A 144,179-nucleotide genomic window follows, 5' to 3' on the forward strand; every position below is an offset into this window, starting at 1 on the left:
TCCTGGCAATCCCCTTTCCCTGATCTCCTTTCCACCTACTCACTCACCTACCTTTTATTTGCCCCCCAATCTTCAACAATATTTATTACTTCATTTATACTTCACCTTCCCCCACAATTATGACTAGAGATGGGCACGAACAGAAAAAAAACCCCAACATGATATTCATTTTTCATTGCCATCAACGAACAGGGACTCACAAACACTTATGAACATGACCTGTTTACGAACATATTGTGGTTGGATGTTCATGGGGGCCAGCAAGCTCTCCTCCAGCCATCACACAAATTTGGTCAAGATCCCTACTGCACCACTCCCAGAAACCTGACCTGAGCAGGCACCAGGAAAGGTACCAATAATAAATAATAGCTTTGGCCCCAGAGCCTGGCAGTAGCCCTGGAACTTGAAGGGGTAGATCCCTACCGCACCACTCCCAGAAACCTTATCTGAGCAGGCAGCAGGAAAGGTACCAATAATAAATAATAGCTTGGCCTAGAGCCTGGCAGCAGCCCTGGAACCTGAAGGGGTAGATCCCTATCCCACCACACATAAAGAAAATTCAAGCTCCAATGCACTCTATCAAAATGCCAACAGCAACTGTCTCTCCCTCTCCACTGTCTGCAAAGCCAGAGCTGGGAGCCCCCCCTCCCCCCTGGTCTTTGCTCTCTTGTAACACATTTGGAGCTCCACACTTGAAAGGAAGACCTGCCTATCAAGCTAAATTGGGCTTAGATTGGGGTTTCCAGGGCAACAGCAGGAGTTCAGACAGAGTTCAGACAATCCCTGCCTAAGTTGCCAAGGGAATTGATTGCAGGTGCCAGACTGTCTCGCTTGACGAACAGCAAGGAAGGAGGCTTGCAATGACCACCTGTTTGTTTAGAATGGGGCCTCATGAACAGCTTGTTCTCAAACAGCAGATTGGGCTGTTCGTGACTTTTTTTGTTCTTATTGCTGTTCGTGCCCATCTCTAATTGTGACCCAAAGCAACTGACATCATTTTCTCCTCCTCCATTTTATCCTCACAACAACCCTGTAAGGTAAGTTAGGCTGAGAATGTGTAACTGGCCCAAGGTCACCAGTGAGCATCCCCAAAGAAGAGTGATGATTCGAACCTGGGACTTCCAGATCCTAGTGTGAAACTAACCAGTACACCACACTGGCATTTGCTGTTGAACTGTAGTGAGCAGCCAGGCCTGGGTAAGTCATGCAAGTTGTGTGGTAGCAAGTCACCTGGTGGTTGCTGCTGGGCCTCCCCCCAATGAGTTCTCCCTCAAATAAAATAAAAATAAATAAATAAAATAAAGGCTAAAATAGCCCTGGAAACAGCCCTGCCGTTCCCCTTAGTTTTTTACTGATAGAAACAAAGGTTTGGAGGCTGTTGTCATTGCCCAGCAATGTCCATAATGACCACTGAGAGGGCATTTATTTCTTAAAACTATGGGAGCTGCTTTTATTATTTTAGGGGGTTAGTCACCAGTGGGGTTTTTAAAAAAATATTTCAGACGTTTTTCCTCCAAACCTGGGGCATTTCTCAGGTTAGTAGAAAGATCTGCCTTCTCTCCAGATTTAAGGATCCACAGATTTGGCTAAATTGAGAATTAGATATATTGATTATCTTGCTTTTGTTCCAGGGACCACAGGGTGAGACATCAAGTACTCTCCTCCATTTTATCTGCCCGACAACAACTCGAGATAGGTTAGATTATGATAGAGTGATTTGCCCCAGATCACTCTGAAAGCATCATGGAAGACTAATGATTTGAATCTGGGCCATCACAGTCAAAGTTCTGCACTGTAACCACTAAACCATATATATAAACAATAATATCATTAGATAATATATATTTGTTAACTTATGACCTCTTTCTTTCTCTTGGGTAGATTTTGCCTTTAATCTTTCTCTTACACCCTCTGGGTAGATTGTTGCCACCAGGAATATTATATTCCAAGATATTTTACTTAAATTTCCCCTTTGGTAATATGCCCAGGCCTCAGGCTCCTTTGTGGTACTATGTGGCCCTGAGGAAAGGAATGGGATATAGGAATGACAGGTACTCTGGGATGTAAAAAAACAAAGTAGACTTTTATTTTTATAAGAAACGTATCAGTTTCATATTATTTCTAAAACTTGATGGTTTCAAAAGAGTAGTTCTCAGTTCTTAAAGTTTCTTTATATAAACCCAGTCACACAGATCTCTCAGGCGCACACACAATTTGCCTGCTTTTCCCTGACCGAATGTTCTTTCACAAACACACAGTTCAGGCTACCACACAGGTTATATTTCTCTCAGACAACATACACAAGCTCAGGCTGCACACAGCTTGCCTGCTTTTGATATTAATTTCTCAATTACAAGTAAAACCTTTTCTCAGGCGCACACACAGTTTGCCTCCTTTTCCCTGACTGAATGTTCTTTCTCAAACACACAGTTCAGGTTTTCACATAGGTTATATTTCTCTCAGAACTGCTTAAAATTACGCAAGCTGCACACAGCTTGCCTGCTAATACCAGACTCAATATTTTTCTCAGAAATGCTTAAACATGCTAAAGCTGCACACAGCTTGCCTCTCTTGCCCTGACTGAATCTTTTTTCCTCCACTCTCAGAGCGGGATCACAAGTGACGCCTGACACAGGTTGGGCACTAGTCAGCTTCCCTCAAGTTTTGATGGGAAATGTAGGCATCCTGGTCTTGCAGCTTGACTCTCTGACTGCTGTCCAATGGACTTTTCAACTGTCACTTGTCCAACATTCCGCCAAGCTGCCTACATTTCCCATCAAAACTTGAGGGAAGCTGGCAAGTGTCCAACCTGTGTCAGGCGTCACTTGTGGTCCCGCTCTCAAGTCGAAAACTGCATTCACTCCGCCCACACTCTCAGTCATCAACCAATCATATCACTCACTCATCCCTCTCTTTCACCCCCACTCTTCATCTATACCACACCAAGCATTTAAAGACACATACACACATTTATTTAAAATCATTACAATACTGAATACTTATTAACTAATATATACACCAGCAAGATATGTCATTTGTCCACTTGATGAGATTCTGTTACATCCAGCCAATTGCAAATCTGAGACTGTATTTAAAAGTTACAGCAGAGGTGAGGTTGCCACCAAAAAGAGAAATCTCAGATCTCCATTTCTTATATCCCCTGTAATGTCCAGGGATCCTTGGCACATGATGTTACATTACATGACTGGGCTGTGAGTTTCCCTATCTTTGTTCTATCTTAAGGGACGTCATTTATGGAGAGACAGAATCTCTCTGCATAATGACATCATGGCATGTATAAAGGAGGAAAGGACAACATATGGGGTTGGTGCTTTCTCCAACAGTCTGATATCTGCTATAAAGATGAATCTCAGTCTTAGGTAAGAACCTATGTGAGTGAGTGAGTGAGTGAGTGAGTGAGTGAGTGAGTGAGTGAGTGAGTGAGTGAGTGAGCGAGCGAGCGAGCAAACGAGTATGCATGCGTGTGTGTATGCGCGCACACGCATCTGAAACAACCACACCAAATTAGCTTGGATGCTTGAACATGTGATCCAATCTCTAGTAATTCCTAGGTCCAATGATATATTGGGCACACCACAATCTGATCATTGTTGTCCAAGCTCTAATAAATGTCATTTTGTTGTCACACACTGACAGTCTATCCTAGTAGAGGAAATGAATTCAGATTGAGAAAGTATAGTCTTTCAAAGTCTCTCAGACAACACATGAAAACAGTTATTTTGCTATACTGCAAAATAAGCTGGAGCCAAACAAAGAGGATAACCACATCAGGCATCTATAAAACACTGACATCACTGGAAGAAAACCAGAAACATCTTTTCTTATCTGGTTCAGACTTGGCCAACCAACTCCAAATATGGCTTTTCTCCAATGGTGACATAGATTGTTCCATAGCTAATGCAGGAGATGAATATCATCCGGTGGAGGCTAGGGGTATACATTTTGCTTCCCTCTCTCCTCATTAACCATTTATTTGTTGAAAATGAAGGGTATATTTCAATATAGAAAATAAATATTAGAATAGGATAGAAAGTAGCTATTTTTAGTCTCCAGTTAACATTACGCTGACAGTATTCTGGGTACTGTACAAAGCTCAGAAGTTACATGTCCATGCCATGAAAACATAAAACTGAAGCTGGACAAAGGAAGAGAAAAGAGATTTTTAAAAGAGTAATATGCATGTGGGGTTGGATCCATTAAAAATTTAAACTATCAGAAGTGGGGGATGGTGATTTTTTGCTAGTTTTCCCCTTCTGCCATAGACCTCCAGCTATCCCTTCATTTTGTTCATTGGGGTCTCCTCTCCCCCAGGAGCAGGGAGCATTTGGGTTGCAGTGGGAGAGGGGAGGCAAGGAAGTTCTGCTCCATTGACAGAAATCCCTTCTGTCAGTGGAGATTTTCCATCCAAGCCATAGAAATGATAGAGTGCTTTAGTGTGCTTAAACTTTTCCAAATATATTATTTCTATAGTATTTACAACAACTCTGTAAGGTAGAGCATGTTTTGGTTGGTTAGCTGAGACCAAGAGAAAGTGGTTTGCCTAAGATCTGATTTTACTACCTCATGGCATTGGTTATGTGTGATTCAATCCCCCATCATGCATTTTAGCCATACAAAATAGCCATAAAGGAAGGATATTAACTGGGCTGTAGCAATGGGGAAAGAAGTTTTACTCTTTGCTTCCATGATGCTTTCCTGAACTAAAGTATCCTTCTGGCAGCTTTTAGCTCACTATGGTAAAAAGTCAGGTATTGTGCCTAAAAAAAACAGTCTTGTAGCATCTTAAAGATTAACAAATTTGTTGGCATCTGAAAGTTGAACTGAACTCTGATTTAGGCAAGCTTGTGCCATAATACATTTGTTAGCCTTTAAGGTGCCATAAGATCTTTTGTTATTTGGGTTGCAGCAGACAAACATGGGGTCTCCCTCTATTTTGTATCTTTCCCCCCGTCTATGCTTAAAGCAGCCTAGGGACAGCAGTTTTGTTTGAGGAAATAGTATAAGGGGAAAGAGTTAACTACTCTTCTCAAATTCCCATTCTATACTCAGATTCTCCCATGGTGGCTTCTGAGGTTAAATCACATATCAGAGGGTCTAACCATGTATTCCTGAAGTCATGTGTAATTTCACTGTGACGGAATTCACTTCAAAGAAGGTTTCCAAAGTGCGGCATTCAGAGAAGTGAAGGGAAGGAGATAATAACTACCTGGAATGATAGCTTGATTGACAGGCTGCTCCCTCCTTTCTCTGACTGACCAGTCATAGAATCATAGAATCACATGGTTGGAAGAAACCTCTAGGATCATCTAGTCCAGTCAGAACCAGCCCTCAGGATGACAGCTGGTGCTGACAGGATTTGAAAGGAGTTCAGTTGAGTGTCTGAAAGAGTCTGACAAGGGGGGTCAGACAGGTTCTCCTCTGAAGTGAGGGAAAGGGAAACATTTGCCCTAACTGAAACAACTTTGTCTTGTAAGAGTTTTAGTTAAGGATTCCAAGTATAAAAGCTAGCACATGATGAAACCCGTTTACATGGCCAAGATAGAACTGGGTGTATGTTTTTGGCAGAATGAGTGAGTAGTATGTGGAGAGTCCCATTCAAGCCAAAGAAATAGGGTTATGTCTTCTTAGGTAAAGAAGAGGAATTCCTGCCCAGTGTCTATAAGGGTGTTTGGTTCCAACAAGGACCCTGGGTCTGTTCTGAGAAAACAGTGTTCAGCTAACGTCAGGACTAGAGGTGGGCACGATCCAAAAAAAATTACTGATCAAGCTGATCGGGGATCGGCACTGGTGATGACCCCAAATCACTGATCCACACCGGTCATCTCCCGTTTCCGATCCGGGGATCGGGGAGGCCAAAGCGGAGGGGTGCCCCACTGTTCCAAGCTATGTGGGAAGGTGGGTGGTGGTGGCAACCGCCAGGTCCGGTGGGCACAGGGAGGCGATGTTCACACACACACACTTAGAACAGGGGGGGAGTTTTTAACCCGGCGATGAGCCGCCTCCCCTCAGGGAGGGGACGTTCACACACAGAACAGAGGGGGGGAAAGTTTTTAACCTGGCGACGAGCCGCCTCCCCTCAGGGAGGGGACGTTCACACACACACACGCACACATGCACACACACACAGAACGGGGGGGGGGAGTTTTTAACCTGTCCCTGCCTCTCCAAATAGAGAGAGAGAGAGACACCCCGTCAACATGTTTCAGCCAGCTTTTTAAAAAAAGCAGGGACAGAATCCTCCATTCCTCCCCACCTAATTTTAAAAGCAAGCAGCCAGTCTTCCAAAAGCATATTTTAAACACACACACAGAGCCGTGAATGAGGTTTTCCCACAAAATACAGTGTTTTAAAAGCAGGTTAAAAACAGAGAATGACAGACAGAAAAACAGCCATTCCTCCTACAAAGCCCCGTTTTTTTAAAAAGCAAAAAACGTTTGGAGTGCCCATGGCTACATAACACCCCCTTCCCCCTCCCTCCCCTGGCTGTCTTCCAACTGGTGAGTGCATTGCTGCTCCGTGGTTGGAAGGAAGCCCTGCTGATCAAGGCAAGCTGGGCTTCCATTCGGGTTTTCAGGGTGACAGGAGGGCAAACTCAGCTCAGGCATTCCCCTGGCTCCGTTGCCAGGGGAATAGATTACTGGCGCCGGAGTGACTGGATCTCCGATCAGATACCAATCGCCCCTATGAAGCCCCCCCCCCAAACGCTGGATCGGTCGCTATGGACGGCACCGATCCGCCGGGTCCCGATCGAGCGAACGCCATTATCGTGGGTATTTTTCTATCGTAATGCCAATCGTGCCCATCTCTAGTCAGGACACCTGAGCTGGAAAGGGAAATCTGTGAAAAAACATTGTTGCTTTAACCAAAGTATTATATAAAACACCTCTCACTCTTAAGGAATGTAAACATTGAAACTAAGCTGCAAGAAAACTATTTTGCCTATTACTTTTAAAGTATTCTGTTCTACCAACAAATTTTTACCTCTGCATTTCATCCTCTAACTGTCCATATTCCATCCCTGCCTGTTCAATAAAGTTGCTGTTTCTCTTGAGAGTGATTCAGCCTCTAGTACCATTTCATACAAAGAAGAAGAGGGCTCCTGCTTTTCCTCTATCAAGTTTGTGGGCTGGGCTAAAAAGCCAAAAATATATCTGCTTACGCAGGGTGGGATAAAAAGAACATTACAACCATAAACAGACACACGCTACTTGGGGCTGCTCAGCCATAGCAAGCAAATTTGGATTTTGACAGGAAAATCTGTCTCAGTGTGGGGGAGAGAAAGATAATAGACCCAAAGATTAATAATTGGAAAGGCAAGAGGTAAAAGCATTCTTCACTTCTATTTTACTACTTGCTACTATTTCGTCACTCCAATCTTATATAAAGAGAGATCAAGTTACCATGATATCTGTGAGAATAGGGAAATGTATGTATTTTTGTCATGTATACCTGCATCCATGCCATTCTTGTATTATCTGCCATTATTGTATTCTGCTGTTGTATTATCTGCCATTGTTATGTTAGATGCCATTGTGTTGTGTTCTGCAAGCATCAAGCATTCATGCCATTGTTGCATTCTACATTTTATACTGAGAGTAGCACCCATGCCATCATTATGTGGTGCATCTTACCCTACATTTTAAACTCATACTAATATAATGCCAAAGTTCAAAGCAAAGCACAGCAAAGCTCAATACTGTATCTATGTTATATAAGTCACCTGAAGGTGTTCAGACTGTTAATACTAATTTCTAGAGGAGCAAGTGGCTTCTTTGTTATCTCTAAGAAATATGCACTTTCACTTTTGAGTGGCCTTGGACTGAAGCTGCAGCTGTGTACTGAAATGTATCTTTTCACAGGGAGGAATAATTCCAGTCTGTACTTTGTCTAGACTAAACTGCTTTGTTCCCATGTAACTTTTTAGGTTTTTGCTCCTGAATGCAAAGGTTCCCCTATATCAGTAGTCTTATTGTTTGATTAATTGCTTCTGTCAACTTCTACCTATGAGTGCATAACTGAACTGAATAGATCTCTAAATAAAGTTTCTTCAACCAATGCACCTGCTTGCTTGCTGTGAGGGGCTTGGGGATCTAACTACCAGGGACTGACACCCTAGGACTGACAATTTTCCAGCTTTAGTGAATGCAAAGACATACCCTCAAAAATCTGGATTTCCAATTGTGTTTATTTAAGCTGGAAAATGAGTGTTGCCCTATTCATACAATATGGTGACCATATGGATCCAGAGGACTGTGCATAGCATGATCTCCTTTTCTGAGAGGTTAGATCACCAAAATCATGATTGAGCAGGTTATAGTCAGGAGCAAAAGGTGAACGTTTAGACCTAGGAACTTGAGGAAAGGGCAGAAGCACTGTAGATGCTTAAGGACAATTATAGCATTGGGAAACGAAGAGAAACAAAGGCCTCTGAGGAGGAATGATAAAAAGGAAAGCAAGTCAAGAGGAGGTTGCTGTATCTCAGATAATGAAGCATAGGTGAAAGTTTAGGCAATATGTCCCAAGAGGAAAAGAGCCTACTTGTGACTGATGGATTTTGAATATATACATTTGCACAAGAATCATCTGTATGAGGTGGAGGATATTTTTGTAAAGGGTGGATAAAGCAGGCAAACCAAGAGGAAGAAACTAGACATGGGCATGAAGAGCATTACAAATGCAAAAAACTCACGAACAGCCCGTGCGTTTGTTCGCAAACAAGCCATTCGTGAGGCGCCATTGTAAACGAACAAGTGGTCGTCACAAGCCTGGTTCATTATGTTCATCCGCTGTTTGTGAAGCCAGACAGTCAGGCACCTTCAGTCAATTCCCTTGGCAATGGAGGCAGGGACTCCCTGAACTCTGTCTGCACTCCTTCTGTCGCCCTGGAAACCCCAATCTAAGCCCAATTTAGCTTGATGGGCAGGTCTTCCGTCCAAGTGTGAAGCTCCAAATCGGTTACAATTGATTATATGGGACCAGAGACTGGGAGAGGGAGGGGGGTGTTCTGTAGCCATGGGCACTTCAATCTCATCCCTGCAAACCCTCTTAGGCAGTTCTGACTGCCAACCACAGACCTCCTGTTTTCTCAATGAGACCTCTGGTTATAAAAGGGCACTGTGCTCCCAGTTCTGGCTTTCAGTTTCAGCAGGCAGTGGAGTGGGACAGAGCTGTTGCTAGCCTTTTGGGAGAGAAACAGGGAGAATGCATTGGAGCTGGGATTTTTTCTGTGTGTGGTGGGTGGGATAGGGATCTGTCCTCTCTGGTTCCAGGGCTGCTGCCAGGCCCTGGGGCCAAGCTCAGTGGGCACCTTGGCTGAGGGCTCACGCTGATTATTAGTGCCTGATCTGAACAGGTTTCTGGAAGTGCTAGGCTAGGACTATACCCCCTCCTTCTGGTTCCAGGGCTGCTGCCAGGCCTTGGGGCCAAGCTCAGTGGGCACCTCAGCTGAGGCTTCACCCTGATTATTAGTGCTTGATCTGGTCAGGTTTCTGGGAGTGCTGGGCTAGGGCTCTAGCCCCTTCCCTCTGGTTCTAGGGCTGCTGCCAGGCCCTGGGCCAAGCTCAGTGGGAACCTCACCCTCTGTGGTGGAACTGGAATGACCCTTCACAACGACCTCTCCTGTCCTGCCCCCCCATCATGTCTGCGAAGGCAGGAATGTGGGTCATGTCAGCCTCCACTGCCTTTGAACACATGGGACTACCATGGCACTGCCACCACCTTTGGGCCTTCCTGGTCCAGCTCTGCAATGCGGCCAGGAAGTCTTTGTCCTTGTCTCCCTGAGAAGTTCCCTGGCGGTCCCTCTTTCAACCTCTCCCTCTCTGGAACCTCTCAGACCCCTCCCAATGACCTCTCCTCACCTGTCCTTCCCATCCCTTCTGCAGAGGCAGGAAGGTCAGCTGCTGCCGCCTTTGGGCACGTGGAGCTACCATGGCACTGCTGCCACCTTTGGGCCTTCCCGGAACGGCTCCGCAATGCATTTGTGACAAACAACCCTTTGTCCTCCTCTCCCCAACAAAGTCCCGGATGTTCCCTCTTTCAACCTCTCCCCCTCTGGATGGAACCAGTACAACCCCTCCCAATGACCTCTCCTGTCCTGTCCTGCCCATCCCACCCTTTCCATGAAGGCAGGAAGGTGGGTGATGTCAGCTGCTGCCACTTTTGGCCACAAGAGACAGCTCTGCTGCTGTTGCTGATGGGGTTGTACCACATGGTCCCCCCCTTTCCATGGCACCTGCTGTCCCCTCTGAGCAGGGAGGAATGGGTCCCTCCCACCCTTTCCATGAAGGCAGGAAGGCGGGTGCTGTCTACTGCTTCTGCTTTGGGTCATGAGGGGAAGCTCAAGAGCTGTTGCACATATGGTTGTGCAGCATGGGGCCCCCTATCCATGGGCACCTGCTGTCCCCTCTGAGCAGAGGGGAATAGGTCCCTCCCACCCTTTCTGTGAAGGCAGGAAGGTGGGTGCTGTGCTGCTGCTTTTGGGCATGAGAGGGAGCTCAAAAGCTTTTGCTGATATGGTTGTGCTGCACGGTGCACCTATCCATGGGCACCTGCTCTTGCCCCTGTGTATGGAGGGGATGGGACCCGTGACTCACTTCCTTTCCACGAAGGCAGGAAGGTGAGTGATGTTGGCAGCAGCCCCCAGTTCGACACAGGGGGGGGCGGAGAAGCCTCTCCAGCAGCAACCCGCACACTCCTTCAGGGTGGATGTTGGGGTCCTCTGTCCCAGTCCTGCTGCACAATGTGGCCAGGGAGACTCTGTCCTCCTCTCCCAGACAAGTACCCAGTTCCTCTTTCTACCTCTCCCTCTCTGGAACCACTCCAACACTTCCCAACAACGTCTCATGTCCTGTCCATCCCATCCTTTCTGAGAAGGCAGAAAGGTGAGTGATGCTGGCGACAGCCTCCACTGCAACACAGGAGAGGTGGACAAGCCTCTGCCGGAGCAGTCTGCGCAAATTGACACGGTGGATGTTGGGGTCCTCTTTGTCCTCCTCTCCCTGTCAAGCTCCCCATCCCTCTTTGAACCTCGCCCTCTCTGGAACTGCTCTGAACCTTCCCAACGACCTCTCCTGCCCGGTCCATCCCGTCCTTTCCATGAAGGCAGAAGGGTGGGTGATGACTGCTTCCGCCACTGATAAGATCAGTGGGTTTCAAAGATGAAGGCTCACAAACGTTTGGGTGTTTCCCGGTCCTGCTCTGCAAGGCAGCCAGGAAGTGGTACCCTCTGTCCTTCTCTCCCTGACAAGTTCTGCAGGAAAGTGCAGTGCAGTACTCTGAGGCCTGGCGGGCAGGCGGGCACATAGGGGGTGCTGCCAGCAAGTGGCCTGACCCCCCATCCTCTAGAGGGGAGGCAGCTTGCCATCGCCTCCCCGAGCCCACCAGGCCCAGTGGCTGCACTCATCACCCACATCCCTGTCTGCGCAGGAAAGTACAGTGCAGTACTCTGAGGCCTGGAGGGCGGGCGGGCACATGGGGGGTGCTGCTGGTGAGTGGCTGGATCCCCCACCCTCTAGAGGGGAGGTGGCCCACCTTCGAGTCCTCCACTTGTAAACAGGGCCAAAGTCAACTGATGGCTCCAATTGTATCAAATGGGAGTTTCCTGGGAGCGTTGGATTTGGGAATGTATAAGTCCAAGATCCGTATTGCAATCGTGACCAAACTTGGGTGATGGCTGGAGGGGAGCCTGCTGAATACTCCCTGTGAATATGGGCTCTCTAAGTCCACGAACAACAAACACCGAACACGTTCGTTAATGGGACATGTTCGTTACTGTTCATCTGTTCGTGTTTGTCGACGGCAACGAACTACGAACAGCATGTTCGGGGTTTTTTTCCATTCATGCCCATGTCTAGAAGAAACTCATACAAAAATGAAGTAATCCAAGAAGGGATGGAATCAACAAATAAACAAAAGAGCAGGGCTATAAATACATATAAATTTGGACTTATTTCCACCTTTGCCACAGTTTACATCTAACAATAAAATAATACAAAAGAAAATGGTTCCAATATATGAGGATGTCTGTCGTGAATATGTCATATTAATCAAATGTGACTGCAAGGGCCAGACTGGATGAAATATGAGAGATCTATTTCATTAATGGAATTCCCAAACATTTTTATTGGTAAAGAACACCTGCAGAACTCCCTGATTTTATCTTTTATCCCCAAGGAGCTCACAGCTGCATATTTAGTTCTTCCTTCCTCATTTTGTCTTCACAACAACACTGTGAGGTAGGTTAGGCTCAAGGTCTCCAAGTGAGCTTCATGGCAAAGTTCGAATTTGAACTTAAATTGAGGCCACTGTGGTTAGGGAAGATGAGAGTTTAACCCTTTACCTTTGCCCATTAGTGTCCTCAAATGAGTCTCTAGAGTTGCTAATTAGTTCATTGGGAGAAAGTACAGATTAAGCCCAAAGTAGAAAGAAGTACTGTTTATTAAACAAGTACATTCATTAAGTGCTAAAGACACACAACCACATTCTAGATAGCAAATGCAATATGGATTGCTGTGTTGTTTGAAGGAATATCATATTTTCTTCTGGTATAGAATATAGTGCATTAAAAGCAGTTGTGGCCACAACCAAACAATTAACTGAAACCAAATGGTATGTAATGCAAATACTCTCAAGAGTAATCATATGAAAAGTGTTAACTACACCACAAATGCAATACTGATTTTATAACTTTGTGATTTTGACCATAGAATTTTAGGAATTAGAAGCTTTGAGTTTAGCTTCCTCTCACAAAGCAACAGGGGGTGTGCACCCAAATAGATTTGAGTTTCCTGCTCTGGGATTCGAATGTTTTAGCTGCTTCGGTATGCTCCATAAATATTTGGGAATCTTTACAGAGCACACTGAAGCTCAAAGCAGCACTTTTCTTGCCATTTGCAAACTGCAAGAAAAGTGTTGCTTTCAAGCTTCCTGCCCTGCTGCCTTTTTTATTTGATGGGAGAGGGAGGGGGGAACCTCCCCCCTCTCCCATCAGGTGAAAAAAGCGGCAGGAAGGAGTTTGAAAGTAACAAACTTGTAAGCGGCAAGAAAAGTGTTGCTTTCAATGGGCTTCCTGCATTGCCAGTTTTTTCACTTTTCTTGCAAGTGGCAAGAAAAATGTTGCATTCAACAAGCTTCCCACCCCACTGCCTTTTTTACCTGAACATCAAAATTTTCTTTTGGGATGATTGGGAGAGGGGGGATGCAGGGGAGGAGTGAGAAGGCAGTGGTCTAGAAGCAGCAGTTAGACAGCCATAGTAAGCAAGGGTAAGAAATGTGTATGTAGAGATGTTTTTATTACAGTCAATCACCCAGATGAACAGACAAGCTGGTTTTCAACAGCAACTGCTCACCCAAGAGAATCTACAACACTGCTTTTCCATTTCCAGCTTCTCTGTTAAGCCAGGTGATTAGTTGCATTAAAAACATCTAAAAGATTTCCAGCTGTGTGCATGCCTTTCTCCTCTGCTTGTGCTCTAATTGTATAGAACGTTGGCCAAAAACATTCAGTGCCTATTTACATGTAATTCTTATATTATTTGTACCTGCAGTTCACTTCGTGTTGCCAGCAACGGCTAATATTCACATGGAAGAAAATCTCATTCTGTAAACTCACTTTGCATTCCTGTTCTTTGTAGCTAATGGATTCGAGTGCCTCCTTTGTCACATGACAAAGTATCCAATCAGTGCCCACAAGAAAGGAGGCAGAGGCAAGAGACCAAACATCTCTGGCAAAAATGCCTTGACCCGGAAAAACAACATTGGAACAGTATAAAAAAAAACATGGATAATATTTGAAGAAACATGCAAATCTTTCCTGATGAATTGCAAGAAAGTTCACCGAGAAAACAGCAACTATTCTCCTGCTAAAACTTGCAGAGAAAATATAAGAGAAATGTAAAGCTTTATAGAAAGGACTGTGGTTATTCTTTCTGTACATAATTTCTAACTGTTCAATAGCTATTGTGCCTGGCTATTTTTTCTGCTTTGTTTCTGTGTGGTTGGCCACACCTCTTGCATCAACACATGAAAACGGTGCTAGAAATCCCCTAGAGATGGCTACCAACTGCCTGGCCTTCCTACGCAGGTCACACAAGAACAGCAACAGTATTCTCCTTGCAAATAGTTCAGTCATTTGGTCTGTGCATTTTGCTTACAGAAGGGAAAAAAGGGCTTTCCAAAGAATAAAGCTTTATCACTGTTAAAGGCTTCTTCTGTTTGGCTTTGTGATACCTTTGGGAGAAATTTGCTTCCTGACTTGTTCTGGAACAGCTGCCATTTCTTGACTGTAACTTGGGCTTGGAAAAGCATACAAAAGCATTTTTTGTGCATATGTGCATAGTCAATATTTCCATCGTATCCACAAAAGTGAGACAATTAGAAAGGTATTCCCATATGAGTGTCTATGAGAACACTTACATTTTTTAGAAAATAAAAACTGCATTGAGAAACTGCATCACTTATTGAGAAGGACACCAGCTTGGGATCAGTAACAGAAATCCCATTAAACTGAATTGCAGACTCAGAGGGCAAACTACACATTATAGTTTTCCAAAAGTTGTGTTTGTGTTCCCTGAAATTACTTTCAATCAATCAGTCATATGTCACCTATATTCAGGGGGCCCAGTTTCAACAGGACCATGGTATGTGGGGAAGAGAAGGCGTTGTGATATAGCCTGATCTTGTCAGATCTTGGAAGCTAAGCAGGGTCGGTAGGGCAACCACCAAGGAAGACTTCACTGAGGAAGGTACAGGCAAACTACCTCTTCTTCTCACTTGCCTTAAAAGCTCCTTGCTGAGGTTGCCATTGCGACTTGACAGCATGCATATGTGGGCGCGTGTCTGTGAGGGTAAAGTGGCTTCTGCCTTTCCTCCACTGTTTTCCAGACCCCAAACAGTTCTGGGGGTTGGTGCTATCTGCCCCCTTGGGGAGCTCTTCATTTAGCCCATCACTACACGTGCAGCTCTCAAAGGGGCAAATTGCACCCCTCTGGGACATTCTGCAGTGGAAAAATAGCATAGAGGAAAGGGCTGAAGCCCTTCCTCCCTGCATACTTTAGTCCTGATCTCATTCGGGTTCTACATGCTTCGAAATTGAGTTCCTAGGAACTTGCAGCTGACTAATTGAAAGTTGAGAAGCCCAGACACCACCTATAGGCTTCCGTGGTTTGTGTGCTATTAAGTGCAACACAAATCTACCTATGCTCTGGCCTTCCATATATTTTTCAGAAGACACTGGAGGATCATGTACTTTCCTGCTTTTTAAAAAACTGCCTATTTGGACCATATATTAATTTGTGGTGGAGGGAGGTGTGTGCAGGAGGGGCTTTCAAAGTGGAAGGCTTTCCAAATAAAGAGAGCAGAGGTGAGTGAAATATCAGTTTTTGAACTAAAAGTAATCAGATCAGAAGTGGAAATCACCAGGGAGGTTTTATTTGGCAAGACCAAGGACCTACGTATACATGACAAGGTCTTCATGGCGGTCCTCTCCCTCGTGTCCCCCAATGTCATGTTGACCAGACATTTACTATGAGTTGGGGAGGGGATTTTTTTTAAAAAAAATTTATTTTTAATTTCTAACAAAGAACTACAAAAAACTACAGAAATATAAAGGAAAAAAGGGGACTGGGGAAAAGGGAAGAGCAACATATAAACAGAAAACACACACTACATCTACATGTCTTGTATTCCCTTCATACTGCAATTTTTCTTTAAAGTTAACTTTCTAATATGCTATCAGATTGGTAGATCTTATAAAATACAGACTACATTCAGGATCAGGTCTTCTTCCCGGCCCCCCTGCGTCTCGGTCTCAGTTCTCTCTGTGCAGCTACAATAGCTGCGCTCGTTCCCTCCTCCCCCCCATTCTCCCCTTCAGACTTTGAACTTTCTTCTTGCTGGAACTTCTGATGGTTAAACAAAAAGTCCCTCAGCTGTACTTCCGATGTTAACTTGTAGGTTTGATCCTTGTATCTGAACCAGATGCCTTCCGGAAACAACCATTTGTATTTTACTTCACATTTCCTCAGGAAAGCCGCAAATCTTTTATATTTAAATCTTCTTTTACGAGCCAAAAATGGAACATCCTTCAATATCTTAACCTTATTGCCCAGATAGTCCAAGTCCACATTATACAAATTATATAAGATGGTGTCCCGAGTCTTCAGTTGGGGAGGGGATTTTGATTGTGACCATGGCACAAGGAGAAGGGGCTTAAGCCCCCTCTACACACACACTCCATTTTTCTGACCTGAAATGGCTGTCAGAAGTCACTATTCACCCTGTTGGGGAACTTTACAGACAGCCCATCTCTACAGGTAAGTTCCCCCCCCAAGAGGTAAATAGTGGCTCCCTGGGGCCATTTCAGGTGGGGGAAAAGGTGTGGGGAGAGAGGAGGCATAAGATTCCTCTCCCTGCACACTACATACCTAATCTGGATTGGGCAGCCATTTGCCTGAGAATAAAGTCTGGGCACTGAACTCCTAACAACTCTAGTCAATAGGACAGGGAAGGACCTGGTGACTGCGTCTTTGGAGATCCAGTGTGAACTAGTAGATGTGCTGCTGTATAGCTCTTTGCCTTCAGCTGGATTCTACTTGTATATTTGTAAATAAGCAAACATTACAAAGACACAGTAAGTCTCCAGTGCTGTTTCTTCCAAAGGAAGCCAAACCAAGGTAGCCCTGTCCCTGGAACTCCTTGCTGCTCTGGGAAGTGGGGAGCATATAACAGTATGTATGAGCTGCAGCTGTAGTTATGAGAATTCATGCTTGCCATACCACTGATCTCACACTCTAACCAGTGCTGCCAAATGTGAGAGAGGTCTTGTAAAATTAAGAGAACCAAGTGCCTCTCAAAAGTATTGCGAACATGGACACTCTTATATATAAAATATACATGACTTCAGGTTTTTCCAGAACAACGTTAATGTCAAAGCCACTGTTTTAAGGAGGACAACATGGCAAACATTCCTGATGTGACTGGGGAGTCTCAAAACAAAAGTGAGAGTAAGATAGTGTGCAGGGCAACTGGTGAGAGGGCAAGCCTTCCCCACTTCCAAAGTATTGTTGCCCCAGCCAGGGGTGGTCAGCTGTGGAAACAAAGTATATGTGTACCTTCTCCATGTAATAGAAGCAGAGCTTGGTTGGCTAAATTGCAGCACTACAGGGGAAGCAGAGTGGGGAAAGACAAGTTTTATGCAAGGGAAATCCTGAACTCCTTTAAATAGGTTGAGGTATATAAAGAGACACTGGTACCAGAAGTGAGAAATGGCAGAGGAAGATGGTAATAGTATTCCTCAGAGAACCTATCTTGAAGTGAAGCAGCTTATGACACTGAAGAAATACCAGAGGAGGTCAAGGTTAGAATCAAGGATCATTCTGTCAGGGCTTGCAGCGGCTGCCGCTGGGCGGGGCGTTGGGCGGTCTGCTCCTGACATCAAAGGGGGGCCAGGGATTCTGCAGGACCCTGCTCTGTGGAAGGAGGGGCAGTATACATCACCCAGACTCCCTCTCAATCCACTCACTGGCCTGCTCAACCTGTGCCACTCACCCTCTTTGGCCTCTGCCATCTCCTCCTCCTTCATCTGCTCTCCTCACCTCTGCTCTCGCACTGCTCTGCTCTCGCTCCACACCATCACTCCTTACTCACACCCACCACCTCAGAGCTCTTCCTAGCCACCTTATATAGGGTTTCCTTTCCCCGCCCTGCCCTCCTTCTAGGCTTGTTCTCTCTCCTGACTTGGCCCAGCTGTGCCTTCCCTCAGGTGTTTCCCTCCTGCCACTAATCCCTTCTGGGCTTCCTTGCCTTGCTGGCAGGGTGGGGTTGAATGCGAGCCATCCCCAGCTGAGGTCTCCTTGGCCTTGCTCACGAGGAGCTGCCCCAGTAGGCCTTTGAACTGCTGAGCTTGCCTGGCCTTGCTCACAAGGAGCTGCCCCAGCCAGCTTCTGCGCTGCTGAGCTTGCCTGGCCTTGCTCGCGGGGAATTGCCCTGGCCAGCCTCTGGGCTGCCTGCTCATTGATGCTGGGCGGGGCTGCCCATCTCCTCCCCCAGAATGCCTGTGGCAGCTCCACCTGGAGGGGCTTGGCTCGGCTCCTAGCAACTCCTGAGCCAGGCTGCTGTCCTCTAGCCGGGGTGTGGCTCTGGGCTGTAGTGGCTGCTTCTCCTCCTTGGCTGGTAAGGGTTCTGTTTCGGCTGCTGCTGGGTCCCTATTCCCCCTGCCTTGGCCCTTTCCCTCTGTCCTGCTTAGCCCCCTCTCTTCCCCCTGGAGGGTGGGACTGGCTGGTCTCCCCCTGCTCCCTCCAGCCCTCTGAGGCTTTGGCCTTTCGCCCCTTCCCCCTGGAGTGGGCAGGTCCTGGACCTGGTTGCTGGCTGGGGTGGTAGGGCCACTGCCTCCCGGTTGCCTCCCACTGCTCCCTCCTGGCAAGTCTGGGGGCTGGGACCCAGACCCTGGACAGATTCCAAGTTTTTGTAGGCCCTGGGAGACAAACTACAATTGGCCCCCTTTGGTGCAGCCCCTTTCTCCTCTAACCATACCCTTCCCTTTGGCTCCTCCCCTTCGGTTCTGCCTTTTCTTCTTTTATGACTCCTTTTTCCATTTCAATTTGTTTACTCTTGTAGAGAAATTATATAAAATTTTGCTTTCTACGTAACCTTTTATTACTTTGCATAAAATAATATAACTTAGATGTAACTGTGATATAACAAATATATTTATTTTTCCATAACTATATTCCTTTAAACATCATTCATTGCATATGATGTTTGCAAACTAAATCTAACTAATTATAAGCCAAATCATATGATAGTCAAGGTCAAGCCAATGGTGCATGCAGAGATGTGAAGGCCTGGAAAAATTCTAAAAAATTGCCTCCTCTAGGTGCATTTCATTAAACACTTTCCGCCTTTTTTTTCAGCAGCAAAATGGCTAATCACAGTATCAAAATCTACATATTCTGCTTCACGTGATTCGACTGATAGGAATACTAGGGCATTAAGTCAATCTTGGGACATTTGTGACTTGAGATAGTACTTAATTAACTCCAACTTGCTAGCACTCCTTTCAACTGACGCAATTGAAACAGAAATTGTCAGCAACAACTGCAAAACTGCAACTGTATTTGGGAATGCAGGGCTCGGACAATGAAATGTGAGGTAGTGAAAGGTCTTCTGTGGGAATAAATGGTCTGTGGCAGCATCTTAGCCAGTATCTTAAGTTCCTCCAATAAGTCCTATCAACCACAGGATCAGAAAAATCCAAACACCAATTTTATAATTCAGCCACATCACTAAGATTTCTTAATGTCATTAAGAAATCCCAATATGGATTTTTAGAAAAACAAATATTTTCTCTGTTTCCTCCAGGACAGTTTTAAGTAGAGATTTGAATAATGTTTGTTCACAGTTGCTACAGGATTTAATAACTATGGCATATCTGCTTGTTGACATGCTGCCTACTTACAACCTTTGTCTGAGCATATCCTAACTTTTTTGCATGGTCTGAGTATAAGATATTCAGCAGGGATATCAAGTTGTTCACATATACTTGCAGCTTTACTCTCTGTCTGTTTTAAACCTGACTATAAATACTCTCTTAAACCATCTGTCACAGATTTAACTAGGGCAATAACACTGGAATGGTCCATGCTTTTGCACTGAACAGCAAGGTTGATTTTGTTTACCTGACATAGAATGTCATACCATATGCATAACAAGAGAACAGAACTGTATGTGCAAAGATGGTTGGGTACATTTTTTTCCCTTCATGTACCCATCATCATCAAGATAAAATGGAGGGGAGAAGAACACTGTAGACCACTTTGAGTCCCCACTGGGGAGAAAGATCGGGTATAAATGAAGAAAATAAATACCTCTAAAGAACCCTGAGAGGTAGGTTACACACCACTATGGTGACTCGCTCAGTATTACACAGTGCACCCTAGATCAAGACTGAGAGATGAATTTTTAAAAACCTAGCTTCAAAAGTCCAGGTCTAATGCTACCATGAAGTGGTTCTCCCACAAATCACTGTTCCAACCCAATATGCTATAGGTAAACCAGTGCAAAGGTTGATAATTACTGGGTAGAACAGTATTTTGTTAGTACATGGAAAAGAATGACTTCATGCTGTTTGGGTCACACTTAGAATGTACAAATTAGATCACATAGGCCATGGTAGTTCACTGGGGACAAAATCAAACAGAAGCAATAGCAAAACATCCAATTTATTAGGGCTATCAAAGTCACAGCTAGCTTTGGAATTTTATTTTAAAAATTAATCTCAGGGTTTCACCATGAATCTGCAATTTAAAATTACCTCAGAATTTAATCTCAGACCTTGGTAATCCCTAGTGTCAGAAAGCTTTCTTTGTGTACAAATCTTGGAACTTCACCAAGTAGCACCAAGCAACCTCAGCCCTGTGACAACTTTTTCCTGACACAGATGATAGCTTGACATCTTTTGGGATAGATAACATCTACCACAGTTCCTGGTCTTGACCAGCACAGACTGAATATGCCAAAGCAGTACCCACTACTATGGTCAGAGGAGGAGACAGATCACACCAGGCTCTGATTCCATCAGCAGACCTATCTTGCTGACTGATTATACTGACCCTGATCGAAACTATTCTGTTTGCACACTATCTGCACAATATAATTTATGTGGGTAATATTTTGCGAGTCCCTGATCCTTAGTACATGTTCATGTAGATACCTCCATGTCAGACTTCAGACTTGAAATCTATTCTACATTCATTACCATGAGAATCAGTTAAGTCATTCTTGAATTCCATTTAAGACTCTACAAATTGCAGGTTTCTTTGCTATGCTCTGAAATAATACCCCCTTCCTACATCATCCAGCCTGCAAAGCAGGGCATCCCTTGCCCATTGTATTTGGCATTTTCTCACAATTTTGCACACACATTAAAGATTACAAAATGTAATTGTCTTGAAAAGTTATTTATTCTGAGAAACACCAAAAAAGAAACTATTTCCCTGTCAGTTTGGAATCCTTCTCAAAAAGCTTTTTTGAAACATCTACCTGATTCTAATGGCTTTTATAGGTAAAAACATTTGAATTGCAGTTTACAGAATTAAAGATTCTAGAACAAAAATGGATCATTCTACAAAGGTTAAGTGATATTAATTTTTGTTTTAAACAGTCACCCCCTCCTTTCTTTATACATAAAGAGCAAAGTTTTATAATTGCATGAAGATTCTCTAATGTATCCACTCCTAAGTACTTTGGTGGTTGTGCTGAATGGAAATTCCCCCGCCCCCATCATGTCTCACCATAAAAGTGTCTTTTTCTTCCTCTGAGATAATATGAGACTTTGATCTGGCAGAGATCACAACGGTGCATGTATTTTGAACTGGATGGCCCTTTGATTCACAACTCACTGGAATATGCACGAGTGCCCAGATATTCACATATATACTTCCTTTTCAGCTGCAGCCTTCCTTTCATGAAAGTGAAGGGAGGCTAGCTACTACATACAGGGAGTGATGGAGGGATGACTGGGGAACCTCCCCCAACTCTAGAGACAACTGAGCAGATTCCTCCTCCCACCCCCCCAACAGAAGATGCTGCTGTGGAAGACAGGTGCCACATGAATCCACAGGATTTTCTCCTTTTGAACTTGTATTTGGAAGAGAGGTGCATGGGCCCATGGACTTAATGAGTGACTAGTGAGGAGAAGCACAGGCCCACCAGTATGAACCTAGCTCTATCCTGGATTATGTGGACAATATACAAAACTCTCTGAAGAGAAAGTTTGGCCCTTGCCACAGGGAACATGACCAAAGTTCAGGAAAAGTAGCTGTTATTACTGGCCACCCATCCCCTCCATTCCAACTTCTCTCTACCATTTAACCACCTCCCCAAGCCAAAAATACTCCCACCTTATGTGCTGGAGAAGGAGGCTTCTGTGGTAGGAGGCTGGCGGCCACTGGGCTCTGCCACACCATCTGTAAAGTGCATGTGAGAGAAAGGAGCAGCACAAGTGTTCCTTCCCAGTGCTCAGGAGCCAGACAGCAAGGAGAAATCTGATGGGGGGGGGGAGGGAGGCGAGTGGGCCCTCAGGCAGCTCTAATTGGTGGCAAATGTCCCAGTAAGCCTAGTGCTGAAGCTGGTCCTGGTTAGAGTGTTTCCCTCCTGAGGAACACCTGAGTATAATGACTCTAAATTGATAATCTGATGATATACTTTCTATATATTACCTGCTGATATGTGCAACAAAATCTTGATGGGAATATTGAATGAACAGTTAGACAGGGAGGAAGAGAACCCCAGAGAACAGAGTCACAGAATAGTAAATAAATTCAAACAACAGTGAGTGATCAATTTTATCGAAGCTGACAGAGAGATCAAGGAGACTGAGGACTGAATAGAGATCTTTTGATTTGGCAGGGAGGAAGTCAATTATTTTGGTGTGGATAGTTTCAATGGGACACAGAGAGTTCACTGTCCAATAGTGCAGTTCTAAACAGTTACACCTTTCTAAGTTCATTGAAGTCAATGTGTTTCAAAGGGTGTAACTGCTTAGGATTGCACTGGAAGTGACTTGGTGTGCTACAAGTCCTGGATGGTGATGACACACCACTGTGGCTTGTCTTGCTCTATGCCTGTGGAGACATGGAAAAGCTAACAGGCATGGCCATCCACCTTCTAGATCCATGCTGCCCAGGTCCAAAGTGCTGCTAGAACTCATTTGGGTTCTAGACGAGGGTAGCAAAGAAGCTTGGAAAAAGCAATGGCTGTGGCTTACACCAACTATCACCTTCCAGATCTGTACTGTGGCACCATACATTCAGTCAACCATTCAACTCTGGTTTAGAGAAAGCTTGCAGGAATGGAACTTGAGACCATGAGAATAAGTGGCAGAACTTAGAAGCTTGGGGGGCACAATTCAGAGGGGGGGGGGTCATGTGGTAAGACAGAAAGGAAGAACAGGTCAAAGGATGGGCGTTTTTGAGAATCTGGGAGTAATGAGATGTTGAGTGCTGTAAGGAAGGAGTTAGAGAGCAGTGTCTTATGTCTAAAACAGAGATAAGGCCAAGGGATATAACGACTAGAAACTGGGGATAGAATAAAAAGAAGCACTTGAAATGGTGTGTGTGTGGGGGGGGGGTTACAAAATGGCATGGTTCCACTGTCCCTGATCGGGCCCTTGCAGCATTTTTAAACAGCCAAATTCTCCTCTAAAATGGCACCAGTAGCTACAGGTTGGGACCATGGGCTCCATGATGTGTAGTTTGGTTCTCAGTAAGCTGTTTGGGCTGAAAGCTGTGTTTGAATTGTTAAATAAAACATTGTATTTTCTCTACTGGTGTTGTACATTTTTGAGCCCAGTACTGGTGAACCACCAAGCTTCTGCAGCATTCCCAAGGAGAAAGGGTGAATCAAATAACATAAGGGCTCTTTCTTCATGAATCAAAATAAAACTTATTCAGGAATAAGCTGTGTCTCACCTACGGCAAACCCACTAAGCACATTATACCAAGTTCAAGTAACCCCCAGATGCATCCATCCTCCCTGGCTGTCTGATAACCTGGTTGATGGGATTAAACAGTCCAGCCCATGCTAGCAACGAATGCTTACTGGATCAGAACAAGTTTTTGATAAGTAGAGCTGTCAACTTCCCCCCCCCCCAAAGTCCCATCATTGTAATGGCAGAAAGCTACTTAAATGGGTGTGTCACTTAATGGAGTGCTGTATTTTGTGAATCCAACTGTATTTTTGTCTTTAAAAGATGTAAAATCTTAATAGACTACTATATTAAGTTCTGATGATTTTTTAAAAAAATCATATTCATTTTTTTCCAAGTGGGAATGTTGCCACTGGATGGAGCAAGAGGGGGTTCTCAAATTAACTTTTAACAGCCCCCCCAGGCCCCTAATCTCACAGCATTTCCAAAGCACCTGGGTATAGTACAGTGCAATCCTGTGCAGAGTTACCCTCCACCCCAACACCTATTGATTTCAACTGATTTAGACTAGAGTAACTTTGCTTAGAATAGCACTAGTAGTGTTGCTTATTTAGCCTGATAGATGGCAGATGAGGAGAAGAAGATACATTCGTAGTGAGTAAACTCAGCTGGTGTTTTATTCGACCTTAAGTGAAAGCAGTCTGAGCAGAGCAAGGCCTCCCTGTATTCTCTGAAATATGCAGAATCTACATTATGAAGGACTTATTAAACACAGCCCAGGTGTGTTTATCTCATATAAGAATGACTCATGCACATCACATTTTACGTTGTCAAAGAAATTATTGCCTTTCACTCTACATGTCTTTCCTCCCTTTGCCCTGAGAGGCTTACCTCTCATTCTCTATATCATGTGTTATACTCTTGTCCATCAATATTTGCTTGAGCAGAACCTGCAACATAAAAAACCTCCGCTTAAGAACAACAACAAACAAAAATTGTAAGGAACAGCAATAAAAATATGTAGAGAATTATTTAGGTTATATTTGGAAAGCAGGACAAACAAAGATAATACAAGAAGTGGAAAGAAAAGACGAGACGCTGGGGTGAAAGGGACAAAATGGCCTCTTTCATCAATGTCACTCCACTTCTTTTTCTCACTGCAGCCTTCTGATCCACATGGCCATTAATCCATGCATGTCTCACAACCCCAGGAATAAACTTCCTTGAGTTAGAAAGGACTACTGGAGGGGAAACACAGGAAAGATTTGCAGTCTTGCAGGATCCAAGCCAGACTTTGCAGAGTAATAGTAGAGTTGCTAGTTTCAGGGGGATAGCCATGTTGGCCCATATTAGAAGAGCAAGATTCAAGTCCAGTAGCACCTTAAAGACCAACAAGATTTCCAGAGTATCTTAATACACCGCTAGAATAAGGAGCTTGGGATCAGTTTGTCCCACATGACAAGAGGAAATGTGAATGCCTCTTAATGGCTCTGGCTATGTCCCCTCAATGGGCCTTGAGGACCCTGGCCAAGTGTCCATCAAGTTTGGAGGTGGTGGGCTTTCTGTCTAGTTAGAGGGGGCCAGATGGGTTTCTGTGTGAGGAAGCAGCACAGCCTGTTTGTTTGACAGGAAAAGGAGAGAGACACAGAAGAAGCAAGTAGCCATTACTGAGGAGTGAGCTGAAGTAACTGGTGGGTATAGGCTCTTTCTTCCCCTGGGGATCTGCGGGGTAGCGGATATTGACTTGCAGAACATCAGTTCCTCCTCCTGTGCTCTGTCTGTGTATTTGTAAATAAAGCAAAATACTATGAAAACAACACAGGTTTTTTTTCTTCCAAGGGAACCAACTCAGGTAAGCTTGGAACTTGCACTGCTCGTTATTTTTAGAAGAACTTATTGCATCTTTAATACTTACTGAGAAGCGTCATTTCAACAATTTAATATGCAATGCTGAGAAAAGCATCAACAACGGAATTTGTGCCTGTTCTGCCCCTGTATCTTTAAAAGGCACAGTCTACTGCCAAAGAAAACAGCAGCAGCAGCCTTGACTAAAAGTTGTATAGAAATTACAAATAACCGATGCTATTGCTTATTACACCAGTACACACACTTTAAAAAAATGTATTTCTCAACATGCTGTAGAGAAACAAATTCAATGTTAGCCAATATGCATACATACCCACTTAGAATTATAAATCTTTTCAATCAAAACCAATTAAAATAATATTTAAATATTCGTTAGTCTTTTGTGCAACACCTTTCCTGTATTTTAAAGTTAGGTAACATAACTGTATTATTTTAACATGTACACACACTTTACTTTGCCTTTGTGGCTTCTGCAGATCGCTTGGCCGTCTGCACAGGGCCGGAGCCTCACAACATCACCAGACAGGCCTCATAGACTGAGAACTGCAGCTGCCCAAGGATGCACAACCAGCTCCAACTGGGGTTGCCAGCTATGGGTTTGGAAATGCCTGGAGATTTGGGGGGTGGAGCTTGGAGAGGGCGAGGTTTGGGGGCGGGAGGGATCCTAGTGTGGTATAATGGCACAGAGTCCACCCTCCAAAGCAGCAAGCAGCGAGTTTCTCCTGGGGATCTGATCTCTATGTCCTGGGGATCAGTTTTCATTCCACATCTCTAGCCACCGCTTGGAGGTTGGCAACCCCACAGCAGGCCATAAGGCCATGCCTGAATTCCTTCTTGCCATGAAAACGGAACCTTCCCATCAAGGAAGGAAGGGGGGGACTAGGCTGCCTGGGCAGAAAACCCAGACGGGGGCCGGTGATGCCCCGCTGCCGCTTCGTATGACCCTGATCAGCTTCAGCAGTTCAAGAAGAGAACTTTTCTCTCCGCTTCTTTGCCCCCTAGCTGCCGGCTTCGCCCGCAGCTGGGACGGGGACTGAACCGGCCGCCCCGCCCCAGAGCATCGCCCAGACGGCCCTCCCCTCCTCCTCGCTCTCGCCCTTATTTAACTGCGGCTCCCAACTTTGTTAGCGGCTCACTCGTCCTCCCCGCCCCGCGCCCGCCAAAGCCTTCGCCGCTGAACCCGGCGCTCTTCTGCACCCATCAAGATGCGCGCAGGGTTGCTGCTCTCGGTAGTCCTGGCAGCCTGGCTCGCCATCGCCTGGGCGGCTAGGACGCCCTACCAACAAATCCTGCATCACAGCCGAATCCGGGGCAGGCACCAAGGGTAAGTTTGGGAGCAGCAAGGAAGGGAGGGAAGGTCTCTCCAGTCTTCGAGCCGGCCGTCCCGTGCAGTCGGCGAGACGGTGCACTACCCCGCTTGCAGTTTGGCAGCGCGGCGGTTGCATTTCCTGCAAATGGAAACCGGGCACCATGAAGCCGAAGCCTCTGCACTGGAATTTCATGAAGTCAACTCAGCACGAGTCGATGTAGCTGGGCCAGGCAGAAGGGAATAAAGCGGGCTTCTTTGTTTAGTTTGTGCTGATCCCTCCAAACGGATCGTTTTGAAAGGAGGGCAATTTGCCTCGCTGCCCTGCCAGTGCGTGCCTACTTTCCTGGGTAGGCGTGGGGGAAGATTTTTTAAAAAGGCAAAATAATCCATGCAGTATGGATAGGCTGCAATTTCCATCTGTCTGCTCTGGAAACAAGTGAGGAAACTGAGGATCGTGTGGCTTTATAAAGCTGAGTTGCGGTGCTTCTCCTTCACCCCTAGATCTAAAAAGAACAGGCTTTGGAGTTAATAAAATGATGCTTTATTATACTTTGTGGGAAGTTCTCGAGCTGCATAGAACTCAAAGAAAAGCTCTGCATGACTAGTAAGTTTTCCAAGTTTTAGAATTTTTAGAATTTCCTCTCAATCTTTAGAAAGTATTTTGAAGACAAAATAAAATTTAAAAATACTTGTACTAATGTTTAAACAGAACTTTATTGAGGTTAATGTGCATATATTCTTTAAAAAAAATGAATTCATCTCCAGAGAGTTTTGGATCCCAAATGGTGGTGAGATGACTGGGAGCTAATCAGCAGAAAACTAATAAAACTTCTAACCCACATTTGCTTGGCATTGAAAAGTCCAAGCCCAGTCTCTCTTAAAGTGTTTGAGTTGTGGTCCCCTTTCTAACTGGTCTCTACCTTTTGGAGAACCTCACCCTCAAGTGAGTTGCAGAAGTCCTTGCAGACAGTTCTTTGAACTTACCTTGCTACTAACTGTGAAGATCTGTGGACTGAGCAAGTGACCCACTCTGGCAATAAGAGGAGAATAAGCCACACCCAGAAGACTTTCTGAACTGCCATCTTCCCAAATTACATTAGGAGGAGGATGCACTATGAGCAAAGCCCTATCAGCCCAATGAGATCACTAAGGATTCCTGGCCAGAACTTATTCATCCTACCCTACAGGGCTGGCTGGTGTGGAAGGAATCACATGCTTCAGAATTCTCTTCTGTGGAACCTCCTCTTTCACCTGGTGTGCCCCATGTTCTCCAAGGACAGCTGCACAGTTTGAGCACCACTAACCCAGATTTTGTGTGCCTTCTTATTGGACAGGCAGATTAGGTTGGGAACAGATAATATAATGTTGAGCTTTTACTATGATTTCAGTCCATGCCCGCAAACTTGTGGAAGTTACAGTCCACAGTGTGACTCAAGATGGGAAAGTCAGTCATACTTTGAAGTAAACATATTACTCTCTGCTAATATGATATGAATATTCAGTGTGTTGTTTTAAGGATAGTTATATATTTTATTCATATATTTAAATCCTGTCTTTCTCTTGCAGCTTGAAGTAGCTTACAATTTTAAACTAAAGGCACAAATAATAAAATGAAGCCCTATCAATCCCTGATCTCCCAAATTCCTGCACTTCAAATCCTATTAAAATCCATATCTAATAAAATAGCTTTACAGTGCCTCCTAAAACTTCCAGGGACAGTGCCCCCGTCACTTCCTCAGGAATCTAAGGTGGAGAACACTATTGAAAAAGTCTAAACTCTTAAGTTGATGCTAACTGGGCCATATAGTATCAAGCAATTCTCATATACTCCAAAGAAGGTCAGTACATCCCGATGCATGAGATGCTGTAGGGCATACTGTTGTTGGAAGTGAGAGTGCATATCCATAAATGTTAGCTGCCCTCATTTCTTTTCAAGAAATGAAACCATGTTCTAGAAAGCATGACATGCACGAGTCCTTAAACCTACAGATCCCTTTAAATCTAGTATGAAAGTGTAGGATTCAAAGCATCCTTCACACCTGATCATTTTCAAGTTTAAACCAATTAAAAAGCAGGGTGCTGTGAACTGAGATGACATGACAGAAAATGAAATGTCCCCTTTCTTCCATGTGATAAAAATGCTACATAACTTTCTTTGTTAAAATACATGTCTTTGATTGTGTTTAATTTTTTTGAGAGAGTTTCCTGCTTAGAGCTGAAAAAAATAAAATACAGAAAAATGAAATGAAACCAGAGTAACAATTCTGCCATCTATACATGAGCTTAATTTGATGGGATTTAGGTGTTCATAAGAGCATCTAAATAGCTCTTCCAGCCAAAGTCTTATGTTGATAGAAAATTCCTATGCCCCAAATAGCATGTCACATTGGTGTCATCTTTTGTGTATTTTACTTAAAATCATGTGTGTATTATAAAGGTTGGGAGCCTTCAAATACGATTGTAAATCAACTTTCCTGTATGGCCATCTTCATCTTTATATTCAGAAACTTGGGTCAAGAGCACTTGAAAGATGCACACCGATGGTGGCAGATGGACTCAGAAGTACTTTGTCATGTGCAAGTTTGGTCTCTAACTTAAGCGTATGTTCTAGAGCAGCAAATATTGGGATCAGATTTCATATGAATCATAGTATTGGCAATATGGCAAATTATGGCAATAAAATTACGGCAAAGAAGTGAATTATACATATTGAAACAAACCAAGTCAAACTGATTCATGCAGGGGACTGAAGTTCTGGAGTGCTTTAAGCATAAAAGTAACAAATACTCTTATTTGAATGGCAAATCGTATATGCCGTAAGGATGTTTAAAGAACTGTTGTCCACTTCAGTGTAAAAGTTGAAAAATCAGCAGCATTTAAAGTAGTAGTAGTAGTAGTAGTAGTAGTAGTAGTAGTAGTAATAATAATAATAATAATATAGATTTATATACCACTGTTCAGGACAACTCAATGCCCACTCAGATTTAAAAAGTGTGCTATTATTATCCTCACAACAATCACCTTGTGAGGTGGGTGGGGCTGAGAGAGCTCTGAAAGAGCTGCAACTGACCCAAGGTCACCCAGCTGGCTTCAAGCAGAGGAGTGGTGAATCAAACCCGGTTCTCCAGATTAGAGCCCTGCCGCCCTTAACCATGACACCAAACTTGCTCTCTATAAGATGTATGCTTCTTTTCTTATTATACGTACATAGATACAACATGGTACTTGTTTGCACTAATGGTACTGTATTAGATTCAGGCAATAAAGACTTAAGCTTGAGTTAAATTGAGGAAAGGAGCAAAGAGGCTGATGAAAGGAAGATAGAAAAACTGGGATAGAGAGCAGATGCTTGCCACCTCCACTTGCAGTATTGAAGCCCTGCTTCCAGCAGAATGTTGGAAGAGAGAAGCCTTCTGCTTGAAAATGGACTTGTAAGGAGGCACCTTTCCTTGAAGACTTTTCTTATAAGTTACCACAGCTTTTCTAATCATAAGCTGGAGCAAGGACAGGCTTCAGGCTTCCCAGCCCTAAAACATGTAATTTTAAAACTTTTATATGGAAATACGTCCCCTTGATTGTTCTGCATAAGTATGTTTAGGATTTCGGCCTTCAGAAAAATAAGCACCACTGGCTGTGTTAACTGAACAAACTGATTGCCCTAAGATTTTACTTTCTAGTATAAATGCTTTTATTTATTTTTTTAAGAACCAGGAATTTATAAATGCAGGACTCATAATTGCATTGGTAGCTACTAATCCTGTACTAGATGTTGGGAATTCACAGGAGTGTCAGAGCAGGATCTTGAAGAGCAAGATTCAAATCCTCATGCTGTCATTGAAGCTGGCTTCGTAGCCTGGGGCAAGTTACTCTCTCAGCCTAATTTACCTCCCACAGCATTGTTGTTGCAAGGTTAAAATGGAGGAGGGAAGAATGATGTTGTAAGGTACTTTGAATACCTGTTCAGGAAGAGTGCATTATAAATTATCTAAATAATTTTCTACCTTTCCTTCAAGTTCAGCTTTATGATGTAGGATAGTTTTTAGTCATTGCAAATATTTATATATCAATTTTTCAATTTTCTCATAGTGACTTCCAGAAATAGTCTATACATCATTAAACTATGTCTTTAATTCTTCTATAGATGCCCTTGAAACAGTCAGCAACATTGATCAGGACCAAAACCACATAAAATTACCCAAACTCCTGGCTTGCACCTTCTATGAAACATTACAGAGATACCAGTCTTTACCTGTGCAAGTTTTTTGTAAGGTTGATGAATTTCCACCCTTGGTGGCTGAAAGTGGTACCCTCCATAAAGATATTTTCAGGTGGGTAGCTGTATTGGTCTGAGCAGAAGAGCAAGATTCAGGTCCAGTTGCATGTTAAAGATGCCCTTAAAGGTGCTACTGGACCCAAATCTTGCTCTTTTACTACAGACTAACACGGGTACCCACCTGAAACTATTGGCAGAGATGGCACTCTTTGGCAGGCCATTCCAAATGACATGTTTGGGCTGAAATGGTTCTGGCCTTCCTTGGGTTAAAACAGTGAGCTGTCCCTACTGTGATGAGTGTAGTCACCTTGAGGGTAATGGAAGAGGTGGTCCAGTAAGTATCTGGGGGGTTCATTAAAGGCTTAAAAGGTGAAATCCAGCAGCTTGACCTGATCAACAGAAACCACTGTAGATATTCACGAAGCTCAGTATCATGAGTGGGCTTACCAGTTAAGTCAACATCTGATTTTTCCAATTTGTCTTCAAGAGGAGTCTCATGTAAAGTGCCTAGTAACCTAGCCTTGAGATTACAGTGGCATTGATCATTATGGCTAGATTAGCTGTATGTGAGAAAGGGCAAAGCTTCTGAGCTTTATGTAACTGAAGAAGGCTTTCCTAAATAAATGAAGTAAGTATCTAAGTAATACATAATTGAAGATTTCCCACATTCAGACTCAACACTGTGGCTATCACACTGCATTGTAGTCCCTGAATCATCTGTCTGGCCCCTCTGGTAGCTCCTTTCTTTCTGTTTTCCACTGTTACTCAGCTTAAGGATGTCTTCCTTTTGATGTTGTTCCATGGCATTATAAAACATGCAAAAATCCAGTAAGTGGGTTGATCTTACCCCTTCAATATCTTGTCTTGCACTACGTTACTCATAGCTGAGAGAGACCTGTTCTATCACTCCAGAGAACTGAGGGATTGTACCACAGGAAATTGTCTCCCTCCCTCCCGCCCCTGTGTGTGAGAAGACTAGATACAGTACTGAGTTATAGGAAGTTCATCTGACCCTATATGACAGCTACATACAGGAAACCTTAAAATGATGGGTGGAGGGGGGATTATATATTTCTATGCAGTATACACATAGCATCAGTGAAATATGGTATACAAGTATTTTTATACTAATGAGGAATTTGGAGCCTGAAGCCTTAAATCAGACAGCCAGTCTAGAAATGTGTGATTGTTTACATTTTGCAATCCAAAATTTGTAGGTTATCTTGGGTGTTTTTGTGCATCTAATTCCTTTGTTTTGTGCTTGCTGATGATTTAAGAAGAAACCAAATTTATTCCTAAATTGTAACTCTCGATGACTAATGGAAATGGTTGTTGGGGGTTTTCCGGGCTGTATTGCCGTGGTCTTGGCATTGTAGTTCCTCAGGAACTACAATGCCAAGACCATGGCAATACAGCCCGGAAAACCCCCAACAACCATAGTTCTCCGGCCGTGAAAGCCTTCGACAACTAATGGAAATCTTTACACCATTGAAATTGAAGCTTTTAAAATTATTATTGTTACTGGGGGAAGAAGAGGTCAAGATTTTGTATTCATTCAGGGAAATCTTTGAAAAACTTGGCTTAGTATAGAGGAAACTTTCACATTCCAGTTCAGTTTATAATAGTTTTTTTTAAATATTCTGATCTCCTGGAAAGTTAAACTACAGGAATAAAAAGATTCCTTCTTTATAAATACAGTGCTTCTTTTCAGACTTATTATTGACAAGACATCTTTAAACGCCAGAGCATGAACAGGAAGCTTACCATGTCTTTTTTCCCTCTTCTTTTGTCTGTAGTCCCAATGTTTGTGCTGTGCTGAAGCTTATTGGAACAAACAGGAAATACTTGCCAAACTGCAAATTGTGGTACCAGAGGAAAATCTGTGGCAAAGCAACGTAAGTTCTTGAGTTTAAGGAAAAGACTATGGTATGAAGGGAGATATCTGATGACTTGTAGAAGGTGGTGGAGGAGGAGGGATGGAGCTGTCTTGGACATCTACTTATCCACCAAGCCAAACACAACATGTCTGTTTTTGCAGTCTCAAGCAGATAGCAAATACAAGATGATTATCAAACTCCTAGCGTGTCTTGGTGGGAGCTGACTGAAGGGCTTCTAAACATGTTCAAAGAAAAGCAATTGGTACTTCACAGTTTTCAGAAATCTAGCACTTGTGACAACTTCTGTGGCTGCTGAAACCTAGTTTGGATTCAGTTCTAACCTACATACCTGATTTTTCCATTTTCGTGATGATGAGATGGCTCTGTCTTGCAGCAAGAGATCAATCCAGGCCACAAACCACAACCTGTACTCCATGCTCTTTCCCTCCCTTGTAAAATGGCTTGGGAGAGTATGTTCTGTGTAATCTGCTGTAAACACTGGAATATTTCCTGGTAATAACATACGGTCCCAATGGCTCCATTGGAGAAGTATTCCTCAGGGTGCAGACAACTGCACTGCAGGATGTCCAAGGCATCTTCCTTAACGGTTCTATATCAGCTTAAGCCACTTCAGTCTTGGAACCTCAGTGGCTGAGGAGGTGACAGTGGTAGCTTGTGATCCACCCCCTTACCTTCCTAAAGCAGTGCAAATGTGTGTGTGTGGGTTGGGGGGGGGGCAGCAGCTTCTGCTCCTCTTAACCTGCTTGCCAGCAACATTGCAAACTTGGTGGCAGTGAGGTGGTGGCTCCCCTCCTTCTCCATGCCTGCACATGAGAGGCAGCAGTGGTGGGGCTGGTGTTGGCAGCAGTGACTAAATTGGCACCCAAGCTGGATCCAGGCATGTGGGCTCAGCTTGCAGCTTCTCTTCTCCCCACTGATGGTGAGCTTATGCTGTCTGTGCACATACATGTAACATTCCTCTGTTTTGCAAATTTCTAGAAAGATCTGTCCTGTCAGCCCATGACCCCAGTACTTGAATTTAAATATCCATAGATTTGGCCATATTGAGAAATAGATATTTTATGATATTGGTGCAGTGGGATAATTCACATCTTAGCTGAACTTCAGTTTCCCCAAACAAACAGTTTTTCTGAAGAGTTTATGAGAACTCCATTTCTGTGGAAACTTGGGCAAATCTCCATCTTATTTCTCAAGGTTAGTTATTCTTCATTGTCCTGGGGTATTAATTCATTACTTTATACTGCATAACATACCAGTTACTGTTCTTGTGTCAAATGTAATCAGTGTAGGAAAAAGAATATACACTGTGATACATGAGGATGTTGTGTTTATTTTGTCATGATGACACATGTTTGTGTCATAGAATGTATGCCAGATAATTGTCTGGTTATTTGACAACCTCATCAGCCACCATGAGTGAGATTTACAAATCCAACTGAGGCCTGCCCGTGCAGATGTTAGCACTCAATGGACATTGCATAAAGCGTTCTATGTAAGTGGCCTAGACATGTACTTTTGAAAGGGGTGGTCTGCACCTAATTAAGAATGTGTACATGTTTGGCTGACAGCCAGTCTTGAAATGAAGTCTGCTAGTCTTCTATGGAAGGTGTAAACTCTGCAAGGTCAGGAAAACTCCAAACAAGTAGAATTTGGGGGATGAGACAGTCTCACAAATGTATATGAATGACTCCAGACAGCTAACTTCATTTGAGCAATTTCTATGTTTGTAAGCAAAACAACCATAAATAAAAGTTTCTTTGTGAGCTGAGGCAAACACAGCCTTGACCGTTTCAAAAGCAGAAAGAGTAAACTTATGTTAAGTGCACAAACATTTTCTTGGAACCAATGCACTATGTGTATAAACTAGTATCATTGTAATACTTGGTGTTATGTAGTGAAGAGAGTTGGCCTTGGATGGAGAAAATCCAGTTTCAGATTCCGACCGAGCCATGAAGCACACTAGATAAGCTGGGGTCAATCACTTTCTCCACCTAACCTTTCTTACAGGGTTGTTTTGAGGATTACCTACTGTTCATTGTCATGAGCTCACTAGAGAATAATTTATCAGAAAGGTTCAGAAGCAATATTGCTGGGTATATTAGGAAATCAAAGCATGTTACTGGAAACTCCTAGACATTGGGAAGATTAAGGCACGAATTACCTTTGCCCTAATCTAGACATGCAGCAGAATGAGGTGGTAGAGTGGGTTTCAGACTGTAGGTTTGGGAATCCAGATTTGAATGGTCTTTCATGGGAAAAAACCCTCCCTGCAAATAGAGAACTAGCACAGAATGCAAAGAATTGGTTAAAGTCTTTTTTCTTAGTGAGCAATTTTTTATTTGTATTTACATGAGGTCCTGACCTGGATAGCCCGATCTTGTTGGATCTTAGAAGCTAAGAAGGGTTGACCTTTGTTAGTAATTGGATGGGAGACCATCAAGGAAGGCCGGGGTCACTATGCAGAGGTTGGCAATGACAAACCACTTCCATTAGTCTTTTGCCTTGAAAACCCTATGGAGTTGCCATAAATCAGCTATGACTTGGTAACACTTTCCACCGCCACATTGTAACATTCCAGAGTAAATGACATGTCATCTTAAGACAGTTAAATGCTTCTCATTGATGCAATAGATTAGGCTACTGCAATGTGTTGTATATAGGGCTGCCATTAAAGAGTGTCTGGGAGCTATAACCATTGCAGAACGCTGTGGCTAGAATTTTGGCTGGAGTAAGTTATAGGGACAATATCATTCCAGTCTTGTTCTACCTACTGACTCCCAATTTGCTTCCAGGTGCTGGTAAAGCCCTATACATTAAGGACCATCTACTCCCATATTAAAGTATCCACCCACTATGGTTGCCTTCATATGCCCTGCTTTGAGTGCCCCTGTCATCTGAGGCTGGACCATGAGAACAGGCCTTCTTGGTAGTGGTACCAAAATTATGAAATTCCTTTCCCAGGAAGATCCAACTGTCTCTTTCTACAGTTGCCTTTCATCAGTGGGTAAAGACTTGTTTTGTCTGGCATTCCCTCAGTGATTCTCATGAGGCCTTCCCTTCCATACATGTGTTTATCATTTTGATTGTTTTACTATATTTGTAATGGTTTTATATATTTATGTGTTTTAAATCTTGTTATAGTGTTTATTATTTACTACCTTGGGCACCCTAAGTTAGTAAACAATACTAACTTATTGTCGAAGGCTTTCACGGCCGGAGAACGATGGTTGTTGTGGGTTTTCCGGGCTGTTGGCCAAGACCACGGCAATACAGCCCGGAAAACCCACAACAACCATCAATACTAACTTAGGTGGAAAGGCAGCTTTAAAATGGTTTAAGTAAAAGTTATTTTTTGAAAGTATTCTTTATGCTTGTCTGTGTAATCCATACAGCTTTGTTCTGGTAACTCCTCTTCAGCGTGAGGCTGTTCTTATAGTTTCCCTTCACTCATCAGCTCTTAGCCAGGCATAGGCTTGCATCTACACGCATATACTCCTTTGAAGTTGGCAGATCCTCATTCCTAGGTCAGCTTTGCTAAGAAGTGGCATGCTTCAGGCAGCAGAGTTTAGAATGGGAGCCATTTACCACTTTCCATCTCTGAGACACTTCAGCTGTGAGTGGGTTGAGGGTTCTTTAGCTTCAGGTGCAAATAAAGTTAGCATTACTTGATCTTCTCTTACTGCCCCTCTGACAGATAACCATTCATAGGCAAGCTTGCCAAATTGCAATTGTGTGTAGGAGAAAAAGCAATTGTGTCTTCTCTTGCTGTGTATCCCTCTCCCACTTCTTGCCATAAGCAGGATTACAGGTTTGCATAGAGTGGGCATAGGAGATGATAGAACAGATGATGGAAACTTTATGGAACATTTGGTTGCTGCATCAGGGGAATTAAGAGATAAAGACACAGTCATGGTGGACTATCAGCCCTACTCAAAAACTGCTGTTTCTTATGTAGTTGTACTATTTCTCTCTGTAACCAGAGAGAATTCCTGCTCTTGTTTATGTGATTCCTTATCCCATAATGAAAGAGATGTTAGTCAGGAGTTCCTGACATTGCCAAGGAATGCTGAGTGTGCTTCCGTTCACTTCAGACTCTGATTCATTCCTCAGTATGCAGATCAGAAGGGGAGTGATTGGGGGTAGTTATGCAATATGTTGTCCTGTGATAAGCAGGGTGTCCGTGTGCTGTGCATCTCTTTCCTTTGTTAACTGTCAAGTTAGACATCCAACAGAACAAAAGGTTTATACTTCATCAGTTTCAATACTGTTCCCTGTGGTCTTTAAGATAAGGATTCCTTATCACTTTAGCACTTGACTTTAATAATAATATTAAAAATGTGGTGCAGATATATTGAAGAACTTTACAAAAGAAATTGAAGATTATTTTTATAGCTACAGAATGCTTCCATTGCTTTTATTTTTCCTTTCAACTCCTCTCTGCCATTCATAAAGCTCTCTGCAGCCTTCAGCTACCTTATGCATTCAGTGTTCTGTGATGTTCACTCATCACAGCTTTTACTTCCCTTTGCAAACCAGACTCAGTGAAAAATCACATGACCACTGACATCGTGGCCGCTCTGACCTTATAACAGAAATGCTCACCTGTAGCCATCTGGCAATCTAAGCATTACTGGGACTCCCAAGTTTAACACTGTAGTCTTTGTACCATATGCTGTATCTTAAACATCAATGAACACGTCTACAATTTTCTCTAGGTGTGTCCTAACCACTACACCAAACTGGAACAACAGCACACGTTTCTGTGTTGTCAGCCTCTTGAAGCTTGTGTTTACAACTGCCTTGATGCAAGTAGGCCTCTGTTGAGCTCCTAGCCTGGCTTGACTCACGTGGAGGTGCCGTTTATGAAAGGGGGGAGCTGTATGCATGCCTGTCACAGTTTGCTCGGTTTTTAAAATCCCAGCCTGGTGATGTCTCCACAAGCTTCCATGGCACTTGCATTGGAGCCATTGTCAAATGTAAACCAGCTGTTGGGATCCCAGAAATGCCTATTGCTGTTCACATCTGCTTAACAGTGAAGTTTCTTCTTATGCCCAAAGGGCATGAACACATGGAAAAGCTAAGTGCTGTTTGTTTATGTGACCCCATCTTTAGTGCTCTGTGATTTTAGATGACGTTTACATGACATTTTTAGCAACATGACAGGCTTTCTTCATTAAAACATGTTTCTGTTTATAATAACTCTGCATTTTGACTTTATGGCAAACTGTTATTGCTGCATCTTAATTTGGCAGAGAAATGTTGCAGCTTGTTTTTATGGCCTCAAAATACACTTAAAATTAGCTTTCAAAGGCTAGGAATAACTGGGATAGCACAGTATAAGCAACAAAAAAAGCAAGGGCTTTCCGCGTATTTTATGGCTTTGCTACATTTTGAATCTAAAGTGTGAGCTCCTCATGCATCCTTCCCTTGCCTGGAGGCACCAATTGATGGAAGTCCCCACAAAGCCTCAGAGCTGAGAGGGTAGGGGAGTGGTTCACCTTGCTCCTCCATGCTCTGTGTGACCACCAACCACTCTGCTCCCAGGCTGGGCCTCTCACTTCACTAGCCAATAGGGATCCTAGATGCCCACCAGTGGAAGGCAATCTCCCAGTGGTTCAGGAGGAGGTTTCAAGCCACCCAGCAATCGCCCACCACTGATTTTGTCCCCAGAACTGATGTCATTGCACCAGTGCTGGGTACACCTGCATGCAGACCATCAACCAGGTGTTAGATCCTCTCTCCTGCTGGGAACCCTACTAAGCAACCCACTGAAAAGGTGAGCTGTGACTCATGAAAGCTCATATCCTACCACAAATTTTGTTAGTCTTATAGGTGTTACTGGACTCTAGCTCTCTTCTAGCCAACCCAGACTGTTCTTACATACTCCCCCTACTAGCCTGTCCTGTTGCCTCTCTCCCTGCCTCTGAGACTCTCTGCCCATTCAAGGGCTCTTTCAAAAAATAATGAATCAAGTGGCCTGCCAGGCTGCTCTCCTGTTTGGCCTGCTCCACCAGTTCAAACTGCCCTAGCTTCCAGTCAGGCTGGGTCATGTCCTTCCCTTTATTGGACCTACTGATGACATCAATGGCTGGTGTCAGCCTGTGAGCTTGAGCTGCATCTGTTTGCTAACAAGGGTGCTGCTGGTACAGCAACATGCCCACTGCTTAGTGGAGGCCTGAGGTGTTTCCCATACCATAAACAGTAGGGGGTCCTGAAACAAATCCACTGTGTAGATTTATCATGAGTCTGCTGCCACAGCGTGGTCTTAAGGGTTCCACAGTCATTCATTATCTCCTGGGGTAAACATGTGCAAACAAGTGAAACAGAACCTTGACCACCCTGGCTGTATGCATAGTATGTAATGTAATGGTCTTGGGGGACTGGGTTGTGTAGTCCACTAGAACCAGCATGTACTCCAAACTTTGCATGGTCCCGGTATTTTCATGGTGAGCCAATCAAATGGTGTTTGGATTACTGGCAATGGGACCAGGGGGGTCATGGGTGGTGCCCAAGTTGATGCTGATAGGGAAGTGGAACATGTTGATAAGGAAGTGAGATCTGTTTCTTCTGTCTTGTTGCTTCTCTCACTTCTTTCCATTTCCCCCCTTCTTTCTCCCAGCCATCCAACACCACAACCCACACTCTAGTGTAATGCAGGGCACCAGGGCTGCTGTGTGGACATCTATGACTGACCCCTCTCTACCTGACATGGCTCTTTTGGGGGAGCTCTGTAGCCTGAGGAACCTGGAAGTCCAGGTCTGCCCCCACCCCCAGACAGACCAATTCATTGGGCTATCCATAGTGGTTGTGGGAGCCATTGAACTCCTGAGTTCTTTGGTCTCTTCCTCCACTAGCATCACTGGGGAGCAAGGGGGCACTGTTACCTTGTGTGTGGTAGAAGTCTGGGATGCCACACCCAAGCAGCACTGGGAAAGGGGAACCTGGACCAACTCTATCTCCTTTGTGTGGCTTTGGACAGTAACTGGAACCCAAACCATTGGCCAATGTTGAGAGTGTTGGTGGATGCAAACTATGGTGGCCACCCATACTACCAGGAAGTCTGGCAGCAATGTTTGAGAGTGTATAATGGACTCCCACTGTCAAACATGGCTGCTAGGTTCTGCCCAGCTATGGTGACTACCAGAAGAAGTGAAGGCAGTCAAAAGCAGTGCATGATGATGGATAATGCAGTCTCCCAGCCACAGTGTTGCACACTCCATCAATGGGTATTCTTGTTGGAAGTGCCTCCATTAGTGGCAGGAGTAGCACAGGGCTTGTCCCTTCATGAATCTTTCCTGAACCCTTCCTCTTTTATGTTGGATGGGTCAGGCCAGGGCAAGAGAACTGAATCATCCCTTTGCCCTGGGTGAGTAAGAACTCTGCATAAGCTCAGAGTCAAGGTGCTGATTCTTTTTGAAGAACAAAAGGTTGCAGTCATACCCATGTTATGAAACAATGTTTGCTTCATGCAATAAAAGTCTCTGCTTGAGAGTGAATTCTGATTACTTTATCTCTAGTTGAAGTATCAATGATACTGTTTTGACTGTTCTCCTAGTTGCCTTGATTGAGAAAGTTCTCAGTGTAGTTGAATATGCCCTGAATTTGTGCAGGGGATTTCAGGAAATATATTTTAAATAAAGTATAACATGCCTGGAAGAAAAGGTATGAATGCTTAGAAATGAACAGTGAAGAGATTATTTGGGAAGATCACAAACACAGGCTTGGCTGAAGTAATTTTAACAGGACCCAAAGCTGATAAACACTGCACTTGGAGTCAGGAGGAATATAGAAATCAGAAATGTGATACTTAATAGACCCCATATCAGGCTGGGAAAGGAGGCAGGAATCATGCCAAGATCGGGGCAGGGAGCCAGAGGTGATATGATTCTAACCCCTCTGGCTTGGGAATTATTCCTTCAAGACTGACTGTGGAACTCTGATTTTATATGGTCTGGTCTGATCTGGAATACCACTGCAGAAAAGAGTGCTGAGCTTAGAGCACAGAATAAAGTACAGGACATCTTCAGAGCCTATGTCCTCCACAACTAGAGCTAGCCTATTTAGGATGGACAGCTGGTCTGAGACACCTTCCTAGGTTATGTTGATACATGAAAGCCAGGGGTGACCAAAGATCCAGAGGAGTTAGCCATGTTAGTCTGTAGTAGCAAAATAGTAAAGAGTCTAGTAGCACCTTTAAGACTAAACAACTTTATTGTAGCATAAGCTTTCAAGATCATAGCTCTCTTCATCAGATGCATGACCAAGATCTTTTTCAGATCTTGGTCTGGGGAGGGGGTCAAGAGCGGTGCCAGGGTTTTTGGTGCCTGCAGCGGGCCAGCCTGCGTGCGCACACCAGCCTGCGTGATGATGTCACGTGTGATGTCATCACAGGCGCGCATGCAAGCTGGCCCAATTGCTGCAGTGAGCAGCTGGGACGGCGTGTGGGTGGCCTCCCAGCTCTCCCACTCAGTTCCCTGCACCACCCTAGACGCTTGCCTGCGGCTGCTGTGCCCGGCTGGGGGCGTGTGCTAGCGGTGGCAGCAGCGCAGGGTGGGAGACCTGGGAGGCTACAGCTCTGTGGTACGTGCTCCTGCCCCCAGCGCCTCCTCCGGCGCCCCCTCTGGCACCCCGCACCCTGAGGCAACCGCCTACCTGGCCTCAATGGGCACGCCGGCCCTGGAAGGGGTGGGCGTTGCAGTAGACTCTGCTGTACAAACTGATATTCGATGTATTGTCGAAGGCTTTCACGGCCGGAGAACCATGTTGGTTGTGGATTTTCCGGGCTGTATAGCCGTGGTCTTGGCGTTGTAGTTCCTGACGTTTCGCCAGCAGCTGTGGCTGGCATCTTCAGAGGTGTAGCACCAAAAGACAGTGATCTGTCAGTGTCACAGTCTGCTGGCGAAATGTCAGGAACTACAACACCAAGACCACGGCTATACAGCCTGAAAAATCCACAACAACCAAACTGATATTCAGTTGTGGATAGGGTTGACTTAGCTCAAAGGGATTCAAAGGTATAGCACATATGTACTCAAGTATAACATATGCAAGAATCAATGCAATTACATGTTGTATGTACAATCCAACAAAGAGAGATAACATTATAGAGTCTTTTTTACACTCAGAAAATGAACAGAAGCATAGAAACAAACGCAGACTAAACTTTAGTGGCACTGTCAGACACATAAAAAATTTGGGAGAGGGAGGCACAGATCCAGCTCAAGGACCCTCAGATGACTGTCCTCATGTTAGGGAACAGCAAAGTAGAGGAATAGCAAATAAAAATTTGTAGCACTATATGTTACTGTTTCAGTGTGCCAACATTTTCAATACCATTATTGTTTTATGCATTGAGAAAGGCATTTGCTGAAATTACATGGTAGTATCATTACAAATGCTTCACATGTCAAATGCTTTCAATATACAATTGAAACAGTAAAGTGTGACTGACAAAAACACACTGGTATCTTTATCAGGGACCCATGACTAGCTGCATTTGCCTGTATTGACTAACTCAGTCTTTTCTCTGTGAAATGACCCTCAGAACCATATCAGCCAAAGCAAAAACTTTACTGTTCAGCCTTGTGTTTGAGGCCTTTCTTCCCCTTTGCTAGGCTAATTTGCAGCCTAGTTTACTTCCTTCAACTCTGGAGGGTCTTCCCAGCAGTCCTTGTTCCCCAGAGATTTTAGGCTGCAGTCCTGAGTTTTGTGTACATTAAGTTCCAGGTCTGTTAGTCACAACTCATTAACTCCCCATCCCTCTATAAATAAGCCTTTGAGAAATGATGTCGTATTTTGAGAATTTTTTATACTAAACTTTGGACTTGTCATTAATAATCTCTGTGGTTAATTTCAGTTTTGAACCAAAGTATTGTCTAGACTTTGTGAGAGCTGTTTGTGTGTGTGTGTGTGTGTGTGTGTGTGTGTGTGTGTGTGTGTGTGTGAGAGAGAGAGAGAGAGAGAGAGAGAGAGAGAGCATGTAGGGGATACAACCAAGGGGGGTGGGGGCGGATAATGTGTGTTTCCTAATGAGAAAAGTAGGGTAGTGGAGATTGAAAAGTGAACTAGTGAAGTGTTGAGACCTCCAGGAGTCAAAGAAAGCAATTAGCTTTAGGCAAAACTTTTCCCACGTGGCATATATAATGTCTAGACAATCAGTCTGGGTTTTTCTGTGTTGGTTTGCTTGGAAACTGACCCAGAATTTATTTGCCTCTGTAATGGAAGCACAGGTATGTTTTAGTCACTAACACTTAATTACCATGAAGAATTTTGTTTCAGCCTCTGGTGTTCCCAGTGGTGATTTATAGGGTCCTGATCATGACATATCAGACAGACTGGATTATTCACTCCCCACTCTGTTGCTTTCTATCCTTGCAATCCGATTCTTGAGTATATTTGCCCGGAGCCAATTCTATGAGCCACCTCAGCAGTCCACATGCTATCACTCTTAGCAGTTTTGACACTAAGATCATATTGTTTCTCTTCTTCTAAAAGCTATACCTATAAAGCTATAAAACAACCCTGAGGAAACCATGATTTTATTTTTATTTTTTAAAAATGTACTTTTCTAGTTCAGTGTGAAGGCTGAATAGACTCCAAAGTGTAGAATTTTTAAACAACAACAAAAAAACCTTGGAAGTAGCATTGAACATGCCACTGGCTGCCAAGACACCCCCCACCCCACCCCACTACACACACACCATTAGTAAGTACTTCCCTTTGGTAGTAAAGGAATAGAATAGCATCAACAATGCCAGGGAGAAAATATATGAAAACAAAGAAAATAATATTTAAATTTCATCCTGCATGGTAATTTCCTTTTGATACAATAGTGGGTCAAAATGACCCCAACACACTCAGGATATATGCTGCAGTTCACAAGAAAATTACATGTGGGGAAGTATAAAACAAGACAATTGACCTAATTATGGTTGAGAAATATGAGCAGTATGGCACTGTAAGATTGAAAAGGCTGTTTCTGTAAAGCCTTAAAACATCTATTAGAGTGGCATGGTTACATTTGCCACTTTACTTATTTGACTGCTCATAGCATAAATTAGATCTTTGCTGCACCAAAGGTACCAAAGACAAATAAAACAATCTACACCTATGTATGGGTAAAGTCCTACTGTTGTCAGATGGGAGCTCTATAACACTTGGATGTACGTAAGCAGAAAACATCTCTTGATGAGAGAATTATTGTTTCAGCTCTGGGGCCCGAGGAGAGAAAACATTAGGTTACTTTGTTAAGATAATAAACATAATAGAATTACAGTGTTATCCAAACAGTGATTAAATATGGTGTGCAATCTCAAGGGTTCCCAAAATAGCTTAATCTGCTAACAAAACACAGTGCTTGCAACTTCATTCCCTATGAAGGCAACACAAGGGATTGTTACTAGGCAAGAGACTCACAGCTAAACAAAGTACTTAAAGCTCCTAAAATTAGGAAGAGGTAATGAGTTGGTGAAGGCCTCCAAGGAATAGCCTGCACTGCTAGTCAAATTCTATATCGAAATCTGACAACTTGGAAATAAACTAGAAATATAAACCAAACTCTTAGACCATGTTAACACTACAGCCCTACCACCAATCAGCATAAGGCGATGATCTGTGGCAGTCACAGGCATTCCAAGGCTTCGGAGCATCATATGTTTCAAGTGACATTGAAGGGACCCGAGTGTCCTCCATAATAACTGCATATCCATGACCATGGTTTTCAGAAAGAAATCTAAAGGATAAAAAAATAAGCAAATATATGTAAATTTGCTGAATTTGTCTAGTTCATCAATTTCAGCCTGTAAATTACAATGTGTAGGGCTCAAACAGATGAAATTAAGATCATGCATTTTGATGTACCTGTATTTCCAGTTCACATTGCATATGAGAGCCTGAGAACATCGCCATGTAGGAAATTCGTCTTATGAGAAGCCAGAAATTTGATCATAGGTGTTAACATAACTTCATCCATTCCCAGTTGCCCCCAAATGCTGCACTTGTGAGACACAGACTCCCCAAAATCAGTATTCCAGGGTTTGAGTGCCACTCTGTGTACAAAATCTCTTGCATGCCAAAAGCTAGCATGTCATGAAGATCCTAGCCCTCTACCTGACATGTTCCTTTCCTACATATAAGGAGGGTTTTAAAAAATGAATTATAACAATAAGAGCAACTACATTTGATTTATATACCACCCTTCAGGACAACTTAACTCCCACTCTGAGTGGTTTACAAAGTGTGTTATTCTCATGACAATCACCCTGTAAGGTGAGTGGGGCTGAGAGAGCTCCAGGAAGTTGTGACTGACCCAAGGTCTCCCAGCTGCCTTCAAGTGGAGGAGTGGGGAATCAAATCCAGTTTTCCAGATTAGAGTCCTACAGCTCTTTACCACTGCACCAAAGCATTCACACATGTATTTACCTGGCATCTCAAGTGGTACAGGAGGGCTGTACTGAACAGTCTTTCTGAACATGCTATAGTTAGTAGTTTCTGTTAATGCTATTGTCCTTTGGTCATTGCAGAGTGATTGCCTATGAGTGCTGTCCTGGGTATGAAGAAGTTCCAGGGGAGAAAGGCTGCCCAGCTGGTAAATAAAATAGAGCAAAATAAAAATGTATGAAAATTTACAGTTGTTGGTGGCTGGGAGAAGGGGTACTTAACTATTTCCTTAACTGCTGATTACCTGCTTCAAATTGATCCCTGTGGTCCTCACCTTCAGTGGTTTTAAACACGTGTACAGTACTTAAAAGGCTACCAAGAGGGTGCAGTTTGGGCTGAGGGTAGACAAGTGGAGCTTCTTTGCTCCCCAGCTGCCACTCTGAAATGGCTGTGCTCAATTTTAAAAAATGGTTTCAGGCCTTTCCTTTCAATGTAATTGGCCTTAAGATTTGGGTTGTTGTCAGTAGCCTTGACTGAGCCAATTGAGTTGCTGTTGCAGACCACCAATCTTTTGGTGTTGGGGGACTTCAGTGACCATGCTTTGGCCTCCCAGTCTGGTCTGATTCAGGACTTCAAGGCTGCTATGGCAACCATGGTACTGTCCCAGGTTTTTCATGTCCAACACATGAGAAAGATTGTGTGTGGATCTTCTTTTCTGCGCCAGTGATGTTTTGACAGGGGACTGATCTTTATAACTTGTGCCATGGTCAGATCATTACTAGCTGAAGACAAAGGTTGTGTTCCCTTCCCCACTTCACAAGGGCAAACTGGTTAAGATGGTCTGTACCCAGAGACTGATGAATCCTGTTGGTTTCCTAATGGCTCTGGCGAGTTTTTGGAGCCTGGGTAGTGTATTGGTGTGGAAAGCTTGCTTGTAAGATGCTATTAATGCCCCCCCTCAACAAGAGCTCTGGCCCTGGGTTTTCCCACGGAGATGTGGTCTATGATGAAGGTGGTTAAACTGCTAGAGTGTTGTTGGAAAAGTAGAGCTATAGAGCCCATTTGAGGATCTATGAGTTGGCATTGATGGCAGCAAGGCTTTCTTTTCTGCTACTATTGCATCAGCAGAATCTTGTCTAATAAAATTATTTAGGGTGGTTCAAGGCCTAACGTGCTTGATTCTGATCTGGATATTAGCCACGATCATTTTGCTCAATTCTTTGCTATTAAAGTTGATAATTGTCCATATCAATTAGTCATTCTGACCCAGTCCAACCTAGGTGCCTGTTTTATGGTTGATCATGTGCTGGGTGTCTTGGTTAAAGATCTAAAGATAGTTTCAGAATGAGTCACCCTGACTGTTGACAATAAAGTGTGTGGGGTTTTGAAGGCCACTTCTTGCAAATGGGATCCTTGTCAATCTCGGCTGTTAAAATCATGCTTGGAGGAACTTACAGCTCCATTAGAAAAGGCTGTTAGTTTGTATGTGTTTCAAGGTATTTCCTTCACAGCTGAAAGAAGCTGTTATTAGACCATTTTTAATAAATTGTTTTTTTGATAACAGGGACATGGGCAGTTACCAGATATTTCTGGATATTTGCCCTTGACCCATTTAAATCTATCTTCAGCTGGGTTTTTAGCCTTGGTGGATTATTTCTGGCTACAGTTAAGTAAGGGCAAAACCATTCCTGTTGATAATGTTAGACACAGCAGTGGTGTCTATGAGAGGATGGAAAGAGAGGGTGATCTTTGTAAGACTGGTTCTGCCCCAGACCACTGGATCATCAGACTGTTAAGATATAAATAAAGATACTGTTAGACATATCAACAGCATTTAATATAGTAAAACATATGTTGGTGGATTGGCTGCAATCAGTGTTTGGGATGAAGGGAATTGCCCTTTGCTGGTTTCTCTCTTGATGGTAAGTGACAAAGTGTTACCTTGGGGGGGGGGGGCGAGGTAGTGGCAGCCAGTAGAGACCTGGTATACAGAATACCCCACGGATCCATTTTATTCCCAGTGCTCTTCAGTATCCATGTAAGACCAGAGGCTGAGATAATCAGGAACTTTGAATTGAGTTGTCGACAGTATCTCATTATTCAAGCCTCCAGAGGCAGCTACAAAGGTCCTGGGCCAAAGTCTTGAGGCTGTGGTCAAGTGGCTTAATCTATACAAGAAGTAGGTGGTGATAGTTGGGGAGGCAGAGTGTTTGGCTGGTGTTCATCAAGCTTTCTTTGGTAGATCATGTTAAGAGCTTTGGGGCACTCCAGGTTGTAGTTTTGTTGATGGATAAGCAGGTTGGTGCTGTTCTTTTAGTTACACCTGGCTCGCAAGCCAGTCCCAGATCTGTTCAAGCTTGGTCTGCAGTTACACATCACTGAATCAGTGCTGAACTCCTGTTTTATTTTAAATGTGAAATATTAAACTGTTGAATTGTGAAATAGTAGAATATTGCTATTGTTAACATTACCTTTTGTTTTAAAACAGCTTTGCCTCTTGCGAATCTTTATGAAACACTTGGTATCGTCGGGGCCACTACTACTCAACTCTATTCTGCCAGCTCTAACCTGAGTGCTGAAATCACCGGTCCTGGAAGCTATACGATTTTTGCTCCAACCAATGAGGCCTGGGCGTCTTTGCCTGCTGTAAGAAAAATTTACATCTTCATTTTCTTGAGCTTAGGTTGGTATGGGAGACTTGAGAAACAGAAATTCTTTATCAACAGCATATTGGAAATACGCATTAAAATGGATATAAACTTTTGCTGTAAGACGTATGAGAACTTCGAGACTCCATCGGTTGGATTCTCCATTCAACTCTCTGCAGAGCCTTCTTCCAGTGCAGGGAGACTTCCTCCTGAGGAAGATTCATTGTTGTGGAGGAAGGCTCCAATGGCAAGGTGGAAAGAGCCAAATCATGATCCCTATTTTGGATCACTTACTGCTATCACAAGATTTACAATAGAGTACCTTTGTCAGAGCCAATATTATCCAACACACCCTCAGTACAGTCCTAAGCCAAATTAAACCCTTGTAAGTCCATTGACCTCAATAGACTTAGCAGGGTATAACTCTGATTTTCCACTGTGGTTTCCATGTGATACATGTCTGATTCTTCAGCATGTATATGGCTTTTTTGCTCATTAATTAAGAACAAATTATTACTGCTTACACTTTATCTTAAGGAGGAAAATGGCTTAAAACAGAAAACAGAACAGGACATCATAGTTAAACTTCCAACTGAATTTAACATTCCTCAGGGAATAAATGCATGGAATTTAGGCACTTTTTCCTAGGCCTTTCTCTGGTCAGATGCTGATCTGCAGTTATAACCAATCAGTATTCATATTTTGATATAAATAAATACAACATTGAAGGTGAAATGCAAAGACATATTTAAAAAATGAAAGCTGCTGCTTTGCTGCCATAAGTGTTATTCAAGCATTCATGGAATTGGGAACCTGATATTCTGCAGTTCGTATCATGTAATGTAGCAGGAGTAGAAATCTATATTGTTCTTTATACCTACAGCAAACCCCAGGGAAAGCTGTAAGACAAAATCAGGTTGCAAAGTGATTAGCTGAGAGTAGGCTTAAACTATGTTGAGTGGACAGCATATAAATTCTCTAAATAAATAATGGATAAAAAGTCACATAATTTTATTCATGTCATCCTTGATTAGTTGGCCATGAACTGTGTATTGATAATTCCATCTCTTCCCTGAGCACAGTGGCCTACTGAAGGATGCACAGTCCTCCACATCTAGGAGAAGTGCTTAGAAAGTCCTTATCAAAGCATCTGTGAACGGGAGCAGTGAAGCACTGGTGGAGCTCCTTATACACTGCAGGGTAACTGATGCAGTCCAGGCACCTGCTCTTTCCACTGGCAGAAGCAGAAAGAGATAATCAAGGTCTATTGCATTGTTATATCCATGGTTCTTGCAGAACACGTACAGTAGAATCAAGGCATTGATGTGATATTGTTTGTTCTTAGGAAATGTTGGATTCTTTGGTAAGTAATGTTAATATTGAGCTACTAAATGCTCTTCGCTACCACATGGTGAACAGGCGAGTCCTGACTGATGATCTGAAACATGGAACAAGCCTCCCTTCAATGTACCAGAATATTGATATCCAGATTCATCATTATCCAAATGGAGTAAGTGTTCGGAAAAGCACTTAACACTACTGAGGCTGCGTTTTCTTGGCATAGTACCATTTATTAAGATTGTTGGGACAAAAACATTAACAATATCATCTTAATTTGTTTGATTCCTGTTTCATATGGGTTGAAGGGCTATAGTGGGATGGGGGAAATCAGCACAAATTGCTGCCTCCCTTTTGTCTGTGGAAATGCTCCTGTGGCTTCAAGCCAGTAGCATAATATGTTTACATAAATACTTTAGCATTAATGATGTATGCTTGTTATAGTTTGGGACTTTGCTGTTCTGTGCTCTTTGCAGATTGTGACAGTGAATTGTGCGAGGTTATTGAAGGCTGACCATCATGCTACCAATGGAGTGGTTCATCTCATAGACAAAGTCATTTCTACAACAACAAACAGTATCCTGCAAATTATTGAGATTGAAGAAAGCCTTGAGACCCTTAGGGTGAGTTTGATTCAGATCCAGTAGCACCTTAAAAGACCAACTAGATTTCCAGGGTATGAGCTTTTGAAGGTCAGCACTCCCTTCATCAGATAGGAATTTATGTCAGATGGTTCCATTGTATCCTCTGTTGCCAATTGAAGGTGGAATTATTTTCTTGGCAATCTATGTAGTTTGCATTTTCACAGCATGAACTCTTTTAACATCTCTAATTCCATCTTGTACATTTATTTACAGGCTGCTGTGGCAGCTGCTGGTCTTAACAATCTGTTAGAAAATGAAGGCCAGTTTACGTTGTTGGCTCCTACCAATGAAGCCTTTGAGAAGATCCCACAAGAAACTCTAACCAGGATTCTTGGAGACCCAGAGGCTTTAAAAGGTGAACAGTCACTGGACAAGTCTCCAATGCATGGCTGACATAAATAAATAGACGCTAGTGGTAGAGGACATGATAAAGTTGGACTATGTGTTTTGCAGGAAATCTTATAATATTATAAGGGTACGCTATAATTAGTGAGGAATGTGTGCAGGATGTATTTCTGGAGCTTAATATTGTTTTGCTGGCATTAACTGTCCCATCCTGCCCATTTTAACCAGTTGGCAGAAGAACAGTCATCAGCAGCCACAGAAGAAGGCAAAGCCGTTGAGGCTTCCCATGTAAGCCGTGGACACGATCCAACCAAAGTGTTCTCTTTTAAGTTCCATTGCTCATAATGAGAGCTGTACATGCTAAATCCATGGGAATTGCTCAATAGCCAATTTGAACTTCCAAATTTGGATTAGCATTTGAAACTTGTACTTTTCTAGCAGTTAATTTAAAAGCCACCAGAACAATGAGCATGGACCATGTGTTTATGTTAAAGTCCTCAAGAAGATGTTCAAATGCTGCTTCAAATTTGTGAGTTCCAGTTGTCTATTGAGTCATTCTCCGGGAGGAAGGTAAGAAATCATTGTTTTCCCAGAGCCAGGAGCTGAGTCATGTGTAAATTATGGATGATATTTCTCTAAGAATTCAGAGTCCGGACCCCCACGTCTTTTCTTCAAAAACTGTTGGGATTTTTACAGTACAATCCTAAGCAGAATTACACCTTTCAAGTTCATCAACTTCAATGGACTTAGAAAGTTGCAACTCTGCTTAGGACTGTACTGTTAGTACCGTATTTTATCTGAGGGGGATGGCAAATATCCTTGGGCTAACTTCTTGGTAGGAAAGAGGCTGCCAGTAGAAGATCTCCATTTGCGCCTGCCATTGCAGCCATTTCCTGTGTTACTCCCTTGGCCATTTAAAGCTGAGGCTCATAGCCACCACAGTACTGCTCCCTCTTTCTGATACACAACACATACAAATCCAGCACCCAGTGCTAGCATGATGTGCTGGGTTTACCTAAGGTGCCGACGTGTGATGATGCTTTGTCCTAGCTCCTCCTCATTCCTGCCTTACAGACAGAAAAAGCCATGAGAAAAACTGTATTAGCACTGAGTCATTAACCAGGAGAGAGAAAGAAGGTCCAAAAGCTGGGGGTGGGGACTAGATGAACAATAACTAGTAGCAACAGCAAGCTAGTCTGCACTTTGAAAGGTATACTGAGTCAGCAGTAGTCTGGTTGTACCAACCTTTGTTGAGAGCAAGACGATAAACATTTTTAAAAAACACATAGAGACCTATTCGTTTCCCCCCAAAAGCACAATTACAGGCAAGGCTTTGTGTCTGTAAGTTGGAATGATGTACAATGTATCCAAACTGACATGAAAAGTAACAATGCAGACAGTCCTCACAGAAATGTATGTATCTGCTTTTTAAGGCAAGCCTTCTGAACCTGCATAACATTGACAACATGAGAACGTTACTGGGTGCCAGTGTCTACTGAACTTCCCTCCATTCCAGCCTCTTGCCATTAGCGTCTTGTGGAGGTTCTGACCATCTACCTACACACTGATGTATCCCTGTAGAACAAGACCTTTGCCCCAGCATATACAAAGGAAAATCACGTGTCACTTTTTGATGTATTGTGGCACACGACTGGTCATTTTCAACCAGCTTTTTCAAATCCCTGCTTTTTGTACTCTATGCCTTTGTAGATCTTCTGAGCAACCATATTCTGAAATCAGCTATGTGTGCTGAGGCAATTATTGCTGGCTTATCAGTGGAAACACTGGAGGGCAACATGCTGGAAGTGGGCTGTAATGGTGATGAACTGACTCTCAATGGAAAGCCCATAATTGCAAACAAGGATGTCATAGCAACCAATGGCGTGATACACTTTGTTAATGAACTCCTTATCCCAGACTCAGGTAAAGCTTTAAAAATATATTCTCCTCAAAGCAATGCCATTTAATCATCATCTTTGTTTCTAGATCTATGCAGAATAGAGTACGAGAGCCAACCAGCAAAGCAAACTGTACTCCACAGCACCGTTCATTCACTTTCCTGTTTGTTGTTCCAAATTATATAAGGCTTCTAGAAGAACCAGGAAGTTGTCTTTGCAACAAAATGACCTCTGCTTGGCCCTAATTCCCAGCTTCTCTTTAATTAGGCAAAGGACAAGGTTACACATATGCACAGGTTTCAGGAGAAAATATTATTTGTGCCTTGGTGGCGGAAAGGGGCCATTCTTTCTGTTTTCTGCTTCAGCTCACTCCTCCCCCCACCCTCCATCAAAACTGCTTTCCTCCTTGTGGAGTTCTAGTTTTGTGTTTATCCTTGCAGACATTCATATGGAACCCTACGAGGGGGGTGATTTAGTGGTAGAGGGAGTTTCCATGGAAAAAGAAGTAGCAAGGAAATTAATAATGCCTCCCTTTCCCATGTCATTGCTGTGCACAAAAATATACCCTCCCCATTAGTTCTTTACAAAAACTGCAACTGAGACTTCACACACATCTGTGTATACTGTGAAGTTTGTTCCTTAGCCACTTGTTTCCTGACAGCCCCATTCTGCCCTCCCCCTCATGATCTGCCCAGGTTCACTGAAGCAGCATTGCTGTCAGATGGTCATCTAGCCTCTGCTTAAAAACCTTAAAAGACAGAGAGCTCACTACCTCCCAAGGAAGCCTGTTCTACTGAGGGACCGCTCTAACTGTTGGGAAGTTCTTCCTAATGTTTAGCTGAAAGCAGTTTTGATTCAATTTTAAGCAGTTGGTTATGGTCCGACCTTTTAGGGCAGCAGAAAACAACTCCGTGCCATCCTCTATATGACCCCTTCAAGTACTTGAAGATAGTTATAATACCTCTCAGTCATCTCCTTTCCAGGCTAAACATTCCGAGCTCCTTTAAGCTTTACTCCTAGGACTTGGTCTCCAGACCCCTCACCATCTTCGTTGCCCTCGACATGTTCCAGCTTGTCTATATCCTTCTTAAATTGTGGTGCCCAAAACTGAACACAATACTCTAGATGAGGTCTAACCAGAACAGAGTAGAGCGATACCATCACTTCTCCTGATCTGGACACTATGCTTCTGTTTATACAGCCCTAAACCACATTTGTCTTTTTAGCTACCATATCACACTGCTGACTCATGTGCAGTGTGTGGTCTACTAAGACCCCTAGATCCTTTTCGCACATACTACTGCTAAGACAAGTCTCCCCCATCCTATAATTATGCATTTGATTTTTCCTTACTAAATGCAGAACTTTGCATTTATCTCTGTTGAAATTCATTTTGTTTTAGTCCAGGGCTTTACATAGAGGTTGAATAGCATGGAGGATAGTATTGTGCCTTGTGGAACTCCACAAGATGATAGTTCCCACACTGAGGATAGTTGGTTTCCAACAGCAACCCTTTAAGTCTGTCCCATATGTAAAATTGTGTAAAATTTTGCAAAAGTATCTTTTTTCCCCTTTGTCTTTACTCATAGACTCTAAAAAACATTAGGAATAAATGATGACGATGTGTGACCATTTTGCAGAGAGGTATCCTCAATCCATGGAACCTCAAATTTAGTAGAAAGCTATACACCCAGGGCTGCACTTGTGGACTCCTCCCATCCACTGTCACTGAGCTCTGATCAGTGGTATTAAAGAAGTAGCACCAATTAGTTATTAGGCAGAGGGCTGTTGAGATGGTGGAGAACTCAAGAGTCAAATTTCTGAGGGATCTGATCACCATAGATGCCTATAGAGCTTGGCAAGTTATGTGATTTTTGTTTCTTTTCTGTGTTGAGATTTGCAAGGTAGAGTCCAGGATCTGAGAGCCAGTTTAGTGTAGTGGTTAAGAGCGGCAGGACTCTAATCTGGTGAGTTGGATTTGATTCCTCACTCCTCTGCTTGAAGCCAGCTGGGTGACCTTGGGTCAGTCACAGCTCTCTCGGAGCTCTCTCAGCCCCACCCACTTCACAGGGTGATTGTTGTGAGGATAATAATAGCACACTTTGTAAACCGCTCTGAGTGTGGCATTAAGTTGTCCTGAAGTGTGGTATATAAATAGAATGTTGTTGTTGTTAACATTATTATTAGAGGAAATTTCTTTCGGGGGGGCCCTGGTGACAAGTAGACTATTTGATTAAACAGATGGTATTAGACTAAACCTGGCCACATTCATCTCCATGCCTGATGGAGAGAATTGTGACAGCAAAAGCAATGTTCAAAAGTCAGTTCCTGGATTCAGGGTTCACATATATCAGCTGGCGTATCCTCAGGAAGTTTGTCTGTTGTTGGTTTCTTTAACTAATATAGCTTCCCCACTGCAAAAAATTGGGTTATTTATGGTTTGTTCTTATTAAGGAGAAAAAGATTAAAATAGCTTTTATTTTAAAAATTTAGGGATTCAAATTTTCTGTTTTGTTGTTTTAAAAGAACAAATTATGGGAGTGAGAAGTAATGCATTAAAGCTTTTAATAATTTATTTTATTTTAAAAATCCATCCAACTAATACAGCATTGAAGATTCATATGTTTGATAAATCTTTTAGCTTAACAACTGTAATTCTTTTACGTTCTGTGATCATTCTTAATTTATTATATTACAAAGAATAATTTTGACTTCTTCCTTTTAAAAAATCAAGCAAAAACTTTATTGGAATTGGGAATGGAATCTGATGTCTCAACATCCATCGACCTTTTTAGACAAGCCGGTCTCAGTTCACATCTCACTGGAAATGAACGGCTGACACTCCTTGCCCCTACCAACTCTTTCTACAAAGGTAAACTTTGGAAGTCCATATACAGTGAATCTGCTTATAATTTGAGCCTAAAGGTTTAGTTTGTATGATTTATCATCTGTCGGTTCAACCCATCCTTCTGCAGGTGCTGTGTGCTCACCAAAGTGAGGAAAGAAACCCTCCAAGGCAACCCCTTCCCTGTGTGCTGAGCTTTGCCCATATGGGAATTAGAAGCATTTAGTATTCTAAAGTTTTAGTTGGTAGGAACTAGTTTTGATCAGTGAGAGCCAGTTTCAGTTGCTCAGTCTGGAGGTCACGATTATTTGTTTCTTAAAGCCATTTTGTTTCTGGTACTTGATTGTGATGCTCGAGGGGAGGGGTTAATCGTTTTCCTTTTCTATGGCCATTCTCTAATTTAATGTGGATTCCCTTCCCTGAAGTTGCTAATAACGCTGTTAGGGGGAAAAATACAGATAACCAGTATGGTGCCTATATGGATTTCCTTAGTGGCAATAATATCAAGTTGGGTTCTCACCAATGTAATGAAATTCTCTACATTTGTTGCATTTGGGTCCTGCCAGAGGTTCTTATGAGGCCACCCATCCAAAGCCTTCGAATGTTAGACAGGTAGTTAGTTTCAGAAAGAGAACTATATCAGCACTTGATGAACTTAATGATAAAAGTGGGCTCTGGCTCATGAAAGCTTATGCTTCAGGCCCAATGACACATTACAATGTTGTCACATCCCATAAGTGAACCATAGTGGACATGTGGGGAATAGAGGATTATTATGTAATGTGTGGTTAGGCCCACAGTGAGCTGTTCAAGTGCCACAATGATCTTTTTTGTTTGTTTTGTGGCAATAAGACTAACACTGGGCAGAAAGGGTTACATCAGTGCTTAGTTTTCGTGGTCCCTTCTTACATGCCCAGGGTAATGCCAATCACCACCCTGGGGTCAGATAGCAATTATCCCTAGGCCAGTTCAGTTAGGGATCCTGATGGGGTTTTGCCATCTTCATGGAGCAGGGTCATTGTGTGGGGAGGGGGGAGGTAGTTGTGAATTTCCTGCCTTGTGCAGGAGTTTGGACTAGATGACCTTGGAGGTCCCATCCAACCCTATGATTCTATGACTGTTGTCCTTCTGGTTCTGGAATAACTGGGCATTGATATTATTGTAGGAGGTGGCAGGGCAATGGAGGAATGTAATAATCATGATTGAGCCACAAATTATAAGAGAGGTGGTCTGTACCACTACCACAAACATACAAATAAAGATGAAAACTGAACGAATTTTTTTCTCTTTCATTTTAACGATAATAAGAATGTAAATATTTTCTAAACTTTGGCTAAATTAAGTAAGGCAAAAATGGTGTTAATAAAATGCTTTCTATCACAGATCTGAGCTCTTTTTTAAAAAAGTACTTCTGAGAAATATCAGAGTGATACATCAAGACTAGCACCGTTGCAATTCGCATGCTTTCCATCTGCAAGATTTCTCATATATAACCTCTCCAGTGTGGGTGCATAGACAGATTTTGTTTCTCTGCTGGCTGGATTTCAAAAGCAATAGCCCATAGTAAAATTTTATTATCCCCATCGTTTTGTTGGTATTTCTCAACAGTTTATTTGAGAGTGATTTTAATGATCCTTGCGTTGCAGGTCAGACTCCTTCTGCAGACAGGAACTTGCTGCTGGATCATATTATTAAGGACCAGCTTTCCTCTAAATACCTTTATCATGGACAGAGGCTGGAAACACTGAGTGGCAAGCAGCTGCGAGTTTTTGTCTACCGCAATGTATGTTTCCTCTCCCTTGATTTATTTATAAGCTTTATTTCCCATGTTTCTTCTACTACGAAACTCAACACTGCATACCCTGGTGTCCCAGGAGGACTCCCGTCTGAGTCCTGACAAGGCCCAGACCTGCTTCGTTAGGGTCCACAAGGTTGCTACATCATGAGTCTTTGGACCATTGCCTGACAGCTCTCAAAGAACAAATATAGCTCAGCCCCATAGAAATATCCGCATGGAGTTTTATACCTTGATACCTCAGCCTGTTCTATCATGTTTTTACTCTAGCCTTCTTAAAAGAGCCCACAGAAGCATAAATGGGTTATAATAATACTAGTTATTATTTACACTAATTATTATTTATAAAGAACCTTAACAATGAGGTGACCCACAAAGATTTTTTTTATCCTTATAAATAGAGGAGGGTATATCCAAGATCACTCAATGGACTTAATGGTGGAACAAGGATTTGAATCCAGATCTCCTCACTGAAAATTCTGTGCTCTATCTATTTCTGATTCAAAGTGGATGTTGGTCAAACTAGATAGAATTGATTCTATGATACTGGCCAGTGTCACTTGATTACTGCCCACAGGGTAATCTGTAAGCGTTGGATGACAGTTACTGCTGGGGTGAGCAATCCATGTCCAAATGCTTTCAGGTAACACAAAATAAGCCCTGATCTGCTCTTCCTTCCACATGAGAGTAATCCTTTTACATCCTTTGTAGCCACACGGTAACTAAAATGCAATCTTTCTTGTAGAATCTCTGCATAGAAAATGCCTGTATTGCAGCCCATGACAAAAGAGGAAGATTCGGCACCCTGTTCACTGTGGATAAGTTTTTGACTCCCCCTGTAGGAACTGTTATGGATGTGCTGAAAGCAGATGATCGTTTCAGGTGATTTTTTTTTTTTATTTGCTACCTCCCTACGCCCAGAAGCCACCTTAGCCCTCCAAAACACTGATGCTGCAGAATTCAGTTGGGCCAAAAGCCATTCAGACTTCTTGCCACCTCCCCTTATCACAAAGCAGCCGGTTGTGACCTCAAAAAAGTTGATGCCAAGGGTTGGATGACCTGCATGAATGAAAAGCCACAATGGGGCTGCACTGAGGACCAGTGAAATCTCCCCTCGCACCTTTTCTTCCAGTAGTTCTGAGACTCCAGTGACAGAAGAGGTTGACAGAAGAGGTAGCACAGTCAACCAGTTACACATGCTTTCCTCTCCTTGTTTACAACCACCCATGCTATGTGGCTTTTTATTCATAGGGTCCCTGGGCATTTCAAAGCTCACAAGGGAGCGGGGAGGTAGGAAAGGTCTGCTTTTGCTGTTCTTGCACTGGTGCTACCTAAAATTCAGCCCATTATGTCAGCAGTTCTAACATCCCTGCAAAGTACATCAGTATTATAGATGGAGGGTTGAGGCTAAGAGTGGAAGGCTTTTTCTCCAGTAATCCCATAGCCTTGTGGAATTTATTGCCACTGGACATGTTTACAGCCATGAACATGAACGGCGTTAGACAGATTAACAGCTACTGGCTAGCTTAAAGTAATCTTTTATATTCAGAGGCAGTAAATGTTAGAGAACAACATCAAGACAAGGCTTTGGCCTCTATACCTTGTTTGTTGGCCATCCAGGACAACTGGTTGTCTTTTGTGTGAAGCAGGTTGCTTGACTAGGTGGGTCACTGCTCTGATCCGGCCCACCTCTTATGTTCTTTCTTATAAAGAAAAATATCAAAAGTCCTGTTGGGTACACACATTAAGATTCTAGCTCCAGTGTGTTCGTATTGCTGGAGCGAGTTCTGAATGACTTCATCACTGCTTCATCATTACGTCGCAAAGGAATAGGCAGCAGCATTTTAAATGAATTCTGGGCTTTTGTATGAAATCCTGTCTCGTGACATTAAACCTAACGATTTAAGAACTGTGTCAAAATATTTTCATTTTGGAAAAATGTCTCTTAATGATTAGATTAGAACTGAGACTAAAAGAAGGAAAATCAGTGAAACAAAGATTACTGCTGTGATTTACTAGATTTAATGATAATTCTATTACTGTGCAAAAGTTCTTTATCTTATCATCAGCAGGAAAGAAGGCAGGTTACTGAGTCAATATTCATTGCATTTTGCGATCGAGGAACTCCTGCTTAATAATAATAATAATAATAATAATAATAATAATAATAATAACTGCACTTATATACCACTCTTCTAAACAGATTAGTACCTCACCCAGAGTGGTAAACAAGTTAGCGTTGTTATTATCCCTACAATGCAGCTGGGGAACAGGAGCTAAGAGGAGTGGCTTACCAAGGCCACCTACTGAGCTCATGGCAGTAGTGGGATTCAAACCAGTAAAGCCAAACCACTTAACCACTGTGCTACAGCAGCTTAGAAGTAGTGATGGCTAAGGTTGCCCACTGAGTTCTTCATAAAAGCTGAGAGTTGAACCCATATTATCTCCATGCAAGTTAATACAGTGTTTGGAGTGTTGGATCTGGGAAACTCAAATTCCCACTGCCATAGAAGGGTGACCTTGGGCCAATCTCACACTCTAAGCCAAATCTACCTCACTAGGTTGTTGTGAGAGTAAAATGGAGGAGAGGAGAATGATACAAACCATATTGGGTCCCCAGTGGGGGAAAGGAGCTCCGTTGCAAAGGTTTCCTTGAACAAAGTTGTATTCTCCAGTGAAATCAGTTGAAAAAAATCTGACTGCTTAGGCAGTTCATGTACTCAATAGAATGTGGATGAGGCTATAGATAGGAGATTACATTACAGCATTGTTGCTAATTCTTGAAAAACAGTTTACTTATGTATAATTATCTTCCTTCCCTCCTCCCTCCACAAAAGTTGACTGTGGACTTGGGCAAATTATACTTACAAAGGTTTTTGTGTGACTGTGTGTGCATGTTTTACAGTACCTTAGTGGCTGCCATCCAGTCTGCAGGCTTAACTGAAACGCTCAACAGGCCCAGGTCCTTCACAGTATTTGCACCAACAAATGAAGCTTTCCAAGCCATGCCCCAGGGAGAACTGAACAAACTTATGGGTAAGTGTCCCCACATCTTACTGGCCAATATATGGTATTAAGATGTACTAATTCCTTGTTTAAATGGGTTTCCAGCACTTCGTACCCTGTGAGACAAATAGGTCACAACATTTTGGTTTTCCATCGAAGCTGTTATGACAAGGATGCCCAAATGATGCCATCATCACTTTTTCTAAAGTGCATCTGTTCCATGTTTGGATTGAGTGTAAAATTTATTTTATTTGTGATGTTTGAATACCATATTTTTTAGCCAACATTTGTACCCAATGAGGCTAATGAACAAATACATACAACAGAATGTCTAATAACCCTGACATTTTCTAGGAAATGATGTTTTCCTCAACTGAGAATAAGGGAAAATAGATGAAGAGCAACTATGAGTTGAATAAAGAAACAAAGATTTTGTGTATGTGTCTAGATACAGATAATACTTCAGGTGTGAGAGAAATCATAGGTAGCAGTAACTTTATGTCTGCTGGGCTAGTAAAGATAAAGGCCAGATGATCATAAGCATAAAGCCACCTGAAAAAGCACCACCTGTATGTCAGAAGCACATGGTCATGTTCACCTTTCATGTAAATACTGGAACATCCTCTTTCCTGAGCTGGAAAATCGTTGAGACTTAGAAAGAATATGAGCTGGTTGAGGGCAATACCTTTTCATTTTTTAAAGCCCAACCAATCTGTGATCATAATGTGATGTCTGCTTCTGGGAGCTGTTAGTTCACCAAACAGCAGTCTGCACATTTGTTCTAGTGCTTTAACGCACAAATATTTCATAACTGATTTGTAGCTACTGTAAGCAGCTGTAGAACTGAAACATCCCAGATGTGAATAGTTGAAATGTTGTTGAATTTCATAAGCAAAATATTTAGCTGATGGTTCTAAAAGTGGTGGATCTAGCAGACTTGTGTAAGAGGGGATAAAAGAAAGAACAGGGGGCTGTGACCTCTTATTTAATCAGTTTTATTTCTTGACATTTAATGCGACTTTGGGTAATCCACAGATCATAATCTGGTGATTGTGTAGTCCTTGTGTCATAAGCAAACATGGAATTGGATCATGATTTAATGATTGAAAGTCTGCTAGATTCCAGGGTGGTCTTTGTGATGTATGAAGGGTGCCTTGTGTTTCTAAAGACAGGATCCTACAGGAGTCTTATTAGACTGACTCCATGGCTTAAATTTTGTATGGTTTAGTATTTGCTAGCAATTTTGGTGGGGCTTAGATCCGTGTAATAGCTGTGTAGTAGCTGTGTGTTCAGTTACATCCCAGACCACTTACCAGGAAATAAAGATTTGTAAATACATGGTCTTTCTACAAGAATGAGAGACTCCTGCTCAGTGAATTGTAGCGGAAACCTGCCAATGATTTCATTACTGTTTGATCCAGGAATATCTAACCGATGCCACTGTATGTGACACTCAAAGTAGTACAGATGGGTATCATAGCTTAAATACATATCACCTACAACTTGGTAGCTAAGGTTTCTACTTGCAGCTGAGCAAAAGTAAAGAATCCACCAGAGTTTAGGGGAAAGAGCCTAAAATTCTTTGTTTCTCTTTGTGAAGCCTGGAATCAAGTGTTTATTTAAAAGGCTTTTCTGATAGTCCTATTCTGTGGGCAATGAATGAATGTAGGAGAGGAGGTGGTCAGGATCATGCACCTCTGTGCATCCGTTTGGCCTTGTGCATTGAGCATGAACATGATTTCCCCCAAATTCCTCATTGCTCAGATCACTAATCTTTGCACTTGGAGTGCTAAATCAAAGAATGTTTGATGCATTCCTTGCCATTGATTTTTCAGCGCTGTAGTTTTGTAGTTATATGTGATACTTCAACAGTCATGTGCTAAGCAGTTGATTAGCTGGAGGGAACACTTACTGGCATCCAAGAGGCTTTGGAAAGAAGAGAAATAAAGATGTAATTGCTTCCATGGATCAGCTATACATTTTTAGTTGGAAAGGAAATAGTTCTGTACTTTTCTTCCAAACTGTTTAACTTGCTGTACAAGATTACAGTTTGATGTTTTATTTTCTTTCCAAGATATCATGAACCATAGGAAAGGAGCTATAAAATTCATGCATATGTGTTGACTTTTCCTCCCCAGGCAATGCTAAAGAACTTGCCAACATTCTGAAGTACCACATTGGAGATGAAATACTGGTTAGTGGCGCAGTTGGTGCTGTTGTACGACTGAAGTCTCTGCAGGGTGATAAACTTGAAGTCAGCACTGTAAGTCCATCTTTGTTTTTATTTCATGCTCAATCACTCCATTCTAATGCACTTCTAAGATCAGCTTCCAAATTTACACTCCTTCCATTAAAATGGGACCACAAGGGCCTGACTGATTGAACATTGCCAGATGGAAACTGAGGAAGCTTTAAACACTAAACTCTTATGTCAAGAGTAATCTGTTTCCCATCCCAGATGGTTGATACAAGACATCACTGGGCTGTTACTCCACAAATACCTTTAAAAGTGGAAAATATTTTATTGTTAAATAGCTTATATTGATTCTTACTTGTTTTCCCTCCTGCTGGTCTCACGATTACAGGAATTGCAAGGGTGGGGAACATTTGGCACAGTAGAAAAAGAACACAGCTATTCTTAATATTGAGAAGCAACACATGTTTGTCTCCTGAGACAAACTGGGAGCAGGAAGAGAAAGTTAGGAGCAGGCCTACAGCTTGCAGATGTCTTCCCAAGCTCCTAGCCTGATTTGTCTCGTAGGGTAACCTGCAGTTCAGGTACTCTTCCTAGTTCATTCATTGACTTCTCTGGACAGTAGAGGAGGCAGAGAAAATCTTGCAAGGCTTTCTCCTGCAAAATAAGGTATTTTTCTCCCTCGCAGTCTCAAAAAGATCTTGTATTCTTTTCATACATTTTCTGTGAGCCCAACACCTTATCTCTCTGATAGAATCCAAGATGCAGGGTATCCTCTGAGGACCCCTGGGGTGAGAAGAAAGCAGAGCCAGGCTGGATAAGACATTCCAGTGGTTGCAATTAGGGAACAGGACTAATCCTGCACTGCTTATCCAGTGCACCAGACATTCTTTATGACATATGGCATTATTAGCTTTCTTGCCAGACTTCACAAATTCACAGCATGTTGTTGACAGTCGTAACTCCTCCTTCCTACTTGGTGGTCTAGTCTTATCTAGAGGGATCCTGAAGAGTTCATAAAAATGCTGTTTATATAGGATAGATGATTGGTAGATGATTGTATATTCTATGATGATTGTTGTTTCCCTGCTTTTTAAACATATCTGATCATTTATCCATGCTTTTTTAACATCAGAAAAGAAATGTAATAAATGTCAACAAGGAGCCTGTTGCAGAGGCAGACATTATGGCCACTAATGGAGTGATTTATGCCATGAATACAGTTTTACAGCCACCAGGTAAGTTACATTGAATTCCACATAAAAGATTATGTTAGTTGTTAAGGACATTAATATTGCAAAACACCAGGGAAATGCTTGTTTGTGAAAGGAAGGAAGGAAAGAAGCAAGCGCTTCTCATCTTCCTGAGAAACTCTACAGCTTCAGTCTCCAAATTTCTCATTCTTTCCAGTGATGTAGGGATGTAACATTAAAGTTCTTTGGTTGACTTGTTAGTGGCAAAACTTATTTAAAACCAATATATGCTTTTATACCTGTTTACTGAAGATGTTGGGAGGAAAATAGGAAACTGATGATGCCATATTAAAGGTAAAGGTAAAAGTAGTCCCCTGTGCAAGCACCGAGTCATTACTGACCCATAGGCGGACGTCGCATCACAGTGTTTTCTTGGCAGACTTTTTGTTACAGGGTGGTTTGCCATTGCCTTCCTCAGTCATCTACACTTTACCCCCAGGAAACTGGATACTCATTTTACCAAACTCAGGTCATGAGCAGAGCTTGGGCTGCAGTACTGCAGCTTACTACTCTGCGCCATACCATACTATGAATGATTATTTTGGTAATTTGGTCTTTTGCACACATATGAAGAGTTATTTTGTAAGTATTCCCAGGGTGAAGTCCAGATAATTGCTTATGTCTATGGAGTACTCTGAAATAGAAATAGAATGTGCAGAGACTCCCTCTGGAATTCTTAGTTGTGCAGTTGGAACCCTTTGTCACAGCTTTAAGGTAAATAAAACTGCTTACGCATAAATAATTTGGAGGTTGTGAGCGTGATTTGTGGGGCCCAGTTCATATATCCAGCAGCTGATGTGGCTTCACACATAGAAGCCTCTTCCACTTCTTGACCAAATCCTCTTACATTCCAAAACAAGTGCCTCTAACTTTGCCAGTTGATATATATTCCTAAAATCCATGTCTCCTTTTCACTGACCGGAGGCAAGCACCACACTGATGGTTGTTGTGGGTTTTCCGGCCTGTATAGCCGTGGTCTTGGCATTGTAGTTCCTGACATTTCGCCAGCAGCTGTGGCAGGCATCTTCAGAGGTGTAGCACCAAAAGACAGAGATCTCTCAGTGTCACAGATTACTGTTCCTCTTTGCCATCAAATGCTGGCAAATTGAAGCATTCCATACTCTTTAACACCTTCTCATACACCTTAACACCAATGTTACTATAACTGAGTTGAGTGGAAGAGAATGGACATAAAACTAAAATTAAGGGAGCATCAGTCATGTGTGGCATTTTGTAGGTCTCCACATACAATTTTAATATTTCATTGCTGGGACAGGAAGGCACATGTTACAGCATCCCTGTACGGTTACTCCCTGAACATTTACATTAATTGGACCATATACTTTTGTATCCAGCCTCTTCACTGTATTAAAGATGGTTCATGTCAACAAAACTATGAACACAAAGTGGACATATTAAGACAAAACAATACATTTTAGGACCAAGCTACATGCAATACTGAGAGTTCTGTGAATGAGCTCCCAAGCTTTTTTTCTTTTTCTTTTAAAAGATCTGGGAGGGGGGAGTTTAGACAGGGACTAGGTTAAGCCTTCTACCCAAACTACTTTCCAGCCTGAACTAGTCTTATGAACCAGTGGGACAAATCTACAGATTTTTACCATCACCTGTATAAGGACCTGTATTGAGCTCTGTGGGGCTATTTTAGGTTAGGGAGTCTTAAACCTTCTCCCCCATGCCGTGAGCCTGATTTCAAAAGAAAATAAGTCTTAGAAACATATTTATGTCTCATTTGACGTGGCCCCTTCTCTGTTAATTAGTGGACGTAGAAACTAATTATTAGTGTTTCTTAATGGTATCTTGAATTGTATCCTTCAGCTGTTAGGCCTAATGAAAGGAGTGATGAGCCTGCAGATCCTGCACTGGAAATCTTCAAGCACGCCTCTGCATCATCCCAGGTAAATGTGACGCAAAGGGAGGCTTCCAAAACTGCAGTGCGTCTTAAACGTGTGAAGCTGCCTTCTACCAAGTCAGAGGGCTGGTCTGCTCTAGCTGGTAGCAGTTCTCCAGCATCTCAGGAAGAGACCGGTCTCCTGGTACCTGAGATCTCTTAACTAAAGATACCAGGGATTGAACCTGGGATCTTCTGCATGCAATTCATCTACTCGGCTATTGAGCCACAGGGATTGGATTACAAGACAGCCAGTTTGCTGTAGTGGTTAAAAGCGCGGGACTTTAATCTGGAGAGCCAGGTTTGATTCCCCACTCCTGCACTTGAAGCCAGCTGGGTGACCTTGAGTCAGTTGCAGCTCTTTCAGAGCTCTCTCAGCCCCACCCACCTCACAGGGTGATTACTGTTGTGGGGATAATAATGACATGCTTTGTAAACTGCTCTGAGTGGGCATTAAGTTGTCTTGAAAGGTGGTATATAAATTGAATGTTGTTGTTGTTGTTGTTGTTGTTATAAGGTAGATCCTGCATTCAGATTAACATAGTATCTCCTCAGTCAGTTCATGTTCTACACACTAAAAGCGGCAGAGGTGAAGAACACTAGTGAGCTCAAGGCATACACTTAATTGCACCATTAATACACACAAAAGATTCTTCTGTTTTTTAATTTAATTGCACCTTGATTTCTGTATAAATTGTGTAAGTTTGGAGTTGGAATTAAACAATGCAAATTAAACTTTTTCCCCCCCAGATTTCTCAAAGGAGTGCTCGGCTAGGTAAGTAAGGTTGACCGGATTCTGGACTCTGCTAATTATTTATTACCCTATAGGCATTTTGTAGATATGAGCCATTCTGCATACTACCCTATCCTCTCCCCTCACTCCCTAGTTATATACAATTCTACTTTCCTGAAATATTACAGAAAATAGGTCTAATTAATTTTAGGTGGCAGGCATCATTGAGATGTCCTTCATCTAGGATGTAACTTCAGCAACAAAATCCACTGTACGTACCACTGGCTGCTGAGCAGGTCAATGGGCCCTCATTGAGTTTGGAATATGTTACATTTTCTGAACTTTTGTCTTTATATACGTTTCAAAGGTCAGTCAGGTAACGTTGTGTTGCTGATCATGCTGTAGCAATACAAGGCATTTGTAACCATATTCAGAGGACTGACCTTCAAAGCTTACCTTCTTTTTTCCAGAACCGCTGGCAAGTAGTTAAGATACAGTACAGCAAGGTTCTCGGGGGAGGGATCATGTTTTCTAGATATAACCCAGGGGACTCTAGTTATTCAAACATATTCTTTTCCTACCCAAATATGTACCTTTTCTACTTCATCATGTCATCAAACTCTTCAAATATTGCTGAAGTCGATGATGAAAACCGCTCTCTGTTTTTGCTCTTGAGTGCATGGTGTTGGCATGAATATCTGAGTGGTTTTGATCTGTCAGCTATGCAGATATAAATAGAACATATTGTCCAGGTTTCAAAATATTTATTTTTCAGAGTTTATGGAAGTAAATGTAGTTTTGAGTTCAGTTTTTCCTAATCCCATTTTCCTTATCAGGTATAATTTGTAATTTGTATAGTATTTAGCCAGTGGAAGTACTTATGGAAGTAAATGTAGTTTTGAGTTCAGTTTTTCCTACTCCTTTTTTCCTTACCAGGTATAATTTATAATTTGTATAGTATTTAGCCAGTGCTTGTTAAACCCATTTGGTATAGTGGTCAAGAGCAACGGGACTCTAATCTGGAGAACCAGGTGATTCTCTACTCTTCCACTTGAAGCCAGCTGGGTGACCTTGGGTCAGTCACAGCTCGATGTTTCTCAATCTATAACTCTCCTTGCAAGATAAAGACCAACCCACCATGGAAAAGGTTATAGCCTGGTCTATATTTCCTGATTCTTAGTTATCTGCTGGCAAGGAGGCTCCTATATGGGGGAGCATTAAAAATGTGATTTCCCCCACCTGTAATCTGAATGGTCTCTACCTGTTAATTACCATGTCTTGATTAGCAGCTTTAATGTTCACCTCAGGGCCTTGGTGCACAGCCAGATGCACAAGGAGTGTTTCCTTCTGTCCGCTATTAAGGAACTTGCACACAGTCTTCCCTGCTGTGGTACAATTTCATGGACCCATCAGAGTTCCATGGAGCTTTAGATTATGCGCTAAAGAATCCAATTATACAATGAAACACAGCAATTTAAGAGGAATTAAGGACATGGGTGAGGATAAAGTCATGTTGAATGCTGTGGGCATTTTCTAAAGCCTGTTTAGGGCAACAGACTTCCCTTAAACTCTGATCAATATTACAAAGAAATATCTTGAAATAGAGAAAGCATGATGATTATTGATTTTAATTCAAGCAGAGCTCTGCCCCCTTTGAGTTGTAGCCAGCAGAGATCATTAAGCAGTTGTTATTCTCATTGCATTTTCTCTCCCCCCCCCCCTTTCAGCTCCTGTGTATTCCAGGCTCTTATCAAGGATGAAACATTAAAGTGAACACTTTCTGCTCGTAAAGCACAAATAGGAATTCAGCCAGATTATTTCCTTGGATTGTTGAAAAGGAGGACTCCATTGTTTGTTCATTTTTTAAAATAAACCAAGTACTACACCAATATCTATTTTTCCAATTGAAATGAAAAAGAGAAAATAAAAGCCAGATATATTTAAAACATTGTTTGACAAGGCTGCTTTTGTTCCCAGCCATAGCTGAGGTGGGTATGATGACCTCAAGTATGATCAAGATTTGTGTCCAGTAGCACCTTAAAGACTGACTAGGTTTCCAGGGTATGAGCTTTTGAGAGTCAAATCTCCCTTTGTCAGATACAGATACTGTCATCTCCAAAACCATTTAGGCTCAAACTTCAGATGGGCAAGATCTAAGAATGACTGATTGAAAGACATACCTTGGCCCATATAAATCCTCAGGTTAGCACTTGAGCAAAGACTTGAATGTGCTGTCAGAAATGAAACATACAAAGTGATTACATACAGAGTCAAATCATGGCCCAGCCAGCCAGCCAGTGTAGTCTCGTAGCAGCTCTGATGACCTCCCCCTGCAGCCCTGCTACCCAAGATCCTTTCACCTGGTATTTGAATCTGAGGTAGAAATGGGCACAAAACGGGGAAAAAAGAACCCTGAGTTTCGTGGTTCATCGCGTTCCACGAAACACACACTTTCACAAAATTGTCCTGTTTTGCAAAACGATCCGTTAGGTTCACGATTCATCAGATCCCGGCATCCTACAATGACCCCCTTCATATCCAGATATGCCAAACTCAAAGGGAGACTTCATCAGGCTCTCCTCCAGCCACCCTCCAAGTAGCTCTTTTCACGCTCTCTTTGCTGACTTTTCCCTCCCATCCTCCTGGCATCCTGCTTTCTGCCGCTGCTGGAAGAAGAATCAGGCAGAGCGGATCTGCTTGGGTTTTCCTCTCTTCAGGTTCTCTTTGATGACTTTTCCTTCCCGTCCTCTTGCTGCTCTGACATGCCCTCCCCCCTCCAAGTTCTCGAAAGAAAAGCTGAGCAGGGCGGATCTGCTCAGGATCTGCTCTGGGGAGCTTGTGGGTGGGAGTGGGAAGGCATGTTATAGCAACAGGAGGAGGGGAGGTAGAGAGTCAGGGAAGGGTTCCTGAAGCTGGCAGGTAGCAATCAGTGGCAGAAGGAGCTGCTGAGGCTGCCACTGTTATGCCACCATCCCGTTCGTAAAAACAGAGAAGGGAAACAGAGAGGGGAAGATCCAGAGGAGTTAGCCGTGTTAGTCTTTAGTAGCGAAATCAAAAAGAGTCCAGTAGCACCTTTAAGACTAACCAATTTTATTGTGGCATAAGCTTTCGAGAATCACAGTTCTCTTTGTCAGCTGCGAATAAATCTGATGAAGAGAACTGTGATTCTAGAAAGCTTATGCTACAATAAGAGAGGGGAAGGAGTCTCTGACAACAGTTCCCAGGTAAACTTGCGTAGACCTGCATCGCTCAGCTCTCAGGTTGGCAGGGAGAGCTGCCTATCAAGTTTATGTGGACTAAGGGGTTTCCACAGCAACAAAAGATCTACAGACATTCCAGGCCTATGTTGCCTAGGGAATCAATGGATCGGTGCCAGCCTGTCTGGCATCATGAAGCATTCACAAATCGAACGAATCAGGCCCCAAAGTCATGGATTTCGTGAAAAATGTGGCCCCATGAAACGCGTTTTCACGATACACTAATCAGCCTGATTCGTATTTCGATTCATGCCCATGTAATCTGGGGCCTTACTGTGCGCTCAAAGCTTTTGCTGTACCATTGAGCCATGGACTTTCTCCAAAGGGATGCTTTTTCAAATTAAAACTCCTGTCAAATATTTCAGGCTCTTACCCTGGAAAAGGAGGTTCTTGAGCATAAGAATATAACATTAACTTCCATTTTCCATGATATTTTGTCTGCTTGACTTTGAGCCTAGATTGATTCTGCACAGGGGCACATTCACTTGTAAAACAGAGATTGATGCAGATCATGAGCCTAAGTTGAGGCCAGAGGGATATTGGCCAGTTTTCTGTAAGTAGACAGTAACTGTATTTCCTTGTTAAAGTTTTGTTTTGAAACGTGCTCTATAAAGAGTCATAGAACAATTTAGAATGTTTCTGGTTAGGTAAGGCACAGAATCATTGGCTCATGGTTAGCTCTCTTAGGCAGCTATCTTGAAACATTGGTGGAACAAAGAAACATTGGCTATAGAAAAAGTCTTATCTTTGTGACTCTTGCATTGCTACCCCAAGCAGAATTATATTGAAGTCAATGGGCATAGAGGGGCATGACTCTGCTTTGGATGGCTCTGTTATTGTGGTGTTTGTATTGAGGTTACAACCCAACCAGCCAGCTGGGATGTTCTGATGGAGCATTTTCCTTGTAAAGAAGTGGGATTCATTGGAACTTTCAACTCTTAAGTGTGTTTTGTAAACAAACACCAGGCATTTAGTTCTATCATTTCAACCTAAAATTCTAATGTCTATTTCTAAAATTGTAGATACTGGAAATAAAGTTTCATGGAAAACTCTTTACAAGAACTAGATTATCAAAGTGAAATCTACTCAGGCCACCATCCTAAGAGAGACACTACCATCCTCTACGCGTGGTGAAGTCTATTGCTTCCCTTCCCTGAGCACGCAGAAAAGCCCTTTTGAATTTGAGGAATGCTTCTAAAGTGTTTTGCAGTGTAACATGCAAGGCTGCTGTGAGGGGAAATAAAAGACAAAAGCCCATTGCACATACTGAAAGGAGATCTCTGAATTGTGGCCTATACTCTTATTTGCAAGCCACTGTCTGAACCATGGCATTGGAGTACTTTTACAGGAGCATGTGGTTTTTATTTTCTTCCCTCTATGCTTTGAAAATCTTCCATGCAATTCTGTGTTTTAACATTTTTTTTTAAGAAAAAGCCTTGTTGATACTAGGGAATTTGCATTATATAAGCTATGGTTTGATCAGTGCTGTCAATTTGTTTTTGTTTACACATATGGTTCTGACTTTACTATCTTTTGTTCTTTGGAAGACTGAAAATGCAACTTCTTTGTAATGTGGTCATAGAATTCCCCCTCATCAGAACCTCCAAATAAACAATTCCTTTGTAATGGAATCTGGCTTTTAATTTTTACAATCTAAATGCGCCTTGTAAATATTAAAAATTATTGCAACCAGTTTCATTATGTGAGAACATAGGTTATATCTTAGAGAACCAGTAGTTATGTTACGCTGGGTGGTGTGGCAGTCACAACTCTGCTGCTTTTTCCTGTGCCACCGGAGTAGCAAGAGAAGCTTCAGAGGATGTGGAAGGAAGTCTTGCTGTGGCTCTTCTCCACACCTCTATTAACTTAATTTTCAAGGGACTGATGTTGGCACGGAATGGAGCTACTGCAAGATCTAAGGTAGAGCTCCCAAACAATTTTTAACCTGTGGGCAGTTTTAAAATTTTGAGAATAGGTGCCGTGACAAAATGGAGTAGCATTACTGTAGACTCCATACCATTCAGATAACTTATCCACTGGACCTGGAGAAAAGTTCTGTCTGTAGCCAAATACCTGTCCAAGAACAAGCTACTGCATTTTTGTCAAACTTTTCTTCCAAGGAGCTCAAGGCAGATTTCAAATCTCTCCCGCATAGTGCAGATTTGAATCCACGTCCCTGCAGTCCTGGTCTAGCATCCTAGCCCCTACACCATACAGGCTCTCCAATGAGTGAATGCCAAATAAAGCATTCATAACCTGAGCTGGTAGTCATCCTGCTCAGTTTGCGCATGGAGAGTTGTTTGTTTGAAAGGGTCTGTGAGAAAATTGCTCCCAGATCAGAATTTATTGTTTCAGAGAAGTCTTGAAAACTAGTTTTTTCTCTCTGGTGTGATCAATTTTGACATGGTGCTGTGATTTATATGTGCAACTGTTGTCAAACAACCCCATTTGTGCAGCACCACATGGTGACCAGTGGTTGGGGAATCTTTGCTTGAATTAGCTGAGGCATACAAACTATGAATGAAGACTACACCATTTGGGGTTTTTTTGGTATGTGTTTGTAAGTATAGCCTAAAATGTCAAATAATATAAAGACATGATGATGTACTGAAACCACAAGTATTTACTTGGTGAATAAAACAAAGCAAAACAGCCAGGGACAGGGTATGTGAGAGATTTCTTTGGTTGATTTGTCAGAAGATGCTTGTTTTCTCATAGGGGTTTTTTTGTGCAACATTATAATACAACTCCTTTAAAAGGATAAGCTATTTTTGAAATCTGCTACCCAGTATAGACAGGAATTAGAGGCAAAGAAATATTTTCAGATCAAAATTCTGTAGAACTTGATAGTTCAAACAGTGGCCAGGCAAGTCACATTTTGAACTCTTTCACATACCAACAGTGTTTTCTCTTGTCAAGCCTTTTCCTTTTCAAGCAAACCCAGGTCTCTCTTCCATACCCCTTCGTACATTTTGCTGTGGCAGAGTATGCTTTTTGACTTCATATTATAGATCCCATTCAAATTCTTGAGGCCTCCATATTCTATTGCGAGCTGCAAAAGGCAACAAACGATCTGATATCTTAAAGACTAACCAATTTATTGTCACATAGACTGTTATACTACTTTTTAAATACCCACCCCCAAAATTAGCAGCAGAAATTGGTGAAGTTTTTCCTAGCTTGTACTGCTTCATGCATGTTTGCATGCTGTTTCATGAAAGAAAAAAAATCCTCCTTGCATGTTGTAAGAAAGCATGTCAGAGAAAAAGCTAATCTGACCCGTTGGACCTGAATTGCTAGCTTTCAATGTGCAAAGAGCCTTTTTTAAAAAAGATATCTCAAACATCTTATTTATTTATTTAAAACAATTATATGCTGTCTTTCCACCCAAAATCAGGTACCCAAGACTGCGAACAGCAAATATTAAAACATTTAAAACAATATGTTTAAAGTATATATATACACACATATTAAATATATACATATTTTAAAAGTATATATATACACACACAAATAGACATATAAACAAACACACACTCAAACCAGGGAGGAGGGCTGTAAGAGTTTACTGGGGGGCGGGGGGTGGTAAGCCAAACAAAACAAGTATTCACCCACTCGTAAATGATGTACAAAAGGCCTGAAATTGCAATCCGATATGATTCTTTTGATTGTATAAACTAAACTTGATGGAAAATATATCAACATTTTCTTCAGATTTGTGAACTGAAGAACTGATTCTAGAATCCTATATACAAGTATTGTTTCAGAGATAAGCATATGGTATATACTGCACTTGGCTATTGAATCTCCAGGGGCAGAGTTAGATGTGAAATCCTGTAATGGGGGTGGGAGGGGGATCCTGAGTGAGAAATGGGGTATGGAGCTATAAACAGTAGAAGAACACTAATGAACAATAGCTATGTGGAAATCATTCTTTTCTGTGTTACAGTGCTTATGAGGAAAAAGGAAGCCAACCCAATCCTCAAAAGAGAAATATACATTTAAGAACAGAAGAAACAGGATGTATATGAATTTCATAAATAAATACCACATATCACAGCAAAACATGTTCAGACACAGATGTTCTAGGGAAAGGGGGGAAATGAAAGAGGAACAAACACTTCCTTCATACAAACTGTAATCATTATTCTACTACCACTTCAGAAGAAAGCTATTTCTCTATCTTGCCTGTTAAGTTTTGGTTCTTATTGTTTGTAAGTAACTCACAGCCACAGGAGTCACTAAACGAATGCCATTCAGAGTTGCATGATTATATTTGGGGTTAGTGACTGTATTGGCTAAACTCGTAAGTAGCCTGCAGCAACATGTTGACCAAAAGCCATTTAGCATATTAGAGAAACTCGCTATAGTCTGCAAGGTTTGCAAGGTTACTAGCAATCGTTCCCATTATGCATCTTTGCTGATGGGTTTCTTTTCTATAATGTCTCATACATTATTCCATGTGACATTAGCAACTAAGGTTTGACAGGGTTTGTCCTGGTAAAAATTGTTACTGGTTACCAAAGCCACACCAAAAGAATTCACATCTCTGCACTTGAGGAATGGTCACATTTTCCTTGCCCAGATGATACAAACACATCTGCAGCAGCATGGGAGTTTATCTTCTCCCTTCAGTCCGGTGATAAAGTAAGAATGACCTTGGAGAATGGCCTCACCTACTGACCTGGGCATTGGTTTGGTGGAAGAACCCCCATACCCCCTTCCCTCCATCACACAGTTTCTATCTATCTATCTATCTATCTATCTATCTATCTATCTATCTATCTATCTATCTATCTATCTATCTATCTATCTATCTATCTATCTATCTATCTATCTATCTATCTATCTATCTATCTATCTATCTATCTATATTGATATCTAGTCACGTGATATGTCTGATTTGTGCATTTGCTTTAATACAAAGATCCCTCAAATCCATGTGCAGCTCCCACACCAGACAGGACTTATCTACAAGGGTAAAGACAAGAAAAGACACCTGCTTCTTGGAAACCCAAAGCAGCTTACAACAGAAAATAAAGTACAACAATACAAAAACAAACTAATAGAAGGAGGAAGGGGCAGAAGGCTTCTAAAGTAGATCTTCTTTCTCTTTCTGCCAGGAGATCTTCTTGCCTACTCTAGTGTATGGCCCTCTTGCCCTTTGGCTTGTACTGCACCCACAGCTGGGCCTTCACTAACTGCACAGAAACAAACACCCTAGATACTACAAGCTGGCAGTCATCATCCCAAAAATCACCCTCCTGCTGAAAACTTGGAGAATGATGTCTCTTCCTAGGCTCCCTTGATTTCTAAGCAGGTGCAGAAGTATCATCATAAGATTCTTCTCACCACAACTTTGAAGGATTTCCCAGATAAATGTGGTTTGCAACCACTACAGTAAATTGTCACTTGATAAAAGTTTATATTCAATGGCCGCATTCTTGTTCCAAACAGCAATGCTTTCGCTGCACCTCAAGTGCAGCTGTGTACTATTTTTATTTTTAAAACAAATTTAAATAATTTTGTATTTATTTATGCAAGGCAAAAAAAAAGGAAGGAAAAATAACCACCCAAAAGATCCCTCCATGAAACAATACTGATGAATCTATACATATGCTTCTATAAAAGGTCTCCAAATATCTAAAAATAACTCCATACACAATTGTTGTCTATATGTGATACATATAAGGTTTTCAATCCAATGAGCTATAGGAATTGGGTCTTCGTCTTTTAAGTGCTGTAATATAAGCCTTTTAGCAACTATGAGGGCATGGAAGGTCCATGAGATAGGCGAATAATTTAAAAGTACATAAACATCTTCAAAAATAATGAGTATTCTAATACAAAATTAATATAAGTAATGACTTCCTCCCAAAAGGACTGACTATCTGGACATGTCCAAAGCATATTCTTTAACAGACCCATCTGGTAAGTTACAATGCCAACAATTAGACACTGTGGTTGTTGTGGATTTTCCGGGCTGTATTAGACACTGTACTTAAGACACTGTAATTAGACACTGTACTTAATATTTTACTAAAAAGTCACTGTGGTGTACAATATACCCTAAACATACCCTGTGACACTGAGAGATCTCTGTCTTTTGGTGCTACACCTCTGAAGATGCCAGCCACAGCTGCTGGCAAAACGTCAGGAACTACAACACCAAGACCATGGCTATACAGCCCGGAAAATCCACAACTACGCTAAACATAATTTTGCACTGAATAAATTGCAGCATAAGATCTATAGAAACAACAGGTATATGGCTTGAAGCCATGTCCCGTTGCTTTGGCAGAACTGGACAATCTAGCTCACTATTCCATTAATCTCCAAGACTCTGCATATCATATTTATTAACACACATCAAATACTTATAAACAAATATTGTAGGTTTCATTTTTTGTGTTGATTCTGTAAGAGTTTCCAAAAATGGAAACAAAGGTCCTGTGCTTGAGCTGTGGGTGTTTAGGTTTGGGACTCCAGCTCTCGACCCTCAATGGGGCACCACTTGCGCCAGTTCCAAGAGTTAGGAGCTTGTGCAGTGATTCTGAATGCTTCCCTGAAAATGGAGGTGCAGGTCGCAGTGGTTGCCAGGTCCTCTTTTCCACCTATGACAGACCAGGCAACTTGTCCCCTACCTCTCTACCCATGACTTAACTACGGTGATCCAGGCAATGGTCATCTCTAGACTAGATTGCTGTAACTCACTCTGTGTGGGGCTGCCCTTGAGTCTGATCTGGAGATTACAGCTGGTTCAAACTGCAGCTGCACATGTTATTGCAAGAGTACCAAGTGGGGCACATATTACACCTATACTGCGCCAGCTGCACTTCAAAAATAATGAAGTTATTTTTAACTTCATTATTTAAGGTTTTGGTATTAACCTACAAAGCCTTGTGTGGACCGGGACCACCTCTCCCCATATATTCTCCGGAGGATGCTTCGATCAGGAGAGAAACAGCTGTTAGTGGTCCCTGGCCCCAGGGAGGCCCGCCGAGCCTCAACCAAAGCCAGGGCTTTTCCGATCCTGACTCCAACCTGGTGGAACTCTCTGTCTATTGACCAGGATTTGGTCTCAATAGACAGAGAGGATTTGTTACCCTTTCACCAGGCCTGTAAGACAGAGATGTTCCTCCAGGCATATGGTTGAGGCTGGGCCAGGCCTCCACTGGTCTGGTGAGAGGGAAGAGAAACAATCTAAAACCTCCCAATTAGGTTTGTCCACCATCTGCAGTCATAATTTTGACTGCTGCCATCTGTTGCCAGTAACATTGTATGAAATGCTGAATGCTGATTGAATTTTAAATGTTTTATTGGTTTTATGGGACATGTGATATTTATTACGGTTTTAAATGATGTGACCCGTCCTGAGCCCACTCGCAGTCCAAAATAAATAAATTAATAAGTTCTGAAGCACTTCAAGTTACAGGGCCATATTTGTACACAAACAGATGTTGCAATTGTAAATATTGCCATTCAGCAAAAGTAGGCAAATCATATCTAGACATTAGCTGTGTACTAAAATTAACATTTATTTCAATTGAATGCTACTGGGCACCTAAGAATTCCATTTAGTGAATGTGGGGTATTGTGCTCTGAAAAGTTTACCAGGAAACATGACAGCATTTTCCATCTGTACCAGAACAGCAACTATTATTACAGATTCTGAATTCCACCACAAAAGAGGTCATAAACTAAAGTTACCAGCATCCAGGTGGAACTTGGAGATCTTCCATTATTACAATTGATCTCTAGATTACAGAGCTCAATTCCACTGGAGAAAAAGGCTGGTTTGGTGGGCAGTTTATATGGCATTATACCCTGCTGAGAGCTCTCCCCTCCCCAAACCCCACCCTTCCCATGCTGTAACCCCAAATTTCCAGGAATTTCCCTAATCGGAGTTGGCAAGCCTACCACAAGCACCTTTCTTTATATGCTGGCTCTCTAATACCACCAAACTACAGCCTTGATGTAAAAACAGAAAGGAAGTTCCATTTGTTTAAAAGATTGACCTACAGGAAAAAAATGAAATTTGAAAACGGCTTCTGTTATTGTGTTCTCTCTGAGAGAAGTCCAGATATTTATTGAGGTTTATTCCTTGCCAAGTTCAGCACCACCCCAGGCTCCGTGTCTGTGAAATACTTTGTTCTTGGCACAGCCACATCTGACCACAGCCAACATAAAAGCTCACTAAAATCTTTATGCTCTCCTCTCCACCAGCAACATATTTCAGCCATTGTGGGTTTCAGTACTGCCATTGTCCCATGCGCAGTTCAGAATACTTTTTTATTCAGCTTTTCTGAAAACAATTTGAAAAGAGTCCAGATTTATCTAAATATCTTTGTGAGTCATGAAACTGAGGTGACTGACTCCTAGCTAAACTTCTACAGGAACACTCCTGATGGCATTTTTGGACCTGAGGCTTTTTATTACTTTATTTTACTTTACATTGTACCCTGCCTTTCCCCCCTACCCTGCCTTTCTCCCCAAATGGAACCCAAAGCAGCTTACATCATTCTCTTCTCCAATTTTTCCTCACAATACCCCTGTGAGGTAGATTAGGCTGAGAGAGCTGTGACTGACCCAAGGTCACCCAGCTGGCTTCAAGTGAAGGAGTGGGGAATCAAACCCAGTTCTCCAGATTAGACTCATGCTGCTCTTAACCACTACACCAAACTAGATGTCAATTTAAGCCTCTGATACAAAGAGCAATTTTCAGTCTTTTGCCTTGCCACCCTAAGCAAAGTTACAGACTTCTCAGCCCATTCACTTAAAATGGATGTCAATTTAACTATGTTTAGGATTGCAATGCTAATCACCATGCCACAGAAACCATACACGATTAGTAGTTTCCACACTTGTTCAGTGCCCTTTATAATTTTTCTGGGACTTAGGTGAAAAAAGTAACCTCATACCATAGACTAGGCTCTAACCTAGTGAGCTACTGTAGACTGTGTGCACTCAGGTCACAGAATCCCCTTCAAGCACAGTAGAGAACATGGGTATTCAGTACCAATGTCTCTGATTAGCTGGCAGAAAGCAGTCTCTGGATTGACCAGGCATGTAAATAGTAGGAGTCAGGCCTTCTTCCTTTGCTTCATAACTGTACAGTACCTTCTGCATTCCACTGCAAGCCACTGTCTAGGGAGACAGTAGATGAAGAATATTCAAACTAAAATGAACCCAAAATGAAAATAGAAAAAAAATCTCTGCACATCCATAGCATGGTGGCAGTTCAATTTTTTTTTTAAACTGAAAACTGAATTTTCAGTTTTAAGGATCATAGGCACTGAAACCAGTGATAATATTTCAGCTCTGGAAGTTTTGTTTGTTTGCAACATCTCAGTGGTTGCTAATATTTTCCGATTGATATCCTTAGGAAGTGATTATCAAATAGTGCATCAGGACCCACAGGCAGATCATCAGTTATCAGAATAGTGGAGTTAGGGATGAGGGAATAACAGTCCATGGAATATGCATGGGACCTTCGTGCCCTTACGTGCCAAAGTTACACTTCCAATCATAGGTCCTCTTTAAAAAAACAGCTGGAATCAACAGTGCTTTTAAAATAGCTTTATGACTTTCTTTACAGAAGACATCCTTCCTTAAACCCTTTTTACTGCTCCTCTGCAAATATATTTAAACATAGGGAAGGAATGAAAGCATTGTGCTGTGTTCCAACACAATTCCACACACAGTGATTCAGTTGAAAACTGTGCATTCTCTCAGCCATGTGGCAAAAAACGGAGCATTGTTTTCCTAGTTTACAAAGAAGGCTGGGAGTCGCTTTGACCCCATGGGCTGAGGTTTGGGTGGTCGGTCTAAGAAAACTGTGCAACAGACTTGAGCAGATGCACTATTGACATGGACGTGCATCTCATTAGGAGCTCTGTCAGCACTTTTGTTGCTAAATGTTTAACAGCAGGAAGCATTCCATTTGTATTAAAGGCCACCCATGGTAAACTAGTCAGGAAAGAGAAAGGGAAGGCTGTGATACAGGCATGATTCTGGAGACCTTTCAAACAGGCCAAAGGAACAGAAATGGTGAAACCACCCACGCACTGTCATTGAAAGTGACTTTTTTTCTCAATACACATTTTGCTGTATAATCATTTGGTCAATAAATGACCAATCACAGCATCAAATGGAAAACTGGTAGTTGTACCCTTCTATGTTTGGCAGCACAGCAGGGTGAAGGTGGGAAAGTGCTTAGAAGAAGATAGATCTGCGATAAATGAGTTTATATGTTCCATGGAACTGTTTTGAAAAGTTTTCCAGAATTATATTGCTTCAGGATATAGTTTGTTCATTTGCTTGCTTGTTTTGCAAATTACAATGCTCCACTGGAAGGAAAAACAGAATCATAGTGCCTCATCAAGTGTGAAAAATTCCTTGCATTCCCCACATCTGCAACAGGTCCTATTGGCATTCTTGGTCCCAAACTTCCATGCCTGGAACTTAATTCCCAGGCCTGTCTGGACCTGATATGGATTGGGCCACAATGTGTAGGGAGAGGAGGCTTAAATCACCTCCACTATGCCACTTTCCCAACTTAAGCCACTGCAGAAAGCTACTATTTACCCTCCTATGTAAACTCACATGTACTGATGGTTACCTGGGAGACACAAGAACTTGGTAGCATGTGGCCATTGCTGTGTCATGAAGAAGGGCCTTGTGCCATGCTATTTTTTTTACAGGCAAGAATCTTTTGAGGGGGCACATTTGCACATACAACCCGCCCACCCCACCCCATCCCCACACACCTACATCCTTCAATGTAGGAAAAGTTTAGTGCTTCAAGCTAATGAATATATAAACTGGGGATAGGTCTGTTCTGCTGTTTCAGACAATAGTATGAAAACACATGATGCAGTTCTGCTGTGAAGGTTAAGCAGATCTGGTCCTGAAAACTGTGAGAATTAGAGACCACCTGGGAACCATATGAGAGTAGAAGATAAATAAGGAATCCCTGTGGACATCACGGCCCAGTGTGTCAACTAATGGAACTGTTAGTGCAGCAGAAAACTGTGTGTATGCTGTTCTGCTTGTGACTATAAAGAGATCCATATGAGGCAATGAATGCAGTTCCTATGAAGTAGCCTATTATGGAACTAGGGTTGCTGGGTCCCTGTACCCTCCTGGTGGGAGGTGGGGGGGGGACCTAGCACTTACCTCATGCTGGAAGCGTGCTGCTCTTTGCGCATGCACTCCGGAGCCTGTGCGATGATGTCACTCCCAGAAGTCCAGAGGAGTTAGCCGTGTTAGTCTGTAGTAGCAAAATCAAAAAGAGTCCAGTAGCACCTTTAAGACTAACATATATCTCTCCCTCCTCTTCTGTATTTGACCAGTTTGTATCATGCATCTGATGAAGAGAACTTGATTCTCGAAAGCTTATGCTACAATAAAATTGGTTAGTCTTAAAGGTGCTACTAGACTCTTTTTGATTTTACTCCCAGAAGTGATGTTGTCACGCCAGTCATGGGGACGCTTCCATGCTCCATGCAGGGCCCAAATTGGCCCCAAATGAAGTGCCGGAGCGCTTCCATGGTTGGCGCAATGATGTCACTTCTAGAGGTGATGTCATCGTACCCCTTGAGATCATGCATGCTGCACGTGCTCCTGAGGTGCCTGCCAGTGTCAAGCCACCTCTGGGGGGCTTGCCATCTCCCACCAATTGCTGGCAGATCAACAGGCAACGGTGCAAACCCAAGGAGTTTGCCCACCACCAGCAGGCACCTGGGAACCCTATATGGAACACAGTCCTGCTTTCCCTGTGCAGTATGTACCCTGCTGAATTACAAAATGAGCTGATCTGGGTGCAGAAACCTTTCCCAGTATTGCAGACTGTTTCCTCTGGACTAGAACATAATTTTGCAGCTAACTTTAGATATGTATTTATCTGAGTAAAGAAGGAAGTGGTAGACCACAGCAGACTCAAACAGGTGCCTAGAGAAGGTAATGTGATGGATAAGAGCCAATAAACTGAAGTTCAAGCCAGACAATTTTCAGGTAAAGCTGGACCCTTGAAGACTGAGTCACAGTCTGTTCTGTGGCAGATTGCACTTGCTCTGAAGGAGCAAATCCATAGCTTGGGGGAGCTGCTGCAGACCTGGCCTATGGTTAGAGGTTCAAGTCCCCTTTGTGGCATGTTGTACCTTTTATCAGCTTTGGTTGCACATCAGCTATGGCTATTCCTCGAAAAACTGTGATCTGGCCATGTTACAATGATCACATCCTTTCTTGATTACTGTCAGGGCTTTTTTTCAGCTGGAATGCAGTGGAACGGAGTTCCAAAACCTCTTGAAAATGGTCACATGGCGGGTGGCCCTGCCCCCTGTTCTCCAGACAGAGGGCAATCTAAACTCCCCTCTGTCTGGAGATCAGGGGGTGGGGCCACCGGCCATGTGACCATTTTTGTCGAGGGCGATTTAAACTTTAAAAAACTCCCCCCTTGTTCCAGCTGACCCAAAGTGATGTCATTGTGCTGTTCTGGGAGCGTGTGCGCACTTTGCGCGCACACATGTGGTACCAGGGGCACCACCTCCCACCAAGAGTTGCCCCCTCTGCTGGCAACCCACTGAGTTCCTCCACCTCTTTTCCCAGAAAAAAAGCCCTGATTACTGTAATGCACTCTACATTAGGTATGCTTCCCAAGTGCCTGCCAGTGGTGGACAAACTCCCGGCAATTGGCCCCATAGCCTGGTGGGAGGTTGCAAGCTGCCTGATGATTGCTTGCCACCAGCAGGCAACCCAGGCAAGTGTATGGCAGGTGCACTCCTGGCAGGGTGTGACAACGTTACTTCTTGAAGTGACATCATCATCCTTCATTCAAGAGTGCTCCCATTCTTCACAGGACCTGATTTGGGCCCCAAATGGGCAGATTCTAAAAGAACTGGTCCCATTTGATTCGTGGGAACACAAAGCACGATGATGTCATTTTTGGAACCATGTCATCATGCTGGGCAGGGAGTGCATGCATGCTATGTGCAAGCAGAGATTTCAACACTGGTGAGCCACCATGTCAGGTTCTTGGAGAGGTGGCATAAATAAGTTCTAAATAAATAAATAAAACCCAGCAGCCAGGTATTGTTGGAAGTTCGATACCCAGGATTCCATCATTTTACGCTATTATATAGCTCTTTCTAGCCTTTTTTTCCTAATAGACATGTTAGTCCACATAATATTTTATGGATTGTTTTATTATTCATAACTACTTATGTTGTTGATTTTATTATTTTATCTTATTGAAGATCTCTGAAGAGGTGTCATATACATTTTCTAAGTAAATAAAGAGCCAAGAGCCCACAGGATTCTAAAGATGAGACTCCTACCTAGCTTCTACATGATTTCTTCCCTCTTTCCTTGGACTAGCTGTGTCCATTCCATACATTATGATCTCCATCCAGACTGGTTCTGTTCTGCTGAAAGAAATGATAGATAATGAGAACAATGTCGGCAGTATTGCCATTACTATTGTACTTGCACACTATAGCTGCATCCACATGACGAGGATTCTCCACTGCAGCTGCAAATGCAGAGGCATTACACAGGCAACAGAATGGAACACAGGAGTTTTTGTGCACTTTCCTTCTTCAGCTGCCATTTTCCTTGCATCACATCCTTTGCCATGCCACTAAAGTGCTATGGGAGCACTTTTCCATTTTAATTGGGAATTGCTATTGTGCTATTGTTTAATAACATTATAACAATGCATTGCCATGATGGAGTGTGTGTGTGTGTGTTATCAAGTTGTTTCAGACTTATGGTGACCTTATGAATTAATTACCTCCAAAACATCCTATCATTAGGAATTTTACTCAGGTGTTGCAAGCAGAAGAGTGTGGCCTCCTTTATTGAATCAATCCATATCATGTTGTGTCTTCCCCTTGTCCTATTGCCTTCAGTTTTTACTAGCATCATTGTCCTTTCTTGCCTTCTTATGATGTGACCAAAGTTCTATAACCTCAGCTTAGTCATTTTAGCCTCTAGGGAGAATTCAGGCAGCTTGATGTAATCTAGAACCCACTTATTTGTCTTTTTGGAAGCCCACGGTATCTGTAAAATTCTCCTCCAACACCATATTTCAAATTAATTAATTTTCCTCCTGTCAGCTTTCTTTGTTTTCCAACTTTCACATCCATACATCATAATTAAAATACCATAATATAAATTATTTTGATCTTGTACCCAGCAACATATTCTTATCTCTAAGAATTTTTTCTAGTTTCTTCATGGCTGCCTTTCCAACTCGGTCTCCTTTGGATTTCTTGGTTGCAGTCTATCTTTTGGTTGATGATTGAGCCAAAGAATAGAAAATCTTCAATCATTTCACTATCTTCCTTGTAATGTAATTCCCCAGTAATCATTACTTTTGTCTTCTTTGGCAGTTTTTCCTTTAACCTTCATCAGTAGTCATTTCAAATCTTCAGTATTTTCTGCCAGTAATTTGGTGTCATTTGCACAATTTTAACTCCAGCTTCTTCTAAATCTAATCCAGCTTTCTGCTCTGCATAGAGGTTGAACAGATAGGGAGATAACATGCATCTTTGTCTGACATCTTTGCCAATTGGAAACCATTCTGTTTCTCCGTGTTCTGTCCTAACAGTAGCCTCTTGTCGAGAGTACAGATTGCACATTAAACAATCAGATGTTGTGGCATACTCATTTCTTTTAAAACAGTCCAAAGCTTTTCATGATCCACACAGTTGAAGGCTTTGTTGAAATCTATAAAACACACTGATTTTCTTCTGAAATTCCCTGATATACTCCATTAGCCATCTTAAATTTGCAATATGATTTCTAGTGCCTCTTCCTTTTCAGAATCCAGCTTGAACATCTGGCATTTCTTGCTCCATATATGGTAAGAGTCTTTGTTGTAAATTTTGAATACCACTTTACTTGCATGGTAATTGCTACAATCTTTGACATCTCCTTTTATCTTCTGAATTTCCACATTCTAAAAGTCTCTAGCCCTTTTCATCACAGAGATATAAGATGAAAATCCCATTCAGAAACACTCTGCTAATTACTTAGGGAAGTGGTACCCAGCAAGCCTGCTGACACCTTGATGCCCCCCAAGTGTTTTTAGAAAGTTGGTAGGGCCAAGTAGGGCTTTTGCCTATAAGAGCTTCTGACTGGCCGTCAGAGATCTCACAGATACTACCAGATGAGTGTTTCTTAGCTATCTCAATACATATACTTATTTTGTGTGTATACAAGAAAATATTTTTAAACATTCATTTTATAAAGCATCCTGTTAAAAGAGCTTCTGCCTAAAACACTGAAGTGCTACAATCAGAGTAATGTATAACCTCACTCTAGACATTTTGCAGTTGGCTTAGCCTTCTGCAGCCACCAGTTTGTGGTTACACCCACCACCCTGTGTCAGAATTCCAAAGGGCCAGAGGATCAAAAAGGTTGGGATCTCTGATTTAGTGTTTTGACTCCTTGACAAAAAAGTGTCCTTAATTAATTTAGGGTGTACAATGAGCAGACCCCATTTCTCACTTACCTTATACAGCCAGCCTCCTGGTCAACAAGGAACAGCCTAAAGCCAAGAGGCAGGAACAAGCAGTGGTCAAATCATATGAGTCCACAAGACTTGGGAGGAGGAGCAGAAATAGGGATTCCATTCCTCTGGTAGAGGCGAGAGATCCCTTGCTCCCAATCTCTGCTCCCTGCCAGCACATACCTGGCTGGTGGGGGGAAGATGCAGGGAATGGGCCTGGAATCTCCAGAGCATGCTTCTCTGCACTCTGGAGGAGTTGTTTGTTTGGGTGTCAATTTTTATCAAATATGCTTCATGCAGGGGCCTTCACTTCCTTGTTGTGCTGAAAATAACATCATTCCCAGTGCAAGAAGGAAGTCTTCTGGAGCGTGTGGGAGTGCTTCATGGGTGCATGAGGTAAGTTCTCCCCGTGCTTGTCTCCCCCATGACTTCCTATCCCCCACTTTGGGCCTAGGGGACTTGGTAACTAGGGGTGCCATTCCCCTGCCCAGGGCAGGGGAATCCCCTGCTTGCACCCTTCCCCCCACACCCACTTACTTGGCCAGGGGGCATGCTCCCCAGGGCACCCCCTGAGCAGTGCAGTGCACCCCCGGCTGGTGTGGCTTGCTCCTGTGCCCACAGCGGCCTGAATCACGCCTCACAGCACCCTGCAGCAGGCCCATTTCAGGCTGAATCATGCCCCTCGGTGAGCACAGGAGCACCCTTTGACCTGCAGGGCCACCCTTTGACCCACATGATGATATCACTTCCCAGAAGTGATGTCATCACGCAAGCCGGGATCACACATGCTCAAAGAAAGAATCCAGGGACGTGGCAGGGTAAGTGCCAGGCTCCCAATCTCCCACCAGGGGAATCAAGGGACCTGGCAACCCTACTGGTAACCCTAAGCAGAACAGAGCCAGAAGTAGGGTTTCCGCCCAAACAGTCCAGTATTTTCTGTTTGCTGACTATCTGTGGAGCATAAACTTTTGCTATTGTCCACTGTCTAATGGCACCTGCTGTAACAAGTACTAAAACTATTATGAACAGAGACCTCTATTCATTAAATGAGATACCTCACCATTTGGAGTTGAGGTTGTACTCAGACACATACTACCAGATGTTACAGAAGCACCAACTGCGTTTTATTATAGGACAGTGACCTCAACTGAAAGGAACTACGCTCAGATATTGCTATTGTGGCAGGAGTTTAAAAAATTCACAATTATGTGAAATCCAAACAGACCACAAGCCACTTCTTGGGATTTTCACTGAAAACAAACAATGCCTCTCATTTGTTTCCCCATATGCAATGGTGGAGTATTATGCTGAATACTTATGATAACAAACTCACATACCAGCCAGGCAAAGCAATTGCAAATGCAGATCTCTTAAGCCATCTACCTCTGCAGATGCCTGAATGTGCCATTACTCCCCCAACTGAAGTCCTTATGCTGGGATCAATGCCAGAACCCCCTCTGGCACTCCATCACTTCCCTTTGTTGCCTGGAGCCCATTGAAACAGGGAGAATAATTTAGGTCTCACATTGGTCTAACCTTCAATATTTCTCACGAATACTTGCCACTACGGTATTTTAATAAGTTTCTGGATTGAAATGTCATAAACTTTGCGAGTTGCCTTTTCCCTCTATTTCTAAAGGTAACTCCAGGGTTGCTTAATCAGGGACAATGTTTTATCACTTCATCTCAATGAAAGAAATGAATTCATGAGTGGAAATTCATGAGTGATACATTACCCAAGCCAGTGTCTTGATTTTTCCGGAAATAATAATAACAACATTCAATTTATATACCTCCCTTCAGGACAACTTAACACTCACTCAGAGCAGTTTACAAAGTATATAATTATTATCCCCACAACAAGACACCCTGTGAGGTGGGTGGGGCTGAGAGAGCTCCAGAGAACTATGACTAGCCCAAGATCACCCAGCTGGCTTCAAGTGGAGGAGTGGGGAATCAAACCCGGCTCTCCAGATTAGAGTCCCGTACTCTTAACCACTACACCAAACTGGGAGTGCTATTTTGGGAAAGGTTGGTTATTGTTGCCATAAACAAACAAAACATTCTGTACTTGTATCTCTCATAAATTGTGATTATTGCTTTTTGAAAGCTTATGGTAAGCCAGAGCTCTTGATCTGCCTATAGCAACCGTCTGAATGAGGGGCAAAGGTGTGATAGGGTTGCCAGCACATGTCTGGCTGTGAGCAAGAGATTCACCATTGCAGGGGCAGGGTTTGCTGGCAATGTAATGATGTAATATTATCATGTTGCCAGTGACACTATTGTTTAATTGTAGAGTTTTGGTTAAAACATAGAGTTTTGACTAAATGCCAGAGCTACACACTAACACACTATCATGATTAGAAGTTATTTAAATGCACCAGAAGGCTGGCAATCCCGCCCTCCACATTTCCCCTCCATTTTTCTCCTACTGCCCAGCTGAGCAGCCATGGGAAAGACCCTTTGGGAGTGTGAGCTATCCCACCCACAGCAGGAACATAACAACCTTAAGAGTAAGATCAGAAAAAGCTCCGTATCCCCTCAACCTCCCATCTATTATTGAAGATGTTGCTGTGAATAGATAACACTCTCCCCACCCCACCAAATCTACTAGTTGTCTGATATATGTGCCTCTAAGTGAGGCCTCCCAAACTAGTTTCTATCTGCCCCCAGAGGCATGTAGGGGAGGAGCCTCACTAGGATTAATTTCGGGTGTGTTAGTTGTAGCAGTTTATAGGTGTGAGTTTTCTTCTCTATAGGGAGCAATAAAGAACTCTGTGGCTGGAACTGCCTAAGTCTTCTATGTGCTGACTATTTGGTTATTTCTACACACCTGACCCCAGGGGATATTACAACCTGTGAAATTCCATGGGCCATTTAACTAGTAGAGTAGCAGTTATACTTTAGCAACATGGAGTCCCATTTTTATGTAACAGGGAATCTTCACACCCTCCCTTTTTCCCTAACCAATACCGCCATGCTCCAGATCACCCCTTTCAAAGTATACAGTGAGCCTCACATTCCTCATAGAGGCTTCGTTCTCTAGTGTCCTCAAATAATAGTTTGAACCACATCAGCGATGCTTTAAAAGATACTTCCTTAGTGGTTAATAGTTTCTAGCCAGATCCCAGCTGAACAAAAATGGAAAGGGTCCTGGAAGGTTTTCTAATAGAAACAGAAAAGACAAGCATCTCACAAAGCCTATTCTTCTGATTAGACATGGGCACGAACCAAAAAAAACCCCCGAACCATGAGGTTCTTGGTTCATGGATTTTGGGAAACCAAAAACCACGAACTGGCACGGAACTGGGGCCAGTTACGAACCAGTTCGTGGTTTGTGGTTCATGGGGTTTAAATACCCCTTTCTGGCCGCTTAGCAGTGGCAGGGAAAGGGGCATTTAACAGTTTTAAGGGCCCTTCCCTGCCTTGCAAGCAGCAGGTCCCTTTAAACTATCAGCTGGCAGGCAGCGGTGGGGATCCGCCGGTGGCAGGGCCCTTTAAACTGCCCAAACCCCAGCCCTCACCCCCCACCACCCCTCAGCCCTCACCACCCACCAACCCCAGCCCCAGTCCCACACTTACTTTCCCCTGCAGCGCGGCATCCTCCCTTTCCTCCAGCGAGGGGCAGGAAGGTCATTTTCGGCCTCCTCTGCCCCTGTGCAGGCCATGCAGCGGCCATTTGAAGGGCAGCAAGGCCCTTTTCAGTTTCCTCCATCCCTCTGTGGGCCTGCACAGGGGTGGAGGAGGCTGAAAATAGCCTTGCCACCCCTCGCAGGAGGAGGGGGAGGATAAGCGTGGGGCAGGGGGGGCTGGGGCTGGGGTTTGTGGGCCATTTAAAGGGCCCTGCCCCTTGCAAGTGGCAGATCCCTTTAAACTATCAGCTGGCAGGCAGCAAGGGGGGATCCCCTCCTGCTGCCTGCCAGCTGATAGTTTAAAGGGATCTGCCGCTTGCAAGCTGCAGGAAAAGTTTAAATGGCCATTTCCTTGGGGAAATGGCCAGTTAAACTGTCCCTTTCCCAATATGACCCAAATGAACCTGAACCAGTAACCAGATCATGGAAGTTCGTAGAAAGGAGCTTCCATGATCCGTGGTTTGCGAACCATGAACTGGCCTAGTTCATGCATTTTTTTTTAGGTCGTCATTGGATTCGTGCCCACCGCTACTTCTGATATTCAGTTGAAAAATGCCATTGGCTACTATTAACTATGAAGAGTGGCATCTCTATCTCTGTGGTAAAATTATTTGCACTGGAAAATAGTTTTCACTCTAGAGGAAGTAACTATGATAACGGTAGGAGAGCACCTCTTGATGCAACGCAACTAACTACAGTTTCTAAGACTGAACTGTTGGATCTCAACAGCCATCATCACATTTTCTGGCTAATGTACTGAATAACTAGATGACTATGACTGGCAGCACATCCATGAGCCCCTGCCCTTCAAACAAGGGAAGCCAATGACCCCATTTTTCCCTGAGACGGACAATCCCTGCTCCCCCTTCCTAGAAAATGGAGAGGGTCCTGTTTTTACATTAGCTTGACGGGCATGAGGATCTTCTGTCCTTACAAGGAACTCCCAAATTCCCTGGAATATATTGGCTCTAGGCTGAGAAGCACTGTAGTAGAGCATAGTGACTCATGTACATTGTCCACAGCACATTGAGACTTAAAGTAAAGGAAAAACATGGAAAGTCAACATCAGCATTACTGGCTTAACTATTATTTTTTTATTATAGTTGGATGGTGTGGAAATGTCAGTCACAAATTTATATTAGGTGCTATATTCCCTTGGCTGAAATTGATTAAACTGATGATGAACTTGTTGCCTCAGATTTCCTTGCAGTAATGAGAGTATCTTAGCATTGTGTTGGATTTTCCTGTATTTTATGGTATTTTCCATTATTTGTGATATGTTTCCAGTATGAGCAGAGCAGCAGCATAACCTAGTTAAGAAGGTGATGAACTCCTGCTTCCACCAAGCAACCACTGAACAAATGTTATTTTCACCTTGATTTTTTGGGGCAAGTAGACTAACAGGCAGTGTACATGCTCTTGAAACAGAGCCTTAGCCACATAAGAATGCCTGAGACAATGAGAGGCTGGAGCCATGTCTCTTTCCTCCCATGTTTGTTGTATGATTGAGATGCAGCCATTCTGGAGATGTATGGGTGACTGTTTTGAAGCTCCAGAGGCCCCAATGATGTAACTTCTGGTTGCAAACCGGATGCTGCATGGTCTCAGTGGGGTCAAAATCAGTGCAAAACATTGCATTTTTACACACAACCTTACAGAGCACAACCCTAAGTAAATCCCTTGGAGTTCAGTGGGTCTTGCAGAAAACAGTCAATTTCATTTATACTACAGTAAGAAAGAAATATGCTTTGAATCATGTATAGAGTGCCTCCCCTTCTTCCCCGCCTCCATTTCTCAGTTCTTCCCCACTTCTCCCTCACCCATCTAATTTTTCTCCATCAGCTTCAGTCAGTCAGATGCAGCAAACAATGCCTCCCCAGGTTTCCTGGGTCTCCATTTCTTGCTTTCCTCAGCTGCATAATTCACTGCTTGGGGGTAGAGGAGTGAGGACAGCTCTTGGGCTCTCCCAATCAACTCTATTCCACTTTCTCCACATCTCTTAAGCTCAGGAATAATGTGTGGACTCTAGTAATGCAAGCAGCACAACCATCTTGGAAGAGGGCAACACAGTTTAAATACTCTTCTTTGTTAAAGAAGCCTAAAACTGCCTTTGGGAAAAGTGTTTGTGTGTTTTGAACATTTAATTGTTCTCCCATATTGAGATTTGGCAGGGTGGAGAGGAAGTCTGCCTGAATATTCCTGCATAAGGATAAGGCAGAAAGTGAGAGTTGAAGGATATCAACATGCACCCCTATCCTACCGCTTTCAATTGCCCAGCTCAGGCAGGCTCCATCACTCGCTCGACCATTAATTTGAAAAGGAGGATGATTGAGAGAAGGGGAACAACAAGGCTGTTGTTACTAACAATGTAATTTCAGGTAGCTAGCCATGTTGGTCTGCCATAGAACTGCAGGATTTGAGTCTGGTGGCAGCTTAGAGACAAACAAGATTTTCAGGGTATTAACTTTCAAGAGTCAAAGTTCCCTTCTTCACCTGAACTCAAATCCTGCTGTTCTATGGCAGACCAACAAGGTTATCTACCCGAAACGACTTTGTTAGTAATAACAGCCATTAACAACTGACTTTGTTAATATTACTTTGCTTTTTCCCCTTTTAATCAGGGATACTTAGGACTTGTGGAGGCAGGGAATCACTCACCCCCAAGTGCTGTTGTCCACTGTTGATGGAAACAGTAGCAGGAGAAAAATTAAAAAGAAAAATAAGGCCTCCTCTATTTACAGAAAGTTCTTAACATAAAGTTCTGGCAATGTCTTGAACTACCTGCAATTAACAAAGGGTAGCTCTAGGAAACACTCTATGGTAAAGCCAGATGTTGTTGCCATAGTTTCCAGGTAGCTCTGGGAATCACTAAATCTCTATGATAAGAACGGCTGTAAATTTTTTAAAAAAACATTTTTCCTGGGATGCTGCTCTGCACTAGAGATGGGCACGAACAGAAAAAAAAAAACCCGAACATGATGTTTGTTGTTCATTGCCATCCACGAACAGGGACTCATGAACACTTATGAGCATGACCTGTTCATGAACATGTTTGTGGTTGGATGATCATGGGGGCCAGCAAGCTCTCCTCCAGCCATCACACAAATTTGGTCAAGATCCGTGTATCACTCCCAGAAACCTGATCTGAGCAGGCACCAGGAAAGGTCCCAATAATAAATAATAGCTTGGTCCAGAGCCTGGCAGCAGCCCTGGAACCTGAAGGGGTAGATCCATATCCCACCACACACAAAGAAAATTCAAGCTCCAATGCACTCTCCCTGTCCCTCTATCAAAATGCCAACAGCAGTTGTCTCTCCCTCTCCACTGTCTGCAAAGACTAGCCAGAGCTGGGAGCCCCTCCCTCTTCCATGGTCTTTGCTTTCTTGTAACAAATTTGGAGCTCCACACTTGAAAGGAAGACCTACCTATCAAGCTAAATTGGGCTTAGACTGGGGTTTCTAGGGTAGCAGCAGGAGTTCAGACAGAGTTCAGACAATCCCTTCCTAAGTTGCCAAGGGAACTGATTGCAGGTGCCAGACTGTCTGGCTTGACGAACAGCAATGAACGAGGCTTGCAATGACCACCTGTTCGTTTAGAATTGGGCTGTTTGTGGCTTTTTTTTGTTCGTATTGCTGTTTGTGCCCATCTCTGCTCTGCACTGCCAGGCAACCACAGGGAATAGAATTGCCAGATGCCCACCCCCCCCCCCGTCCAAAAACAGATGAGGGTCCATGCACAAAAGTACCGGATATTATATGTCTGGTATTTTAACCACCTTTCCTCAAGACAGTCCAATAAGAAACTGGACTGTAGAAGGGGAAAGCGGATACCTGGCAACTTTACTAGAGATACTTAATTACTCCTCTGTTTAGATCATAATGAACAGGACCTTTGAACCCTGAAAAGGTTTGATTGTCTTTCAAACCTGATACAAGCCTTTGAGGAAGAACACCCAGTGTGGGGCCATGATGATATCCCATGTCACCAAAGAACCAAATGCAGTGAAAGAATGTAAAAAACTAAAACCCTCACATTACAACACAGAGGAAAAGAGATGCTAGAAACCCTCACAATAGAAATGTGATAGAAATGCACATCTGTTCAAATTGCAACAAATAAATGAACATGTTTGCTTTTACTTTTTCTATACTGTGGTACAAAAAAGATGTTCCTTTTTTAAAAAAAAATCATTTTTATTGAATGGGTTAACATACATTCCTTTAAAATATACAATTTCATGTACCCTTCAAATTGATATATATGCCCCCATCCCTTCCCCCTCCCCCCTTTCCCCTTTTGACTTCCAACAGCACTAGAACCCCTTTATTTCTTATCATTACCTCTATTCACACTATAATCCCTATTATCAAAGGTAAAGTTCGTATACATCCTCCACGCCTCTTAGTAGTTCTCTAAAGTCCACAATTGTCCTTTCACATCCCACTTATTTTCCAGATAGTCCTTAAATTTCCTCCAATCAGTTAGAAATTTATTTGGATTTTGCTCCCTCAACTTTCTCGTCATTTTGTCCATCTCCGCCATGTACAATAGTTTTTGAATCCATTCTTCCACTTCTGGTATGTCTTCTTGTTTCCAGTATTGTGCATTCAATATTCTTGCTGCTACAATCATATAAAATAACAGTGTCCTGTACAAAAAAGATATTACGAACACTATGGGTCAAACTGAGCTGACTTGATTTTATATCCTACCTTTGGGATTTGTGAGTCATAACCTGTCACTGACCTATGCCAGTAATGAGGTCTGTTCTTTCCATGCAATATTAAGACCTTGGCTTAGGGAATTGGTGCTCCTTGAACTCATTGCCAGCTTTATATCTTCTGAGATTCTGCATATGACCTTGACAGGAGCATCACCACAAGCTGGCAGGCAACATATAGGAAAGACAAAACAATGCAGGTTTTTCCCAATCCAGCCAAGTTCAGGAAAGGTCTTACTGGGTTGATCTTACTGGGATCTTATTGGGTAGAACCCAGTGCTTAGAGGGCTGATTGGCTAGCATGATGATGTCACTTCTGGGAGAATGCGCACCACCTGTTTTCCCAGATTGCCTGCCACTGGCAGGCGATTGCCAGGCAGCTTGTCACTTTGAGCAAACTGCGAGGAGTTTGCCCACCACCAGTGGCACCTGGCAAGCCTAGCTGGTGGAATGATTAAAAGAGAAGCATGGGGAAAAGGCCTTCTGATTGCCAGGCACATAAGAGGATGTAATCACTGCTCTAGGATGGTCTTCAGCTCATAAAACCATCAAGGAATTAATTTTGAAGATATGAACAGCACCATCTGTAGAGCTAGGAGAGTTTTTTATTCCTTTTGCCACCTAGGTGCTATGTCGGACTGTGTTGCGGCTAAGTAATCACACCAGACACTTGTATGGGTTAGAAATGGCCACAACTTTATTGATTACAGCTGTATGGAGCATTGGCCTGGCAGCTGGGCGGAATCCCGGTTGGCATCGTAGGCCTGGCTGCCGACCGATGCATCACCCACCAGCCTGCTGCTGGCACCTCGGCACATGTTGTTCTGTCGTCGGCTCTGCCTGGCAAACCTTGCTTCCAGATCCGTCGGGGTGAGCAGTCCCACAGGCCCAGTCACCCTGTTGGGATCCTGCCCAATGCCTCAAAAACTGCCACAGGAGGCAGGCCAGCGGCCTGACTCCCGCCAATGCTCCAGCTGCTGCAACCAAAAAGATGGAGCCACCCCTTACCCCCAAGGCCCCTGACTTTGATGCCCAGAGGAAGGCGAAAAAAACCCAAGTGGCCTCGGCCAATCTGGCCCCTTGTGGGAAAAATTCCTCCCTGGCCCCCAAAGGCGACCGGCACAACGGCCCTGGTGATCTCTGCCAGGGTCCTCCAGGGGGCCCACTCTCATCCCTGACTGAGCTGCACTCGTTGTTATGCCCGTCATCAGCATCCATGCAGCCTCTTCTCAGGGGGTGCTGTGCTGTAACTGAATCACACAACGTTAGTATATTCCTTCCTGACACAACCCAGATAGGCTCTGGAAGTCCACCTGCCCACGTTTTTTATCATATCAGCGGACAAGCCCACCTCGGCAGCTGTGGTAGCTGCTCCAATGCGAAAGGAGTGGGACCCGTATTCACCTGGTGGGAAGCCCGCCGCTCGCAGCTGTGAATTGGTACCTTGTGAGCAGCCCGCAGTTGGCGTGCACCAGGAGTTGGCCGGGTGTGGCCGGGCACCTGTCCAGGTATACCCTTACTGCCCACACTGGGCAAGGGGCCCCCCGCCCCACGGAGCGGAGCCGAACCATCACTCCGTGCCCCAGCTGGTCAGTCTTGGATTGCCGGATCTTGATGTTCAACACGCCACCCCTGATTGAAATGTCTGCCCGAGCCAACGCCCTGTTGGACTGATCTGCCGCTGAGGCCGCCGCCAATTCACTAACACAGAAAACCCCGTAGAATGCGAGGCTGAAGGCCGCCTCAAATAGCGTGCCCTCGAAGGGTGAATGGCATATCACGCCCAGTTGTTTCAATATGACCTGCAAAATTTCAGCTGTGATGGTCTGCTGGGTGTCCCTGCGAGGAGGCTCCCGGCGAGCCAAGCCCACTATGGCCCTGTGGGCCAGAAAGCTGCCCGTTGGGTCTGCCCGCCCCGTTGCCTTGCAGAAGAACAAAATGGCAGCCACGTGCAGCCTGATGGTCTTAGGTGCGTATCCCGCCTTGTCCATTCGCGCCAGATATTCCAACAGGGCCTCCTCTGGCACGTCCCCTCCCCTCCGGCCAGGCCGTTCAGAGAGGAATGCCATGAAAGCTGTGACCGCTACCCCGTAAGCCCACCTGGTTGTGGGTGCCAATGAAGTCAGCACTCCCTGAAATATCTGGTGCTCCCAAGCTCCCACAGCTCCTCTGGGAAGGGGTCTGCGTGTAGTTCTGTGTCTGGTGCCATCTCTCAAAACCTGTCTTCCTGAAAGCGAGAAAGGGCATCTGCTATGTTGTTGTCAACCCTGGGTATATGGCGAGCTCCAAACACAATGTTGTGCTGCAACCCCAGTAGGACCAGTCTGCGCACAAGCCGCATGACGCTCTCTGAGCGTGACGTCTGCCTGTTCACTACTTGCACCACTGCTTGGTTGTCACACCAAAAGAGAACCTTCTTGTTGCAGAACTGGTCCGTCCAGAGTGTTATCGCCACCAGGATAGGAAAGAGCTCCAGGAATGTGAGGTCCCTGAGGATGCCCTCCCCCCGCCAGGCCATGGGCCACCTCTGAGCGCACCACCGGCTTTCCCAGTACACTCCAAAACCTGCATCAGAGTGCTCCTGTAGGGACGCCCCCAGATTGAGGGGCTCCCACCACCAGGACATGCCGTTGTATTCCCACAGGAAGGTGTCCCAGATACGTAGGTCTGCTTTCATCTGCTTCGTTATCGTAATGTGGTGCTGTGGCACTGACACCCCGGCCGTCGATCTGGCCAGCCATGCGCAGAATGGCCTCCCTGGTGCCACCACCCTGCAGGCAAAGTTCAGGCTTCCCAGGAGTGACTGCACCTCCCGCAGTGTTTTCTTCTTGGTCTTAAGCACCAATGAGACTTTTTCTTGCAGACCCTTCAACTTCTCGGGGGGCAGTCTGCAGGTTCCCTGCACCGAATCTATTTCTATCCCCAAGAACGATAAGCCAGGTAGAGGGCCTCTCAGTCTTCTCTTGGGCCAGCGGGATGCCTAACTCCCTGGCCAACCCTTGAAACAGCCCCAGGAGCCTCTGGCATTCATCACTGCCTGCCGATCCCGACATGAAAAAATCATCCAGGTAATGAGAGATGAACGGGGAGCATGCCAAGTCTTTCAGTGCTCACTTGAGGAATGTGCTGAAGGTTTCAAAGGCCGAGCAGGCCACGGCACAGCCCATAGGCATGGCCTTGTCTATGTACCATTTGTCCTGGAATTTAAACCCCAAGAGGCACCAATCCTCCAGGTGAACTGGCAGTAGCCGGAAGACGGATTGAATATCGCACTTGGCCATCAATGCGCCATGGCCGCAGGTCTGCACCAGGTTAACAGCTTGGTCAAATGATGCATAGCACACCGTGCAGAGCTCTGGTGGTATCGCTTCATTCACGGATGCTCCTTTGGGGTAAGACAGGTGATGAATCAGCCGGAACTCCCCCGGCGCCTTCTTCGGGACCACCCCCCAGTGGGGACACACTCAAGTTGTTCATGGGGGGCGTGTCAAACAGGCCAGCCGCTTGCCTGGCCTGCACCTCCTTTTGAATCTTGGCTGCCACCACACCTGGCATGTCCCGTGCGGACTTAAGGTTGGGGGCATCTGTAGCGACCCGAGGGCCCACATAAGGTATCTTGAAGCCCTCTGTGAAACCCTCCCACAGCATGGTGGCAGCCGCCCGGTTGGTGTATCGCTGTAGCCAAGGCTGCAGCGCGGCCGAGGAGACTGGTGTCCGGGTGAGAGAACGCCAGTCCCCTGAGCTGGCTGCCTCACTTCTTCCCTGGGCCTGGGGTGGAGCCCTGACCACCTCCTGCTGATGCCCTGGCCCCATCATCCCCTCTGGCTCCATTCCCCACTGGGCCTCCCCAAAAGGGCCGTTGGGACCCGGAGCCTCTGGGGCAGTCACACCATGGGTGGCGGCCTTGGCAGTCCTCGCACACTTGGTAAAAGTGGCACCTTGTCTTGCAGCAATCCCCAACATTGAACTCCCAGCAGGGTCGCTTGGTGGCATGTCATCTGAACCCTGAAACCTTGGCCCTAGTGCGCTCCCCGTTGCCCCTGCTGTTGACCGCCTGTAGCCAGCCCATGCTGTCCGGCTGGTCCCAGTGAGTGAGCTCGTTGCTGGATGCCTTCTTACGGAAAGGCCTTCTGATTGCCAGGCACATAAGAAGATGTAATCACTGCTCTAGGATGGTCTTCAGCTCATAAAACCATCAAGGAATTAATTTTGAAGATATGAACAGCACCATCTGTAGAGCTAGGAGAGTTTTCTATTCCTTTTATATGGGGATCCCTCCAACTTTTATGACTTCAACGTATTTGTTTGGCTTAGCAGTTCCTAAATATAGATGAGCAATTATGCTTGTAAGACTAAATGTGCTACCTTCTGCAGTCTCTGAAGGCCGCATTCTGGGTATACCTTTTTCAAACAGATATTGTGACTGTGGACTGGGTGTTATCGAAACTGTAACCCATGTTTTATTTGAATGCCCATGGTATAACAAGGCGAGACAGAAATGTATCAAACCCCTGACATTACACTGAGCAGATTTTACACCAGATATTTTAGTCCCTAAATCACTAACAGATCGAGTGGAAAATTTACTCATTTTAACTAAATTTTTAGTTCAGGCCATGGGAATTCGGGCAACTTATAAGAAATCACCCCTTTTGTAGTTTGTGGACTAACTTTCTCTGGCCTAAATTCTTAGTTTCTTCCTCACATTCTCAGTTACTACTTAAGACTTATAGGTCAGAAGAGGAGAGCAAGCAAGCAAGCAAGCAAGCCGCTTTCAGGGCCAGGCACCTGGCACTCATCATCAAGAACAGAGAGCAGAATGCTGCAGCAGAGGTTCCAGAGAGACAGCAAATAACTAAATGTTGATTTCCACATTGCGGTCTGTACAGGTTGGGTCAGCTGGGTACCTTAGGTGCCACGTGCAGCACTAAATCCCTTGGCATGTCACTGCAATCCTGAGTCTTGGGACAAAGCTAGAAGACTGACTAAATGTAGGGCACTCTGATAAAGTTAGGATATGGGGAGGTACTTGTTTTAATCCCTTTTCTACAAACCATCTTCCTAGAAAACTACTACAACAGATGAAAAATGTTTGAAGATCCATTTTCAGAAATAGAGAATAACATTTATATTGCACAGGATGATATTTATTTATGGTATCATTGAAAGATGTATTGTACAAAACACTCTTAGTTCCTGGCAAAATATTTTGAGTTTCCAGTTGCATCAGGGGATTTTCCAAAACAAAGTGCACATCAAGTATGTTGCCACTGTGGAAAGATCTGTGACAAAGAAAATGGAAATATTAGTGCCTTTAAAAATAAGTTTATGCTCTTTAGATTCAGAGGCATATTTCAGTAACACTTACAATAATGAGGTAAAATTGCTTAGAGATAAAAATGAATCCTTGTGGATTTACTTGTTGGGAATATGACAATACAGTAATGCTTTGAAATGATAGGGGCTCATGTCTCTCCAAAGGCACCTCTCCTTTTTTCTTTTTCTCTAAAGACTTCACAAAAGAAGTACAGAAGGTGATCCAGCCCTGTTCCTATTTCATTCTTATACTGATCCAGCATGCTTCTTTTGGGTAACCATCTAATGATAAACTAGTTATGCCTAGTGCTCCTGAAGGACCAAGTCTGTATATCCTATCTGTCCTGAGAGTCTGCCAGAACTTGCCAGATGTCAGTCCTGCCCATGCACAAACCCCTGTCTGAATAAGCCCTAATGCTTCATTGGAACCTCTTCCTTTTATTTTTATGAACATCTCAAAGGTTGGGACCTTCTGTCATTGGCATGATTAAATGAGATTCAGATAGCAGTTATGCTCTGTTATCCATTGGTTTGATTCATGTCCTGCTTGCTGGTAACAATCAGGGAGCTGATCATTTGGCAAGCTGTGTCCAATTAAATTCTGTGGTATCCATTTGTATTGCATCCTTGCACAATTAGACTGCTTTCTTGCATGATTAGAGTGCTTTCTTGCAGCTGCTGTCTCCCCACCGTCTGATGCTACCTGGTTCAATTGTTAAAAGGCACATAGTTAAAAGGGGTGGGATCTGAGATTTTTGAAATAAGACTTACTACTTAGATGTCTTTGTAGTCAGTGTCATACACTTAGCTAATGTAACAATCAATTCTTGTGATGACTTCATATATAAATGCTACTGCACAAATGCAAAAAAACCAGTCAATGCAATGTATCCAGTGTTGGTCATTTAAAGGATGCATCTAACTGTGTAGGCACAAAAAGGGGATGAATTACAAACTATTCCGTGCTTGAGAAGTAAGCTTCTTTAATTATCCAATCATAACCCTAGTGAATGCAGAGTTTCTTTAGTAACAGAAAAATAAAGTTTGTTTTTTGATTGCCAAGGCATGACTTGACCTGGTGACAATAGGTAGCTACTGTACAGGTGCAAATCTGTTTGGGATGGTGCTCTACAAGATTTTTGTCAAAAGCCATTGAGACGATGTGAACAAGAGCTCCCCTCGTGTAATCAAGGAAGTTTAATCAAGATAAATTCATCTGGTGATCATGTCTGTGTCAAAGTTCTCAGCATGACTACTGAATAAGGAGGATTAGTCATTGTGTGTGTTCTCTTCAAATGTGTCAATCTGAGAAACATTTTAAAATATTAGAACTTACATATTATAGTGTATATAACAGTTCATCCCTGTATTCTTAGGTCATGATGTGAGTCCTTGCCCCAAGAACTTTGCCCCAAGAACTATATTTGACCAGTTTCTGTACCATGCATCTGACGAAGAGAACTTGATTCTCGAAAGCTTATGCTACAATAAAATTGGTTAGTCTTAAAGGTGCTACTGGACTCTTTTTGATTTTGCTACTACAGACTAACATGGCTAACTCCTCTGGATCTTTCAGCCATAGTTTCTGTTATGTATGTTCCATGTCAAGCCTCGAGAGGGCTCCCATTGTTTCCTGTGTTAGCTCAGACAGAGCAAGCAGGAAACACGTCTGCCTAATAAATACTGTGTTTGCCTCAAGCCATGTTACAGGACCCATATACCTAATCAATTCCAAGTTAGGTAGCAAGAGAGGAAAAAAACACAATAAAAAGGATAGAGGATTCCTCAATCAGAAGAGCAAGGGTGTGGGACAATTTTTGTCAGTTCCCCCATCCTGCTACAGATCCATGCCATACCTTGACTCTCAGAAGCTACTTCTTGAGGAGTGGAAGGGCCTTTAGTGAGAAGGAGATTGTGTGAAACATCCATTAGTGTGCAGTGTTCTGCTTGCAGTCCTAACTGGATCCAACCCACAGTAACCAATCACTAATTAATAAGCATCAATAAAAAAAACAATTAAAATCACTGGACAATCTTGCTACCTTGGCCAGTCCCTAGTTCAAACATGGTAACTGCTGTGAACTTGGTGACAAACCTCTCATCCTCAGCTCTACTTCTGCAATATAGAGAAAATGATATTGACCTATATTGTAGACTTGTAAAGGATATGAGATGTGAATTGGTCTTGAAAGTATTATATAAATGCTGACTAATATTATCCTAGAAGGCTCACTGATGAGGCTTTTGGGTGCTAGAATGTTACTGTTCTATTCTAGTTCTCTTTCCTCAATTCTTTCCATTAGAGAAGGCATTTTTATAAAGGGAATAGGGTTGTAGTAACATGGAATTGTTTAAGAGGGTGCTTTTATAAAGGGACAAGCACCATAGTTTATGACACATTTATTGTATGCATTATCTTGTTATAACTGCATTGTTTTCTAATTTCTGTAATCCAGTTTTTGCATTTTTTATTATATGCTGTGTCTTATACTTTTTATTGTATTTTCTAATTTTGTAACCCAAGCTTGGTGGTGAAAAGTGCCACCATGTCATAGATTATTTATGGCGACCTCTGCGAGGTTTTCAAGGCAAGAGACTAGCAGACGTGATTAGCCATTGCCTGCCTCCGCAATCCTAGTCTTCTTTGGAAGGCACCCATCCTATTACTAACCAAGGCTGACCCTGTTTAGCTTCTGAGATCTGACATTATCAGGCTTGCCTCGGCTATCCAGGTAAGGACAATCCATTCTTATTGCTTTGTTTATTATATGTTATACTGTTCCTATTGCGTGGTTTTTAACATTGTTACCTGTCTTGACTCTTGAGTCCCAGTGAAAAGGGCAGATTATAAATCACAAAAATAATTACATCTGACACCAACATTCAGATTTGGTTATGGCACTTTCCTCATGTGCACTTATCCCTTGATCATTCTCAGCTGAACACTGACTCCAATGAACATTGTGCTTGTGATGATGAACAATTTCAGTTTGTGCTGTTTGATCTGTGAAAGACTGTGCACTTTGGTGAACATTTCCATATTCTCTCTTTTTTCATAGGATCATTTACAGGGCCTCTCAAGCAAAACGGCGCCGATCTCTTATACGTATTGTTCTATGAGTGCTCTGTGCACTTTTTAAATTAGCACATATTTTACAAGGAGGTTATCTCTATAAATTCAAGTGATTGATTTTGTCAGGGGCCTCACAAAGTTTATTAGTGCTGTATAAAGAAAGAACAGAGTAAAAAAGAAAAGCTAGTTTACAGCTCCTGGTACTCACTTGAATTAAGTCTGTTTGGATTACTGAGGGTTAGAAATAAGGAATATAATGTATTAGCCAAGTTATGGGCTGTTGATTTATTAATGGAGAACCCATGATGAATGGAAGGTAATCTTTAAACGTAGCATAAGAACAACATGAGATATTTATGGCAGCACATACCTGATGCTGATGACGTCTTTGGCACATCAGTGTGCCTGCTGTACAAAATCAATGTAGACTTAGTGTTACAAAATTCATAGCCTTTTGAAACAATGTCAAAGTGATTTTCATTTTAGAAACAGTGGGGCGGATCCAACTTTGAGGAAGACTGCTTAGATTAGAAAAGGCTTCAAACGTGAGCCAAAAGGAAGGGTGGGATATAATATTTTAATAAATAAGTAAGTAAATAAATAAACTTCACTCAGCAGAGTGGAGGGATAGTGGTAGGATCTATATGCTGTCTTTTCCCATCCCGCTACAACCTTTTTTAAGAGGTTTCACTTCATATTTTCAGAATAGTCTTAAAGCCATTGAAACAACAAGAACTTTTATTATGTCCTTGAGCAATTTCTTTCTTCTGGCAATGCTTCTGTTTCAAGCTAACTTGTTCTGATGGAAACATGAAAATTAACCTTTGGAATGCAGAGTCCCACAGGCCTTAGCACTTTGGTCTTCATCTGGCCATTTTGAGGGAATTAAATTTATGAAACAATATTTCGAAAGTTGGCAGCTGAGCAGATCTTAGATGCTGAATTCTAAATTTGACTATGATAAAATTTGGTCACATCTGGCATACATTTAGGTTGTGCACTGGAAAATTATTTTAATTCCATATCATAATTTTAAAAAGGGAAGATGTATTGTTTTAAAGATTTCTCAGAGATGTCATATCATGAAGTCTCATTGGGTTCCGTTTCTGTTTTCATTAATATGAGACTGGATGTCTGACCAGTGGAAAATCGCATATTTTCCTGAGTAGAATTTTTTTTAGTAAATGGTATCAAAATATTATCATAATATTAATCCACCCTCTCTTCCAAAGAATCCCCAAGTTTCAAGTGAATTGGACGATAGGGTCCAATGTCACAGCTCGTTGAATAAATTTTCCCCAGCCATCCTTTCTGCATAGTGGGAAAAGGCGCAAAAATGGCTGCCAGTATTCTGGAGTGAGGCACTCACTCACCCTGCCAATTGAGTTGCAGAGAAAAGGGAGACCTATTCACACCAAGGCAATGAAAAATGCAATGTTACTCAAAAACCACTTAATTAATCTGCAAAATGGTGAAAAACAAGTAACCCACTAACTGAAGCAATCAGAAAAGCCAACAAACCAAGAAAAAACCCTCAATGAAAAATAAGAAACAAACATTTCAGACACACTAAAAAGGAAGGGCAGCAGACCAAACAAACCAAATATTGAACCACACAGAACCCAAAACAACAACGAAAACAACACCGCTCCTGAATTCTCTCCAGAGACTAAATATGCTGGGCCCTCCCCCCATTACTAACTCTTCCCCTGGGGAAATGGACTGTGGATAGGCTAGCTTATAGTAATAACAAATTAAATCAGACCAGTCTGTTGAGAAGCACTATCCAGGCAAGATCCAGCTGGCTGGGGTATAGTGTAATCCAAGCAAGATGTCTCTCCCAAGACTCAAGAAGAAGCAGGTGCAGTGCGCACACAGTTCAAAAATGGCCAACGTAATGGGTTGCTGCAATTTAAAATTCCCCTGCCCTCCAAGAAAGACTGTGTGATTGGTCGAGGCAACTTGCCTGATCGGTGCAAGGGCTAAGATTGTCTGAGAGAAATGCTGTTTCTCAAGGAATGGGGAGAACCATTTAAGGCAGGCAGGGTCCATTAAATTCCTGACAATTAATTCATGATGTTAAGAAATTCAAAAGTCATTCTGGGAAGTCAGACAACTTTTAGGGTTTGATACCTCTCTGCACACCCTTATCAGATTTGGATCACACTATTTTGAAAAATATTTATGAACTGTCTTTGAATTTGACCTTCTAAAGAGTACAAAGCACACTATCCTACCATTTTATGTTTCGCACTTCCTGAATTATATTTGGTCAATCAAATAGACACTTAAGAGACACATGGAGAGTTCTGGTATAAGAAAACATATAACTGTTTTCTGTAGAAATGTTTTCTGTAAAAACAGAATGGTTGACAAAAGTCCACATTGCACCAATCTGTGTCTATTTTCCATGGTCACATTACAAAAAAACTAGATGCACAACAGGAGCTAGATTCTCATAAAGTTTAGCACCCATTTGAAGGCTTTTAATTTTTTTTAAAAGGATCATCAGGTAATAAGCATCAGCCATATACCAGGAGTTGTTAAGTGTGTAGCTCATTGAAAAATCTGCCTTGTATTTTAATGACTGAACATGATTCCTGTTTTCTTGCTGCTCACTTTGAAATTTAGTCCTTCCTGAGTGGTTCTAAAAAAAACACCCTAAGGTCTAGATCCTCCGTTGTATTAATTCTCATTGCTCTTAATGTCTCCCTTCATGGTACTGACTGTGTGCTTCTGTTCAGTTTTGTTCAGTGTTATGCTAGACCAATGCTGAATGGTGTCCAAGTTGCTTCTGACTTTTAACATTTACTTTCCACATCCTTCTTGACATCTCCAACACAGCCCCTTTACTGTTGAGCAGTCTACCAGAGATGAACCCCAGTTATTCTAAGTTCCATAGGGACTCCAGGACATGTGGAGGGCAGAAGAGGGGGGAATAATTGGGGAGCTAGCCCAGCAGGGTGTATTGACCACAGACTTCAAAGACTGCCTGCAGGTTATAGACAGCTGTCTGGCTTCCTCAGCAGGGTTCAGCAAAAGCACCTAAACTTAGATTCAGTGCTCAAGCACTTTAGCTTAAAGCCTCCCGAGTCCTGCTAAGTCAGCAATTCATTATAAGAACTTCCTCTTGAATCAGGCCAATACTTTTAACATGAGAGCCAGCAAGGGAAAGAGATCGATTTATTTGACAGACAGATAGACCTTTAGTTACATTAACTCTGTTCATTGTCTAGGAAACTTTCTTTTCTTCTTCATTTTTAACTGTTTCTTTCCTTCTGTGCTCTCCAATCCCATGATAAAAAACCTACTCTGGCACTTGAATTTATCATGGCATCACTGTTTTCTCTGCTATATACAGGCTGCAGTCCTTAGAATACTTGCTTGTGAATTAGCCCCATGAATATTTTTGAACATACCTTGCTCCCAAAGAAGACCATAAACGAATTAAGATAACCAGTTTTGTAATTGCAAAGGACACAATACTTGACTAAGTGAAGTAAATTATTTATTTCCTTTTATTTGTCTTTATGTGGAACAATATTTCTTTGCTACTATATATAATTTTATACAAAAAGGCTAAAAGATAGATAAAATGGAAGAAGTAATTTGTTTAATTTTGTCAAATCCTTCACATTTATATAGCTCTATATCTTTGGTGAACACCTGAGCATGTTAGATTATGGTATCTGAACAGAACCTTCTGATGTGCTGGGTGGTTATAGTTCTTTCTCTGTGTGTCCATCTGAGGTTTGAGGGGGAACGCATCTGAAGGGGTCTCTGAGTATGTTCAGCACAGGAATGCTATATGTAACCCCAGCTAGGGTTACCAATTCCCAGCTGGGAAGTTCCCAGAGATCTGAGGGGTAAGGCCTGGGAAGGGCAGGGTTTGGAGACTGGAGGGACCTCAGCAGGGCATAATGCTATAGAGTCTAAAGGAGCCATTTTCTCCAGAGGAACTGATCTCTGTAGTTAGAAGATCCCTGGGTGTCACCTGGAGGTAAGCAACCCTACAAACCACACTGCAGAGGACTGTGTACCCTTCTTATAGTCTGTATGTGGGTGGCAGTGCTGATGTTAGAGAAGTGTGGCATTTCCAGGTGCTAGTTGGCTGCTTCCATCTCTGGCTGTCATAGGGGCATCAGTGAGATCCCCCCCCCCTGTGATTAGTTAGTCACAACGGGGTTGCTATAGACTTCAGTGTAACCTCTCTTCTCTCTGCCCTGTGGAGCTGGACAATTTTTATATAGATTTCTGCTCTGCTGAAGTAAGCAGAGGATGGTCATGCAGTGCTGCCTGGTGCATGGATTTGGGCTGCCCATTAACATCCTGAGTCTTTGAGCAGGTAAAAAGTTTAAATAAAAGAAACAGCTAGCAAGCAAGCATATGGACTTGAGGAAACAGGACTGCTACATACTTGTTGACTTTTCTTCCCTCCTGCTTGGAATATTTATTTGAACAGCAAAATTCATGGATTAAAATGTGTTTTTCTTAACTAGCTTATAATAATTAAAAGAGAGGTGTACTAAATAAAGTTTACTTAAGTTGTCAGTTGTTATAAGGGAGTTTTTTTTCTGACAATGCCTTAAGGATTCAGACTTGGTTCTGGCAGCCTAACAATTTCATAAATAATTTCCTTCCATTTACTGAAAAATCAAAGGTTTCATTTTGCTCAGGGTTTTCCTCTGCAGCTTATTCCCATCTGCAGAGTTATTTAAATGTGGTCACCATTCCTTGAATCCATTTCCTTAGCAAGGAATGTTTCACATTAAGCCAAAAGCGCTTCAGCTGAGTGCTGTAGATGCAAAACCAACTGAACCTTGAGCCAGAAGTTGTCAACTCAGCCTCACCCTTTCCTTTCGGGAACCACGAGCCTTAACTGGTTTTCATATTTTATCCAAGAAACAAGTAGAATGGGTTTTATTTCTGTTCTGTTGCATGATGCTTGGTCTCTGATCCAACATGTCAGTAATTTTTGGGTGAATATTTTTCTGAAAGAAAGCTATGAGAGGACTGGGAATAACAAGTTTCTAAGTTCTAGTCTTGGCTTCAGTATGAATTCAGAATTGCCACCTTCTGGTGGCAAGTCTATGCATCAAACTAGTATCTTGCCCTCCCAAGGATGGTTGTGTATGCAGTTAACACGTATTTTCCTTACAATGTACATATGATGCAGTTTAGGCTGAAAATCAATAACTATCTGTTCATAACTGACTATCTGAACTCAAATCATCCTATCTGAAGTCCACTACAATGAGTTGGAATCTATGGAACATGTTCAGTGGTGCAAGGATTTTCATCAGCAGAGAGCAACTTTATCCTCTCCTGCAGCAACTTAAAATGCCCCCTGAATGTTGTTCCTGAGGGTCTCATGTTCCTAAAAAGCAGCATTTTGGGTTGCAGGAGGAGGGAGGAGATAAGAAAGTTGTCTCCTGATGATGGTAAGATTTCTGTCAGTGGGAACGCTCTGTGGAATACATACTTCATATTTTTCTCTTATGTCTATTGTCTTAGCCATAAGCCATAACAAATCATGCAGTAAAAAACAATAGAACAAAAACACAGCAATATATACAATTAAATGAAAATGGACAATAAAATCAATAAAATCAAAATCAATCCACCATCAAACACTGCCAAACTTTATGTACACTGGCTTTCGAGGCCACTAGAGGTCCTACAAAGGCCTTTTATGTGGCCTTTATCAATCTGGCCTCAGCGTTTGACTCTTTAGATAGAGGCAGACTATGGCAGAAGCTCTTGAATATCAACATTGATCCCTGGCTAGTCTATTTGATAAGACAGTTACATTGTGATACCAGCATAAAGGTCAAGGTTGGGAGGGAGGGCTTACTTACAGAGGATATCAAAGTACTGAAAGGGGTGAAACAGGGCTGTGTGTTAGCCCCCACCTTGTTTAATCTGTACCTAAATGACTTAGGGCCAAGCTACACATGACGAATGACACTTGAACGGCAAGTGGATTGAGTGGAGGGCAAGTGAACAGGGAGAAATACACTTGCCATTCAAGTGTCATTCGTCATGTGTAGCTTGGCCCTTAGTTGCCAGCTTGGAAAGTAGGGAATTTATGCCCCCGGCCATTGGACAGCAGAAGGTGCCTATCCTTCTGTAATCCGGAAGGCTTGTGAATAAATTATGCCAAGTCTAAAGTTCTGGTCTTTAGGAAACGTCCAAGGAAATCTATCTGGAGCATTCTTGGCACCCCAATTGAACAATGCAGCATGTATAAATATCTGAGTATAACCTTTTCTGAAACCCTTTCCTGGCGCCCCCACATTACATTATTAAAGGCTGCTGCCATGAAGAACTTGGGGGCACTATTCAAGTTCTTCTTCTCCAAAGGAGGAGGAATGGTTGACCCAATTCTTAATTGTTTGGGAGCAAGGTAATCACAGCTATGTTATATGGCTCAGAGATCTGGGGATGGGAAGATCAGATACTATCTTCATTAGAAACAGTATAGAATTACCATATGAGACGGATCCTTGCTCTGTCCAAGGGTTCCCCCGTGGCTTTAATGAGGGCAGAATTGGGAATTGTTTCCCTGAAAGCCAGGGTTAATGTAAGAATTCTGTCTTATTGGAGGAAAAGTATAAATCAACCACAGGATTCCCTGGGTGCCCAAAGTTTCTGTTTGCTCTTGAAATCGTCCAAGAGACTAGGTAATTACTTGACTTCCATCCAGTTGAAATATTCAATCCCTGATGACATACTGAGTAATAAAAATCAAGTACGAGAATTGAAGGAATGGGTGTTTACATGCTGTCTTACGGCATCCCTATTTAAGTCCTTCAAAAGAGATCACTGTAGGTCCCCCTATCTGGAGAAATTAGTTACCCTGGAATCAAGAACTGCTTTCACTTCTTTAAGATTTCAATCTATGCCCTCAATGATCTGTATGGGCCGTTTCCTTGGTATCCCTGCCCCCCCCTTAGATTTTGACACTGTGACATGGGGGAAGTAGATGATGTGGTACATTACATTCTGAGGTGCCCATGACATGAATCTCCCAGACAAAGGTTCATTACCCCTATCATCCTGTGGTGTCTTGGTATCTCCAATCTGGATCTGGTTACATTTCTACTTTCGGATACTGATCCCTATGTTTCCAACAGAGTGGCTTTATTTGCATTAGCAGCAATGAAGATTAGACTGAGCTTGGGTCTCATTGTAAGCTGTGGAATCCAAGTCTTTATCCTTCATCCATTGCACTGCCTCTCTACATTAAAATCCAGAAGTATATCTCATCTCTGTAGGCTGAAAAATTTGCCTCAGTAACTCACACTTCCCTTCACCTTTTATAGACAGGGAAGTGAGCTAGATGGAGAGAAATGTGCCCTAAAACATCCAGATATGTCATGGCTGAGCTTCTGAGCTCATGTCTTTAAATCCAGCACTCTAGTCCCTAGACCAGTGTTTCAATGTCAGTGAAATTTTTATGGATCAAAAAGAATTCCTTGTGAGCTCTGAGGAAACCAGTGTGCCCAAAAATCTATTGGGTATGCCCTGACCCTTTACAAGAGCACAATAATTGTGCAGAATATGTTGTTGTGCTGTTAAAGAGAAGAAATAACTTTCTTAATTGCCATGTGAAGAAACTGTATGTGTTACATGCCACCAAGTTGTTTCTGACTTATGGCAACCTTATGAATGAACGATGCCCTAAGAGATGCTCAGATCTTGAAAACTGGATGCTGTGGCATCTTTTATTGAGTCAACCCATCTCATTTTGGTCTTCACTTTTCTTAGCTTTATTGTCTTTTCCAGTGAGTCTTGTCTCCCTGTGATGGGACCAAAGTATGATAGTCTCAATTTCATCATTTTTGCTTTTAGGAAGAATTTGGACTTCATTTGATGTAGAATCCACTTATTTGCCTTTTTGACTGTCCATGGCATCCATAAAACTCTCCTCCAGCTCCACATTTCAAAATGAATCGACTTTCTTCCTGTCAACTTTCTTCATGGTCCAACTTCCAAACCATATATAGTAATGGAGAATACCATAGTGTGATTTATCTTGGTCTTGGTTCCCAGCAACACATCCTTGTCCTAGTTCCTTCATGACTGCCCTTTCAAGTCTCAATCTCCTTCTGATTTCTTAGTTGCACTCTCCCTTGAGGTTGATGATTGAGTGCAGGGACAGAAAACCTTTAACAATTTCAATTTCTTTATTTTTAATGTTAAAATTGTGTAATTCCTCAGCAGTCATTACTTTTGTCTTCCTGATGTTCAGCTGTAATCCTGCTTTGGCACTTTCTTCTTTAACCTTCATCAATAGTAGTTTTTTCACTATTTTCTGCCATTAATATGGTGTCATCTGCATATTTCAGATTGTTTATGTTCCTTTCATTTATTTTCATTCCACTTAAATCTTTGAAAAAAAATCTTATGACTTCTACCTTGACAGACCCCTAAAGTGACCAAGACCCCTAGAATTTGTTCTCCTAGTTCATTCCCTGCACAGAAGGTAATCCTGAGGCTTTGAGCTAAATGACTCATTTACACTAGAATAAATGTCAATATTTCAGAAATGGAAGTGTGGGTTGAAAAAAAAATCTCTGTCCAAAGCATCTAAATGCATGAGCCAATTCTCAACAAGCAATACCATGCCATATTTTATATTGTGCCTTGAAAATGTTTGGATTTTCACTGTGATGGGAAAAACACACTGACAGCAGGGAAATCTGTTTAGTTTCTGAGGGAGTTATTGCTTTAGCTCTGGTGCCATCATGAAATCTGGCAAAAGGCATCTGGAATTTGGTTTATAGAACTGACATAACACTGACTCTAAGTGACTGATAAGAAAGCTTTTAGCTTTCTTTGATTCTGAACACACAGACTGGGGGGGAGGGGGGAAGAAGAGAAACCTTAATGAAAATTATCCAGAATCTAATTATGACCTATGTTCTACTCTTTATTAAAGTACAGAACAAAGGGCTTAAACTTAAATCAGAGGGATAGTAACATTCTCACATCTGTTTAAATAGAAACAAAATTCTTTCAGTGGTCTGAGAAAAGTAGTCAGAATGTATGTATTAATTTATCTCAGTAATCAATCAGTCCAGAGCACTCAAACTGATTTTATCGTCTTCTTGACTTCAGTGAGACCTACCACCTGATGGCAAGAGCCAGGAGTAGCAGAGCCAGATCAGGCAGGAGTTGCTTACAGCATTTTTGTCACCTAAAAAAATAAGATCGTTGAACTTCTCTCCAATGTGCGTATATTGTTTATGATGGGTAGAATGTGTGGGAACATATCAAACCTGCCATATATCCAATGTATATTTTTATATTCTTGTAATGGATCAATTTAAGAACCTTGAATTTAATCCTCATATTGGAAACAACCTTCATTATAAAAAGTCTTCTTGCCCTCTCTGATTGTTAGCAGTTCCAATAGCACTTTACCAAACAGAATATGCAATTCAGCAACAAAGGAGATATTGAGACAGGATTTATCATAAACACCCTCACTCCCTCTTCATAGCTGGGCCATCATTTGTATGAATTTTGTCTTGCACATACTGTCTAATAATGTACTACTGTTTCCTGAAGTAATAACATATTAGTTACAATTCTACACCCCTTCAAAACTTTCTCAGAAATGGAACTGCAGGAACTGTAGGGTTGTCAGCTTCCTCCAGGTAGTGGCTGGAGATCTCCCGGAATTATAACAGGTCTCCAGGTCACAGAGATCAGTTCACCTGGAGAAAATGGCTACTTTGGGGGGTGGACTCTATGGAATTATGCCATTCCAAGATCCTTTTCCTCCCCAAACCCCTCTTTCTCCAGGTTTCTCCAGGTTTCACCCCCCCCCCCAGATCTCCAGGAATTTCACAACTTGGAGGTGGCACTGGCAACCCTATGAGAGATACTTTTTTCTGCTAAAACATCTATGTTTACTGTTTGTCCTCAGGCTAATTTGTTCTCAAGGCCATTATCTTAAGAAGGTAATTGCTTTCCTTCCTCTAAACTAGTAATTGCCAGTTTCCATTTTTGTATTGCTTTCTCTCACAGATTTGCACTGCATTGCTTAGAGTGGAATTAAAAGAGGTATCACAAGCTGCTTTTTAAACTGCCTTCAGTTTCAAAAATGGTTGCCGGATGGTGAAAGCACTCCACCATAGCAGAAACAGCAAGCACTATGGCAAGCAGTGTGTCCCATTCACGATCTGCTTCTCTGCCTCTCTCCTGTTAGTAACATCTGTGTATCACCAAGGGCCCAACAATACCTGCAACTGCTCTTTTCACGACATTTAAAGGACTCCCCCTCCCTTTCCCCACTCTATTATTACAATGTGGCTTTGTAAAGAAATGAGGGGGTGGGAACCTTAGCTCTCTCCTCTCCCCATGTTGATTATGGAAGAGCATCCAGATGGACATTCCACTTGTAGTCCAACCACCATTTCCCCTATACTTTTGAGAAAATGAGGTTTATTTTCTCCAGAGTAAAGGGGAGAAATGGGAACCAGATGACTTGGGCACAGATTGGGCATACTGTCATCTGAACATCCACTGTTTTAGCAGGGGTTCCCTGCTACCCTTGTGCGTAAAATCCCTGTGTGAAAGCAGCCTGAGAAACACAAGGTCAAAGTTCCCTTGCATACATAGAACTAGTAATGTGGTTCATGATTAGAGATGGGCACGAATAGCAATACGAACAAAAAAAAGCCACGAACAACCCAATCTGCTGTTCGTGAACAAGCTGTTCATGAGGCCCCTTTCTAAATGAACAGGTGGTCGTTGCAAGCCTTGTTCGTTGCTGTTCATCAAGCCAGACAGTCTGGCACCTGCAATCAATTCCCTTGGCAACTTAGGCAGGGATTGTCTGAACTCCTGCTGTTGCCCTGGAAACCCCAATCTAAGCCCAATTTAGCTTGATAGGCAGGTCTTCCTTTCAAGTGTGGAACTCCAAATTTGTTACAAGGAAGCAAAGACCATGGGAGGGGGGGCTCCCAGCTCTGGCTAATCTTTGCAGACAGTGGAGAGGGAGAGACAACTGCTGTTGGCATTTTGATAGAGAGACAGGGAGAGTGCATTGGAGCTTGAATTTTCTTTGTGTGTGGTGGGATATGGATCTACCCTTTCAGGTTCCAGGGCTGCTGCCAGGCTCTGGACCAAGCTATTATTTATTATTGGTACCTTTCCTGCTGCCTGCTTAGGTAAGGTTTCTGGGAGTGGTGTGGTAGGGATCTTGACTTGGATGATGGCTGGAGGAAAGCCTGCTGGCCCCCATGAACAGCCAACCATGAACATGTTCATAAATAGCACTATTTGTACTTGTACTCAGCTCTTCCCCAGTAGCCAATTGAGTGCTATCCAACCAGAGGGACCTGTCTTCCAGCACTGTATCTTTTTTCCAATTTGGATTGTCTCATCAACGGTTTTTAAGGTAAGAGATTAGCTGAAGTGGTTTACCATTGCCTTCTTCTGCTGCAGTGCACAGTACTAACCAGGATTAGTTGAAGTGACACTGCTGTTGTCTGTGAAAGATCCTCTGCCAGTGTCACCTTCCACGACTGCTGCTGCCCAGTAGCTAACCTTCAAGAATTCCTCTGCTCCCATTATTTTATTTGTTTAATTATTTCAACTTATAAACCGCCCATCCTCAGGGGCTCTGGGCGGTGAACAACAGTTAAAATCAACAAAAACAAGAAAACAATAGTTCTAAAATCAACATACAATAAATAATAATGAAATAAATTAACCAAAGGTGCAATGGTGGGGAGAACCCCCCACCTCAAAGGTGGAAGGCCAACATGGCACTGCCCCCTTCAACCACCAAACGCCTGGCAGAACAGCTCTGTCTTACAGGCCCAGTGGAATGATAATATGTCCCGCTGGGCCCAGGTCTCCATTGACAAAGTGTTCCACCAAGCTGGGGCCAGGACTGAAAAGGCCCTGGCCCTGGTTGAAGCGAGGTGGGCTTCCTTACAGCCGGGGACCACCAGTAAACATTTATCCACTGATTGAAGTGGTCTCCGGGGAACATACAGGGAGAGGCAGTCCTGAAGATATGCCGATCCCAACCCACTCAAGGCTTTAAAGGTAAGAACCAGCCGCATTGCACAAAACTCGCGCGAGAAAATGTGATATTTCGCGTTTGCCACAGCACGAGCCGTGGCACTGTGGCATGGAGCGGCAGAAGGTAAGCCACCTGGAAACGGCCCGGGTGAAGCCAGTTTCATGACAAAACCAGTTGGCAACCAGCAGCCAAATTGGTTGTGTCTGAAATGGCAAAAAAAAAAAAAAACCACTAGCAACCAGAAGTCACAATAGTTTACAAAAGCTGTATGAAAAGGGCTTTAGACTTTTGCTATCAGGCTGTCAGGTTCTGCCTTGGGTGTTGCCCTGTGAGGTGCCAGCATGCCTGACTTTGGACTAGGGGTACCATCAGGGATTATGCAGGCTCCCGCTCTGTAGAAGGAGGGGGTATACCTCACCCTCACACCCTCACTATCCTCTCGCAGGCCCGCTCAACCTGACAGAGTCCCGGCTGCCTTCTATGATAGCTGGCCCCTTCCCTCCTCTGGATTTCCTCTTCCTCTTCTTTCCTCCACCTCCTCTTCGCTGCTCTCTCATTCTCTCTCCTAAACTCCTCCACACTCCTCCACAACCCACTCCATCCTGTGAGTGGACTTCCATTTTATCCCTTCACCAATTCCCTGCTCCACCTGTCAGCCATGCCCCGCTTCTGTACTCTAGCCATGGCCTTGGCTGATTCAGGAAGTTGCACCTGGGTTTGCTTTGCAGGCTGCTCTGGGCAATCACACCTGTTTCTCCTTGGCTGACTGCCAAGCTTTTCTGCTGCACAGAAACAAGAGAGAGGGGAAAAACCCGCCAAGTCAAAAGCGTATTCAAAATTTACTAGAACAATTTAAAGTGGCAAGTGCTCAATTTCTCATGTGCAACAACAATTCATAGTCAATACATATTGTGTAATAAACTCCACAGGTAATGACTCCAAGGTACAAGGTAAGTCAGTTCAGCAAATAGCCTTGAAATATATCCAGGTACAAGGTAAGTCAGTTCAGCAAATAGCCTTGAAATATAAACTTTTCTTTCTTTCTTCTTTTAGTTTGCAATGTGACCAGCGGATTGATGGTGATTAAATCCAGACGCCCAAAACTGGGGCTGGCTTTTTCTCACGCAGATTTTCGTCCCACGGACTTCCTCAGGGGCGTGTCAGTATTGCACTATAACAGTCTCACAAATCATAAAACATAGCACATTCCCATATACAATAAAACATATTGTTACATAACAACAACCTACCAGTGTCTTTTACAATTCTTTCATAGTACCTGGAGAGCGACACCAGTAGCAGCTACCTGGCGTGCTCCCTCACAGTTTGTATGGCTTTTTTATGCGTACTCACTGCATACATTGTTCACATATTAAAGTCACAGTCCCCCTTTCTTGGGTCATTGGCCAAAAAAACAATTTAGCATCAGTTCATTATTAAGACCACGCAGCTTTAAACATTTTAATTCATGTATCCACCTCACTTCCTTACGTAATAACACCTTCTGTGTCTGTTGGTTGCTCCCTTTCAGTGCTACAAACAAAACTGCCACTTTGAAATCAGTTTCCTGGTGCTTCTCCTGCAGGAAATGCTGCGTGAGAGGAGCCTCTACTACCTTATTCCTGATACGAGAAATATGCTCTTGTACTCGTGTCCAAAGGGGTCTAATTGTGGTCACAACATATTGGTTAGGGCATGAGCACATCAAAAGATAAACCACCCCTTTAGTCTGGCATGCGGCAAAATGATAACACCTCATATCTCTATCGAAGTTAGGGATGTTCAAACAATCCCACTCCCAGATTAGGTGACATATAGAACAATGCCAGCATTTGTAAATGCCATGGGGATTGCTAGCTGGCTTCCACCAGCCTTGCCTGACTCTCTGAGGCTTGGGTGCTTCTCTGCCCTCCTGAGGATGGGATGCCTCCTTCCCCCCTACAGTTGTTGGTCTGTTCTGATCCTGGGTGCCCATTGGGGTGGCTGGGTGGCTGTCCCCCAACTGCCTCCCATCCCCTCCTCCTGATAAGTCCAGGGGCTGAGCCTCAGATCCTGGACACAGGCATTTGCCCATTTACACTGTCAATCCACCTCCTAAGGAATCAGAAGGAAGCAGCTTTAAGCAAGGCCTCATAAAGACACTGATTGATGCTGGGTGAAAGAAAAACTAGTGGGACCTCTTTGGTTACTTTTTTTAAGTAGAACCAACTTGAAACATATGCTGAGGGAAAAGATGCTGGGGGAAAAGATCTTTCCTGCCCTTCAGCTACAGTTAGATTTCACTCCACAGTATGACACTACAGAATGCTTGTAGCCAACCAATGAGATTAAAAGGGTGTTACTTCGTTTAGGATTGCACTGTAAACCCTCTCAATGGTTCCAATGACTGCAGCGTGCCAAACGTTTAGCTCTTTCACCCAACAACTGCTCAAATTACAGTTCTACAGTCATTCTCTTGCAATATTTAGTAGCTGGTCTTGAGACATATAGTATGATTGTTTCACAAAACAATGTGTGTTACTGGGAGAATATGACCAAGATTTATAAAATTAAAAGTGGTCTTGAGACTGGATATTGTGTACTCTAGCTTGAGCTCTCGGCTTCTCAAGTAGGCAGCTGCAGAGATACCCAGCAAAAACACCAAGGAGACAGGCATGGGCCCTTCAAAAGTGCATTTCACCACCTGCACACCATTGCCTGGGATGTAAGCAGCTACAGCAGCAGCTGATAGCACTGGCTGTCCACCCTCTTGCTGGGACAGTGTGAAATGTCCCCCCATAATCCTTGTGAAATGGAGAGGAAGCAACAAGCAATTGGGGTGTAATGTTCAACATGTAAATAGTTTGCATTTTGCTTCTGCTTGTTAATTTTGGAGGTTGGAATATATATTGCTATGGTTAAAAATGCAGGCCTCTGTCTTTGTGACTGGATCTGTGGATAAACATTTAAAGATCTGTACCCATTTTGAAACCTCTGTTTATGAGCAATTCTGGAAACCAATACACTTATAAATTACTCTGAAATCATAATGTATATGTGCTTATAACCCCCCCTCTATTTATGGTTAAGTAAAATACCTGTTTCATCTGAAATGAAGGATCCCTTTTTTTACCTCACAGCCACACCACCTGCTGACCATTCTGTCATACTATTCTATAACTAAGATATCCTATTATATAAGTCAAACTGAGAGGGAACTAAGGTGTTATGCACTGGGTTGAGTTTGGGCTGAGCTAGGCTCCTAATTCCTTGATTGGTTGTTACTTGTTGGCAGCAGCCAATCAGTCCACAGAAATAAAGATCAATCACAGGGCTGCAAATCAGTTACCTTGTATATAGTTAATACAAATTGAGGATTCTAGTTGTGTGTGTTCCTATTGGTTATTGCTTGAAAGGGGCATGTGGTTTATGTGTATATATTGGCTCCTGTTGAGCCTCTGCTCTCATCTGTCTGCTTCCAGTTCTCAATAAAGCTGTTACTATGAGCTGAGGATTCCTTTGAACTGAAATCACAATATGTAATATAAGGCAAAGCCTTTGGGGGCTGAAAAAATCTATGAGAACACTAAAGAAATCAGGCAGACAGCAATATACAGGTTGCATAAAGGGGGCAAAATACCACATGGGGGATGTGGCAAAGCAAGGGGGTATTACTATGGGATTGGAGATGTGCCCTTAATAGTGGGAGGCCCTGGGCAATTACTCCTTCTGCTATTTAGATAAAGTGGCTTTAAGTGATGAAAACATGGCCATCACAACTGAGAAGATGGGCTGGGCAGATGGGGTCACCTAAAGAGGCAAATGAAAACAAATATGATTCTTATAACTGCTGCATCAGAGTGGCAGCAGAGACAGGCCTTAGATGTGTTTATTACTGATAGGGAAGTTCGAGGGCCATAAAGTAGCCCACAGTTTCCCAACATGGCACTCATGGACTCTATAGTTCCCATCAGTACTTCCCTTGATGCTGTTACCAATCAGTATAAAAGATAAGACACTTCAAAGTTGGCCAAGACAGATAGACCAATTTATTTGGGATGGCAAAAAACCAAGAGTAAGATTTAAGATACTACAAGATGAGAAAAGAAGAAAAGGATTTGCAGTGCCAAGCAAAAAGTTATATTATAAAGCGGCCAGCTTGGTTTGGATTGTAGACTGGATTAAAGACCCAAAAGACAGATTAATACAATTGGAAGCGGCAGATCTATCTGAAGGACTGCACAATTACCTTTGGGTGAAGGGAAGAGCGAGGACAAAACATGTAAGTCATGTGATACAAGACAGCCTGATTCAAATCTGGGATTCAGCAAGAATGAGGATAAGCCCACCGATATCACCAATATTGTCACCAATTGATGCCTTTTGTGATAAGTATCAAAGAAAAGTTTTTTTTTAAAAAAAAGTTTTTTATTGGATTAGAAATATTTTAATGTCCATTACAATCAATTTCCTTTAAAAAATTCCAATTCTAACCCCCTCCCTTCCCCCCCTTTTGTTGACTTCCAACAGTTTTCCAACCCCTTATCTATTTTCCCCTACTCATTTCAAACTTATTTTACCTATTAAACATATACTTTCACTCTCTTCTAAGCTTACCTATTATATCAAAATGCTGTCTCATTTCCCTTTCCATTTAACTTAACAACTAGATAATACATTTCTGGCATATATTCTTCAATAATCATTTTGGTAACCTGTACTCTATCTTACTCATTCTGATCTCCTCTATATTGAACAAACAATTTATTCCTCATTATACATAACTTTAAGTACATTATAAACATTGCATACCTTCAATATAGGTCAATCAATTTAACCCATACTCCATATATTACTCTTTGTTTTATACTTTAAGCATAAGTCAATCAATTTGACCCATATTCTGTATATTACTATATATTTTCCCCTACTTTCTTGTATTCATTCATTTTGATTATACAGTTTCTCCATTATACCATTATCTGCCAGCAATGAGATTAATCAGTTTCTATCCCTAATAGTCAAATAAAATAATTACTTAGATATTTTTCAATTAACTCCCCCCCCCCCCCGGTATAGTCACTTCTCTCTTCTTTTGTTATATTTCAGTAATTTTCAAACTGCCACAGTTCTCCTCCCACCTCCCATTTTTTCACCAAGTATTGTTTCAGCTTCTCCCAGTCCGTGTTAAACTGTCCTGGATCAAGGTCTCTCAATCTTCTTGTCATTTTGTCCATCTCCGCCATGTACAGCAATTTATAAATCCAGTCCTCGATGGTTGGCACTTCTTGTACTTTCCACTTCTGCGCGTACAAAAGTCTAGCCGCTGCCATCATGTAAAATAGCAATGTCCTGTATTGTGCTGGAATATCCTCCATTCCCAAGTTCAGTAGCAGGAGTTCTGGGTTCTTATTAACTTGAAATTGTAAAATCTCACTTATTACTCTTATTATTTCCCCCCAGTACTGCCTAGCTACCTCACAAGTCCACCACATGTGATACAAAGATCCCTCATGTTTTTTACATTTCCAGCACTTGTTAGACATATTAAAGTTCCCTAGTGCAATTTTCTTTGGTGTCAAATACCAACGATAAATCATTTTATAGACATTCTCTTTAATGTTAGTGCATGTTGTAATCTTCAACGTATTTTTCCACAAGTATTCCCACGCCTCCATTGTTATTTCTTTATTAAAGTTTATAGCCCACTTCACCATCTGCACTTTAACTGTCTCATCTTCAGTATACCATTTTAACAACACCTTGTAGATCTTAGAGATTTCCTTTTTATCTTCTTGTAGAATTACTTCCTCTAGTTCTGAGTTCTCTATTCTTATCCCTCCCTTTGCACAATCCGAGTTGTAAAGGTCTCTAATCTGTCTATATTGAAACCAATCATAATTTGAAGACAACTCTTCTTGCGTTTTTATTCTTAACTTGGAAAGGTCTGTTCGTGTTATTTCCTTATATGTTAAACATCGTTGTTCATTGTCAACAGTTCTCGGGTCTATTACTTCATAAGGAACCACCCAAGAGGGAGTTCCTTCTTGCAGGTAGTTTCTGTACTTCTTCCAAATTGTGAAGAGGCTTCTACGGATATAATGGTGCAAAAACATAGTCTGCTTTTACTTTTTCGTACCACAAATATGCATGCCATCCAAATATTTTTTTATATCCCTCTAAGGCCAGTAGTTTACGATTTTTCAGAGTCATCCAATCTTTCAGCCACACCAAGCAGATTGCATCATAGTAAAGTCTTAGATTGGGCAGTTGCATTCCACCTCTCTCTTTTGCATCCTGTAATACTTTCATTTTCACCCTAGGCTTCCTGCCTGCCCAAACAAAATCCGATATTTTCCTCTGCCATTTTTCGAATTGTTTAGAGTCCCGGATAATTGGCATTGTCTGTAACAAAAACATCACTCTTGGCAACACATTCATCTTAACTACTGCAATTCTTCCCAACCATGACAAATTCAATCTATTCCATTTAATCAAATCTTGCTCTATTTGAGTCCACAATTTCTCATAGTTATTCTTGACTAGATCTATATTTTTGCAGTCAGTTCAATTCCCAAATATTTCACCTTACTTGTTACTTCACAGTCTGTAATTTCCGTTAATAACTGTTGTTTTTGTTTAGTCATATTTTAAAATAATATCTTTGATTTCTTTTTGTTTACATAGAAACCTGCCAGATCTCCAAATTCTTTAATTTTTTCTATTATCTTAGGCATGTTTTCAATTGGATCTTCCACAATTAACATTATATCATCTGCAAATGCTCTGACCTTATAGGAAAAGTCTTTTATTTTTATTCCACGGATCGTATTGTCTTCTCGAATCTGTATCATCAAAATTTCCAAGACTAAAATGAACAACAGTGGAGACAACGGGCAACCTTGTCTTGTACCTTTGCCAATAGTCAGTTTTTTAGTCAGCTCGTCATTCACCACAATTGCTGCACTCTGGTCTCTGTAAATTTCTTTCACTGCTCTTATGAATCTTTCCCCCATTTGTAGCTGTTCCATGGTGGCAAACAAAGTCCCAGTTCAAATTGTCAAATGCTTTCTCAGCATCCACAAAGAAGAAACCAACCTCCTTATCACAACGCTTGTCGTAATATTCAATAGCATTTATAACTGTCCTTAGATTGTCTCTGATTTGCCTATTCGGTAAAAAACCAGCTTGTTCTTCTCCAATAACTTCGGATAACCATCCCTTTACTCTTTCTGCCAGGATCTTCGCAAAGATCTTGTAGTCATTGTTAAGTAAGGAAATTGGCCTATAGTTTTTAACATTAGTCAAGTCTTGTCCTTCTTTGGGGATCAATGATATATTAGCTTCACTCCAAGTATCTGGAGTTCTTTGGTCTCTCAAAACACCATTGATCACTTCTTTTAGGAATGGTACCAGTTCATTGACCAGTATCAAAGAAAAGTTAATGACTTTATAACTTATCAAGATATGTTAAATTATCAAGGAAAGATAAAATCATGGCATGAAATCTGTGGTGAAGGAAAGAAAATACAATGGCTGATATATCTCCAGGCGGTCTCCAGACTGAAGGAAGCTCTCAAGGATTATAGAGGTCAATTAAGGGATCTTACTGATTTTGAGAAGATAATCACACAGAAAAATAATCACTTTCCGGGACACATTTACAAACTTTTACTTCAATGTGACACCGAAACAGAACAAGTTAAAACTTGTATGATAAAATGGATGCAAAATTTTGGAGAAGAAATACCATTTCAACAATGGGAAAATTTATGGATTAAGGGCATAATATTTATAGCTAGCCAAACAGAGAAAATTGGTATAAGATGTTTTTTAGATGATACATTATACCCAAAGATATTTTAAAAATGGAGAAGAAATATGTAGGGTCATGCTGGAAATGTAAGGACACAGATGGTTCTTTCTTCCATATGTGGTGGACATGTTAAAATTTGTTTAAAAATTTGAAAAAGTATACATGCTGAGCTGCAGAAGATTTTAAAAATTAACTTTGCTATGATACCCTAGACTATGCTGTTGGGAATTATACCAGACGATGTGGACAGAACATTACATTAACTATTTTGATATTTGCTGATGGCAGCAAGAGTGGTAATGGCAAGCAAATGGAAAGAAGGAGAATGCCCAACCAGGGAAATTTGGAAGGATAAAAAGTCAGAATATGCAGTGATGGCAAAATTGACAAACTATATAAATAGATGGCCAATTAAAGCACTTGAAGAGAAATGGGGAAAATATTTTGCTTATAACGGATAAAATTTATAAGATGTTTAGTTCTTCAGATTTAAAAATGATTGCATTGTGATATATTTGATAACTTGATTGTAAAATAATTAGAGATATAAAGATAATAGATTTTATAAACAGTGGCAAAAGGTCTGTTACAGCTGTTACAGTCATGTAAAGTATAAGTAAATGGTAATGAAAATATGGAGTAGAAATAGGTTAGAACTCTTAATAGTACTTTGTTTTAAGGCTATCAAAGGTTGTGATAATCAGTTATATTAAGTAATAAGCAGTGTCAATGTTAACAATTGTTTTCTTTTCTCTCTGTATTATTTCTAGAATAACAGGTAGATATAGGTTTAAACTTTATATGTGTTGCTTATTCTGGAAAAATATTCAACAGCTATTTTAATATCCATAAGGGTCATGACTCTGTAGCACACAGTATTATATTAGTTTGTCCGCCCTTTTCCCCTTCTTTCTGTACCCCCTTTTGCTTTAATAAATTTTTTTTTAAGTACTTCCCTTGATGCCCACCAGGTTTTTCAGAGTGGGCAGGGCCAGTGTAAGGCAGGACTTGTTATTAGCTGCCCTTATTCAAATGATAGGATTTTCCATGGGTTCAATAACAGGCAGCCATGGGAAGATCGGGAGGACTGATTAGTACCTGGGCTTTTCTTAGTCAGTGTGTAGTTTCACTTCCCCTTCATGCTTTCCTTCTTCCCCAGAAGTGTGAGAAAGGAGGTATTCTATTTGACTGCAACTCAAACAGCTGCCAATCTGGGTTTGGCTTTACTTCATGTGGCAGCCGTTTTGGAGTGGTGCTCATACCGCCACCCCAAAAAATCACAGAGGTGTACACAGGCTCAAAAAGGTTGAGGGTGCCTAGAGTAACCAAAAGCCCTTCAAAGGTAGTTTGAATGAGCTGCTTTCTGTCAGTGCTATAACTAATCAATCCTACCTCAAATGACCCAATTCTACATCTAACTGCACCTGGAACCCACCATCAGGGCAGATGAAGGGTGCCTTAAGTGTTACAGGGCACTGTTACTGAAGTTCTCATGACCTAAGTAGACTAAATAGACCTAAGTAGACTGCTCCTCCTTTAATCAGTTGTATAAAAAACCTCTTCCTCTCTGCTGCCCAGTGCCAATAATTTTATACCTAATAGAATCCAGAGTCTAAATGTGCTTTCCTACATTCCATTGTATATAGAAGGCCAATAAGAAGCTGCTGTGGTGCCACTTTGCTTGTCTTGCTGCCCTCTCTAAGTGTCTGAGCAGGAGAACACTTCATCATGGACAATTATTTGAATAACTATTTGGACAGGACGTGATTTTCTGTGCCCATGTTTTATCCCGTCAAGCTTTCACTCAGGGCAGTTGCATTTAGTGGCACTGTAGTTGTACCATTTCTCTTCCTTAGATGTCCATTACCCAGGTTGGTCCCACACTACCATTTTATATGGAGTTGCCACTATTCGCTCACGTGGTTTTTGCAGAGAATTTAGTTGATGCATTAGTCATCTTGTTTCAGTTCCAGCTGTCCACATGGGAACTAACAAAGCACTATCTTCCTTCCCTTTCTTGATTCAGTTCTCTGTGCCACACTGCGGGCATTGTGGCATTCCTGAAAGTATCCTTTACTTGAAGATGTGAGGGAATGTTTATCCTTTAATTACATTGTTTTCCTTTGCTGCAAAAGCTATTGTTTGTTTTTAAAACCTTGTATGATCATAATTGTGCAATTACAAAATCATGATCATGAGAAAGAGAACATCTTAATAAGCACACTTTGCATCCAAAAAGCAATGGTAATTAAAGCCTCATGCCAGTCCTTTAATGCCCCCTTGTTGTTTTAAAGCTGCTTCCAGTTCTCTAAACTTCATTCATTGCTTCTTGCTCAATGGATTTCCTTTCCCTAGAGGAGAAGGAGGAGGCTTCAGTTACTGCACTTGTTCTCTGTACAGCTCCTTGCACCTTGGCAGTGATATACAAGGTATATAAATATGTTGCTGTTATTATTGAACAGTTGTTTTGCGTTCTGTTGTAGCTGCTGTTATTTTGTTCTTTTCTCACTTTGATTTTGGAGCCTTTTAAGAGTAATTGACATTGTTTGTAGGGCAACCCATGACTTCAGATTATGCTTTTAAGGAAGCCAATGAAGTCATTGCTTTTCTGCTGCTTGAACATGGGGGAGGGCTTTTAGGATTGTGATCTGAATAGGAGTTTAAACAAGAGGGGGTCAGATAAGTCATCTTTTGAAACTCTACTGGGCTTTGAAAGAACTGATATGAAAGAGTTTGGCAGTTCTGAAGGGGGCTCTAATTCCACACATTATACAGAAGGTTATATATCTAAAGACATCTGTCTTTTAGTAAGTATTCCATACTGAATTATACAAATAAACATGTTTCTTCAAAATCTGGTTTTATTTTAAAACTGGAGAGAAGCTTGTGAAGTTCCTTTTGAAACATGTGAAAGACATTTGAAAGATAAGCTTCTTCTTTTATTTTATAAAATTAGTTTTGGTCCAAAGAGAAAAGGGCAGCCATTTGGACTGTTCACTTCAGGTGCAAAACCATTTAAGTCTGGTATTTATCTGACCCAAAGGCCACTGAGAGACAAGGATTCAGGGTACAAAATGCCAGGTTCCTCTGGAGCCAGGCAAGTTGCCACTGGAGAACTGTAGTGCCACCAACAAATCTCCATTTTGCTTTGTCTTCCTCTCGACCCGTCATCATGTGGTAGGGGCTTTCTCTATATATTTGCATATCAGTAAACAAGTTTTAGTCTCTAATCACTGGAAGAATGAGGAGAACCATGCCCAAAGCCATTACAGTTACTGAGGAAGCGAGCCTTACCAGATAGAAGCCATGCCAAGCCATGCCCAGTGCTGAGCTATCAAACCATCGATTGAGGGATCTCCATGATTCACCAGCGTACCTTTAGCCGCAAAATGATTTTGCTATATTGGCACTCTGCCAGAGAAAGAATTACACCCCCATTTGCATACCGCAAAAAGGTCAGATTATTTAGAACTGCCTGCCAAAGCCACTGCATCAATGAGACCAAGCTTGTTCCCAAGCACACCCTCGTCCCACCTGCAGAACATTCCACTGTTTACTTATTTGGATATATTTTCAGGACCATGACCTTCCCCATCACCCATTTGGCTGCCCAGAAGACATACCTATCTCACCTCCTTGCCACCTCCCCTCTTTCCAAGCTTGAAAGTCCTTTAGCTTTCAGACCTCTTGCCTTGTAACTCAGAATAGAATCTGCCTCCATATCAAGAGTTTGCCTTTCCAAAATTACCCTTATCTTGTGAACTTTAGAGTACCATGGGACACATGATACGCTTCTCTTTTCCGTTGAATTATTCTGGATTATTTGTTGCTTGATTGCTTGATTGCTGCCTTGGAGAACCAGCATGGGGTAGTAGTTAGAGTGTCAAATGAGGAGCTGGGAGACCCAGCTTCGAATTCCCACTCTGCTATGGAAGCTTACTGGGTGATCTTGAGCCAGTCCTACACTGTCAACCTAGCCAACCTCACAGGGTTATTCTGCAGATATAGTGTGGGAGGAAAGAACAATGTAACAACAGCATTTGATTTACGTTGCCCTTCAGGCCAGTTTGGTGTAGTGGTTAAGTGTGTGGGACTCTAATCTGGAGAACCAGGTTTGATTCCCCACTCCTCCATTTGAAGCGAGCTGGGTGACCTTGGGTCAGTCACAGCTTCTAGCTCTCTCCACCTACCTCACAGAGTGCTTTGTTGTGGGGATAATAATAACATACTTTGTAAACTGCTCTGAGTGAGTGTTAAGTCATCCTGAAGGGCAGTATATAAATTGAATGTTGTTGTTATTATTATTAACTTAACACCCACTCAGAGCAGTTTACAAAGTATGTCATTATTATCCCCACAACAATCACCCTTTGAGGTGGGTGGGGCTGAGAGAGCTCCAGAGAGTCGTGACTGACCCGGTTCTCTAGATTAGAGTCCTGCTGCGCTTAACCTCTACACCACTCTTAGCTAGACATGGGCACTAATGGGGGGGGGGGGAAATGAACGAGCTGTTCATTGTTCATTGCCATCCACGAACAACAAACAACGAACAGTAATGAACATGACCCTGTTCACAAACATTTCGTTGTTTGTTGTTCATGGCCCTTTAAAGATCCCTTTAAACTATCAGGTGGCAGGTGGCAGGGGGAATTCCCCCCCCCACCAGCTGATAGTTTAAAGGCCCCTTTCCTGCCATGTGCAAGGGGAAGGGCCTTTTAAACACCCCACAAACTGACCTTCCCAATGTCCAATAGCCACCAAATTTGCAGGGGACATAGTCCTCACTGTTCTTCGAAGAACCCCCCCCCCCCCAAGTTTCAGAGAGATTGCACCTCGGGAAAGGCATGATCCATGGGTCCTTCCCTTTGTTGTCATTTTCTCTTCACAGTGGCAAAAATGGGACTCTCTGCCAGAAGTACTTTGAAGGGTTAAAGCCAGAAGGAAAGCCAGAAGGAATTCAGACAGAGTTCAGTCCCTGCCGTTGCCAGGGGAATTGTTTGAAAGGCCCCATACTGTCTGGCTTGATAAACAGCTGACAAAAATGCAACACAACAAAGGGAACCCCCTGGCTACACGGACAACTCAAAGGCACAACAACCAGGGTCATAAAAATCAAACATGCAATGTTGGTATAAATTATTATATTATATCCAAAGTGCAAAAGTGCAAATATGTATCCAACAAGGTTTAAAGTGCATATATATACAGGAAGAGGTAGTCTATCGGATGAACAATAAATATATTTCTATATACAATTAATATTCTGGTGGTGGGAGAGTGCAGACGGATGGAAACATGCGCGTGGAAAATGTCCATATGTCCAAGAATGGAAAAAGGACGTGTCCAAAGACACCAAGCCGGCGGGCTTCAGCTCGCTATTTCCAATTCCCGTTTCGGTTTTTCTTCATCCTGGGCTAGACCCCATAGAGTCTATCCCAGGATGAAGAAAAACCGAAACGGGAATTGGAAATAGCGAGCTGAAGCCCGTTGGCTAGGTGTCTTTGGACACGTCCTTTTCCCATTCTTGGACATATGGACATTTTCCACGTGCATGTTTCCATCCGTCTGCACTCTCCCACCACCAGAATATTAATTGTATATAGAAATATATTTATTGTTCATCCGATAGACTACCTCTTCCTGTATATGTATGCACTTTAAACCTTGTTGGATACATATTTGCACTTTTGCACTTTGGATATAATATAATAATTTATACCAATATTGCATGTTTGATTTTTATGACCCTGGTTGTTGTGCCTTTGAACAGCTGACAAAGGCAACCAACTAGACTTGCAACGACCACTTGTTCATTTAGAATGGAGCCTCACAAATGGCTTGTTCGCGAAGAGACAAACGAGCTGTTCGTGGTTTTTTTCTGTTCGTAATGCTGTTCGTGCCCATGTCTACTCTTAGCCACTTGGAGTCCCCATTGTAGAGAAAGATGGAGTGTAAATGAAGTAAATAAATAATAATCGGGAAACTGCCAGAAACTGCACAGAAATCCCTGCAATATCCTCTTGCTTTACCTCAACCTTTTACAACCTATGGCTCCAGAGCCAAATGTGTCTCTTTTAAAAAGACAATGGAATCTTGGAGGGGTAGATGGGATGCTTTGATGTGTGTTAGGCAAAGATTTTTATGTGAGTAAAAGATTTCTTAGAGATGCCTTACTGAAAGAGAAATGTTAGAGATGAACATTTGCCAGTAATCCAAGTGCAAACCATGCAAAGATTTATGCAAGTGCACTGCACGAGGTATTCCTGTGTACACTTATTACTTATTGTGAGATCTCCTGTGTGCCATTTCCTCATAAAGTGTGTGGATGGCAGAAACTTTGTGAATTATTAATCAACATGCCAGTTAGTAGTAAAACTAAGTTGTATGTTTTCTGTTATAAAAATAAGCAGAATATAAAAATATACTGTACTCTTTATTGCTCTCACTTTGAATTTTGATGTAGTTTGGTTTTGATTACTTATAAAAGGTAATTGACCCATGCTCTGAATCTTTGGGCTATTACAAAAGAGTGCAGTATGAATAATGTGTGATTAGTGGGCTCAAATAGTGGGCTAGATAGTCTGAGTCTGGGCTCAAACCATTAACACTGATTACACATAATAACAGTAGCAGCATACCAGTTCAAACATCTTGTGTGTTCTTTTCTGGATGTGAGGAGAGCCCAGTAATTCTGACGCGGTTATACAGAGTCACTTGTGGGGTTTTCAGCAAATCCACAGCTGACTTGTACAAGCTAAGTCCTGCAAACATTACAGTGATTGCCGCTGATGTGCAAATGTGAAGATAAAACCAGCTCTTTCCTATTAACAGTGTTTGTAGTTTTGAAAACACCCTTCATCATTTTGCAGTAGGAAATTCGAGCATATTTTTCAAGCGGTGCCTGACGAGGGTGGAGTTTTAGGGGATATGTTGTCACATCTTCCATGACTTTCTAGGAATTGCCCAATCTCTATGGGAAGGTTGGGGAAATTTCTAGAATGTCGCAACAATGCTATTCTCTCTTCCTCCCATTCCTCAAATCATTGAGGGCAAGAGTTTGAGGGTGGGGCCTTGCCTACTACCAGCAGACAAATGGCAAGTAACCGTTGACTTTCTGTCTCCAGTGGGATGCCTCCATATCTTGCTTCTTCATCCCAGAAGGTCAAAAATGCAAGTTAATACCAGCACTATTTCAGATTTGCATACCTGTTCAGCATTTCACTAAGAGCAGAACCACAAGTGACAAAAGGCATAGATTGGACACTTGTCAGCTTCCCTCAAGTTTTGATGGGAAATGTAGGCAGCTTGGCGGAATGTTAGACAAGTGACAGTTGAAAAGTCCATTGGACAGCAGTCAGAGAGCGAAGCTGCGAGACCAGGACGCCTACATTTCCCATCAAAACTTGAGGGAAGCAGATAAGTGTCCAATCTGTGCCTTTTGTCACTTGTGGTTCTGCTCATAAGGATGCTAGAAAGACAAGTTCTTAAGATCATGGCCTAAAATATCCCATTCCTCCTCCCCAGCATAAAATATTCTGCCTGATGAGGAGTTCTTGTACATTGCTTTGTGTCATTTTTGGTTTTGCCTAATAAAAGGTATTATATGCAGTTTCAGAGTAAAAGTAGAAGATGAAAGGGTGTCTAATAGGAGATACGGTTTGTTCAGTTTGCTGTGCTGAACATCGACATTCTTCAGTCTTCCATGTAAAGTAAGCATAAAATGAAGACGATTCATGATGACTGTGCTATGAGGCTCTGTTGTTACATCCTGTCTGGGGATTGTTATTCTGTGAAATAGAACAACCTATTGATGTATTGTCGAAGTCTTTCACGGCCGGAGAACGATGGTTGTTGTGGGTTTTCCGGGCTGTATTGCCGTGGTCTTGGCTTTGTAGTTCCTGACGTTTCGCCAGCAGCTGTGGCTGGCATCTTCAGAGGTGTAGCACCAAAAGACAGAGATCTCTCAGTGTCACAGTGTGGAAAAGATGTAGGTTATTTGTATCTACTCAGGAGGGGTGGGGTTGAGCTGAGTCATCCTGTAAGAGTTTCCCAGGGTGTGGAATGCTAATGGCGGGAGGCTTCACTGTATCCTGAGGAGGTTCTTTTGCATATGGATTGGTACTTGATGTGCTAATCTTCTCTGCAGGACTATTGTCGGGTGTAGAGTGTTTTGTTAGCCTGGTGTTTTTCAGAACTGGCAACCATGCTCGGTTCATTCTTAAGGTTTCTTCTTTCCTGTTGAAGTTTTGCTTATGCTTGTGAATTTCAATGGCTTCCCTGTGCAGTCTGACAAAGTAGTTGGAAGTGTTGTCCAGTATTTTGGTGTCCTGGAATAAGATACTGTGCCCTGTTTGAGTTAGGCTATGTTCAGCCACTGCTGATTTTTCAGGTTGTCCAAGTCTGCAGTGTCTTTCATGTTCTTTTATTCTTGTCTGGATGCTACGCTTTGTGGTCCCGATGTTTCTGGATGTTTCTGAAAAACACCAGGCTAACAAAACACTCTACACCCGACAATAGTCCTGCAGAGAAGATTAGCACATCAAGTACCAATCCATATGCAAAAGAACCTCCTCAGGATACAGTGAAGCCTCCCGCCATTAGCATTCCACACCCTGGGAAACTCTTACAGGATGACTCAGCTCAACCCCACCCCTCCTGAGTAGATACAAATGACCTACATCTTTTCCACACTGTGACACTGAGAGATCTCTGTCTTTTGGTGCTACACCTCTGAAGATGCCTGCCACAGCTGCTGGCGAAACGTCAGGAACTACAATGCCAAGACCACGGCAATACAGCCCGGAAAACCCACAACAACCATAGAACAACCTATTTCCTTTAAAATCAGATACTTTGGAAACTAAATTTCAAATCCGGAATACACACTCTGCAGTGTCCAGTATCCATGTTTACCTGCTGTTGTTTAATAGCTTAGTTATATGGCATTAGTATTTTACTATGCCATGTGAAAGTGCTGGAAAGCTCACTCCAAGTCCCTTGGCTTTGATGTTTCTATTCAGCAGCAGCAGGACTAGGTAGAAAATGCAAAACTTGACCTATCTTATGGGAGTTGGCAGGGGCCGAGCTATAGACTTTTCCGTGCCAGAATTGCTAATTGGTGGAGTGTCTTGACTTCATAAACTTTCCCCAAAGAGGCCTCTTTTATTTCAACTGAGCTTTGCTTTTGCTGTACAATGCAATAAAAGTCCTGTAAAATTAGGAAAGCTATTCTGGTTTACATGGAACAGTATATGTATGCATACATAGTTATCTGTCTAGGATTCATTCCATTCAGACATTTTAGGTACACAGAGATGGGAGACGGGAGCAACACAGAGAATCCTGACCATTTCAGCATATTTAGTATCCCTAGTTTTGAAGCCCTGGAAGGGGCTATAACATCAGGATATGCAACCTCCATTGTGATCTTCAGTGAAATGGGCTTGGTTGGCAGAGCTTGCTACCCTGATCCCATTCGTCCAATATTTAAAATATCTATGGGGCTTCCATGATGATTTCATTATATATCAATATTATATATGTTCAAAATATGTCGGCTGTAGATGGATTCCATGTTGGCAGCAGTGGCATAAGAGAAAGTACATACTTCCCCTTGTGTGGCCAGAACAGGGTCCAAGACCAAGGTGCAGAGAATGCCTCTGCAGTACACCTTGGACCCCCTAGTGGCACTGGCACAGGAGATGATGGCAGGTGAACTACACCTATCACCCTTTCTATGCCATTGACTCCTCGCTTGGTTTGGTGCCCCAACTACTGGGGCCACCTGGATGGTAAACTGACCCTGAAATCAGGTTAAATAACTTATTTCCAGGGGGTGTTGTCATCTGAACTATAAATGACTGTTTCTGCACCTTATGTATCATATTAGCCATAGTTAGAGTTTATTTCTCAAATAATAAGATAGGGGTCACAGCTTGGGTCACTTTCATATCTCTTGAATCATAAACAGAACATAGAGGAAATGGTGAGAAAGTGTGCCTGCTCTAATATATAAACATAAATATAAATACAAGTTGAGTTTACACAAAGCCACAATGGTGAAGGCTGCCTTCCAACTTTAGCAATTAGAGGAAATGATCATATCAGCAAAGAAAACTCTTGAATGTCAACATAAGAATAAATCTAGGCACAATTTATAATATATATGAATGCAAAAATGATTTTGTGCCCAGTAATTCACACAGTAAGTAAGATATATATGTTGTATATTTATTTATTTAGTTGGGAAATTTTATAGCATGCCTTTCAAATGCAACTGGTCTCAAAGAGAGAAGAAAGAACCAAGATAGATTTAAAACATCAGTAAAACCATAAGCAGAGAAATTAACACAGTGATCCTATATAAACAAATGAGTACATTAGTCTTAAAAGGTTCAAATCCTTAAAGACTGCTTTAAAGAGTCAGTGTGCCAGATCTTGTGAACCACAGTGACAACTGGTCAATAATTTGGGAGCTGTGGCTGAAACAGCCTTCTCTGCTGTGGCTCTCAAATCGATAGAAGATGAAATTAAGAACATAATCATAAAAAGCAGGCGGTTACATAAGGAACAAGATTCTCCTTTTCATATCCTGGAATTAGACAATAAAGGTAAGCAGCCCCAACACTTTGATTTAGTCCAGACATAAACTAGTAGCCAACAAAGCAAACACCGGATTATATTCCTCCTGTAGCTAACATCAGCAATCAGTCTGGTTGCCACATTCTGGACTAGTTGCACCTTCCTAACAACCTTCAAGGGCTGCTTCACATATAGCATGTTACAGTAGTGCAGTCAGGATGATACCAAGGTATGTCCCTTGGTGGTGAGATCACTCTTTCAGGAAGAGGCACAGTTGGGGAATCACCTATCTCTACATCAACCTTGAACACATGAAGCTGCCTTATAATGAGTCAGACCATCTATCAAGTTTTATATTGTCTACACTAATAGGTAGCAGCTGTACATGGTGTCAGGACAGAGATCTCTAACATCACCTAGGACTTTCTGCATGCAAAGCACATGTTTAATTTAATTTAATTTAATTTAATTTAATTTAATTTGTATTCCGCCCTCCCTGCTTTCGCAGGCTCAGGGCGGATAACAAATACAAACATCACCCAACCATTAAAAAATGTAAAAGCATTAAATAATACATTAAAAACATTTAAAAGCATTAAATATTACAGTTCATACTGCATAGTAATTCATACATGCCTCTGTGTTTTCATAGGGGCGATGGTTTAACCCCCCCTCCATGGGGGGGGCACCGCCCGGCGTCAACCATCTGCCTGGCGGAATAGCTTTGTCTTACAGGCCCGGCAAAATGCAAGCAAATCTTGCCGGGCCCTTGTCTCGCAAGACAGAGCATTCCTCCAGGCCGGGGCCAGGACTGAAAAGGCCCTGGCCCTGGTCGACACCAGGCGGGCCTCCCTACGGCCAGGGACACTTAAAAGATGTTTTCCACCAGAGCGGAGAGTCCTCTGGGGCTCATAAGGTGAGAGACGGTCCCTCAGATACGTCGGTCCCAATCCGCGTAGGGCTTTGTAGGTTAACACCAAAACCTTGAACCTGATTCGGTACTCCACTGGCAGCCAATGCAGCTGGCGTAGCACAGGTGTTCAGTTTACCACTGTTTACCACTGAACCAAAGAACAAACCTAATCATTCAAGGAAAGTCAAATTCTGCTTACAAGGGGTATTTCCACTATTCATCCTCTACTGGGATTGTTCTCACAATCAACGTGTCTTGCATAGATTAATATTCAGTTTATTCACTCTCATCCAGTCTACTACTCATCTGCACTACACATGGATGAATCCACCATACCTGATTATTATCTTGAATTTCCCAGCTTAGTAGGAATGGAAAGGTGAAGAGGTGCCCCCTGTGACATCAATTGATCCAGGAGAATATTGTGACTTATGGTATTAGAATCAATGGAGAAGTTCAGGAGAATGGACAAAGTCGCACCCGTGGCCTTTTTCTCATCCAGCAAAAAACAATATAATCAATTTAATGCTCCTGGAGCTTCTCACCTTTCATGCACCTGGAGCTTCCATGTTTTTACTTAACATCACCATTCTAAATAGATATATTTTATTTATTAAACATTTCTATGCCACCTTTCCACCCAAATAGGGTCCCTGAGGTGGAGAACATTAAAACAGTTCATCATTAAAACAGCATCTAAAATAAAAGTATATATAAAATAATTCAATAAAAACATATAAACACACATACCACCACCACAAATGGGGGGAGGGTCAATAGCAGTTACTGGGCATATGCCAAACAAAACAAAAAAGTAGTCACCCACTGTCAGAAGTCAACAAGAGGGATATAAGTGAATCTCTCTGGGGAGGTGGTTCTTAAGTATACTGTATTTGTATAGTGCTATCTAGAAAACGTACATGATGGATATTTATACCACTTTAAACTGGAAACCTACTGATCAGCAAACATATCTACATGCCTCCAGGCACCATCCTAAACACACCAAACAATCCATCATCTACAGCCAAGCTCTATGTTACCACCATATCTGTTCCAATCCCTCTGACAGATTCTCACCTGTGGGATCTACAACAGACCTTTTTGGAACTACAGTACCCACCTGATGAACTAAGGAAACAGATTGACAAAGCCAAAATGACACCAAGGGGTAACCTGCTACAAGACAGTCCCAAATGAAACAACAGTAGGATACCACTAGTGGTCACATACAGGTCTCAGCTCAAACCAGTTCAGCGCATCATCAGTGGCCTGTACCTATGCTGGACCATGATTCTCTTCTCTTGCAAGTATTGGGAGGCAAACCTTTTCTTGCCCACAGACAACCCCTTAACCTTAAAGAATTCCTCACTCATAATAATATACTTCCCAACACTGACACGGACTCTGGGACCAGAACCTGCAATAAACCAAGATGCCAACTCCGTCCTCATATTTATTCTGACAGCACAATCACTGGAACTATCTCAGGATCATTCACTTGTTCATCTTCCAATGTTATATATGCTATCAAGTGTCAGCAATACTCTTCTACTTACTACATTGGACAAACAGGTCCATCCTTACACAGAAGAATAAATGGACATTAATCTGACATTAGAAATCACAGTACTCAAAAACTAGTGGGAGAACATTTTAATCTTCCAGGGCATTCCATTGCTGACCTAAAAATGGTTGTCCTCAAACAGAGGAACTTCAAGGGAAGATTATACCATGAGATTGCTGAAACAGAGTTTATTTACAAATTCTGAACAATGGACTCCCCCCCACTCGCCCCAGGGAGGCTGCACAAAGGGTTCTTATCTCATTAATTTCTGCTCTAATCAAGCTGCATTGTACCTTTATATCTCAATATCTTTCCATGTAACATCCCATCCATCCTTGGCTGGGTTATACATTCTAACTCAGGGATCTACATTCTTACTCGTGTCTGAAGAAAGGAGCTCTGACTTAGTTTGGGTCATGTGCTCTACGTTATAGTGTTTTATGGGTTGGGTAAAGTGTTCAACACTAGACATGGGCACGATCCAAAAAAAAAAATACCGATCAAGCTGTTCGTGGATCCACACTGGTGACGACCCCAGATCACCGATTCACTCTGATTAAGTCCCGTTTCCGATCTGGGATCTGGGATCGGAGGGGCACCCCCCCACACACACACAATTAGAGCAGGGGGGAGTTTTTAACCCTGCGACGAGCCACCTCCCCTCAGGCAGGGGACATTTTCTCTCTCACACACACACATGCACTTAGAGCAGAGGGGGGGAGTTTTTAACCCGTCCCTGCCGCTCCAAATAGAGAGAGAGAGAGACACCCCATCAACAAGTTTCAGCCAGCTTTTAAAAAAAAGCAGGGATAGAATCCTCCATCCCACCCGATTTTAAAAGCAAGCAGCCAGTCTTCCAAAAGCATATTTTAAACAGGAAGAAAGTAAAACCAGGATCCACACGGATCCTCGCAGATCCTATGGTTTTTTAAATAGGAAAAACACAAATGAAACATCAAATCACATACCAACTTCTTGCAAAAAGCAGGCACTGGGCTGAGAAGCCAGGAGGAGAGAGATATCTCTTTTCAATTAACTCTTTCAGCACTGAACGAACTCAGGAGAGGAGCACAAAACAGCTTGATAGCTGCTCTCAAAGCAAGGGGTTTTTGAAAGAGTTAACACTGAGAAGAGATCTCTTCTTAACTCTTTCAACGGCACTGAATGAACTCAGGATGAGAGAAAGCCAAGGTTTTTTGTTTTCTCTCTCTCTCTCTTAACCCCTTCCTCTCCCAATCACTTTGCTTATATTTTTCTCAGGAAGCCACCTTTTCACTCAACTGTTTGCTTTTCCTCGCTAGGGGAAATATTATCAAGTTTCAAACAGAGCTCAGGCATTCCCCTGCCTCCGTTGCCAGGGGAACAGATTGTTGGCACCTGAATGTCTAGCTTCCCAGTCCTATCACAATTGCCCCGGAGTCCTGACTGCTGGATCATTTGCCATGGAAGACAATGATCCACCAGGTCACGATTGGGAGACTGCCATTATCATGGGGGTTTTTTGATCGTAATCCAGATTGTGCCCATCTCTATTCAACACTGTTATTATAACCTTGAAGAATGCAGGTTAGAAATGTTTTAAATAAACAAATATTTCTGAAAGATCAGGGTCTACAAATCACAAGGATTTCCAAGAATCATATGGAATGCTAAGGGAGAAAAATTCTCTTTTATGATCACAATTGGCTCAAGCCATCTAGGTGCCACTTCCAATGAGAAGCTAATAGTGCAGAAAGATATCCACATTGTTTGAGTTTCATGCTTCCAGAATAACATTTGAAGTAAACCACTGGTGCAGCTTATTAGCCATCAATGTCCATGGCTTTGTTTAACCTCCATTCACTCCTTTGGGCATCATGATAATTGGCCTCCTATTGTTAGATCATTGGTGCTTGTGGTCCCTAGAGAATCTAACACCCTTTAAGTGACTTCCAGTGCAATCATAAGCAAACTACATCCTTTTGAATCCAGTGAAGTCAATGGACTTAGAAGGTTATTATTCATATGATCCATTTTGATAAATAAGTGAAATTATTGTAGAATTATAATACTAAAGAAGGGATTTAATAATGTCAAGCTTGATTTGTTTTATTTGTGTCCAGTAAAATCAAACAATCCATTTCAAGGAGATTATCTCTCTCCGCTGTACAATTTAGGGTTGGGATCCAAAGGGCCACATGGATACCAGGATTTCACTCTTTCATAATATTTGCAGGGCCCTTATGAAAAATCAAAGGTTTAAGACCAGCTGAGAATGAGGAGGTTGTTCCCTCCTTCCACATGTCAGAACTTTTAAAGGCTTCCGCATCTACAGTCCCAGCTGTTGGATAAGGAAGGGCACCAGCTAACTTTGCAAGCATTTCTTCATCCACGTAGGGGTGTGCTTTCAGAAATCTAAACAGCTCCAAGTTTCATCAGAGTGTCTGGCTTTTTAAGTCCCTCCTTCCTCTCACAGTCCTTCAAGTCCCTCTCCAAAGCTGCTACTGAAAGCTGGTAGAGCCTGTGGAGTGGCATTGAATTCAGTGTGAGAGGCAGTAGAAGGAAGAGACAATCAGCAGGTGTGCTTTATTGAATTTTAAACCATAACATATTGGTGGATGAGAACATATTTGTTTCCTTTCTTGGCCTTTTGGTCCATTTATGTCAGCAGAGTGCATATATCACCTTTAACTCATTTAAAAGAAAGAATATGAACAGAAATATTATAGGCAGAGGAATCTTTATGATGTTAGTAAAGTACCAATAAACCAGACAAAGCTTGTCTGATTGAGTCGGATGGGGGAGAAACTTCCTCACTGAAATCAATGGTATCAATTGAACAGGACGATACTAAACAGAGTGACACTTTTTAAACCTATGGACTTCAATGGACATTGAAGGCTATAACTCTGTTTAGGACTATTCTGTTAGAAGAACTATTTTGACTAATTGTACCCTTTTTATTATTCTGTGGCTGTTGTGCCTTATGTGGCCATAATATAGAATCATTTCACTGGGGGAAAACTATATATTGCCTTTTCTCTTTATTTTACCTAAATTGTGAGCAGGGTCTACTGAGTGCACAGTTATATCACTGTAAAGGGGAATAGATGGGTCAGCTGTACACACACACACACACACACACAAACCATAATTGATGTGTTTTTAAATGGATTCTCTAGTACCTTTTCTGCAGTGCAAAGCAAGACATCCCTCTAGTGGCCAACTATTCCAATTGCCATTGGGCTAATCAGTTGTTTTAACTGCAGTGGGGTGGGGGAGGTCTGCAAATTTTTATAATTAAAGAGACAAACTATGTCAAAACACAGAGCAAATTAGCTTTATTGCTATTTTACATGCTGATTAATACTAAAGGAGAACTAAATTGATTCTGAATTATATTGTGCTGCCTACTTTAGATGTACTTCAGTGGTGACACAGTCTAAACAAAGGCATCACAATATAATGCTGGTCTACAAAGATGCAAGCAGCAAAAAGTTCAAAGCCAAGCCTTTCCATACTTCAAAACTTTAAAACCTATAAAGCCCTAAATGGACTGGGACCAGCATATCTGCAGACCAACTCTCCCTATATACGCCCCAAAGGATACGTCGATCAGCAGAAAAACAGCTATTGGTGGTCCCTGGCCCCAGGGAGGCCTGCCGGGTCTCGACCAAAGCCCGGGCCTTTCAGTCCTGGCCCCAGCCTGGTGGAATTCTCTGTCCACTGAAACCAGAGCCTGGCAGAATTTGTTGTCCTTCCTGTAAGACAGAGATGTCCCACCAGGCATAAGGCTGAGGCTGGGCTAGGCCTCTGCCGGCCATGTAGGGGGAGGGGGTGGATGAATGATTTAATTCCTCCCCATTAGATGTTTACCACCATCCTGTTTTAACAGTTTAATTGCACCCAAAAATTACACCAGTATTGCCTACAAGTTTTTATCCAAGTGAAGCTAAGCAAATAGCTATATTGTGGTTGCTGCCATCTTGATATTTATTCTATTATGTTAATTAACTAAGATTTTTATGATGTTTTATGAATTTTATGAATTTTATGGAGCATTATATTTATTGCTGTTATTGTGTTTAAATGATGGAATCCTCCCTGAGCTCACTTGTGGAGAAGGAGGAATAGAAATCCAATGAGAGAGAGAGAGAGAGAGAGAGAGAGAGAGAGAGAGAGAGAGAGAGAGAGAGAGAGAGAGAGAGAGTGTTCCCCATCATGCGACTTTATAAAGATTTAGGGGCAATTCTGACCATGAGTTTGTTACTAGCGTGTCTAATTTGGCTCTAAGTTTATATTTTTGATGGTGAATAACGGGGAAAGTGCAAGAATCATATTTCCCAACATCTAAAATGTACTTGCTGTGATGTAGAGACCAAATGGCATATTTTGGAAGCACTAATGTCTCAATTGAATAGGAAAACTGGGGGGATTTGTCCCTAAGGACACTATACCAAATTATATGCCAACATGGCATGATTAAATAGAAGGCCAATATCCATTAATAGTGGGTTCATATGGACACTGACTAAGCCTTATGTGGACAGACTTATTACATTTGATAATACTGTTATAATGTAGTGATATTGCTGATGACCTAGCAGTACAGTCTCTTTCCTCCTGGGATTTCATAGTTTTTATCTCTGTCTCAAAAACATGAAAGAGAAGTAGATGTAGGGTTTGGGTGCATATCAAAGTGAGCATTTTCTCTATAGTGCTAAAAAGGCAACTTCTTTTACCTAGGTTTTGGAGCAATGAAATATTCAACTGTCAAATTATTTGATCATGCTGGCAGATTTCCAGCTTCCCCAAAGATCTCTTCTTTGTGACATCTATTAGTGTCACTCAGTTTACCCTTTATTTTATACCTGTCTACATGCCATAATATGCCTTCATTCATTTATGATGTGAGTTGGGGGAACATCATAACAAAGATATAATAGGCTAACCTACTAGAGTGTTTTGGTACAGAGGAAGCTGATGCTGTAGGATAGGTAACATTCTTCTCTTGTATCTTTAGTGTATGAAGGTGAAAGTTTTCTCTTTCAAATGTATCAAATGGGAGAGAAGAAAACACAAGTTTGAAAATGAAAGTTTCATTCAGGCAGAAATGGTTGATAAACCCAAGATCATTTGAAAAGAGAACACACAGATATGTCTTCATTTGTGTACACCACATGAAGCTTAATTGTGAAACCAAGATTCAGCTCACAGACAACTACTCAAATCCTGGTTTGCTTAAACAAATTCTAGTTTCTTTGGTTTCTGTAGCCTGGGATGGCAGCATAAGAGAATTAATATGGATGCTGCTGCAGTGCCTGCATTCCAACAATCACATTCGTTAATTCAGCCATGGTTTTACATAATGGCTGCTTCCACACATGTTGGATAATCCACTTTCAATACTCTTTAGTGAACATTTGAAACTGATTTTCCATGTGTGGAACAAAAATCCACTTCTAAAGGATTGCGAAAGTGCATTGAAAGTGCATTATTCAACGTGTGTGGAAATGGCCGATGACTAAACTGAGTTTCTATAATAGGCGTTAGGAACTGGTGGCCCTTTGACAAGTCTTAAACCACCTACAATCTCTGTTCCTAATCCAGATATTAGTAGGGATGTGCATTTGGGGGAAAAATCAGGTCCCCAATACCATTTTAGAATTTGGATTCAGGGTTTTTTTTAGGGGGGATTTCAGAACTTTGGGGGCACATTATTCACTGTGGGGTACTCTTAAAGAGTGCCGGAGTGGCTGTTTTTCAACCAGATGACACCAGAATGATAGGGAACCTAGTCTTGCCTGTCCCTTAAACCCCCTGCCCCTAGTTTCAAGTAAATTTTATCAAGGGTTCAATTCTGTGTCCTCCGAAAAAGGTGCCTCCAGCTATCCCACCTGTTTCCATTGTTTCCTATGAGGAAAAACATTACTTGCTTTCTCCCAAACAAAGAAGCCAACAACCAAAAACAGAAGAGCAACCACTGGCAAAAAGCCTCCAAATGCAAAAAGAACTAACAAGCCCAAATGGAGCCAATGTCATATCAGAGAATACCACAGAATAAAGGGCCAGTGTGGCAAACCCAACACAGCCAATGTCAAACCAGAGAATCCAAGCCAATCCAACTTAAACAAGGGAGACTGTTAAAAGACCAACATAACCAATGTCAAATTACAGAAGCCAAGTAGAACCCAGAGCCAATGTGGCAAATCCAACATAACAAATGTTAAACCACACAATCCAATTGTTATGATTGGGCAGATAGTTCTAGTGCTCCCCCTAGTGTTCTGAACCCCCTAGTGCTCTGAACCCATTATGCAAAAGAGCTGCCTTCCTCCCGCTATCTCCCATTGTCCAAGAATCCTGTGAATTTGAAGGAGAACAAGCCCAGGAACCTTAAAATGCTGGCCATGAATATTCTTGAATATTCCTGGCATTTTTCAGGACCCAATTACTGGTCTTCCAGAAAAACCAAATATCTCACCGGATACCCAAATATATCTGGAAAATACCAGTAAGGTATTTTCAGATATATATTTCTACTGAAAATATCCAAATGTGCACATCCCTAGCTATTAAATGTGTTGAGAATGCAGTAGGAGTCACACATAGAATTTGCTGCCAATCCACATTGTTGACCCACCAACCTCTTCCCTCTTCTCAAAATGGCTCTCTGCTGAACCAGTTTCTAACTATAGTCACCTACTTCTTCTAAGCATAAAATTAATCTTTCAAGCAAATATTAAAAGTATCTTGTGTATCATATGCTGCATTTGCCAACACAAAATAACATAAACATTAAAGAGCATTAGGGGCATTTTATCCTACATTTTGTCCAAGGAATATGGTATAGCTATAAGACAGTTGTTCCATTTTATCCTCAAAAGAAGCTTGTGAAGGCAAGAGAGTAACTTGCCTACAGTGAATCTAATGGTTGAAATTTTATTTGTTTATCTTTATTTATAGTCCGCCTTTCTCACTGAGACAGAGCGGATTACACAGTGTGAGTTAGTACAGTCAATTTCAAGGGAATTTCAATAAACAATGTAATAGGGCATATAAATGCAAATGTGCAAGTTTTAAAATCAGCAGAAATCCAGTAGAGCTGAAGAAATGTCAAAACAAAGCATGAGCAATTCTGAGACCAACATGCTGAACAACCCAGCAGCATCATACTTAAAGCAACAGATAGTACTTAGTAGCACATAGCAGTAAATTCTATGGCTCCTCTCACTTTATTGATGCATCTCTTTGAGATCACTTCCTTACGTTACAGCAATCCCATCTGAGTAAAAAAGCCCTCTTGAATAATGTAGTTTTGCAATGTTTGTGGAAAGGAGAGTGAGAGCTCTCCTGACCTCTTCAGGCAGACCATTCCATAACGCGGGAGCCTTGTGTACAGGTAGCTGTTGATTATGTCCATGTGTAAGGTGGCAGCTGCAGAAGGCTCAGTTCAGATGAGGAAAGCTGCTATGGCAGAACATAGGAAGAGAGGCAGTCCCATAAATATGCCAGACCAAGGCCATGAAGAGCTTTGTATGTAATAACCAATACCTTGAATTGAGCCAAATAAGTGATAGGTAGTCAGTGGAGTGGCTGTGGAATGGTAATAATATTCATGCTCTTCCTTGTTCTTGATGATAACAGAGCTCATATTTCTCTGGTACAGATCAGGTACTTCATCACCTTAGATTTTTAAAAGCATTTTCAAATAGAAAATAGAAGATCCTTTCTTCAATAACATCTATAATTGGGGAAAGGACTTAATTCAGAACCACAAAACACTGCATGTAAAGGTTTCTTAAATTAGCAGAGAGAAGAGCAAGGAAAACAAATTATTTAGGGAAGGAAAACAAAATGCCATCTGTGCTTACTTCAAAACGCACACGCTGCTTGAGTTGCCTTAATATCCCTGCCTTTGTTTACACTTTCTTCTCTGACTCCACCCTTAGTGCAACATCTTGGCAATCGTGGTGAGGGAATCTAGCCCCAGGCTGTTGGGTGGGTCTACTCCAAGGCAAGAAGAAGGCTGGGCTGTCCAAACATTTGTACTTGTTCAAGGTCAGCTATTGTTCAATGTGTTATAAATAGCCTTGTTCTGGCAATAACCTAGCCACCCCCAATATTAACTTTTTATAAGAACTCTTTAATTTGTTGCTCTCAAGGTAAGGAAAGTGAAACGATAGATATGTTATTCAAATAAGAAAGATGGGTCTGCTTGCAGTGATGTCCTGTAATTTTAACTCTATGCCCCAATATCATGCCAACAATACCGAGTGACAAAGGGAGACTTAAAAAAAAAACCTGTTGGGTGAATTAAATGGGCTAGAGGCCAATGAGAAGACCCCTAGTACTCAAAAAATATTTTCTGGTTGCATTTCCAATTATTTTTCAGCAGACATAGGACACGAACTTATAAAATATTCATCCAGTGTGGACTGCTCTGATAGTATATTCAGACTCCACCTGCAAGACTCCTTCAAATTAGTCCTGCCTTCCTGAATAGAGAGTGGGAATCACCCATCTCAAGATGTCCTCTGCCTCAGAGGGAGAAAGTAAAAATCCCGAGGTCCTTAAGTAAAAGCAATTTCATGTATTACCTTTTACCATATATGACTGATGATAGTATAGCTTTGACTTTGGATTGCATTGATTGTGAAACCTGGTGTCTGAAATGGATCGAGAATAACCTCCTAGATGACAAAGTGTAGATTGATGGCAGTTTGTGCTGATAGAAGTGGGTTGGAGTGAGGAGAGACAAGATGAAACTCACCCTTTTCCCCAGTGGAGCTATGTTTGCAGAAGAGGAAGGAGAGGTGATTTAACCCCTCGACCTCCTCCATGTAGGTCTGGCAACCCTAGGAATGATATTGCTGGGGTCTGGGGGGGCAGGCTACAGGAACAGAAAACAATGTAGGAAAACTCCATGTTCTGTAAGCTAAGTGGTAGAATATGTGCCTTTAATTGTTTTCTACCTCTATATGAGAAAATCCTTGGCCTTCACACATTTTTTCTTATTCAAAATTTTTGTCGACATTGCTTTGTTTTTTACTGTCCTTCTAAAAATATTGGTTTATTTTCTTTTAAAAAATTATTATAAAATTCTGTTTGCACAATACATGTTTTAGAAACCTAAGCAAAGTGGAATTTGGCTGGCAGTAGCAAGAATAATTGCCTTGTTTCTTTGCAATGAACATCAGGGCTGAACATGACACTGAATGACTACCCTGCCCTGAACACTGGTTTAAGAAATGTAATAGAATATATTTAGGACCCAGACTCTTTTTTTTTTGAAGATTTTTTATTCTTTTTATTAACTACATTAACTAACAATACAAAGGAAAGGAAGGGGAACAAGGGAAGGGAAGAAAAAAAACCCCAAACAACAACATATAACATCTACACTACACAGAATGCTTTCCCTTCATACTGCCATTATTAAAAAAAACTAAAGCTTTGTATAATATTGATGGAGTGGTTGACCTTACAAAATGCAAATTACAATTCAAATTCAAATTAAGTTTTCCTCCCCCTCCTGGGTCCCGGACGCAGTTCTCTCTGAGCAACTGTAGCTGCAGTGCTCGTTTCCTCCCCCCCCCCCAGACTTCTCATTTTCTTCTTGCTTGGTGTCTCGCTGAAATTCCGGATTTTTATCCTCAAAATCCCTTAATTGATCTTCTGATAATATCTTGTAAGCTTGATCTTTGTGACTAAACCAGATACCTTCAGGAAATAGCCATTTATACTTTATTCCACGTTCCCTCAGAAGAGCTGCGAGCTTTTTATACTTAAATCGTCTTTTCCGAACTAAAAATGGGACGTCTTTCAGTATCTTGACTTTGTTACCCAAAAAGTCCAGATCCGCATTGTATGAGTTGTATAGGATAGTGTCTCGGATCCTTTTAGATGAAAAATCGATGATGATCTCGTGAGGCAGCTGACGCTTCGTTGCATATTTTGAAGAAGCCCTATGGACCTCCAAAATGGCGCTTTTAACCTCTTCTTTAGTTG

The 144,179-nt window shown here is 42.3% G+C and overlaps 1 protein-coding gene across 1 annotated transcript; it reads left to right on the forward strand.

The window, feature by feature from the left end:
* The first annotated feature begins 26,422 nt into the window (after nucleotides 1-26,422).
* Nucleotides 26,423-67,721, forward strand: TGFBI (transforming growth factor beta induced). The gene is made up of 17 exons (XM_054977201.1): nucleotides 26,423-26,633; nucleotides 32,688-32,786; nucleotides 45,311-45,375; nucleotides 47,656-47,813; nucleotides 49,161-49,325; nucleotides 49,630-49,776; nucleotides 50,011-50,152; nucleotides 51,853-52,065; nucleotides 54,775-54,912; nucleotides 56,532-56,668; nucleotides 57,426-57,562; nucleotides 59,586-59,716; nucleotides 61,825-61,949; nucleotides 63,016-63,118; nucleotides 64,970-65,049; nucleotides 65,793-65,817; nucleotides 67,503-67,721. The coding sequence occupies exons 1-17, from the start codon at nucleotides 26,515-26,517 to the stop codon at nucleotides 67,541-67,543; spliced, it is 2,025 nt and encodes a 674-aa protein (XP_054833176.1). The 5' UTR covers nucleotides 26,423-26,514; the 3' UTR covers nucleotides 67,544-67,721.
* Nucleotides 67,722-144,179: the final 76,458 nt, after the last annotated feature.

This window comes from Eublepharis macularius, chromosome 4, assembly GCF_028583425.1.
Source record: "Eublepharis macularius isolate TG4126 chromosome 4, MPM_Emac_v1.0, whole genome shotgun sequence".
In the NCBI taxonomy this organism is placed as follows: Eukaryota; Metazoa; Chordata; class Lepidosauria; order Squamata; family Eublepharidae; genus Eublepharis; species Eublepharis macularius.

Coding starts and splice junctions, on each gene's coding strand:
- TGFBI (XM_054977201.1), top strand. CDS start 26,515: ATGCGCGCAGGGTTGCTGCTCTCGGTAGTCCTGGCAGCCTGGCTCGCC. Junction 32,787..45,310: donor AAAATCTGTGGCAAAGCAAC/GTAAGTTCTTGA, acceptor TGGTCATTGCAG/AGTGATTGCCTATGAGTGCT. Junction 49,777..50,010: donor AAAGCCTTGAGACCCTTAGG/GTGAGTTTGATT, acceptor ATTTATTTACAG/GCTGCTGTGGCAGCTGCTGG.